Genomic DNA, 144,179 nt, shown 5'->3' with positions numbered 1-144,179 from the left:
AGGATATAAAATTAAATCTGATATTGCTCCTGCTTTCAAGGAATTCACAGTTAATTTTCAAGTGGGAAGGTCTGTCAAGCAGATAGAAATTTAGGGGTAGAATTCTGGAGAGAAGTCAAGGCTAAAAATGTAAATTTTGGAGTTGCTGACATGTGCATAGGGAACCTGTGCATCTAGAAAGAAAAACAGTGGTGAGATTTAAGGGAGCAAACAAGAGCAGCTGGAACCTTTAAAAAAGTCTCTGAGTCATACACACACACACACACACACACACACACACACACACACACCTATTTTAGCTAATCTTGCACTAAGGAGGTAGTGAGAAATTTTACTTTGCGGTCACAGAGTAATTATTACAATATGCACATTCCCTTGAATCGGTGGAGTAGGGAAATGTGAATCATTTTCTCAGGACTCTCACTCTTGGGGTAGAAGAAGATAGCTCATTTCCAGAGGTAGAGCTGAACTGTACTCAGTGTATTTGGGACTCATCTCCATTTCTTCAGGAAAAGATTTTATGGGGAATTAATAGCAATAAAATCTTACCATCCACATATGACATACCCAGGGATTTCTTTATCCAACCCTATATTACGATGGAGCAGACTGTGGGAGGGTTCTGAATAAAAGGACTTGGGAGATCCAGGGGCCCTGAAACCTGCTGCAGAACTTGGCCCCTAGCCAGGGATCCTGGAGGTCATAATCATTAAGAGTAGCCAGTGAGGGAGTTATCCCCACAGGGATGCTGGGTGAAGAGATGTTCAGTCTGGGACAGAAAAAGTGAGGCGAGGCAAAGGTGAGGGCCAGAACACTGGGGAAGGCCTGTGATCAGGATGTGGGAAAGACAAAGGGATGGAGTGAAACAGAAGATGAGAGCAGTTTCAGGAAAGTGTTGAATCAGAAGATGAGGAAAAGAGATTTCATCAGAATCAAATACGGCTAAGTGAAAGAACACAACAATCTTTATAAAGATCTTAGATCCGGCTTTTCAAAGTCATTAGCAAAATTTTGGAATATAGTTTCTGATCTTAACTTTCTGAGATTACCAAGGTGTTTTGTTAGCTGCCTTTTTGTTTCAGAAAGCTGATCCTACAGATCAAATCAATTTATATATATATATACATATAAACTAGTAATAAGCATATTTGCTACTTAAAGATCATCTTACAGAGATCAATATGGGAGAAAAGAGGTTAAATATTAATGCATATGTAAGTTTATAACAATTGATAAAAGCAAGTTCAGGTGCCTTCTCTGTCCAGAAGCCAGTGGCTCCCCTTTGTCTGTAAGCCAGAGCACTCCTTCTTCCATCTGAAAATCAAAACCCTGCCATTTGAGCTTTGTCTCCCAGGACAATGACCCTGAACCCACTTATTCTTCCCACATGTGTACCTTTGCTTACCCCTCCGCTTAGACTTTCTTTGACACGTTCATTCAACAAGTATTTAGATGCCTTCTGTTTACCAGGTAAGGGGATTACTATGGAAACTAAGATGGCAGTGGTCTCTGTCCGTGTGAAGCTTGACATCTTGTGGGAGAGGAAGACATTAAATAACACATATAAGCTGTGTACAGAGGAAATTGATATAAAACTATGAAGGTTAAATAGAAAGAGCTGGACTCAATTTGGGGTAGAGGGGGAACCCTAAGCTGAGATCTGAAGGGTATGTAGTAGTTAATTTGGTAAAAGGTGGGGGAGGTGTTGGAGGTAGAGAGAACAGTGTGAAGGGGCACAGAAGAAAAGAAGAAAACAGCACAAGATGAGATAGTGAGGAAGGCAGGGGCCAGGTTTTGCCACAACCTGGGCCAGAATGAGGCTTTGATCTTTTTCCAGCTGGTAATTGGAAGTAACTCAAGGATATAAGCAGAGTGATTACACAGTCATATTTATGTTTTAAAAGATCATTCTGGGGCAGTATGCATGAATAATAAAATTACTTTTGTATAACAGCAATGGTAAATGAAATTTAAAAGAATTATATACCATGACCAACAGGGGTTTGTTCTGTGATGAAAGCCTGGTTCAATATGAAAACTAGTCAGTGTAATCCACCATGTTAACAGGTTAAAGGAGAAAAGTCTCATGATCGTATCAATCAATGGAGGATAAGTACTTGACAAAATCCGATACCCATTCATGATAAAAACTATCAGCAAAATAGGGAAAGAGGGGAACTTCCTCAATCTAGTAAAGAATGTTCATAAAAAAGCCTATAGCTAATATCAGACAATGGTGAGAAGCTGAATATTTTCCTTCTAGGATGGGGGACAAGCAAGGATATCCACCATGACAACTGCTGTTCAACATAGAACTGGAAGCTCTAGCCAGCGCAGTAAGGAAGAAAAGGAACTAAAAGGCATATGGATTGGAAAGCAAGAAATAAAACTGTCCCTATTTTCAGATTACATGTTGTTCCACATGGAAATCCCAAGGAACGTACAAAATAACTCCTGCAGCTATTTAGTGAGTTCAGTATAGATACAAGGTCAACATAAGAAACCTATTGTATTTCTATATACTAGCAATTAACACGTGGAACCTGAAATTAAAAATACAATACTATTTACAATTCCTAAAAAAAAGAATAAATTACTTAGATGTAAATCTAACAAAGCATGTACAAGATTCATATGCCAGACAGTGATGAAAGAAATCAGAGGAAACCTAGATAAATGGAGAGATATTCCATGTTAATGAATTGAAAGACTCAACATAGTAAAGATGTGAATTCTCTCCAAATTGATATACAGATTAAATACAATTCCTATCAAAATTACAGCAAGAATTTTTGTAGATAGAGACAATATTTTTCTAAAATGTTCATGGAAAGGCAAAGGAACTAGAACGTGTAAGACAACTGTAAAGAGAAAAAATAGGCCTATACCCAACAGGCCCCATAAGAATTAGGGCTTCCAGGCCCCTATCTGCAGGGCAGCCCAAGGCAACAGGTCAGGCGTCTGTTCTGTGCTACTGTTATGGCATCTAGTGAGACCAGTGGTGGTGGCTCTAAAGAAGAACTGAGTTTTCTTGAGGAGCTGTAGGCTCAAGAGAATCAGTTCTGTTTTTCCCGTCATCTTGGTTTTGTGCTTTGAAATCTGCCTGAAATTTTAAATATTTATAACGTTCTTTGCATAGAAATTGTGTCTCTCTCTTTGGATGTAGTAATCTGTTTGTGTTTTTTGTTTATTAATTCATTTGGGGTATGTTTTAAACACTTTACCATGAAATAATTTTAGTCTTATAACCAAATTGTAAAAATAGTCCCAGAAGTTTTCACATGCTCTTCTTCTAGCTTCCACGAATGTAACCATAGTACAAGGACCCAAACCAGGAAAATAAAAACAGTACACACAATATCTTTGATCAGTTGGCAGACCTTATTCAAACTTTACGAGTTGTCACACTAATGTTCTTTCTAAGATCTCGGATCCAAGACAGCATCAACAATTGCGTTCAGTTGTTATGGCTCCAGTCTGGGACAGTTCATCAGTGTCTTTTTGTCTTTCATGACCTTGATACTTTTTTTTTTTTTTTTAATTTTTATTTATTTATTTATTTATGGCTGTGTTGGGTCTTCGCCTCTGTGCGAGGGCTTCCTCTAGCTGCGGCAAGCGGGGGCCACTCTCCATCGCGGCGCGCAGGCCTCCCATCATCGTGGCCTCTCCTGTTGCGGAGCACAGGCTCCAGACGCTCAGGCTCAGCAATTGTGGCTCACGGGCGTAGTTGCTCCGTGGCATGTGGGATCTTCCCAGACCAGGGCTCGAACCCGTGTCCCCTGCATTGGCAGGCAGATTCTCAACCACTGCGCCACCAGGGAAGCCCCGACCTTGATACTTTTGAGACCTGTCTCTCAATTTGAGTTTTATCTGATTTTTACTCATGGCTAAATTCAGTTTTGCATGCTTCTCCCTTTTAGGCACTGGGTCTTAGAAGCTTGGGAACAGGAATGTATATACTATTCAGTCATTATGAGCCTGTGTTCTTAGTGAAGGGCACATTCATTTAGAGGAAGAAGAATCTGCTTCTGGTTCCACCTCTAGAGCTATGAAATTAATTCTCAATGCAACTAATACAACACTTATAGTTCACCTCCTGGGTTTTCATAAAATATTTTTTCAGGCATATGAACTTTAAGTGTTATATTGTTTAATGTGCTATTTAAAACAGCTAAATACCTGGGGTGTCAGTTCTAAATCCCTATCATTAGTCAACATTAATTCACAAAGAACACAGCTAAATCATCAAAAACTAATGCGTAGACCAATTATTGGATCCACTGAAATTCCTAAAGACTAGAGTCACCCATAAATAACCTCAGAACATAACAGTTCTTTAGGCCAAATGCACCAGCAACTAATCATGGGACATGGAAGGACTGACTCTTTAAGAGATTTACAGGCTGGGTATCATTACTAACATCTCCAAAACAGATATGAGAGGCTGACAGCAGTTAAGAAGTTCTTTCAAGCTTTTAATTCAAATGCCACATGAAACCTATAACTGGGCCAGGAATCAGAAGCCCAATTCCAGTTTCCCAACTTATTGCCGTGTCACCGTAGTCAAGGAACTTAACCTAGCTCATTCATTTATTCATTTTTGGAAAATATGGAGTGTCTTCTGTGTGCTCAACTCTATGCCAGGTGCTGGATATCTTATGTTGAGTCAAAATAGATAAAGAATCGCCCCAAAGGGGTAAGGAATAGTGCTCTAGGTGGGGGGAACAGCGTGAATAAGAGCCTTTGGCAGAAGAGAGCAAGGGTTCTGAAAAAAGTCTACTGTAGCTGGATGGCAGAGAAAGAGGCAAGCAGGGTTGAAGCTGGGTGGGGAAGGGCAAGGCCTTGGGGAGCATTGCAGGCATTTTAAGGAGTTTTGTCTCACCTATCTACCTATCTATCTATCTATCTATCTAAACTTACACTATTACTATTAAAAAGATGTTTAAGTGATAAAACTGACAGGACCAGGAAATAAATTGAGTATATGAGATAAGCAAGAGGTACATTTGTATGTGTTTGAATTCTTATTTGCAAACAATAGATAGTGCCTCTGTCATATTTAAGTTGAAAGGAATTGACAAGAAGGGTATTGGCAGAATGAAGTTCTCCTTGGAGCCAAAATGGAGTAATAGCGACAAGATTTCCCCTCCTGCCTGAAACAACTAAGAAATTAGAAAAAATATATGAAGCAATGGATTTCAAGATGTTGGACATTAAGCAATGAAGGACAGTTATCCCTGAAAGATGATAAAAAGAAAATAGGAGATAAGCCTTACAGATGCCCCACCTTGCTGCCTTGAGAGTTTCTAGGCTACAGTGCAGGGAGGAGGAACCACCTGGACACCCTGAGTTGAGGAGGTGGAGCTTCTAGGGCGTCCAAGGTAGCTAGAGTTTTCAGGTTGCAGTACCAGAACGGAGAGAGCTGTACAGAAAGATAACTCTGGAGGTATGCATAAGGGCCCCTTGAGTATTCAGATGAGTACTGAGCAGCACTCATGGTTACAAACATTACCTGAGGCCAGAGAATGAACTCCTCAAAGGTTAAAGGGTGGTTAGAGGAAACAGTATCTAGAGCTCATAGAATGCCGCAAATAGTTCCTGTGTTCAGCCTGACTGGAAAATGGGTCATTGAATAGATTGCTTAGAAGGGTCTTACCTCAGTAGGAGGGAAAATAATTAGCCCTAGACTAAATTACTAAAAAGTAGACTGTGATAAGTTTAAGATGTATACTGTATACTATAAATGCCAAAGTACTGCTAAAATAACAAAACAAAGAGATCTAGCTAAGATGCCAACACAGGAGATAATGTAGAATTATAAAAATGTTCAATTAATTCAAAAGAACACAGAAAAATAGGAGCTATGTAACAAAGAATAGGTAGAAAACAAATAGCAAGATGATGGCTTTAAACCTAATCATATCAGTCATCACATTAACTGTCTGAATACCTCAATTTAAAAACAGAAATTGTCCAATTGTCTGCTGCCTACAAGAAACCCACATTAAATATAATGATACAATTAGATTAAAAATAAAATCATGGAAAAAGATATACCATACTAACATTAATTAAAAGAAAGCTAGAGTGACAATGTTAATGTCAGATAAAGTAGATTTCACAGCAAAGAATAATCAAGAAATAAAAAGTCATTTTCTAATGGAAAAATGTCAATTTATGAAGAGAACATAATAATCCTAAACTTTTATGCCAATAGTAACAAATTTTCAAAATGCAAAAGCAAGGAGAAATAGACAAATCCACATTTTTAGTTGCAGATTTCAATACCCAACTCTCAATATTTGACAGAACAAGAAGAGAGATAATCAGTAAAGGTATAGAAAGTGAGAAAGCCACTATCAACCCACTTGACATATTTAACATTGATAGAAGACCCACTATACAACAGTAGAATAGACATTCTTTTAAAATGCATGTGGAGTCTACCAAGATAGGCAATATTCTGGGCAATAAAACAAGTGTCAATTTTCAAAGGATTCAGGTAATGCAGAGTATGTTATTTTGCTGAAAAGAGTTAAATTAGAAATCAATAAGAGAAAGAAATCTGAAAACTGTGCAAATATTTGGAAATAAAATAGTACTTCTAAGTAAACCATGAGTCAAAGAAAAATTAGAAAATGTGTTAAACTAAATGAAAATGAAAACACAATATATCAAAATTAGTAGGATGCCACTGTAGTAGTACTTGAAGGGAAAGTTATGGTACTAAATGCCTTTATAAGTAAAGAGAAAGGTCTTTACTTACTTTAAAGCTAGAGTGATAAAAATTGTCATGAAGATAGATAAAAGTGTCAGTGAAGCAGAATAGAGTACAGAAATGGACCTACACATATTTAGACACCTGATTTTTTATCAAGGTTCAAAGGAGAAAGAATAGTGTTTTCAGCAAATGCTACTAGAACAGTCAAATACCCAAATACTTGTATGCACACACACACTCACAAGAACTTCATATCTCACACCATATACAAAAATTTACTCCAAAAGGATCATAGAGCTAAATGTAACACCTTAGATTATAAAACTTTTAGAAGTTAATATAGGAGAAAATCTTTGAGACCTTGAGTTAGGCAAAGATTTCTTGGATGTGATACTAAAAGCAATTAATAATGGAAAAAAATTATAAAGTAAGTTTCATCAAAATTAAAAACTTCTGATTTTTAAAAGAAATTCTTAAGATAATAAAATGGCAAGTCACAGGCTGGAGAAAATGTGAAAATATTTGTATCCTGAATATGTAAACAGCTCTCAAAACTCAATCATAAGGAAAAAGACAACTCAATTAAAAATGGGCAAATATTGGAACAGATACGTCAGCAAAGAATATATATGGATAGTAAATAAGCACATGAAAAGATACTCAACATCATTAGTCATTAGGGAAGTACAAATTAAACCACAATGAGATATCATTTAATACCTATTAGAAAGGCTAAAATTTAAGAAGACTTATCATACCAAATGTTGCAGAGAATATGAAGAAACTGGAACTCTCTTATTGCTGGCGGGAATGTAAAATGGTACAGTCACTTTGGAAAGTTCTTTGCAGTTTCTTAAGGTAAATATTACCTACCATATTATCCAGCCATTCCACCCTAGGTATGTACTCAGAGGAAACAAAAGCATATGCTCCTGTAAAGACTTATATGTGAGTCTTCATAGCAGCTTTATTTATAATAGCTGAAACCTGGAAACAACCCAAATGCCCGTCAGCAGATAAATAGATGAATTGTGGTCTCTCTTTACAATGGAATACTACTTGGCAATAAGAAGGAATTAATTATTGATACCTGCAACAAGCTGAATCTCAGAATAATTATGCTGGGTGAAAAAAGCCAGACAAAAAGTGTGTACTTTGAAACAGAGGCTGGGAACAGAGGCATACTTACCTTATAAGATGGAGGATTCTCCACATGCTACAAGGGTAATCAGATGCTGCGTAGGCAAGAGGAAGAATGGCCAACATCAAGAGTCAGGGATGCCCTTCAGCTTACCCTCAATGTCCTACTTTCCTTAGCCAATAAAGGAGTATTTAAGATTTCTGTAACAATCAAATGAGGTCATATATATGGAAATACTTGGCAATTTTCAGTATAATGTAAAATGTTATTTTTAAAAAACCCCAAAACTTTGGAACTGAACCTTTCTGGGGGCCAACTAAAGCCTTTTTTTTAAAGGAATAAGCGAGAGTTAAATGGCTGAGGGAGGCGGCCCAGTGAACAAATAGCAGGAGACTCCAGGAGACAGAGGAAGGCCTAGATAACAGGGTGTGGTAAGAAAATCACAGAGGTAAAGTGCCATTTTCATCACATCATATCAAGCACACATGTTATCAACATGAGTTATCACAGTTGATATGAACCTTGGTCACCCAAGTTAGATATGTTCTGTAATTTGTGTTGTTTACTCTGTGCTATAGCCATTCTGTCTGCCATTTATTTTTTCATTGTTTTCCAATATTTTGAGAATTTGAAAACATACAGAAAAGTTGAAGTTTTAAGTTTTTATAATAGTTTTTTACATACACCCCCAACCTAGATTCTACTGTTGGTCTTTTACCACACTCACTTTATCACATACTTGTCTGTTCATTCTGCCATCTATCACATCAATCCACCTTGTTTTTCTGATGCTGTCATTTATTTTAGATTCTGCCAGTTTTGCCCTTTAACATAATAGGGAATAGAATCAGCCTTGTTGCAAAGAAACAAAGGAAGAGAATCATGCTGGATTTTAAAATCCAAGTTTTATAGATGAGAGGGAAGGGGCACATTTAAAAGAATGTGAAGGATAAAAATTAGCCTGCAATTTAAGAACTGGTAGAAGTCCTTTGCCGTCGTGAAGGGTGTCAGAAATATCACTGCAACCGCAAAGATTGCCAAACATTTGCATGGAAAGAAGCTAAAGGAAACTGTGGTCCAAAGCATGCATGCCCTTAGGACATTTGAAAAGAATGGAAGAGCAGTTGCCAGTTTTAGATACCCAGGAGCATGTCTCCAAAGGGATAATGCCAGAGAGACCTGGACTTGCATTCCCATTTCCAGGAAACCATTCCCAGCACTAAACAGGGAATGCTGGGATACCGCATTTTAATTATCCATTCCTCTAATGCAAAGAATGAAGCAGTAATGTCCCTTTATATTTCTCCTTGTCTACAAGTGAGAGAGTTTCTCCAGGAGAGTGGTCTTTGTATATGGTTTGCTAGGGCTGCTATAAGAAAGTATCACAGACTGGAAGGCTTATACAACAGAAATTTGTTTCTCACAGTTTTGGAGGGTAGAAGCCAAAATCAAGGTGTTAGCAAGGATGGTTCCTTCTCAGGGTTATTAGGTAAAATCTGTTCTAGGCCTTTCTCCTTGGCTTGTTGATGGCTGTTTTATCCCTGTGTCTTTTCATATTGTCATTCCTGTCTATCTCTGTGTCCAAATTTTCCTTTTTATAAGGACACCAGTCATATTGGATTTGGGCCCACCCTAATGACCTCATTTTAACTTGATTGCCTCTATAAAGGCCTTATCTTCAAATAAGGTCACATTCTGAAGTACTGGGATTAGGATTTAAATGCATGAATTTGGTGGGGTGACACAATTCAACCTATAAGTCTGCAAATTTATTTTTTGTATAACCCTTAAAAGAATTTAGAAGAACTATGTGTCCCTCACACAGTTTAACACTGACATTTAAGGATTTAAATCATAGGTTTAAAAAGTTCCAAAGAATAAAGTTTCTGGCATTTTGTAAATATTAACACTTTAAAATAAAACGGTTACCTGTTTAAGTGTATCTAAAGGAATCTGAATACCATAACAATTTGACTCAGTAACCATAATTCATTATGAAAAATGCATGCGTAATTTCCTGTGGAAAGTTTCTTTCTTTCCATTTTCTCATTTCTATTCCAGTTCTCCCACAGAACTTTATCTTCATGTAATATATTTTCATGCCAGAAAGTCTCTTTTTGAACCACCCTATCATACTTCTCCTTGACAAAATTGTAGATAGAAACTGAAATTTTAAAATATGTTTTATTTCCTGGATCATAAGGCTGTGTTTAAACTTTCTTGTAGATTGAGTTGTTGCATTGTTATTGTTACACAATTGATCAAGATAAAATTTTTTTACAATATTGTAATTCGTTAAACAGAAAAAATAAAATATCATTGAAAATGCTTCTCTTGAAATGGTGCTCCTCTCTCTAATTAGTTCTTGTATCCATTGTTGAGTGGCATAATGCTAGAACAATACAGATTTCTGCACTGATTTTATTTCTGCCCCAACCCCATTTTTATAGTTGAGAATCGGAAAGACTTGGGCCCTTTGCACTAGAAGGTGAAGTGAACTCACGGGTGGGCCATTAGGATACACAGCGGGATATCAATAATTCCTGAACTAGCTGAAAAATAAAAAAGTTAACTTTATTACTGATAAAAATATTTCTCTTACCATGTTTTAAAATATATTTTCATCAAACCTGAAGCTGCAGATTTATCTGATTTAATTTACAAAACAGTATCCTCCCCATGTAAACAAAACCAATACCCTTTTTAAACCTGTCCTCAAAATAAGACTTATTTTCTGATGGAAATAGTTTAACTTCATTTTTAATTCAAATGTTAATACTGGATTCAAAAATCTCATTAAGTATTCCTTGAATTTAATTTGCGTCTAATATTGAATAAATATTAAATGCTACTAAAACTACTAAGAAATAAATTTCAAAATACATATTGTAAAGAGATTTAAGTGATGCAGATGTAATATAATTAGTTTATTTACCTTATAGTAAGTTATACGAACAAGAAAATGTATTGAGATATTATTTCTCATTATTTAATTTATAATAATGTAACATACTATTTAGCAAAAATCATAAGTTATTTTTGAAGTGAGGTATATGATAAAAAGCATGGTGTTTCTTTAGCAGACGTGTTCGTGTGCGTATATTGATTGTTGGTATTCTGCTATGAGGAATAATTAAATTAGAACCAACTATAAATATCATAAATAATGCTATTAATTTCTAGACCTCAGGATAAAACTTTTCCTAGTATTTAAAGGAAGAGAAAGCTACCTACTGCTAAAACTCATTGGTCTAGAAGCAAACATATAATTTTATTATTTTTTTGTTACAGGAGTAGAAAGCATTAAGTGTTTTATAAGTAAAATTAGATGAGAATTAACTTCAACTGGAATACATGTTTAATGATACGCTATTATCATGTGAATTTTAACTGCTTTATTGAAGCGCACACAGCAGATAAGAAAGAAATTATGAACATGTTTCATATGTGAATTTTATTCAGTTTACTTTGGGCAGTTTGGTAGTTCCAGGAAAACATTTCAAGTGCATTTTAAAAAATCAGAGTCACTAACATATACTCCTTTGGCTAGTCAAAGCTGCTTTTTCTTTCCAGCTGATGATACATTTTAGACATAAATATTGAGGATAGCCTAAAGGAATTGCCTACCCCTGAAATTGCCTATACATGAAAAAGTTAGAGTATTAAAAATATCTCACCCATTATTTGTTCTCATGAACTGCCCCTACCCCACCACTGCCAATAGTGTTGCAATTTTTGACATTAGTCTAGGAATAATAGAGGCAAAATAATAGAGGTAAAAAAAAATAGAAGTTATCACTTCCAGGCCTCTCTACTACATAAGAGAGTATCCCATTTTAATTCCAAACTTCACTCTTAACAGAAATGTGTGTTACATAGGAAAGACTGGAGGACCGAAGGCTTTATGGTGCTCTAAGTAATCATTAAAGGAGGCTTCTCTTTTGTTTAGTTAACAAAAAGTTTTGGAACTCAGGAGCAGTGCACTGAAGATTTGGGATGGATGTGGAAAGGGCTTTTGTGAACATTTGCAGGCTCTTAGGCCAATTCAGTAAAACTCTCTATATTTGTGAACTCTTTGAATAGCTCTGGTGTGAAGACCACCAAATTCTTGGATATGCACATGCTCAATTTTAATAAATATTGCCAAATTGCCCTGCAAGATGTTTGGCCAATTTACACTTCCACCACCTGTGTATGGGCATTCCCGTCACCCTAGATGCTTGCCAACATTTGATATCATCAGACTGAAATTTTTGCCACCTTAATAGGTGAGAAATGTTATTTCATGGATTTTGCTTTACATTTTCCAAATTATTAATAAGCTTGGGTTTAAACATTTGTTGGCTATTTGAGTTTCTACTGCAGGGAATTGCCTTTTATTTCTTTTCCTCATTTTTTGATATTATTTTTTAAAATTGAAGTTGGAAGTTCTTTATGTATATATATTTTATATGCTATTCCTTTGTTTCATACGTTGCAACTATTGTATCCCAGTACGTCACTGCCTTATAACTTCAGTTAGAGTCATTGTCATCATCATCATTATCACATCGTCACCAGCATCATTTTAATGCTATTAATAATAACCATATAGTTAAAATATATTGAGTGCTTACCTTGTGCCGGGCCCGCTTAAGTACTGTATGTGTATTACCTCATTTAATTTTCACAGTAGCCCTATGAAATTGGTGCTTATTATATATCACCATCTTAATAGATACAAAAACTGAGGTATGAAAAGGCCTAAGGAAATTGATCAAGGTTGTTCAGCGAGTAAGTGGCAGAAGCAGGATTAGCACCAATGCCGACTCATTCCAGAGCACTCATCCTTAATCACGATACTGTCTCATGTAACTTCACCTCAATACAATACAAATAGTATTGCAGTCTTCAAGTAACTTCATTTTGTTATAGTATAAATGTAGTTAAAAGCTATTGTCCACTTCATTTTGAGAGTTGACATGAAGTTCCCACAATGGGTTATATATTATGCTAGACGTGTGGATTAAAAAGAAAAAGAAAAAAGACAGTCCCCACCCTCAGAGAACTTACAGTGTACTAGGGAAGATAGACAATTGCAGTACTGTGTGATGAGCATTGTAATAGGGTTCAGCCCAAAGCACTGAGAGAACCCATAGCAGGGGTCCCTAACATGCAATCATGTGTGATCATATAAATAACCATGTCATATGAATGATTCATATTGAATCTTCAGTCAATAAAACTGCCTCATCTGTATCACATGTGCCCACCTTCCTTTATTTTACACATTAGTTTGGACCTGAATGTCCTAATTAATCTTGTTGATCTGCTCGTTGAGATCTTTTTGGACTCTCATTTGCCCATGGAAAGTTTTAGCTAGCGTTTCTACCAATTGCCATTTACAGGTGCTTAGAACATTATTGACATCCTTATTCAAGTCATTTAACCCTGAAAAATTGATAAGAGCCCTAGGGTAGATTTCTCAGACAACTCTGGGGGTAACAACCAGGGTGCTGATCTGCATTCTGAAGGTTGTTCATCAGTTTTCCATCTATTTCTAGAGCACAGAAAGGTGGTGAGGGGGAGGGGAGCACAGCGCAAGGCGGAGCTCACCTGGTAAGCAACTCAGGCAGCAGTGTCAGTCGCTGCTGCTGCTTTTATTTTTTCCTTTTTCTTTACACACCGCCCCCCCCAAAAGCTGCATAATCTCTTCAAGAAATTAATGAAGCTTTAAGTTTTCATTTGAGCTGAAAATTATGAGATTTACACTAAAACTGCTGGCACCTCAGTGTATTCCTCTTTCAAATGGAATAAGTAATGCTGGACACTAAGTGAAAAATTTTAATTGCTTAGTGTGTTTTGGAGAGAAGGAAGATTAAGGAATGCAGGAGATTATTTTTGCTTTTAAATATTTGTGGTACCATCAGGAAAAAGTGCATCCAGCAGTAAAGTTACTTGTGACTTCATAGCAGGGCAATTGTTGTTTTATCTGGATTTTTCCAATTATGTCATTCCAGATTGGTTATTTTTAAGCACACAAGCACAAATATTTATTTCTTGGCTGCTAGTTTTTCGTCTCACCTCAGTTGCTGTTTTAGCGATTGTTCTATACATAGACAGTGCTGTGATCTCACAGAGTGCTGAAAAAGGGAGAGAAGAAAGGGAAGAGGCAAGCATGATGACATGACTGGAAGGAGAGCAGCGTGTTTGCCGTGAGTGCTGTTAGCGAGCAAAAGTGAACAGGAAAGCAAGCGATGAAGATGCTGCCCCACAGGGATGGGCTCTTTGCCATTTATGGGAGAGTTAGGTTCTTTAGAATTACGAAGAAGTGAGGCTGGGTGACACTGACACCAATGGTAAACAAACAAGGAGCAAGTCCCTTGTTATTCTATTATGCCCTAATGGAAGAGTCAGACTTGAAGGGAATGGCAAAGCAGAAATGGAGTTTGCAGAGTCAGTGCCAGAATCACAAAGCCAAGTATGGAAGGATGGGTTTGACGTAGAGAGAGAGTAGCTTAAGCACTGGCTCACTAGCAAAGTGCACTAGGATGAAATCCTAGCCATTTATCATTAGTACACTTATAGACATGGTGAGAGTCAGGACAGTAATTAGGCAAGTAGGAGAGGACATATACCTTCCCTAGGAAGGAAAATATTATTAGTTTCCCTGTGAAAATGTTTATTTCTGAAATAGCCTCCATGGGATTACTCACTTATACTATGAACATTATTTATTAGCTCATGCATTTATTTAACACATGTCAAGATGTACCTTCTAGGTTTATGGTGTTGCTTCCTGGGGATTGTCTCCCGAAAAGAAGGCTCTTTTAAAGTTGAGATTTCCACTGTGGCAGTAGAAATTTGTCTGAAGCCAAGCAGTTTGTTTTGTTTTGTTTTGTTTTGTTTTAATATTTTTTTAATTTTTTTATTTATATTTTTATTTTTGGCTGTGTTGGGTCTTCGTTTCTGTGCGAGGGCTTTCTCTAGTTGTGGCAAGCGGGGGCCACTCTTCATCGCGGTGCGCGGGCCTCTCACTGTCGTGGCCTCTCTTGTTGCGGAGCACAGGCTCCAGACGCGCAGGCTCAGTAGTTGTGGCTCACGGGCCCAGTCGCTCCGCGGCATGTGGGATCCTCCCAGACCGGGGCTCGAACCCGTGTCCCCTGCATTGGCAGGCGGACTCTCAACCGCTGCGCCACCAGGGAAGCCCAGTTTGTTTTGTTTTTTTACCATGGCCCATTCTTTATCATCAGAAGGGGTGTGTGTGTGTGTGTGTGTGTGTGTGTGTGTATGGGAGAGAGAGAGAGAGAGATTGATTTTAAAATATTAAAAAATAGAAACACTACCTAATCCCTGCTACTTAATCCATTTTTGCAATCTCTCAGGAAATTTGAGAGAGGGAAGGAAGTTTGAGTCTCTCTCTTTAGGCACTGATTATATAGGGTGAGATTAATTCTCCCATATGGCGCGTGGAATCCACCTCATTGCTTTGCAGTCATACTTCTGCCTCACTTAAGTCTGTTTGCATCTAGCTAAGCACACAGAATAGGGTGTAGCTTAGAATAGAAAAAAGGTGTTGGGAAGGTAAAAGGAGAAAGAAATGTGTGGAGGGCAAAGAGGGAGATAGTGGGTAATTTATTTCTAAGCTCATCTTTCAGAATGAGTTCAACCTATTCGGGTCCAGTCATTCATTCAGGCATGTACCGTTTATTAAACATTTACATGCGAAGTGTTGCAGGATACAAAGTCTGTAGACACCAGGCATACAAAGACAAATAAAACATGACCCTTACCCTCAAGAAGCTTTCTGTCCAGTGGAGAAGCTGCATGAGTGAAATAAGCCACAGTACGATGTGTCGAGAGCTCTGTAGAGGCTTGCACAGGGCACTGAGAAGAAGAGAGAAAGGGTTCAAAATCACGCTATAAGTCTGGAAGGCTTCCTGGAGGAAATAGTGCTTTTAGCTGGTTGAAAACAAAGGAAATAAGATTTGGGGTAGAGAGACTAGCATCTTTCAGGGCACAGGGGCAGGAAATAGTTCAGTACAACTGGAGCATAGGACAAGAGATAGAACAAGAGACGGGAGGAGGTAGGGCTATCAAAAAGTGAAGGATATGGAATTTCCCCTTATTTGCAAGCTAATAAGTTAGCTTGGTACAGACTTGTGGATGCTGGCAGATGACACAAGGCTACTGGCTCAGAGACAAAGGACTTCATTATTAATGGTATAGCAAGCATATCATGAGCATCAGCATATCTGCATTGGTTTCCCTTCCCCTCAATGTCCCACACGGGTGATGTGATGGACCTAGGCGGTTGCTGCGTATTCAGTGGGTTTGCACAGCAGCTGAGAAACCCAGAGCCAGGGGCACAGCACTTTTTATGCAAGCAGCCAGCTGTCCAGTCCCCCTCTCCAAGGGAGTGAGCAGTTACACGCTAGTCATGCCGTGGTTGCCTTATGCGGCGACTAGCTGTAGGAGCTGCTCAGGACCAGGAGATGGCTGAGTCTTGCAGTTTGGCGCCCTCAGCAGAGGGCAGAGACACTTAGCACCCATGGTAGACTGTCTCTTCCAACAGGGGCTAGAGAGTTAAGCAGGGGCTATACCATGAAGGGAATTTTAGGCAATGCTAAGGAATTTGAACGATGTTCGAAAGCATGAGGTGCCACTGGAGACTTCTGACCAGAGAACTGTGATGATGATGAGCAAAATTTGAAAAGATTACTCACATAGCTATGTGTGGAAAGGATTAGATAGATAGCTGAGAGAATGCAGAAAAACTAGTTAGGAGGCAATTCCAGTATACCGTGTGTGCAGTGAACTGCCCAAAACCAAGGTAGTAGAGAGAGACTAGGGCTGGGGAAAGTTTGCAAATCAAAGAATATTATGTAAGGTAAGATTTCAAACATTTTTGTGGGGTTAGTAAAAAGAAGAAATTTAAGAAAAAGTGTGATAGGCAACATTACCGATAACTTACTTTGTGTCCTGTATTTTATTAGCATTTTACATGTATTGACTTATTTAATCTCATTCTCTGTGAAGTCGATACTGTTAGTATCCTTAGTTTACAGGTGAGAAAACAGGCTTGGAGAACCTAGAAGGTGGCCCCCGGTTACCCGTTAGGCAACTGGATGGGTGATGAGGCACAGCAGAGGCGGGGCATATGTAAGAGGGAAGGGTAAGGCATTTGGTTTTGGCCCATGTTATGGACTGAACGTTTGTGTCCCCTCCAAATTCATATGTTGAAACCATCATCCCCAATGTGATGGTATTTAGAGATGGGGCCTCTGGGATGTGATTAGGGTTACATGAGGTCATGAGGGTGTGATGAGATCAGCGCTCTTGAAAGAAGAGGAAGACAAAAAATCTCTCTCTCTTTCTACACACACACACACACACACACACACACACACACACACACACACACAAGTAAAGGCCGTGTGAGCTTACAGCAGGTGCCATCTACCAGCCAGGAAGAGGGCCCTCACTAGGAACTGAATCAGGTGGCAGCTGGATCTTAGACTTTCCAGCCTCCAGAACTGTGAGAAATAAATTTCTGTTGTTTAAGCCACCCATTCTGTGGTATTTTGTTATGACAGCCTGAGCACACGAAAACAGCCCAGTTGAGTGTGAGGTATCTGGGGAACATCTTAATGGTGATTTCTAGTAGGTATTTCAGTACATAATTGTGGACTCCAGAAGGGAGGTCTTTGTTGGAGAAATACATTTAGAAGCAGTCATTGAGTGGGTGGTAAGTGAAACCATGAGTTTGGATGTAATCCTGAAAAGTGTGAAGAATGAGAGGAGCAGAGGGCCATGGGATGGAGCTCTGAAGAATGCCTACATTTTCAGGGAAGGCGGAGGAAGAAAACCCCCCAAAAGACAGAAAAGGAGTGGTCAGGGTGGTAGAAGGGAAGAGAAGGAGAAGGCACCGAATCCAAAGGAGGAGAGAATTTCACAAAGGAGGCAGTGCTTAACAGTGACTTGACCTCAGGCTGGGTAGTGAAAGCACATGCCCACTGAGTAAGGCAATTTGTAGGTAATTTCCGGCTGTGAAGAGAATAGTGTAAGATAGTACACAAGTAGGGCGTCATTGAAATTTGAATTATAGATCAAGTTGAAATACCATTTGTTAAGTGAGGAAGTTACCTCAATGAAAAAGACTTTACAGGATGTTCTGTCTGTGTTGGTTGGAGGAATATGTGAAGCAGAAATGACAACAAAATGGAAAGTCTTTTTTTCTTTTCCTAAAAAATGTGTTTCCATATCTCTTTGGAAAAGAATACAGTTGGCTTTTAAGAAGGTCTTAGCAAGAATATGCATTCCTCTTGCATAGTTTGGAAAAACAAAATGGGCACAAATCCCAGATACTCCACTTATGTTTCAGACAGAGTTTGGACGCTGGTCTAGCATTCCTGTGCCTTGTTCTTCTGCAATAAAAATTGAACACGAGGGGTTAAGAGAAGAGAAGAGAGCTGGCTATCTTGTTGGTTATGCTAAAATGTACCGCTGTTCATAAACGTGTTGGGAGTCTTTTAAGATAGTAGACAGCAGACAGGCCAAAAAGACCATGTGATGGAGATCTTTAATCTTTCACTGCAGTTAATTAACAGCCTAAAGGAGAAAAGAAATGCTAAAAAAAAGTAAGTAAAACATAGGCATAGGGTCAAACAGTATACTTGTTGTAGAAGGAGATGATTATTATAATTAATGGTGATGCATATGGATAATGTCAATTTGTGAAAGCTGTGTACTATTTCTTCTATTTTTCTCTCCTTCTGCAGATCTCTGCTAACTCAGCTACTCCTCTCTTCCACTCTGTTAACCTGGTCACTAACTGTCTTTATATTTCTGGTGTGTGTTGGCGTGGGGGGAATCTAGATAGCTAGATATATGGCTATGATAAGTATTTCTACAGTAGACAAATATCCCAAAATGATGAAAGGGGCTGGAAAATGTTCTTAGCTGAATGTAATTCAAAATGTATCCAAGTTCATGGTCACCTGTGATTAAAGTGAACTAACATCCTTCCATCTAAAGATGGTCTTCCCCAAATATTGACTATTGCACATTATCTAGCCAATTGAAGAATTACCAAATTTTAAAGGTGGAAGGGCTTTTAGGAATCAAATTTTCTAACTTCTTATTTTTACAGTAGAAAATTGAGGCCTAGATAGGTGAAATTATACCTCCAAGATCACACAGCTGGATGGTGGCAGGGTCCAAATTAGCACAGAGGTTTTCCAGTAACTTTATTGTTACTCATTGCATGTGGTATACATGTAACTAGAAGAGGTTAAATATGTTATGATGTGTTCAGACACATTTGAATATTTTTTTAAAACTGCTCTCTCTACACTTAGGTTTTTCATACAGAGACATGGGTTCAAAGACCTATTAAACTTTTACTTATATATCCTTAGACAACAAAATGTTGTTATTTGTAGAATATCAAACTAAATCATTGAGAACCTTACCCCTTTTATCCTTCTAAATCCTGCCTTTCAAAAGCTTCTTTGGTAACCTTTCACTATGATGATAAAGGAAATAACATCGTTAGCTTGACATAAACTCAAGTTCTCTTTGATAATCCTGCCCAAGGAGGGTTCCTTGGAACACAGGGTGGTCTCTGAACTGCAAAGGGGAGAACAGGAAGCAAAGAACACACAGAGGGGTAGAGCTGGTGAAAACTACAAGGCCTTGGCAGTGATCTCTCTAGCTCCTGCTTGGTCTTTTCTGGAGACTTTTGTCACCTTGAGTATTCACTTTTGAAACTTGCTCTCAATTGCTGCTTATAAAAATAGCAGTCATGTCACAGATGCATGTCATTCTCTCTAACATCAGACAGACAGCTTATGTTCTTTGTTGACATTGTTTCCCATAGCTGAAGGACGGCCTCCCCTAGCAGGCCATGGGCTCGTTAGTCATAATTCTCCATTTTTATTCTTCCTTTCTTATTTCCATCAGAACCTGTAGCATCAATTGTCAAATCATTTATTTTCATGAATGTTTATATTTACTGCTATTGTTTCCATTTGTCTTTGAAAAAAGCACTGTCAAAAGTTTGGATGTCATGTTCCAGTTTAGCTACTTCTTAATAGCTCCGTGGCTACAACCAAATCACCTGACTTCTCAGAGTCTTATTTTTTTCCTCTATAAAATTAGAAAATTTATGCCTGACTTGCTGCTCCAATGAGATGAAATGGGATAGTTCTTGTCATTTTCTGGTAAGTATGATAAACAGAATGCAAAGATGGACCCCGAGATTCCAACCCCTGGTATACATACCCTGTGTAACCCCTCTTCTTGAGTGTGGGTGACCACCTGTGAATATGATGGGATTTTACTCCTATGAATGGGTTAATAATCAGTTGACTATGAGTTAATCGAAAGGGAGATTATCCTGGGTGGACTTGCCCTAATCAAGTGAACTCTTAAAAGAGGAACTGGGGCCTTCCTGAAGGGAGATATGAAGCCTGAGATACCCTGATGGCCCTGAAGAAGCAAGCAGCCTTGCTGTGAACTGCCCATGAGGGATGGACCTGTGGACATGGCAAGAACTTGAGTGTGGCATCTAGGAGCTGAGAATGGTCCCCAGCTGACAGTTGGCAAGAAATCAGGGACCTCAGACACACAGCTGCAAATGAATGAATTGTGCCTCCACCTGAGGGAGCCAGGAAACAGATTCTTCTCCAGTTGACCCTCCAGATAAGAATGCAGCCTAGCTGACACCTTGATTACAGCCTTATGAGACCCTGAGTGGAAAGCCCAGCTGAGGCTATGCCAGAATTCCTGGCCCACAGAAACTGTGAGATAATCAATTTGTGTCATTTTACTAACTGCTAAGTCTGTAATTTACTATGCAGCAATAGAAACTAACATACTCAGTACCAAACACCAAGAGGTGAGGGGTGAAGGAAGTGGGTATTGTCTTTTCTTACCCCCCTAACAGCTAGGGCACAGGCTTGGCCAATCAGACATGCCCACCTGGAATTTTGAATCTGGAGGGAAGAATACAAAGACTCAGGTGCTATAAGAGGTCAGCCCCAGAGAATGGCAGCAGTGGTGGCAGATTCCCAGTGGTGGCAGAGTCTGGGGCAGCTTTCAGACCAGAAGTGACTGTGGCATGACTTCGGTTGTGCCACAAAGTCCCTTAAGTTCCTGACTGTTCTCCACGCTTTGGTGTTTATGTAAATTCTGTGAACTAGTCTTTATCCTTCTAATACATTTATTTCCACTGCAATTAGCCAGAAATAGCTTCTGTTACTTGCCACCAAGTATTTGGATTATTATACATCATATATGTAAAAGTGCTTTGTAAACTTTGACAAATAATATAAGCATAACTACCATTTTAATTATTTCTCTGCTTTCACTGTCCTTCAGGCTCATATATTTGACTTTTGGCTCTCTTTGAGCTATTATAATTCTTGGTGTCAATCTGCATGCTGATATTCCAATAAATAAAGGTGCCTTTACTCCAAAAAAAAATGGAAGTAATATGTAAGTCTGTGTGAAAATGAGACTATTAGCAAAAAAAAAAAAAAAGAGTCAACATTTAGGAGCTCATAAGAGGGACTGTTTTCTGGGAATTTGTAGGGCTTATTTCGGCTTACGGACATGCCTTCAGTCACACTGAAGGGTCAGACGGAGCAATCTCTGCCTGCCTTAAACCATTTAGAAAACATGTGTCTGCTACTGTGAGGATCTCCAGGCAAGATGCTTCCTTGACTGTTCTTCTGAATGGGTTTGAGTCTTGGAAGCATATGTTGCAGTTGATTCAGATTGACATCTTCACTTGCAGTGAACCACAAATCTGTACATATCTTCACAGACTTCCTGTATCCCTGCCACTGAAAGGTGCAGATTGGGGAATAAATGCAATGGAAAAAATCATCTGTGAAAGTAAATGATTGAAAAGCATGGCTTTAAAAAAGCACTGCATTTATCAGAGCCACCTCAGGGGGGATAGGAGTTTGGGCAGCTAATTACACGCAGTCCTTGCAGCTATGCTCTTAGATTTACACGTTAGGGTTTTGAGGCTGTGAAAGTTTGAGAGCACCTGATGGCTGATCTATTTGTTTTGACTGTCTAAACCCAGGACCATTGGGTTAGTTCACGTATGGCCACTGGGGCTCCAGGAACCCTTTACGCAAAAAGGCCCCTGTATTTTAAGGGAAAAGACTATAACCCTGACTTTCTCCACTTAAGACATTTGCATTTAGTCTTCAGCAAAGGGAAATGAGGTTTTTGCCTCTGAGCCGTGGTCAGAGAGCTCTGGTGAAGTACAAGGCCAACTTGGGGCTGGAGGCAGTCAGAGAACAAGAGTTCTCTTTAGAGCACAGAGAACGTGGTAGGAGGAAGAGGAGTTGGGCTGTTGCGTGGAGCTTTTGCTGAATAGCTTCCCCTGTAAAACAAGCAGAGGACTTCATTGAAGAAGAGAAAAAGCTACCAACATGACCTCAATAGAGAAAGCTGGAAAAGTGGATAAACATAGCAACCTCGGGTAGCAGTTTACCTGTAGCACTTGGAACAGAAATGATGATTGTATCAGAAAGCCAGCAACCAAGTGATAATCAGTGGGGGTACCGAGTGCATTGGTGGTAAAAGCAGCAGCTGCAGGAAAAGCAGAGCAAGGGCAGGAGCCCTGCCCTCTGACCTCACTGGCATCAGACCCAAACTGAAGTGGGTGACAGGTTTAGAGGAGCAGTCTAGAGGCAGTCCCAGGCCTGGCCATATCTGTCCTGGAGGAACCTGTTACCCTGAGGTGCCTTATGTTGACTCGACATTAATGGTACATCCCCCAGCATGGGAGAAGACAGGGGGTGGCCAGGGGACTTGGCAGTGTTTAGAGTCCCATGGCTTCTGTGTGGTCGCTTTATTTTGCAGGCGTAGGCTTCGCTGCAAATAACGGTTGTGTGCCAATTGATGCAGCAGAATCAACCTGGCAGTCAACCCCTCTGGTTGATATGAGGCCAGGAGCTCTGCCTCTGTCCCTTCAGTTTGCATTTATGAACATGGCCTGTGCTTTAGTGAGACTTGTAGCTTTTAAATTTCCTATGAAAATGATGCTTCCAGTTAAGGATAATATAATTTCAGTATTTCAAGGCTCAAAAGTTAACAAACAGCTAAACAAAGTTTAAATTATATTCCTTGGTTTATATAAAAATGAATGTGTCTATATGTGAGGCACTTCATGTTTAGAAAAATTGATCACTGATTTATACACACAGTTCACTTTATTCACATTAGTGAAAAATCAGAACCGCAGTCTTTAAATTAAAGGTAATGAGAGAACAAAGGGCACTGATATTTGCGAATACTTTGATTATTGCTGGAACCTGATGTGATTGATAACAGGCGCTTTTCTAACAGGTATTCTGATTGGTTGCTTTGGTCAAAGCTTTAGTATGGCTGAGAGAGGGAGAATCATGCAGCCTGATGAGGAGCCCTCCTACCTACCAGGGAGTGACGAGTTGGCCAGGAGCAAAAATATGAACAAGAACCATGGTGTGAACAAGCCAAGGCGGGCATCAGCAACAGCTCTGTATTGAGCAGTTATTCAGTGCCAGCTACTGCACTGTGCTTCATGCATGTTACATCTTCTAATCGTCATGATGCGATGTAGGCATTATTATCCCCTTTTTGTAAGCTAACAGTAACATATCTAAGGACACGCGGTTGGTAAGTGGTCAAAAGATGATGATGATCATGGCGATGATGACGACGACAATGAAGATGAGAATTTATCTGTTTATCATGCTTTTCTGTTTAGAGAATGAATTACTACTAAATAAATGACCTCATTGGATCCCTGTAGTACATAGGTGATGCAGTTTTATTATTATCATTTCAGTTTTTGTGTAGAAAAACTTGGACTGAAACTGTTTTCAAAAGTAATACTTACTAACATAATAAGACAAAACTTCTTCATATTCATTGCAGATCCACCAATTTTTAGCTGTGTGACGTTAAGCAAGTTACTTAATTTCTGTAAGCCTTGGTTCCTTGTACCTACTTTTTGGAGCACAAGGAATGAATGTGATGATTATTGTAAATTGTTTAGTATTGTTAGGGGTCAGTAAATATTAGTCATTTAAAAATAGTTATCACTACAAGTTCAAAATTCCTTGGGCCTTTTTCATGGGATTTATTTTACAAAATTGTCAAAAGGACTTTTTTTTCTTTTTCTTTAATTTATTTTATTGAAGTATAGTTGATTTACAATGTTGTGTTAATTTCTACTGTGCAGCAAAGTGATTCAGTTACAATAAGGTGTTCATATCCTTGGAACAGTACCAAGGTGTAACCAAGACAAGCTGGATTGAAGATATATTGTCTGCTTATATTTTTTGTGTTTTTAAATACTTTTTCCTCAATATGTTGACTCAAGAGCTACATGGTTAATGCCTCCTGTGTGCCCTTTACAGTGCAAGACATTGGAGATAAGCCAATGCACCAAACCTGGTCCTACTTTCAAAGAGCTTGCAGTTCAGTGGGGCAGCCATTTATGTGGATAATTACAATACAGTGTGGTGAGTGCATTTTGACCCAGAAGTTGCACTTCTAAGTATGTCCCTAAGAGAAAGGAGAACATATGTCCATAAGAGTACTTGTACGGGACTGTTCATAGCAAATTTATAATGGCTCAAACTGAAGTTCACCCAAATGTCTACAGTAGGAAAATGGATAAACAGATTATGATATATGCATACATACTAAAGGCAATAAAAAGAATGAAACACGGACGCAAAGACATGGATAACCTCAAAAACATCATGCCCATGCTGAGGGAAAGAAGCCAGACACAAAAGAATACATACCATCTGATATAATTTCTATGAAATTCTGTAGTAGACAACACTATGGTGAAAGGAGTCAGAAACGTGGTTGCCTGGAGTTGGAGGTGGAGCACAGGTTGACTGGGAGGGGCAGGAGGGAGCTTTCTGCAGTGAGGAAAATGTTTTGTATCTTGACTGGGGACAGGAGTTGTGGGGTAACATATGCAGGTGTATGCATTTGTCAGAACTCATCAAACTGAACACTTAAATGCATTTCACTGTATATAAATCCTACCTTAATTTTAAAAAATTCTAAATACTTTGTTTTTATACTACTGTAAATAATATTTTTGAACATTTTATTTTCTGAATTTTGCTATTATTAAATAGCAAGATAATTTATCAATATTTCTAATATTGATAAATTCATTAATTAGTTCTGGTAGTGGGTTTTATTATATAATTTCCTCTGGGTTCTACATATGGTAGATCTCCTTTAATCTTCCATTTCCCTTAACTGCTGCCTTATGTTTTCCAATTTTGTCTCTCCATGCTACAGTTGGGATAATTTCTTTTGATCTGTAGTCTGTTTCTCTCTAGCTTTGTCGATTCTGCTCTCAAACCTATCAGTTGAGTTTTTAATTTATGTTTTTGTATTTTTCATTTCTAGATGTTCTATTTGATTCTTTTTCAAATCTGCTAGGTGATTTTTTCAAGTTCCTATTTACTGCAGATTTTACGTTTTTATTTTTTTAAACATAGATATTTTATAACTTGCCTCTGATTATTCCAGGATCTGAAGTCTTTCAGGGTCTGTTTATACAGTTTTGTATTTTTCTTTTGCTGCTGTTTCTTTCTCATCATAACTTTTTTCCTGTGACTTGGTTGCCATTGACTTCTCACCGCTCACTCTCCATGAGACATCGTTTTTGGTGATTCCTGTGGCTTGGGTGAGGAGCCCTTCTCCAGACAGTCTTGCATTTGCCTCTCCAGACATTTAGGATTCAATTCAAACTAAAGTAATGGCTTGAAGTTTTCTGAACCACTCCTGGGTTTTGAATTTATGGTATAAATTCTCAGAGGGCTGGTCACTGGGTAGAACTAGGCGAGGACAGATTTTGTGTGTGTGTGTGTGTGTGTGTTTCCCTTCTTTGCTCTATTAAGACATCTCTGTCTTTGGACTGTTGGGTTTTTTTGGGAAATGGGGAGTGAGGGGTAGGTAGTTTTACTTCTGGTTTACCTTTCTCCTGTAGGGTCTCCCTTTGGGATTCTAGGTTAACATAAGAGGTGGTGTCTAATATTAACTTTTCACCCTGGGTGGACCCTGAGCTTTGACTTGTCTCTCTTTTTCTGTGAGATCTTCAAAACAGTAACACAAGTCCCCCAGCATATGTCCTCAGAGCAAAAGGTTTAGGTTGTTTTTCTTGCCTTTCTGGGTTCTTGGAGTCTCTTAGAACTTGGTCTTGTAATTCCTCATTATCTTGTCCTTCCTTTGATGCTTTTAAGGAGATTGGAAAATTATCTTATAAATTTTTAGGAAAATTATCTGACACATTTTTAGCAGGAGGGTTGGTGCAAATGGCCCAGCTCTTTATTATTGGAAAAGGGGAAAAAGGAAATTTGGAACATTTTTTAATGGTCTCTTTTTCACCATTTCTGAGTATAAAAGTATTCCCCTAAATTGGTAAATTTCACTATGTTTACATATGTCTACATAGTGAATTTTAAAAATTGTGCATGGCAAGAAAGAAAAGAAATAAAAAAGAAATCACAAAGAAGACCAGGAATAAACATTCAACAAATGGAGAGAAGTATTTGAAACTCATATAAATAAGCTCAAACTCAAAGGAAAGAAAGGACTGGTTTTTAAAAATATATTTAGAGCTCTACATTATTATTGATTGAAGTATAATAAATTACTTCAAAAGTTAACAGCTTAGAACAACAAACATTTATTATCTCTCAGTTCCTGAGGATCAGGAATCTGGGAGCAGCTAGCTTAGCTGGGTGGCTCAGGCTCACTGTTTCTCATGATGGGATTGCAGTCAAGCTGTTGGCTGGGGCTACAGTCTCATCTAAAAGCTCAGCTGGGGCTAGAGGACCCACTTCTAAGGTCATTCATGTGACTCTTGGCAGGAAACCTCAGTTCCTCGCTGGCCACTTGCTGGAGGCCTAGGTTCCTCGGCACTGGCCTTCTCCATCAGCAGCTAGCTGAGATGGCAGCTTGTTTCCTTCAGAATAAGGAACTCAAAAGAGGTGCACCTCCAAGAGAGAAGTACAGCATCTTTTACAAGCTCATCTTGAAAATGACATACCATCACTTCTGCCATATTGTATGGGTTCACTCAGACCAACCCTGGTACAGCACGAGCGGGGACTGCACAAGGATGTGAATATCAGGACGTGGGGGTCATCTGGGGCTATCTTGGAGGCTGCCTGCTACTAGTGCCTACAGTTCAATAAGGAAAAAAGACCCCTCAAAACAGAAAAATGGAAAAGAGATATAAAGTCTGTTCATAGAAATATATATAAATTATACATACTAAAATATCTTAAACATAAAAAGATGCTCATCCTCACTCAAAATAAGAATAATGTAAATTAAAACTATATTGAGATACTGTTTCTACCCATGAGATTGTATAACCCACTGTATTGTTGAGGATTTGGGGAAACAGGGTCTCATATCTTGTCTGTGAGTGTAGATATTAGTAAAACCTCTATGAAGAGTGATTTGGCAATAACTATCAATAGTAAAAAAAAAACCACACATTTCCTTTGATCCAACAATTCCAGGAATTTATCCTAAATCTATGCTGGCACATATGCAAAATGGTGTCTGTATGAAGATCTTTATTGCAGCATCCGCTTATAATAGCAAAAGATTGGAGACCATCTGAATTTCCATCAATAGGGAACTGATTACGTAAATTATGGTAGTATACATGTAATAGAATTCTTTTAATCTCTTAAAAAAGAATGAGGCAGCCCTCTTTACACACATTTATGATTTTCTCCAACATGAACTGAAAGATGTGAAAACAAGGTGCAGAACAGCATGTCACTACTGTGAAAAAAATATGTATATGCTTGTACATGAATATAGTATCTCTAGAAGCATACGCAAGAGATTGGAATTGTAGTTTGCTTTTGTAGAGGGGAACCGGGTGGCTAGGGAATTAAGGGTATGAGAGAGACTGACTTTCTATGCATTCCTGTTGTACTTTTTGAATTTTATAATATGTGCATGCATTAACCACTCAAAAATAATTAAAATATTTAAAAAAGTATATTGTAATAACCTGAAATGATGGTGCCCTAAGCTAAACTGGTGTCAGTAGAAACAAAGAGAAGTAGAATTGGCAGGACATGGTGAGTAATTGGAGTGGTGAGTAGGAGAAGGAAGTGTCCAGAAAGGTGCTCAGATTCCTGCTACAGGCACCCAAGAGGATAGAAAGGTAGAGAACCTAAGGGTATAACTCTTAGAAGAAAAAATATATATTTTATAAGACAATTAAGTTTTATAGAAAAACCGCATTTTAAAAAGCTAAAGGCTCTTGTTTTCTGTACTGTTCAATAAGCTTCTTGTAATTAGAGATTATATTTTAAATTTCCTTGTATCTCTTACAGTACATAGTATGGTCTTTGACTTGTTATAGATGCCCAATAGATATTTGTTAGATAAATGTCTGAAAATTAATTTTTAAAAATGTGTTTTAGCTTTTCAGAAGGATTTATCTGCCCAAATATTTGCAGAGTGTGAGCATCAAATAAATTGAAAATAAAATATCTCATCATCTCTTTATCCGAGGGTGAGGGGTCACAGGTGGAGAAAAGGTGAAGTTCATGCAGCAAGTTGCTCATGAGAACAATGCATAGGGCTTTCAAAACATAAGATAATTTGTTTTAATATCTCTAAGAAAAGGGAAGAGTAAATTTAGCCAGCAGAGGGCTCTCATCATTCCATTTAATTGTAGGCCTAGAACTATTCATGAGATAGAGAAAAGTGCAGTTGAAGACCAGAAGAGGATATATATCCTTTCCCACTCCATTAACTTTATACACTACCATTGTAAGGACATCCTGCCAAGTCATCTTATTACAAGATGAGAGAATTGAAACTAGCAAACTTGTTTGAAATACTCTGTCTCCAAATGGCAAGGAGGGGCTCCTTGTCTTTTGTTAATTGAAAAATGAATTTATCTCTCATGCCCTATAATAAGGCAAGGACTGCTTGGGAGGTATTCCCATATGTCAGGTGGAAAGAAGTGGGGAGTTACAGTGAGGCGTAATGTAAGCCTACCTGAAGTGGTGATGTTTGCTGAAATTTTAGTGCTTTGTGAAGACTCAGAGGGTTCTAAAACCTAGGATTGCTGGAGTCTATGGCATTTACGATTTTTCATTGCCTTCTCTCATTTTTATATTGTTGGGTCATTTGTAATGGTCTTCTGTTTGTATTTTAAGTTAGGGAATGATTGGGACCCTTTTGTGGATTTTGTGAAGTCATGCAGACAATAAGTTAGGTTTCCCATTAAAATCTTCTGACTCCTGGTGCCCCCATTGACTGTTTTGTGCTCTGTGATTTGACACTGAATCCACCAAGGTCACAAGTGACAACCTATAAATATATCCCTCCTTGGATTAATAGAGCCTTTGAGTTAAGAGAGCAGAGAAGGAAATGGATGTTTGTTGAGTGCCACACACTGGGCTGTGTTCTAGGTTCATTATTATAGTCCATCCCTAAAGTAACTCTAACACAAGGTAAGTATTGCTCCCCCAACTTATACAGGAGGAAACCCAGACCCGAAAGGTGGAATGAGTCACCCAAGACGGTAAACGTTGTGGGTGAACTGAATTTTGCCTACCCGTGAAGCTCATCTTCTTTCTGACATTGCAGTAGCCCTCATAACATGAGCTTATACCTTGGGTTTTCTTTATCCTCTGGCTGCCCAAGGATTCCTCTCCCCAGGCCATTCAGGGGTCTTTGGAAGTGTGCTCATTGGTTGGGCAGCGTGTTCCCTAGCCTCTGCAGTGTGTGCCGAGCGTGTGCTTTAAGGGTGATTGCAGCAACGTCACAAGGCCCCTCCACACAGGTGGTGGGAAAGGGAGGGGTAGTGTCCCCCAGCGCTCCGTCATCTGGGGTGCAGGGGGCAGTGACAGTGCCCTTGCAGGTCTCTCGCAGTAACCGCCACGGTCTGGCCATGGCTGTTCTTCTCATCCCAGACACTAACGTTCCCTGACCGTGGGGTGGTCTGCAGGTAAACACAGGCAGGGTTGGTGAGCCACCAGAATGATTGTACGTATTGATCATTTGTGTTGAGCTTGTGTAAGAACGGGCTTTGCCCCCAGGAGGAAGGCAGGAGGACATATGCTTATGGATTTGTCCTGACCCCTTTACACCTTCTCACCCAGTTCACCTGGTACATAGTGTCACATGAGCAGGAGGGTAGTGTGAGGTTGGTTGTAAAATCTGTAGCCGTGGAGGGCAGTGGCCTTCAGCACCTCGGTCCGGAAGCCACACCCAAGACCATGGCCTCGTGCGCAGCGCTAGCGCGGGTGAGGGTGTGCCAGAGACAGGCCCCTGCAGCGCAGACCCAGCCTCTCGCAGCCTGGCCCCTGGCGCAGACCCAGCCTCTCGCAGCCTGGCCCCTGGCGCAGACCCAGCCTCTCGCAGCCTGGCCCCTGGCGCAGACCCAGCCTCTCGCAGCCTGGCCCCTGGCGCAGACCCAGCCTCTCGCAGCCTGGCCCCTGGCGCAGACCCAGCCTCTCGCAGCCTGGCCCCTGGCGCAGACCCAGCCTCTCGCAGCCTGGCCCCTGACGCAGACCCAGCCTCTCGCAGCCTGGCCCCTGACGCAGACCCAGCCTCTCGCAGCCTGGCCCCCCAGCCTCTCGCAGCCTGGCCCCTGCAGCGCAGACCCAGCCTCTCGCAGCCTGGCCCCCCAGCCTCTCGCAGCCTGGCCCCTGACGCAGACCCAGCCTCTCGCAGCCTGGCCCCCCAGCCTCTCGCAGCCTGGCCCCTGCAGCGCAGACCCAGCCTCTCGCAGCCTGGCCCCTGCAGCGCAGACCCAGCCTCTCGCAGCCTGGCCCCTGACGCAGACCCAGCCTCTCGCAGCCTGGCCCCTGCAGCGCAGACCCAGCCTCTCGCAGCCTGGCCCCTGACGCAGACCCAGCCTCTCGCAGCCTGGCCCCTGACGCAGACCCAGCCTCTCGCAGCCTGGCCCCTGACGCAGACCCAGCCTCTCGCAGCCTGGCCCCTGACGCAGACCCAGCCTCTCGCAGCCTGGCCCCTGACGCAGACCCAGCCTCTCGCAGCCTGGCCCCTGACGCAGACCCAGCCTCTCGCAGCCTGGCCCCCCAGCCTCTCGCAGCCTGGCCCCCCAGCCTCTCGCAGCCTGGCCCCTGCAGCGCAGACCCAGCCTCTCGCAGCCTGGCCCCTGCAGCGCAGACCCAGCCTCTCGCAGCCTGGCCCCTGACGCAGACCCAGCCTCTCGCAGCCTGGCCCCTGACGCAGACCCAGCCTCTCGCAGCCTGGCCCCTGACGCAGGGAATTGTGAAACACCGAGTCCCCTTACGGCCACGTGTGCAACAGCCTCGGAATTTAGTTTTCAAAGCAAAGCTCCTACTATTAGAGTTTTTTCAGAAATCTGTTCCACTGAATGGACTCATCTGAGGGAGGACAGACTGTTGTTTCCTTGATTGGATAATGTGGGATTTTGGGAGACTCTTGAATGAAGAGACGGGGGAGAGAGTTTGTCACACGGAAGCTGAGGGCTTATTACAGGCCTGTGAGTCACAGGGGCTGCAGGCAGGTGATGGGGAGAGGGGTGGGTGAGTGCGGGCCGGCGTGGAGCAGAGCCTGGGAAGGGTGGGGTGCAGACAGGGAGGGAGGGAGCGAGGCCAGGGAAGAGGAAAGGCAGAGGAGTGAATGAGCCTAGCCAGGATTCTCCAGAGAAGCAGAACCAAGAGGGCTCTGTGTGTGTGTGGAGAGAAGGAGGGAGGGAGATCGAGAGGGAGAGGTTTCAGGGAGGTTGGTTGACGCTGTTGTGGAGGTTGGCAAGACCTAAATCTGCAGGGAGGGCCGCCGGGCTGGAGACCCAGGAGAGGCCGTGCAGCAGTCAAGGCCAAAGGCCGACTGCTGGCAGAGTTCCCCACGGGAGCGGCAGCTGCGGCTGTGTTCTGGCAGTCTGGAGTTTGTCACTGCTAGGGAGCTGCGCTGAGATCGACGGATAGACAGATAGACGTGAGAAAGCCCAGCCAGGATGCTCCAGAGAGGACTGTGAAGCATCCTCAGAGCCTGGCCACACTCTGCCTCAGGGTCACCTCTGATGCTGCGTGCGAAGCGAGCAGTCAATTATGCCACCAGGTCGGCCGAGCACTAGGGTGGCGGGGTTTCAGAAGGCGGCTAGGGTAGAAGGCGGTGGCTCTCCCAGGCGATGTGTAAAGCAACTGCAACTTCTTATATTCAATCAGACCTCAGCTGCTGCCATTTCCAAATAATCTTCGATCAGAATTCCCATATATCAGTGCTTCCAACTTCGGCTGCACATTGGAATGACCTAGAAGTGTTTTTAAAACTCCCAATGCCTAATCAATAGCCTAGAACAATTCAGAATTTCTGGAGGAGGGATCTGGGCATAAGTACTTTTATAAGCTCCCCAGGTGACTCCAGATATATAGGCAAGGCTGAATAGCTCTGCCATATACAGCTCCAGCAGCTTTGTTCTACGGTTGACCCTGAGTAACACAGATTTGAACTGCACGGGTCCACGTTTATACGGATGTTTTTCTGTAGTAAATACTACAGTACTACACAATCTGCTGTTGGTTGAATCTGTGGACGTGGAATAGTGAATACAGAGGAACCTTGGATACAGAGTGCTGACTATAAGTGACATACAGATTTTCCACTGTGCAGAGTGTTGGCGCCCCTAATCCCTGCATTGTTCAAGGGTCAGCTGCATTTCCTTCCCCACCTCCCCTATGTGAGGCTCCCCCAATGTCCATTTAACCCGTTTCCATGGCCATTCGAGCTGCTAGGGCTCTGGAAAGGGAGTTTTCCACAATAATGTGATTTTCTTGGGGCCTGCACTTTCTCACATTGTATCAGAGGGTTTAAAATGAAAATGTTTAATGTTTTGACCTTGAGGAGCCAGCAGGAAGGGTTGATCTTGTAGACATCATGAAGGAAACAGAAGCAAGATTTGGTAGAAGTTACGTGGTATAAAGAAAAGGGGGCATCTGAACTGACCAGACTGGGCTTGGGCTCCATTTTTCTGGGGTAATTCTTCCTTGGGCAAATTCATCAGCCTCACTGAGCCTGTTTCTTTATCCTTAACATTGGGATAATAATGTCTGCTTTTCAGATAGGGAAGGACTAGAGATAATGAATAAGTAAATGGCTATCCTGTAGTGGGCATTCAATAGATGGTATAAACTGTTGGTGACTGCTTGACTTAAGACAGACAAGACAGAGGAATTAAAAGCCAAAATTTGATGTCCAATGACCTCTGACCCTCAGTTCTCTCATTTGTAAAATAGGGATGATGTGTTGGGTTGAATAGCATCCCCCCAGTATTAATGTCCACTTGGAACCTCAGAATGTGACCTTATTAGGAAATGGGGTCTTTGCAGGTGTGACTAGTGAAGGATCTCGAAATGGAATCATCCTAGATTTCGGGTGGGCCCTAAAACCAATGACTGATGTCTTTATACGAGAAAGGAGAGGGGAATTTGGACACAGATTCCAGATTTCCTCTAAGGTGAGAGACACAAAGACATACAAAGTAGAATGCCGTATGAAGACGGAAGCAGAGGAGTGATGTGACCACAGGCCAAGGATTATCAGAAGCCACCAGAAGGAAGGATTCTTCCCTAGAGCTCTCAGAGGGCACATGGTGCTGCTGACGCCTTAATTTCAGACTGTTAGCCTCTGGAACTGTGAGAGGATAAACTTCTGGGGTTTTTAATCCACCTGGTTTGTGGTCCTTTGTTATGGTAGCTCTAGGAAACCAATTCAGGTAGTAATATAGTACTTCTGGGCTATTGCAACTATACATGAATTTATATTGTAAATATTAAATTTAGAAATGGTAAAGTTTTAGCTAACTGTTAATTAGGATTATTTAGATATTGGATAAACAGCCTAGTCTGATGATATTCTGTGCTAGGAGCCAAGGCCGCTGGCGCTTGGAGGGTCTTTCAAGGGTGACCGTTTGAGAGATGGAGTGAAATAACGAGTGTTGCATGTAGCAGGGGGCCACGTGAGAGGCAGTAAGGCAATAAGTAAAAATCAAATTGCGGCCTGCCCTGGGCACACCCACCCACCAATCAGGGGAAAAGGGCTCCCTGCCCTTTGATCTCAGGAGCACAAGCACAGCCCCTTGTGACGCACACATAAACACACGCACGCTCAACTAGTTTAGACTTTGCTGGCTCTCATCCTTGGACACCCGCTCCTGGAGTTGTGATTTCAATCTCTGTCCCAATAAGCAGCCACAGAACAGAGATTCATGTGCACATGACATTTTTGTTAAACCCACTGGAATGTACAGCAGAGTCTCCCTTTATCATTGTTGATACAGTCACACAAGTAAGGCCTGCAAATACTCCATGCCTAGGATCTAATGTGGCTCCCAGGTGGGCCCGGGAGAGGCTCATCTGTATGTGGGAAGAATATTTTGCAACAGGTCTTTTCTTTCTCTTGACGTGAAGCTTACCCGGAAATCCACTTTGCTGGGCGGGGAGACTGTGACTGAATTGGTTGCAGGTAGATATCTTGGCCTCTTCCTCTGAGTTGGGTGATATAAGGGCACTAAAAGGTCACGATGGCAGGAAGTCTAGCAGAGGAAAATATAGGCAGTGCCAATGCAATTTATTTTACAGTAAAAAGAATATTATTTAACCCCATGACTTTAAAAATTGGCAAAGTTGAGTTAATGCATGTACATAAAATGTCAGCACGAATGCATTTTAGAATTTAGTTAGAAAATTTTTCAAATGGAATAAAACGTGCCTAGATGGAGAGTTTTCAGAACTCTGTACCAGATTCCTGGCAAAGTAGAAGTCGTATAGCATTTGTTTCCCTAACTCTACATCATCTAACTTCATAATTTGAATCTTAATAAAATTAAGTGTTGAGTGAAAACAAATCCCCAAAGTATAACCAAATATATTGGCTCAGGCCGGATTAAGCCTCAGCGGAAGGTTTTGTAAGCTCTTGTAGTGGAAGTGTTTTTTCTCTTCTTCCTGTCAGCATCTCAGAGGAGCTGAGTCTGGCAGAGCAGCTGCTAACAGAATGAGCTGGAAAAACAAGGCTTGGTTCTGCATTCCCAAAGGTGCTGCACGATGAAAGGATACAAATCCCAAACCCTAATGCAAGTGGCCTGGCTGATGGCCACCATGTTCCTGTCCTCAGGCCATGACGTGCATATGGCCAGGGCCATACACGTAGTAGGCACTTTACCATTACTTGTTCAGTGAGTGAATGAATCCTACAGTACAGTGGAGTACAGTGTTGATCAACTTACTGGTTGCAACCCTACTGTTGTTGTATTAAGAAATCAGTTTAAAGGACTTCCCTGGTGGCGCAGTGGTTAAGAATCCGCCTGCCAATGCAGGGGACATGGGTTCAAGCCCTGGTCTGGGAAGATCCCACATGCCGTGGAGTAACTAAGCCTGTGCGCCACAACTACTGAGCCTGCGTGCTGCAACTACTGAAGCCTGTGCACCTAGAGCCCGTGCTCCACAACAAGAGAAGCCGCCGCAATGAGAAGCCCGTGCACCGCAACAAAGAGTAGCCCCGGCTCACCGCAACTAGAGAAAGCCCACACGCAGCAATGAAGACCCAACGCAGCCAAAAAAAAAAAAAAAAAAATCAATTTAATGGTCACAATATCTTTCTTTTTAAAAATTTTTATTTATTTGTTTATTTTTGGCTGCGTTGGGTCTTTGTTGCTGCTCGCGGGCTTTCTCTAGCTGCGGTGAGCCAGGGCTACTCTTCGTTGCAGTGCACGGGCTTCCCATTGCGGCAGCTTCTCTATTGCGGAGCACGGGCTCTAGGCGAACGGGCTTCAGTAGTTGTGGCACATGGGCTCAGTAGGTGTGGCTCACGGGCTCTAGAGCGCAGGCTCAGTAGTTGTGGTGCACGGGCTTAGTTGCTCCACGGCATGTGGGATCTTCCTGGACCAGGGCTCGAACCCGTGTCCCCTTCATTGGCAGACGGATTCTTAACCAGTGCGCCACCAGGGAAGTCTCACAATATCTTTGAAACAATAGGATAGAAAATAAAGTTGTGTATCACACGTGTTAAAAGTGTGTGTGTGTGTGTGTGTGTGTGTTGTGTGTGTGTATGTTTCTACTAAGCCATGATGTAAAATGTATTTCTGAAGGCATCAGAAGCTCTTCAGGAGCCAATGGAATCTATTTTTCTCTTTGCTGTCTTCTCTCTTCTTAGGTATGGTGACAACCCAACAGTAACTTCTCTCCCCAGCCATAAAGCAGGTTTAAATTCTTGTAGTGCCAGCTAGTTAGTCAAGACTGGAATCATAAAGTGTGGCATGTCACAGCTGTGCCTCCTCTTTCCACTCCTTCAAAGGGATGCAGAATTTTGCTGACCCATCAGTGGCTAAGATCACTGTCTACTCTATATTGCGGTGCTCTAACCATAGGTTAGCTCTCTTAGGGAGGGGTGAGAGTCAAGACACACATACCTAGCCATTTCTTGGCAGCCACGTGGTAAAACACTGTGAACTCGGTAAGGTTTGTCCTCCAAGTCTGCAGCTGACCCTTTCTATACCGTTCCTTTTCTCACAATATCCCCATTTTTATTCTTCCAAGCATGCTTCCTCCCATATTAAAACTTGCTTTTAAATAATCAACTAACAGGTATCATCTGTGAGGAAGGGGTTCGCAGGCACCTAAAGGAAAATAAATTCAGATCTAAACGAGATTTTAAAGATCAGTCTCCCTGATTTGGACCCTAGTGCCCTATAGGCTATCCTTGGGGTAATCAGGGTCATTCTAATAGTCCAATCTGGAGTGTCACCTGCATGCAATCTTTATTCTGCAGGCCTTCCCTCATCTTTTTTTCTTTATCAAAATTTATTTGTCCTGTGTCCCATTCTATCAGTATGCTTTCCACTGCTGGATCACATGAAATTGTAATTTGATCATCATTGTCAATAGGATTCTGGGATTTAAGATGGAGAGAGTATCTTAAATGAAACAGTGAGTCTCATGTTGGGAATCTCAGCTTCTGGGAAAGGAGGAAACTATTTGGTGATTAAGCCTGTAAAATTAGTAAGTTCTTAGTAATTCTCAAGTCAGTCTGTATGTAGTTTCATTGCTTCCTAATGGCACGGAGTTAGGCCTTATTGGGGAAACAGACAACTACCTGGCCTCAAGGAGTTTGCAGTTAAGCGAGTGGAATGGGGAATCTTGGATCCCAAGCACTTGGATCCGTCACTTTAAATAATATTTAATCGCAGTAGGGATTATCTTATGACTTTAAGGAACCAAGGTTGAGAAAAATAAACTGTTTTCCCCAGGTTCTATATAAATAGTGAGTGGTGGAGTCAGGATTTAAATTCAGATCTGGTCTGGTTCTGATGCCTATGTTCTTTTCAGCATTCCATATTGTTATGGACACAGAAGCCGAGAGGGAGAGGTGAAGAGAGCAATAGAAGACTGTGTGGGGCGGATGTGGCCTGCTGTGGGAGGTTAGAGGAGGAAGCGCCCAATGCCCTGGACCAGTAAGAGAAAACTTTTTAGGAGAACTGGGAAGTGGCACTCAAATAGGGTCAGAAGCCATGAAGGGCAACTTATTTGATAGTAGCTGGAAGAAGAGAGGTCTTTCCAGGTAGGATGACCAATAAAGGAAAGGCTTGGGAGTAAGAATAAAAATGTGCTGAAGGACAAAAGGGGGGAGATCTGATTAAGGGAATGAAAATTATTCCTGTGGGCTGCCTTCTCTTTTACTGCATCTTAATTCAGTTGAGAGAGGGGCAGTCATCGCAGGAGATGGTTTCCCTCTAAGGGACAAGAGCTCAGGAAGCCCAGCCTTCCACACCATCTTACCTGGAACCACTGCCTCTGAGAGGATGTTCAGGGTCCCCAAGGAGAGGGGCCTTTCTCAAAAGTGCCTGATGATGCAAGTGGGGGGCTTCCGGGGAGCCAGGGCAAGGGAGCCAGGTGTTTCTTCCTTCCCTTTTTGGAATCCAGGCCAGTTTCAGTTTACATTACACAGCTTAATCCACAGAAACAGGAGCCAGAGGCTGGTTCTTTCTCTCTCTTTTTTTTTTTTTTTTTTTTCTCTCCAAGACACAGAAACCTTTATTTTCTCCCTACACCACAAACCAGTGCTGTTAAATAATATTGGATAATTGCACCTGTCGTACTCCCCATATTGTGCTGAAGAAAAATAATTGCCGGTTTTCTGCTTTGCAGTTTAGCTGTGACTCCGTCATTTGACTTGGAGCATGTCATTTTCTCCCATTTTAGACTGTGTACAGTCAAACTGTGTGAAAGGACTCATAGATAGCGGCCCTGGGTGTGTGAGTGGGCGCGGGCCTCATTCAGCAATGATTTCTAATTTATACAGCATTGAAAATCCACAGCTATAAATAAACAGTTCTGACTGGCTTTGCTGCCTACTCAAATGCTTTATTAAAAAAAAAAAAAAAAGGAACCACCAAGTGCATGAGAATGGAAAATAATATCTGGATATGGATTCTGGTTGCTGACGCTTGTGCCCTCGGAGGGGGGGATACCCAGACTTGGGATGGGTTCAGTGCTCACCCAGGCAGCCTTCTGGGAGGCCCCGCCTCCCCACTCTTTCCTTGCCCCGCCTCACACTCCCCATGTGCAGGCGCAGCGTGTTTGGGGATTACGGTATATGAAACTGACTTCCTGTTATGACAAGTATTGCAAGCGAGTAGGTGCAGAGGAGCCAAAAATAGCTTGAGAAATGTATGACCCATTTGCAGGGAGCATGGGGCTCATGTATTGTTTAGGCAAACAAGGTTAAGTCTTCTCCCCAAACTCAAAATTGGTGTCACATGTGAGATAGCAACTCCAGAATATAAGCACAGGTATGGACCAGTCCGTGAAGCAGTAATGTAGCTCCTCCCCCTGCCTGTACGGGTGAGCGTTTCCACCAAGCTGGGGTCCCTAACCCCTTCTTTTGTGTAACCTTGCAGATGTGCATACGTTTTTGCTTTTTAAAATAAAGGCTTCCAGATGCTCAGTTCCTGCTTTGTTCTGTAATAAAGAGGAAGGAAAGTTGGCTTGGGAATCAACCATCTGTGTGACCTTGGATCGGTTTTTTCCCTTTCTCTGAACCCAGTGGTGTGCTGGAGAGAGTTTGTACAGGCTCACAAGGATTCAGTGGTCTGCGTCTCTCTTCCCAACTCTGCATTCAGTGACATGTTGGTAGCTTGAAAAAGGTCATGTTGGAGTGTTTACACCATGGCAATGGGCAAACTATAAATCAAGGCCTTAAAGTTTTCTTTTTTCCAGAGAGTTGGATTTTAAACATTTACAGAACACCAACATCAGAAACTCAGTTTGCTCGTTTGTAAAATGAGGACATAATACATTTTCTACTTTTAAGACTTTTGTGAAGATAAAACGAGGTCGTGGAGGTGAGAGTGGCTCTAAGTTACATGACACTGTACAAGTATTACTGCTGGTTTTCTCATCATTTGGTTTGTATTGTTGTTTTCTAACCACTAAGGGCCAAACACAGCCTTATGTAGGCAGCTAATACTGTCTCCCTTTTAATGAATGTTTAGTCAGTGTTCATTACAGGTGTTTTGTTGCTTCTCCTTTCTTAAGCTACACCAGCACCAAGGAAGCACTGTGTGCTTATGTATGTGCTCAATGGGGAATGGTTCTGAGGTATTTCTGGTGTTGGAATAGATATTGCACAGCGGCCAGTCATGCAGCAATCCCAGTTTGATTTGGTCCTGGGGACAGTGAAACCACAAATAGAAATCTGCAGGCTCATCACAGCCAAGAGCTTACTATGACTCCGAGAAGTATGCAGCCCGAGTCATCTTTGGGGTGTGGAAAATTTGGGTGATCCCCTGCAGGCTTCACGTTTGGAGAATTTCCACTGTGACAACTGCTTCTGGGTTCCTGCTGAGACAGGTGCTAGGAGCAGTCAAGAAGCAGCAGGTGTGGGAAAAGAGGTGGTGTTCCCAACTTAATCCAAAAAGACTTGAGGCTCTTATTTGTATAACAGTAAGAGTAGGTTTCAAGCAGTTTTCTTGGTGCCTGTCCTAGTCTTCCCTTGGACTACCTGTCCTGTTGGGATAGTCTGCTCTCTTCTCTAACCCTATCAGACTGCCCTTGGTGTCCATTTCAACCAGATTTCTCCTCTATAATGTTAGATTGGGAAGCCCAAGTACAATTTACTCTGGTGCCCACACCCAACCCACATGGGCCTGTTGACCCATCGATGGACTTGAACATGTTTACCTACCACTAGTCATTTGTGTTCTTTACAAAATATGTCTGTAAATAAAGACCCAGAAAAATCCTCTAGAAAAATTAAAGCAGGGTTCATGAATGTGCTTGTTAATCATCTGACAGTCAGCTTTGTTAAACCGTAAACTAATGCAGCAAAGTGCTTTGTACTTAAAGCAGTCTCAGCAGTCATCATAATGTCAGCATAATCATATCACTTCCCATCCAGATTATTCCCCAAGTAAAATGTACATTTATTTGACAAATTAATCAATATACCAATGGAAGAGATTTTGACAATATCAGTGTGTTCAATGTTTACCTGCCCCAAATGCTTGCTCACAAGAGGGACAGATTTACCAATATATATATATTTTTTTACCAATATTTTTTATAACTTATTTTCTCATTGCCCCAGTTAATTTGCTATTATACTAGGTAGACAGACAACTTCAAAAGCAGCCATCTCCCTACATTTCCATTTAGACTGAGAAAAAAATAGATGAGAAATCCATGAAAATATCTAGCTTATGAAAGTGCCTCTTTTTAGGAAAATTGGGATTATTCAAAAATGGCCCAGGACTGGGAGTTAGAAGATATGGGAGACAAAAGCTTTTATTTCGGTTCTGACGCTAATTCTTTGGCCTCATGCAGGTGACGTCTCATCTAGGTCCTCAGCATCCTCCTCTATAAAGTGAATAGTTTGGATGATCCTGAGTTCCTTTCTCTCTCTAAACATTCTCTAACACCACATTTACGTGAGTTTCTTTGGCTTTGGGCCAGATGTTGACCACAGACCATCCTCCACAGAGGTCAGACGGATGTAACAAATTCTGTGACAGCAGGAATTGTTTTGGGTGTGTCCAGTAAAAGTTTTAAAAAAACAAGAGTCCTCAAATTCAGCTACCTTCATGGCTGCCTTATTAAATTTAAATATCATTCCCTGTCCTTTTTACCTTCCTTTGTTGCTCCACCACCTCCCTGCACCAGGAAGAAAAAAGATGAAAAAAACTCTCATGTTTTCTTCTTCCTCGGTTCTTGGAAAATGGTGTCTAATCACTTCCTCTTCTTCCTCGGCTGCATCGTGTCACCTGCACAAACAAGAACAGAAAGAGACCTTAGCCTTCAGGCTTTCCCTAATGGGTATTCTTGTGTGGGTGGACATTCACCCTGACTTGGGACAGTGGAAAGTTGAGGAAGCTTTTCCGAAGGCAAGATGATGTATTTTAAAGAGTTCTGGGAAACCACCAGCACGGCCGCAAGGGCAAGAAGGGACGACATTTTGCTGTCCTACTTGGTGCCTGGCTCACAGCCGGCCAGCTGAGCAGCGGTGCGGTTCATATCGCGTGGCTCTGAATACGCCCTGTGAGCCACTGACGGCTGTTGCTTTGGGCCATGTGTTTGTAGGCTGCACACAGTTCATCAACAAACTTTGAGACTTTGCAGATGGAGATGAACAAACCACATCAAATGAGAGAGGAAAGAGAAGAATGGATATTCACCTAACTAGGGGCCATTCTGTGACCTCTCACCAAATCAGCTTATTGGCCTGGGTAGAAAAGTACTGGCATATTGATTTAGTTTTTAGTAAGCTTATTACTAATTGTAATAAGTAATAAGCTTACTACTAATTAGGAATTACTAATTACCAATCTAATTGTAGCATTAGATTTCTAGAATGACTTACATTTAGCCAACCATGGGTACCTCCATATTTAATGATCACAAATCTTTACATAAACTTTGAAAACTTCATTAACTCATTGTCCTTCCTGTCTGTTGCCAAATGCAGTCTTTTTTCAGCTCAGCCTCTTCTCATCCATTCTGGAAGTTAGAGCCCTATCACTTCCGGCTCGGTATTACCATAGCAATCTCAGCTCCCAATTCCATGCTTTATGCTTCAGACCCTGCCCCCTCCATCAGTTATCAGACCCTGCCCCCTCCATCAGTTATATCTTTAATAGTAAATTTTAAATATCTTATAATTTTATTTGCTGGAACTCCCCTTCTCAGAGGCTTTAGTGACTGATGACTTGAAGTCCTCCTATCGCCCCCTCATCACACTGATTTTCTAGGGCAGACAGCTCCTAATCACACAGCTCTCACGGCCACACTTGAATTCACGTCTCTCAACATTTTTAGGCACAGTCCTCTCCTTTCTTCTACTCCTCATCAATCTATACTATATCCAGTCACTCCAGTGAAGCCTAGCTGATTTATCCAGCTTTACATGCTTCGTGTTCTTTTCATTTATGCTTCCACTTGTTTTTCATTTTTCCCCAGTTAGGTCTTCTCTACATATTAGGTCTATAAGGACAAACACAGTATCTTCTCTTTTCTGAAATATACACTTAGGGCCTTTAATGAATCAGTTTTCAGATAAATAACACGTTAATTCTCCTGTGTTCAAGAGCTTGGTCAGTATAAACTTCTCAAAGTTGTTCCCTCTGTGGTCACTCTGAGGGCACCTAAAACTTTGTTTATCCATGTTGTTACCAACCCTCAACACTTCGAATCTAACTGTAATCAAAACCTCGCTTCTTCAACCCAGGGTTCCAAGGATTGGAGATTCCTTCTCCAGTTAAGAAACACAACAGAGCATGATGGCTTAGAGAGAAACAGCAGAAGCAGCAGCAGAAGTGCTGGTGGGAAGTTCCTCTGGGGGAGGAGGGCAGATGGCTTCTTCCAGCGGATCAGGGTCTCCCCTGTCCAACACCTTGAAGCTAGATAGAGCACCAGGAAATTCCCACATGCCCACCCATGTGCTAGAGAAGGCACCATCCCCAGATGTGTCTCTGTGTGGAGCTCTAACAGTCATTTCATTCTGTAGAGACGTACACGGTGTGACTATCACAGAAATCACATTTTTCTTTTTGTTTCTAGCAGGTGGGGATGGTTCCTTAGTCGTGAATTCTTATGAGGCTGAGCAGTCTCTAGACTTCTTTGAGTCTTCAGAATTTATCTCTGACTGTGTTTCCACAGTGCATGGCTGGAGATAAGGGAAGTGTTGACTTAGTAATAGACCATATTATCTCTCCCAAAGTTCACAAAATGGATTTCGAACTGGTTGAGAAATAATGTTCCTTGTTATCACTCTTTTCCTCATTGAAGGGAGTCTTTCCCAGTGGAACACCTCCTAGTTGGTGGTTAGGGGGTTAGGTCCACCCTGATTTCGTTTGTTTCAGTTTTTGTTTTACTGAAGTATATTTGATTTACAATGTTATATTAGTTTTAGGTATACAACATAGTGATTTAATATTTTTATAGATTATACTTCATTCAAAATTATTATGAAATATTATATTTCGTGTGCTGTACACTACATCCTTGTATCTTATTTATTTTATACATAGTAGTTTGTACCTCTTAATCTCCTTCCCCTATCTTTCTCCTCCCCCACCCCTCTCCCCACTGGTAACCACTAGTTTGTTTTGTGTATCTATGAGTCTTTTTCTGTTTTATTATATTCATTCGTTTTATTTTTCAGATTCCACATATAAGTAAAAATATACAGTATTTGTCTTTCTCTGTCTGACTTACTTCACTAAGTGTAATACCCTCCAGGTCCATCCATGTTGCTGTAAATGGCAAAATTTCATTCTTTTTTCTGGCTGAGTAATATTCATATGTTATCTTCTTTATCCATTCTTCTGATGCTGGACACTTAGGTTGCTTCCATATCTTGGCTATTGTAAATAGTGCTTCTATAAATATTGGGGTGCATATATCTTTTCAAATTAGTGTTTTCCTTTTCTTTGGATGTATACCTAGGAGTGGAATTGCTGGGTCATATGGTAGTTCTATTTTTAATTTTTTGAGGAGCCAATTTACATTCCCACCAGTGTGTACTAGAGTTGCCTTGTCTCTCCATCCTTGCCAGCATTTATTATTATTTGTCTTTTTGACAATAATAGCTGTTCTAACAGGCGTGAGCTGATATCTCACTATGGTTTTGGTTAGCATTTCCCTGATGATTAGTGATGCTGAGCATCTTTTCATGTGCTGGTTGGCCATCTGTATGACTTCTTTGGAAAAAAGTCTATTGAGGTCTTCTGCCCATTTTTTAATTGGATTGTTTGTTTTCTTGATATTGAGTCATATGAGCTCTTTAATATTTTGGATATTAACCTGTTATCAGACATATCATTTGCAAATATCTTCTCTCATTCAATAGGTTGTCTTTTCATGTTGTTGTTGGTTTCCTTCACTGTGCAAAAGCTTTCAAGTTTAATTTGATGTAGTCTTATTTACTTATTTTTGCTTTTGTTTCTCTTGCCTGAGGAGACAGATCCAAAAAAAATATTGCTAAGATTTATGTCAAGGAATGTACTGCCTGTGCTTTCTTCTAGGAATTTTATGGTTTCTGGTCTTACATTTAGGTCTTTAATCCATTTTGAATTTATTTTTCTGTATGGTGTGAGAAAATGCTCTAATTTCATTCTTTCACATACACCTGTCCAGTTTTCCCAACACCACTTACTGAAGAGACTGTCTTTTTCCTGCTTTATATTTTTGCCTCCTTTGTTGTAGATTAATTGGCCATATGTGCATGGGCTTATTTCTGGGCTCTTTATTCTGTTCCATTGATCTGTGTGTCTGTTTTTGTGCCAGTATCATACTGTTTTGATGACTGTAGCTTTGTAGTATAGTCTAAAGTCTGGGCACATGATGCTTCCAGATTTGTTCTTTTTTCTCAAGATTACTTTGGCTCTTCAGGGACTTTTGTTCTTCCATACAAATTTTGGAAATTTTTGTTCTAGTTCTGTGAAAATGTCATGTGAGTGTTTCAATAGGGATTGTATTGAATCTGTAGATTGCTTTGGGCAGTATGGACATTTTAACAATATTAATCCATGAACACAGAATCTTTCCATTTAATAGTATCATCTTCAGTTTCTTTTATCAGTGCCTTATGTTTTTAGGGAATAGGTCTTTCACTTCACTGGGTGAGTTTATTCCTAGATATTTTATTGTTTTTGATGTGATTGTAAATGGGATGATTTCTTACTTTCTCTGTCCGATAGTTCATTATTAGTGTATAGAAAAGCAATAGATTTCTGTATTCATCTTGTATCCTGAAACTTTAGTGAATTCATTTATTTGTTCTAATAGGTTTTTTTTGGTGGAGACTTTAGTGTTTTCTATATATAGTATCATGTCTGCAAATAGTAACAGTTTGACTTCTTCCATTCCAATTTGAATGCCTTTTAATTCTTTTTCTTGTCTGAGTGCTGTGGCTAGGACTTCCAATGCTGTGTTAAATAGAAATGGTGAGAGTGGGCATCCTTGTCTTGATCCTGATTGTAGAGGAAAAACTTTGCTTTTCACTGTTGTATATGATGTTAGCTGTGGGCCTTTATTATGTTGAGATATGTTCCCTCTGTACCAACTGTGTTGAGAGTTTTTATTACGAATGAGTGTTGAATTTTGTCAGATGCTTTTTTTTGCGTCCATTGAGATTATCATGTGATTTTTATCCTTCATTTTGTTAATGTGGTATATCACATTGATTGATTTGCAGATATTGAATCATTCTTGCATCCCTGGAATAAATCCCACTTGATTATGGTGTATGATCATTTGTATATGTTATTGAATTCAGTTTGCTAATATTTTGTTGAGAGTTTTTGTGTCTATATTTATCAAGAATATTGGCCTATAATTTTCTTTTTGTGTAGTGTCTTTGTCTAGTTTTGGTATCAGAGTAATGGTGGCCTCATAGAATGAATTTGGGAGTGTTCCCTCCTCTTCAATTTTCTGGAATAGTTTGAGAAGGATAGGTATTAACTCTTGTTTATTTGTTTGGTAGAATTCACCCTGTGAAGTTGTCCAGTCCTGGACTTTTGTTTGTTTTGGGAGTATTTTGATTACTGATTCAATTACAATACTAGTAATCGGTCTGTTCAGATGATCTATTTCTTCCTGATTTTGTCTTGGAAGATTGCATGTTTCTAGGAATTTATCCATTTCTTCTACATTGTCCAATTTGTTGGCATACAACTGTTTGTAGTGATTTCTTATGATTTTTTGTATCTCTGTGGTATAGTTTGTTATTTCTCCTCTTTGGCTTCTTATTTTATTTGGGTCCTTTCTTTTTTTCTTGATGAGCCTAGCTAAAAGCTTATAAATTTTGTTTATCTTTTCAAAAAACCATCTTTTGGTTTTATCAATCTCTTCTATTTTTTAATCTCTATTTTATTTTCTCTCTGATCTTTATTATTTCCTTCCTTCTGCTGATTTTGGGCTTTTTGTTCTTTGTCTAATCCCTTCAGATGGTAGATTAGGTTGTATGAGATTTTTTGCTTGTTTCTTTCTTGAGATGTGCCTGTATCACTGTTAACTTTCCTCTTAGGACTGCTTTTGCTGTGTCCCATAGATTTTGGAAAGTTGTGTTTTTATTTTCATTTGTCTCGAGGCATTTTCTGATTTACTCTTCAATTTTTTTGTTGGCCCCTTGGTTTTTCAGTAGCAGGTAGTTTAGCCTCCATGTGTTTGTGTTTTTCTAAGTTTTCTTCCTGTAATTGGTTTCTAGTTTCATACTGCTGTGGTCAGAAAGGATGCTTGATACAATTTCTATCCTCTTAAATTTTTTTGAGACTTGTTTTGTGGCCTGGAATGTGATCTATCCTGGAGTACACTCTATGTGCACTTAAAAAGAAAGTGTATTCTGCTTTTTTGGATGGAATGTCCTGTAGTTATAAGTCCAACTACTCTAATGTGTCACTTAAGTCTACTGTTTCCTCATTGATTTTCTTTCTGGATGATCTGTCCATTGATGTACATGGGGTGTTGAAGTCCCCTATTATTTTATTATTGTCAATTTCTCTTTTTATGTCTGTTAACATTTGCTTTATAAATTTAGGTGCTCCTATACTAGATGCATATATGTTTATGAACATTATAGCTTCTTCTTGTATTGATCCCTTTATCATTATGTAATGTTCTTCTTTGTCTTTTATTACAGACTTTGTTTTAAAGTCTACTTTGTCTGATATGAGCATTGCTACCCCAGCTTTCTATTCATTTCCATTTGCATGCAATATCTTTTTCCATCCCCTAACTTGCAGTCTGTGTTTCCTTAGCTCTGAAGTGAGTCTCTTGTAGGCAGCATGTTTTTTTATTCAGTCAGCCACTCTATGTCTTTTGATTGGAGCATTTAGTGCATTTTTATTTGAAGTGATTGTTGATAGGTATGTACTTAATGCCATTTTGTTATTTGTTTTCTGATTGTTTTTGTAGTTCTTCTCTATTCTTTTCTTCTTCTTATGGTCTCTTCCCTTGTGATTTGATGATTTTCTTTAATGTTATGTTTATGTTCCTTTCTAGTTTTTGTATATATATTGTAGTTTTTTGACTTGTGGTTATCATGCAGTTCATATATATTGATCTGTAACTATATCTATTTATTTTAAACTGGTAGTCCTTTAAGTTCAAACACATTCTAAAAGGTCTACATTTTTTCTCCCCCTACACCATGTTTTGTATTTTTGATGTAATATTTTACATCTTCATGTCTGTCCCTTACCTGTTTATTATAGTTACAGTTGATTTTACATTTTTGTCTTTTAACCTTCATACAAACTTATTTCAGTGGTTGATCCACAGTCTTTATATTTGTCTTTACTAGTAGGATTTTCCCCTTCCTATAATTTCTTATCTCTTGATATAGCCTTTTCATTTTCATTTAAAGACTCCTTAACACTTCTTGTAATATTGGTTTAATATTGATGAATGTTAGTTTTTGCTTGTCTGAGAAACTCTTTTTCTCTCCTTCAATTCTGAATGATAACCTTGCTGGGAGGAGTATCCCAGGTTGTAAGTTTTTTCCTTTCAGCACTTTATCTATATCATGCCACTCCCTTCTAGCCTGCAAAGTTTCTGCTGCAAAATCAGTTGATAGCCTTATGGGGGTTCCCTTGTAGGTGACTCTTTGTTTTTCTCTTGCCACCTTTAGAATTCTCTTTTTATCTTTAACTTTTGCCATTTTAATTATGATATGTCTTGGTGTGGGTCTCTTTGAGTTCATCTTGTTTGGAACTCTCTGTGCTTCTTGTACCTGGATATCTGTTTCCTTCTTCAGGTTTGGGAAGTTTTGAGTCCCAGTTTTATCAATTACATTTTCTACCCTTTTTTCTCTCTCTTCTCCTTTTGGGAACTCTATAAGTCAAATGTTAGTACGATTGATGTTGTCCCAGAGGTCCCTTAGACCATTCTCATTTTTAAAAATTTGTTCTCCTTTTTGCTGTTCTGATTGGGTGACTTCCATTATTCTGTCTTTCAGATTGCTTATGCATTGTTCTATATCACCTAATCTCCTGTTCATGCCATCTAGTGTATTTTTCATTTCAGTTATTGTATTCTTCAACTCTGACTGGTTCTTTCCTGTATTTTCTAGTTCTTTGTTGAATTCTCATCGTGTTCATCTGTTCTTTTCCCCAGTTCAGTTAATATTTTTATTACTATTTCTTTGTACTCTTTGTCAGATAAATTATTTATCTCTGTTTCATTAGCATTTTTTCAGGTATTTTTTTCTTGTTTCATTTTGTCTTCCCATTTTGTTTAACTTTCTTCGTCTGTGTGAAATCAGGTGAAACAGTTGCCTGTCCTAGTCTTGATGTCACGTCCTCGTGTGGGACCATTCCCGTGCAGTCTGTGTGAGCCCAGTGGCTTTGGTGGGAGAGCTGGATTTGAGGTGAGCATGATCTGCATCTTCCCCCAGGGTGTGCTGGTAGCCACTGCCTTGGTGGGAGGTAGGCCTGGAGTTGGAGGGGCTAGAGCCAGAGCCAGGTGCAAGCCAGGGCTGCTTCTGTGCTCAATGACTGTCACTGCTCTGTTGGGGGTTGGGTTGAGGGCGGAGGGGCTGGAGCAGGAGCCCTGAGGGAGCTTGGTTTCTCTTGGGTATGATGGCAGTCTCCATCTTGGTTTGGGACAAGGTCAGGGCCTAAGGTCTTGGGGCCGCACTTCTGTGCTGGTTTTACTTTTTCCCCAGTGTGTGCCCTCAGTTAGAGGCTGGGTCAGGGCTGGAGGGGTTAGTGCCATGCCACTGAGCTGACCGGTCACCACCCCTCCTCCCCCAAGTGTGCACAGAGATCTGTGCTCCAGCGATGGCATTCTCCATCCGGAGTGTGGGCAGGGATTCGTGAGCTGGTAATGGTTGCCTCTACCCTGGTCAGAGGCAGGGCCAGGGTCCAAACCAGCTCCATTCCCTCCAAGTGTGCACATTCTCGTGGGCAGTGGCAGCCTCTGCCTTAGTGGAGATCAGTGCTGGAGCAAGAGGGGCTGGAGCAGGTGCCTGGTGCAGGCTGGGGGGCACACTGGGATGGTCCCTAGGCATTTTTCAATCAGCTGCCTCTTTGCTGTCACTGGGAGTAAGCAGATCTGTGCGTGTGCTCTTCAAGAGTGGAGTCTCAGTTTCTTACAGCCCTTATTAGTAAATCCCACTGGTTTTCAAGCCAGCCAAGGGGGCTTGTCTTCCCCATGTCAGACCCAAGGGCTGAGGTGCCTAATATATGGCTCGCACCCCTCATTCCCCAGGGAGGCTCCCTTAGCTTGTGATAGCCCCCTCCTCCTCTGTGTCCCCCACCAGCGGTGCGGGTCCTGACCAGATGGCTTCTTCTCCCTTCCTACTCAACTGCGTGTGGACCTTTCTTTACAGCCTTGGTTGGAGAATAGCTATTCTGCTAGTCCCCAGGTCAGTTTCAGTGAGAGAAGCTCTATATGCAGTTGTAGTTTTGATGTGTTCATGAGGGAAGGTGAGCCCAGTGTCATCCTACTACACCATTTTGATCTCCTCCCACCCTGGATTATTTTAGTCCTTTCTTTATCCTATGTTAGTACCAAGGAGTAGAGGTATTTTAGGCCAAACATTTAATGTTCGTCTTGTGCAAGATTCAAACATTTTCTGCTGGCGTGGTAAGGGAAACCATTCCTTTAGTCAACATCACTATGGATACATACGTAATTATATACCTTATTATTCCAATAGTTGGAACACAGGATAAATAAAAGCATACTATTAAAAGAAAAGATTTACACCTATGTATCTACCATCACAAAAGCTACTGCTAGACTTTGAACTGAAAATTTGAAGAACATTTGCCTGGTTTTAGAGGCTTGGCTTGGAAAAGGGTGAGAAGGCAGATTGTGGGGGGGGATATGAGGTGTTAGAAGAATGAGATTTGAACATAGTACAAGTGAGTACAAGATTTGAATGTAGTTGAGTGCAAGAACATGAGTACAAGTCACAGTGCAGAAGTAGTAGGAGGAGATGGAGTTGAGAGCTGGCTGGAGAAACCCTAGTGGGGAAAGAGGCTGCGGAAGAGGGAGAAGTAATAATCCCTAGTGGACTCTCTGAGCATAGGGAGATGAAGTTAGGACAAGAAATGCAAAAAGGAGATGTATTTTTCTAATGGACTAAATGGTGCCCAGTGAGGCCATGCTTTATAAATACACGTGGAGTCAACTCATGATAAGATTTTTTTTAATGAAATGATTAGGGACAACATGCAAGATAGACCTTATAATAAATTTCTTTATGGGTAAAACTAAGTAGGTAAACTAGATGGCCTCTAAGCAGCTTTCAACAATAAAATCTCTTTTAAATAAATCTGATCTGTAGGAAATAGTATTAAAGGAAGGTTTTAATATCATTCTGTCCAAGGCACTGTCACAAGGTCACTTGGCCAGATTGGAATTTTCAGCTTATAAACTATCCTGGGTGAAAAGGATCTGTGGTCTTGGGCCCTGACAAAGGATACCCCTGGCATATATCCCTCAGTGAATGTAAGGAGAGGGGCCGTGGGCCACAGGTAAGCTGACTGCTTCTCCAGCTACACCTACATATAAGAGGCCCTCCATTTTGGCCTGGAGGCACTTAGTCCCTTTCAGTGCCTGGTATATCTTGTAGATTGGGTTTCTCTTCCTGATGGACTTGTGTCGTGGTGTCGGCATCCTTATGTCTTATCAAGAAGGAAAAAAAAAAAGAGAGAAAATTAAGTAGTTAAGTGGCAGAGAAGGAGGCCTATACTGGGACCCCCTGACAGCCCCTTTCTCCCATTCAGAGTGGAAATAATCTGTCTGGAGTATCCCTAGATGCTCAGCCATGGTGAGCCAAGTTTTCAGTGATCTACCAAAGACTGCTTCCCCCTGCCGGCTTCCATCATTGTTTGAAATCAGTGTTTCACCTAGCTCTGCCTGAAAAGTAGAAATTGACTCTTTCCTGGTGGGTATCTGGTCCCAGTAATTGACTCAGTGTTTGTCCACCCTTCTGTTCCATGATACAGAAAAGCTAGCACAGGTCAGGAAATGAGATGGTGACAAGTCAAGCAGGGTGGCCCTCTGGAACCTCTTGAGAGCTTTTTGAAGGCCAGAGGACCTTCCTGAGGGCTTGACAACAGTTGTCTCCCTGGCGCACAGGGTCAGCTCTCTGCATCTGTATACCCCTGGAGAATGTCACACACTTTCCAAGTTTACATTTGATTCCTGGTATCACTCCTTATTATTGCCCTTCTCAATCTCTTCTTCATTTTCACCCACTGACATGACTCACGAGGAGGTAGAAAGTGGGTAGACGTGACCATCATTTCCAACACCCTTCTCAGCCAAGCAGCTGACTTGGGAGAACACCACATTGGACAAGGATGCTTGTAGACATAACTATTTAAACTGAAAGGAGTCCAGGGTCCTGTGGCACATAGGGCCTTGCTCTCGGACCAGCAGTGTCAGTCTCTCTGGGGCACATGTTAGAAGGACAGAATCCCAAGCTGTCCTCCAGATCTACTGAATGAGAATCTACATTTTAACAAGATCCTAATTTTAACAAGATTTTCAGGCACATACAGGTTTGAGAAGCGCTGTTCTGTGACAGTGGTTCTTGACCCTGACTGCAAATTAAAATAACTGGGAAGCTTTTCAAAATACCAGTGCTGAGTCCCCATCTCCATAGATAGATTTAATTGGTCTGGGGTGGACCTGGGAGTTAGTATTCTTAAAATTCCCCTAGTGATTTTGTAACGTGCAGTCAAGATCAAGCATTACTGCTAAGAGAGATACTTGCATATTACCTGGGTCTTGACCGATACTTCTTGATCACTTGGTTAGTTGGCTGGCGACTCCCAATCAGGCCACACTGTGGCTCAGAAATTTCAGAAGCAGAGATTCTAATCAATTCTAATCTCAATTAGCCCAGCCTCCTGCTTCACTCTGTAAGTTCTTCAGGAACTACACCCTCTCTGTCAGTTTGCATTCAGTTAGGTGGCTGTTACTTTTAATCACCTTCAGCTGGGGAAACTGGTAATTTATGCATGAAGTTGAAGGGGATGATTGGAATATCCACATAGAAAAGAAGGTTACTGATTTTTCCTTGGAAAGAATGAAATGAACAGCAATAGTGACTAACCCTGTGTGCCAGACCCTATACTTGGCAGTTGACACGTCCCAAGTCATTTATTATCCTCCAGAATCCCACGAGGAGGTACTAATATTGTCTCCATGATGTGTAAGAGAAAACTGGAACACGAAGACATTGAGTGCCTCGCCCAGTGAAACAGGTCTATAAGTGGTAAGCCCAAGGTAGGAACCCAGGCACAGAACTTTTCTCCAAACCACAGCCGCCCACTGCATCACTAAAGCACTCCTTTGAATTTCTGCTCTCATCCAAGGAAGCTCAGGCTGTGGGAAAAGGTGAGAAAGTAGAATTAGCCCTGAATTTGGACAGAGTAGGTGGCCACTTAACATGTTTCCATAGATCCAGAACAGAGGGTCTAGAGGCAGACTCAGAGATAGAGGGACCGCACAGTGTGTTGTCCAAGCCTAGACAATGTAAAATTCTATTCACACTGGCACAGCTGGCATTAACCAGGACTGTCCTAGGCAAACTGAGATGTGCAACTGCCTTTCTTATAGGTCGTCTCATCAGCGAGGAGTTGAAGTGCATTAATACAGGATACATGGTTGGTTTGTGGCCAGGTGAAGGACACATCCTAGTTTTCTTGATTCCTATTCCGATGCTCTTCTCCTGTTTTGTATTGCCTGCCCTAATTTTCATCTCTTTTTCGGCAACTCTCTAACCAGTATACCGTATCATACCCTCCTATTCTCCTTAAACTCCCTGTCCCACACTTTAATCTCCAACCAGTAGAGTCACTCCTTGACCACTGTCTCCAGAACAACTTTGCACAAAGTCCCATTTAATGCCTAGCGAGAAGAGGCCTTGAATATTCTCTATTTGTGTTGATTGATCCATTTAATATTGGGGACGCTAATGGAAATGGGGGATTCAAAGATGGATAAGACATACTTCTACCCCTTAAGAAACTCAGGGTCTAGTGTAAAAACAAATCTCGGGGCAGACCAGGGGAGGCTTCCTAGAAGAGGTGAGTTGAAATGAATGAGTGGGTGTGAGACAGGCAAAGACTGGGGGAAGTGAGAGAGCCCATGGAGGTGAGAAACATCAATGTGTAGGGGAAACAAGGGGTTCCGTGCTGCTGGGGCACAAGTTTAGAAGAAGGAGAGTAAGAGTCAAGGCAGGGACTGGGTCACAGTGTGCCATTCCAAGGGCTTGGAGTTTCATCTGATGAGGGAAGGCTGACAGTGCTTTCAGCGGAACAGGACACGGGAAAATGTGTTCACGTATACAGCTCTGTTTAGTTTTAGGTGATTTAAGTGTTCACTGCCATTGGAATTTTAAATGATCTAATTTCTCTTTTTAATTTCTTATTTAACCATTTATAATTAAGATCAGTTCAGAATTTAACACATTTATGATCCTATTCTGATGCTATATAGAACTTTTTACCCATTCTATTCTTAAGGAGTTTAAAATCTAGAGAGAAGAGAGAGACACATAGCCACTGACGGTAGTGTCCGTCGTTCACATGAACATTCACATATGCATGATGCAAATGAGGGTCCACACGTTGATGCCAGCCTGCTTGCTCATTGGGATTCAACTGTAGTAGACAATTGGATGTAGCACTTAAACAATGAGGCTTATTGAAAAGAGCTTTGTGTTGAAAATAGTATTGATTTAAAAAGTTATTGTTCTCTAAGCACTGAGTAATCACTTTTTTTCTCTGCACATTTTCTGCCAAGTTTTAAATGGATTAGTGTCTTGCTTTCTTTCTTTTTTTTTTTTTTTTTTAATATAGATTTGGGGAAGGCATCAACAATCTACCCAGAACTTCAAGGAGCCAAAACTAGTTAGAATTAGATGTCAGCACATCTGAAATGTCAACACATTTTTTTCTGGATAATTTCCTGTGATTTGAAATCCTGATTTTTTGAGTCATTTTTAGTATTCCATTTTTTAAGTGTTTGCTTTCAAGGAGGATATTGCCTCTGAGGCTTTCTCAACCAGTTAAATTCTCCAAGAGCAGAAAATATGTGAAAAAGCCAAGTTGCATGCTTATTTCTCCAGGGTCTCAGTCTCCTCTCAGAAATACAGACTCTTGTACTGAACCTTCTGAGACTGTTGGTTTTTTTTGCATACACAGGCTTATGTTTTCACACCAGTTCATAGATTGGGCGGAAGATGCCACTTCTATTTTAATAGAACAGAATGGCATGTGGGTGTGTGATGTGGGGGACTGTGTGTGACTCTTGCCTTCCTTATATACAAAATCAGAGTGGAGTTCCTGCGCTTCTCCTTGGATAGGTAAAAAATCCTGGCTATTTTGCAACCTGACTTTTTGGTGGTTACTTTTCCGACAGAAAATATTCTGGGAGGTGAGGGCAGTAGGGGAAGCAGGGAGAGAATAAAATCTTCCACTTTGAAATCAACTAAGTTAAGATTGCTTTTTTTCTATGAAGAAGCAACATGGTTCTGCCTACCTATAATTAGAAAGCTTAGCTTACGGGCATATTCACATTGCCTAAACCCCAAGTGAGAATTTCAGTCTCAAGTACAAGGTGTGATTCTACCTGGTGAACACTTTACTAAAGGTTGAGAAGCAACCTCATGAGAGAGGGATGGACACACATCAGGGAAGGCACTGCTGAGGGTGGAAGAGCTAAGAGGGTCATCTGGATCCATTTCTTTCAAAGAGGAATTCTCGGCATTTAATAACTTGTGAACCTCAAGTCCTCACTTAAGGGAGGGAGAGACCTTGAGTCGGTTTTTTCATGCAGGGGTTGGTGATACCCGTGCTCTCTGGGTCCTGAGCTCTCTAAACAAGATGATTTTTAGCCTTAAAGTTAAATGAGGTGTTGTTTGGAGGAGAAGGGGAGATAATTTGATGGGGTCCTTTGAGAAAGTATGAACTTCCCCCAGGCTTTTCCTTTGCCGGCTTTGGACAAAGGCATCAAACATCACTGCTTTCTGCGTTACTGGTTTCTCCTTCTGTTTCCAGGAGGAGTCAAGAGAGCATAACGAAGAAGTGTTTCTACAGGTAAGAGAGAGATGAACTGACCCCATTTCCAGTGGTTGAGCTTCTCTCCAAATAGGTAGATGCCGACGCTAAAGACGTAGCTGAGAGAGAAGAAGGCTGCTAGACCCACTGGGCTGAGTTTGGCAAACACGGGATACACCCATGTACCGGTCTCAGAGTAGATCCATAGAACCCTGCAGAAAAGGACAAATCACAATGATTAGGACAGCAGGGGAAAAAAGCCGTAGTCTCTCTTCAAGATCATTGGGGTTCTGGAGTCCAGGCAGAGGAAAAGAAACCACAGGGGACATTTAACAGCCGAGGTGTTTCCCGAACCTACAGAAGTGAGTATTCTCTGGGTAAATAGACTGATTCATTGAGACATTCTGTTTCAGGCGCTGGGCTTGGCTATTTTACCTAATCCATTAAAATTCAATGGTGGTAAAAGACTATGGGAGAACACTGAACACATTATTAGCCAAACAAAATGTATAAGAACATGAATTATTTCTTTCCCTGAAAGATATGACCTGCTGAGACATTGAACTTGCTAAGATGGTGCCCATTTGCTCACTCTCAGCCAGGCAAGTGGGGTTTGCTTTTCTGTGCCTAAGAGTTAAGTATAGCTTTCCATTAGCTCTCCAAGCCTGTTGGGGTAGGAGAGGCAGAGATTGAGCATTATTACTATAATACAGTAGACCTGGGGTTTAATTGTGGGCCTAGATTTCAGCTCGTGGAAATAGCCACGGATAGAGTATTAAGTAGGAATAGATGGATCTACAGGAGGCTCAGATCTTGCTCATGTGAGGATAGAATATAAATCATTTCTGTCAGCCAAGAGAAGGAAAAGAAATGCTAGGAGAGGAGCCACAATGTCTAAGTGAAGCCTAAAAATGCAGTTTGCTGGAAACAAACTGCACCGGAAGATGCCAAAGTCTGAAATAACTTTTAAAATTAAATACGGGGAAGATGATGTATCAGCTACAGTTTATAATCGGTTAAGAGCATGGAATATGGAAGCAGGCTTCTGTGATTCGAGTCCTAGTTGTGCTGCCTGCTAGCTGTGTTACCGCCACTAATTTATTCAACGTTTCTCTCCCCCTACCCTCATGTGTAAAGTCGGGGTACAAACAGCATACAGCTTACAAGGCTATTGTAAAGATTAAGGGCGTTAATTTAGCACATGTAAGTTACGTAGAACAGTGCCTGGCAGATTGTAATCATTTCATAAGAGTTTAAAAGCTTCTCTCCTCTGAGGGAATACACAGCGGGTGTCGTCTCAGCAATCTTTCTTTGAGGCTATTCATCTCTTGTAGAAATTAGGGGAGCCTAGGTTATGCTTCAGAAACAACGTTCATATGTGGATATCCCAAGTTGTCAAAGGAGTTCAGACGGAAGAATGAAATTCTGTGCTTAATTAAACTTTCAGAACCCAAGTGCAATCTTGGTTGTTTCAAATACTTTAAGTTTGTCAAATGCTTTGCTGGAAGAGAGGGGCTAACATCAGGGCCAGGACTAGGGTGAGGCAAGGGAGGCACCTATGGCATAAAATTCAAGAAGTCATCTCTGTGCATCAAAGGACACAGTCAACAGAATAAAAAGGCAACTTATAGAATGGGAAAAATATTTGCAAATCATGCATCTGATATGGGATTATTATCCAGACTATATAAAGAACTCCTAGAACTCAACAACGAAAAATAAACAATCCAATTAAAAATGGACACAGGACTTGAAGAGACATTTCTATGAAGAAGATATACAAATGGCCAACAAACACATGAAAAGATACTCAGTGTCACTAGTCATTAGGGAAATGTGAATCAAAACTATAATGAGATTCCACTTCACACCTATTAGGGTATCTTCTATCAAAAAACCCCCAGAGAATATCAAGTGTTGAAGAGGGTGTGGAGAAATTGGAACCCCTGTGCACTGTTGGTAGGAATGTAAGGTAGTGTAACTGCTGTGGAAAACAGTATAGCAGTTCCTCAAAAAATTAAACCTAGGATTACCATATGATCCAGCAATTCCATTTCTGGAATACTCCAAAGTATTAAAAGCAAGGACTCAAAGAGATATTTGTACTCTCATGTTCACAGCAGCATTATTCACAATCGGTAAAATATGGGAGCAACCCAAGTGTCCATTTAAGGACGAACAGATAAATAAAATGTGGTACAGTTATATACACACAATAGAATGTTATGCAACCTTTAAAAGGAAGGAAATCCTGGGACTTCCCTGGTGGTGCAGTGGTTAAGAATCGCCTGCCAATGCAGGGGACACGGGTTCGAGCCCTGGTCCAGGAAGATCCCACATGCCACGGAGCAACTAAGCCTGTGTGCCACAACTACTGAGCCTGTGCTCTAGGACCTGCGTGCCACAACTCCTGAGCCCGCATGCTGCAACTACTGAAGCCTGCGCGCCTAGAGCCCATGCTCAGCAGCAAGAGAAGCCAGTGCACCTCAACGAAGAGTAGCCCCCGTTCGCCGCAACTAGAGAAAGCCCATGCGCAGCAATGAGGACCCAACGCAGCCAAAAATAAATTTAAAAAAAAAAAAAAAAAGGAAGGAAATCCTGACATATGCTATAACTTGATGAAACTTGAGGATATTATGTTAGGTAAAATAAGCCAGTCACAAAAGGACAAATACTGTATGATTTCACTTATATGAAGTACTTAGAGTCATCAAATTCATAGAGACAAAGTAGAATGGAGCTGGGGGGAAGGAGGAAATGGGGAGTTTGGGAAGAAAAACATTCTGGAGAAGGATAGTGGTGATGGCTGCACAACAATGTTAATGTCCTTAATGCCACTAAACTGTATACTTAAAAATTGTAAATTTTGTGTTATGTGTATTTTACCACAATAAAAAAGAAAATTTAAGGAGGCATCAGTCTCAGGGTTCTGCATGTGTAGTATTGTCCCTTGGGCCCTAGTCCTGGCCCTGCTGGTATCACTCTGCTGCCCCAGACTTGTCTAGATGCTACTCTCATGTACTCAAAACTGCACTAGATTGAAAACAAGTAATAATTGTTATCATTGTTACTAATGTTAGAATTCTGTGAGATGTGCATCCATGGATGCGTTTTAGAAGGGTATCCACAGCACTTCTTTCCTGTGTGCCTGTCTCTCCTGACAGGCCGGAGGAGGTATAAGGGACAGAAAGTAAATATCCTCAAGTAGCTAAGGCCAGAAGTTTGGCGTCAGCGAGGAGATCTAAATACACTTCAAACGGGTTGCATTAATTAGTTCACTTTGTTTTCTTTATGTACTTGAAATTAGGGCTTCCTAGTTTCCATGCACATTTATATAAGATAGTCTACAAATAAGGACATTCCTCTAGAAGCCTGGAAAGTTTCTGTTTATTTACTTCATTTTTGTTTCCTCCAGCATAAGGTTTGTAAAGGAAAGTTCCTGAAGTAAGCCAATGAAGTCTGCACTTTCACAGAGAAGGTGCAAAGAAAGTTATAGGTGTGTTAACTGACAGTGGGAAAAGTAATGCAAATACAATTAGAGCGTGAGGCATGATTGCAGTCATTTAATGAAGGGCAGTCAGCAGAGAGGCCTGAGTGCAGAGATAGTCATGGTCAGGTGCTATCACCTCTTTATGGCTTCTGGAATATATGTTAAAAGGGGGGAGAGAGAGAGGGAGGGAAGGGGAGAAGGAAGGAGGGGGGGAAAGAAGGAAGGGAGGGAGGGAGGGAGGGAGGGAGGGAAAGGCACTCAGCACGTGTGCAGCCGAATTGTCCTTGTCCTCCTTCTCAGTCAATGTCAGCTCTTCCCTAGCTGCCATATATGATCCCATGGAATCATATTTAAATATTGCTGCAGTGCACTCATTTCATGATCTCAATCCAGGCTCCTTCATCTCGTATACGTTTCTATAATTGTCTACTCACTGGGCTTTCTTGCTCACATCAATCCACTTTCCACAATGCAGTAACCCAATAATCTCTCTAAAAGAAAACAGTCTGTTCATGGTGCTCCCGTGCTTCCAGTGGATCCACGTTGCTTTAGGAAAACACCCAAGCTCCTTCCCCTGGCCTACCTGGCCCTGCCCTGCCTACCCATCCACCCATCCACCCTCAGATCTGCAGTCTAACCCTTTCTGTTTCTTGAATGAACCCAGCTCTACAGCTTCTGGTCTTCACACAGGCTATTGTCTCTGCTTGGAACACCTCTGCCTTTACCCTTCCTAGGACATACTTCTTGCTCTGTCCCTGGCTGAATCTTACTCATGCTTTGAATTTCAGCTTATAAGTTAATTTCTCCAGAAAAAATTTCCTGACCGTTCTTCCCACAACCCACATTGGTTAGGTTGTTATGTGCTTCCCCTACCATGAATTTACCCTTGTTGCATATTTGACTGTCTTCCTCCAGAGCTTCTGGAAGCTCTGTAAGGACTGGGATTTTATCTATTATGTGCATCTGTTTCCCAAGTGCTAGGAACATGGCAGGTTCTTTATTTTTAAATAAATGGCTGTTTGGGTGGCACTACCAGCACCTATGGTTCCTTTTGACTGCTGTTAGCTGTGGCTTCTATAGACAGGTCTCAGCTGCCTGACCCACCACCGAGAACACTGCAGCCTCTGAAAACTGGAAGGTGTAACCAGTAGCCTTCCAAATGGTAGTTAATTGGATGCTCACATTAATGGAATCACCATCTTCCCAATCCACCAGCTGAAAATTCTGAGAGTTATCCTTGATGTTTCCTTTTCATTTGCCCACTACACACCAATTAATCCATAAAACCTATTCTGTTACACCAATAATGTGTCTCAGGTATGTCCCTCATTCATAATCGTACAGCTATATCCCTCTTCAGGCTCTTCTTATTTCTAAGTTCTGTAACAGGCATTTTGGGTGAGCAGGAGCTGAGATTTGGACAGGAAGGATGAGAAGTGTAGATAATCATTTCCATTCTTAGCCCTCCACCTCCACCCGTCTTCAATTTGCATGCTGGCTGGCCTGGACCCCAGATGCTGATGATAGGGGAAGTTGTGTGGCATCTTCATATTTATTTTCATATATTAATTTACATGAGGGCTAGGGAGTCTTTCTGTGGAAAATGAGGCTGGGATTCTGATCCCCACTAAGATTTTAGGTTGTAAAACAATGGTGCCATCTAGGTGGTCCCAGACTAAGGTCATATTTCAGGAAAGGGTAACAGTGGCTCGGGGAGTGAATTCACGTAGTGCGCTAGTGGGAGTAGGAGAGGATTGTTGGTAGCAGGTATGACCAGGTGGCTGGTCCTGGAACTCAGCTTAGTCTGCCCCTCTGGCAGTTTCTGATGGCTTCTGGGGGTAAGATGTCTATATGTGTAAGTGTGCACGTGTAAACGGGTGCACGAATTTAGAGGGTTATTACGCTTGGGGTGTCCAGGCAGCTTTGCTCTGGGGCCTCACTTGAGTGAGCATAGAATAGAAGAAAGGAATCATCTCTCTTGCCCTATAGGAACTGCTATTGAGAGGTGACTTTAAAAGTATCTTTCCCCAGGCTGGGTTACAGCTGTATATCTGTATGACACTTGCACTTAGCATGCAATACCCTACACGCTAGCAGAGACAAATACAGCATCAGCTGATTTCTGGTCTACCAAGAGCAAGGCGGTGGTGCCCTGCAGGCCAGCTGGGGCTGTTGCAATAGCCAGTAGCATTGTTCGACTTCCACCAGCACAGGAGACTAATGGGCAGTGGCATTGTTGGCAGTGACAGCAAGGGGGGAGGCGTGCTAACCTTAAAGCAAGCGCCGTGGAGGTGTTGGATCCAGGAGGCTGGGTATTGTGGCTTCACAGTCTGTGTGGGAGAGTGATTCTCAGGACTGTGCACTACCTGGGCATGTGTGAGCCCTCACTGGATTATTAAAATGTTTTAGAGATGGAGGTCTTGGAGGACTGGACCCCCTGCAGAAGGGTGTTCCAAGCATCCAGACATGGGATGACACTGGAACTGTGAAATATCCGTGGATGAAGAATAAACCATTGTGATTGAACTAGATGACTTAAGAGTATTCCGGCTAACCTTTATTCGGATATTGCTTTATTCTGTTTTGCTTCCCATGTCTTGCCACTTCAATCCATTTTAAGCACTATAGTCAAGATAGTCATTTTAAAGCATAATTCTCTGTCCATGTTAGTAAGAATTCTCACTCCTACCTCCATGGCAAACAAACACATCTCACATTGTCTGTACCGTGTCCAGCCTCCTCCAGCCTGCCGCCTGCAAGGCTCTGTGAGTGGGCAGTTTCAGGGTGATTTCCTTTTAGTCTCTTTCACTAGCAGGTCCAGCGAAAGTGAATTGCTAGCCATTGCTTTAACGTGACGTGTGCCCTCTTGGCTTTGCGACTGTGCAGTGTTCGCTTTCTCCCAGTTTTTGCTGCTGCAATCCAGGCAGTTCTTCAGGGCCCAGATCCAACGACACCTTTCATGAAGTCCTTCCCACACTGCCCAGTCAGGTGTAACTGCTTCCTCCTCGTGTTCCCTTTGGCTCCTCGTTTTTGTTATGACATTTTATCACTTCCCATCTCGTGTTCTTATAATTTGTATGCATGGCTCATCTCCACTTATTAGGTACAAACCCCCTATGGGCTGGGGCCTGGCCTTATATAACTTTGCTTTTCCCAGCAGGACCAGCCCTGTGTTAGGGGAAATATTTGTTCAATAAAAGAATGAATAAGAGCCAGCAGTAGGAACGTTTCTATTTTCCTGCTCCTTAGGAAGAGCTCGGTGATGTGTTTTGGGGTGAGAGAGAAGGGGGGAGTAAGTGAGCTGCCATGTATATGGATGACTAATGCTTTCCAAAGGAAATGAAAGATTTACAGTTATTACTACTTTGCAAAGCTTTATTTTCCCGCTTAGGGGCCAGCCCTCTAATTTTGCAATCTGAAAAATAACAAAAAGCAAGTGCCACATATGAGGCAGTCCCCATGGTCTTGGTGGATATTTTTAGGTCATTGTAACATGGTTTCAGCAGTGAAATGCTTCTCCAGCTCAGGGTTATTGCCATTTTTTTGAGTCATGTTTGTTTCTCACGCTCTCTCTGGCCCGGGACCGTATTCTTTACCTCATTCCTGCTATGCTGTTTCCCTATTTGAGCATCCAAACTGGCACGCCTAACAGCTGACCTATAGCCGCTTCCCTAAAATATCTCCGTGGACACCCACAGTTTGTGGAACTTGTTGCTGACCATCTGTGGCCATGAAGGTGCACGTGCCCCCAGAGTGTTGTGTAAGGGTGGAGGCAGCTGGCAGCACGGAGGCTGAGCTCCCCTAATTAGGCAACGGGCGGGGAGGGAAGCTTCAATCAATAGGGCAGCATAAAATGCCTGCGTACAGGTGTATTTGCTTCACTCCAGCAAAAATGAGGCCTACTGGACAGAATGCTGATTCTGTACTTCATTAATGATAAGAAAGTCCAAATCCCAAACCACTTCAGCTCCCTGCCAGGGTCTACCCAGTCACATCCCTGCTAGCGATAGGTCTCCAGCCCTTCCCTTCATTTGCCCCATTACATCACTTTAACATACAGTCAGAGCACAGAGCTGGAAGGAACAACATCGTGAAAGCTTTTAGACTGTAGAGATGATGGTAAGCTTTTTTGCATTCTCACCCCTTCAGCATTTAGCAGAGTGTGTTTTACACAAACAGGGAGCTGAACAAATACCTGACCATCTGAATACACTGAAAAGAGAACTGGATTTGGAAATAGAAGTCCTTGATTTAAGTCTCAGCTTTCATTTTCCCCAGCCACACGACCTTGGACATGTCATGTAGCCCACTGGGGCTTCAGGTCTCCAAAGCTGGATGATCTCTGAGTCTCCTTCCACCACCCACCCTCTCTGATTCTATTGGCAGATTGATTGATATTGTCATCTGTGGGCCAACATCAACTCTCTTGAGTTACCACAAATGCCACCAATTGATCTCCCTGTCTGATTCCTCTTTAATTTCCATACTTCAGCCAGCATCATCTTTCGAATCATCTTTCTTACATAAGCCATGTTATTTCACTTCTCTGCTTATAAGTTTTGCATAGAAAAGCCCTCATTTTAAAAGTCCAAATTCACTAACTTCTCCCTGTCCTACAGTTCAGCCATGCCCTCAGCTCCTCCAGCCTTTCACAGATGCTGTTCCCTCTGCCTGAAGGTCTTTTCCCTATCTCTTTTGCCTTATTTCTCCTTATTCTTTGCATCTCAGCTTAGACACCACCTCCTTTAAGAAGCCAGTCCTCCACATCCCCCAGCACCCCGTGCTTTTCCCTGTTAGAGTCTCACCGCCCTGTCTTCCCGTTGTTTCTGTACTTTCCTCTCTCCCAGGCAGTCCCTAAAGGCAGCACAGTGTCTTGTACATCTCTATATCCTCATACCTTAGCACAGTGCCTGGCACTGAGGAACAATTGACTGGATGTGTGACGTGTTCACTCCTAACCATCTTGCTGCACCTCCTTTCTCCAGCACCCCAGTTCCCTGCATTGTCAGAGCTCATGCCCAGGCACCAGTGAGCCAAACCCTCTTGACCACTGCTTTTCATCCTTACGGGCACCACAATTTTCCCCAAATACCAGTCACCTTAGGTGCTCTATTACCTTCTTGGTTTCTGAGGAAGAAAAGAGCAAGGGTAGATGTGAGGATTGATGATCAACTTCCAAGTCCTTAGGTAGAAGAAAATTAATAGACCAAAAGTGTTATCTCATATATGAACTCTGAAAGTTATATTTGGCAAGAAAGAATAAATCAGATGAAAGTCCACCAAAAGAAACAGAGTATGGAAATTCATGTGCATAATCAACCAGCTACCACCCTGCTTCTCCTCAACACATAAAAGAAAAAAATATATCTTTTGTGTATACCTTACCCGACCCCAGGTCCTAGATATTCTGTCTTTAGAGATTTATTCCTTTGGGTTAAGCCAGACTTGGAATATACATGGCGCATGTCCCACCACTCTCCATTCACATGCTATAGGCAGATATTGCTAAATGATAGCACAACTCTTTTGGTAGGGCCTCAGAATCCTTCTCAACACAGTGCTCCAGACCTCAACTACCAGTAGGTCCCCAATTTATGCCTTATTCTCTAAAAGTGTCCTTTGTTAAAATGCAAAGGCCCCAGGCTAGTGAACAGTGTAAATCAATTGAGTCTTGGGGTGGATTTACTGAACAAGTGCTTTCTTTAAGACAGGTGAAACATGAAAGACTTTAGGCACTCGGGGTAAGAAGGGTGCAGAAGGGTGGGAGGAACATACCTTGCAAAAGGGAAGGAAAGGCTAGGGAGGAACCGTCACCTGAGTTCTGGGCACAAAGGTTACTGGCTGTAAGACAAAGGCTGGTGAAGCACATGAAGCAGGCACTGCTGGAGACCAGTCCTTTGGAATGTGTTCTTTTCCTGGCTTCCGTCTCTGACAGAGCACTGCCCTGAGTGAAACTACCCCTTACATAGGGATTGGGGGATTATCCGGATTGGCAGATGTGAAAAGCTTATGTGAGGCTAGGCTAGAGTAGGAACATCATGATTCGCTTCCAATCTGCAGGTATTATGCTTGGCATGCCCCTCCTGGTAGAGCAAGAGCATGGCTGTGGGTGAGAAGGCTGTAGAATGGAAAGGGGGGTTTTCCAGTTGCTAGGTGGAAGGCCAAGCACTTTCCCTTGATTACGGACATTGGGTAGAATTTCTGAGAATTAGTGTCACCAGGTGGTTGAATGATGAAATCTAGGCCAGCTACTCTCATGCCTCCAGTTAGGCTGTTCTGCAGGCCCCTGGGCAATTGCCCAAATGCCCTTTCGGTGCTCCAGTGCCAGATGTTGATGCAACTAAGCCCATAATAATACAGGCAACAGGAATGGACCAAACCTTGCTTGCTCAACCTGTCAAGCGCCCTTTTAGATGGAATATATTTAGACGCCTTAGATCATTCAGCCATTCAAACATTTTAATTACAAATGAAACCAAAGATTAATGTTTTCCTAGGGAAAGTAACATGTGTAGCTTTACAACGATTAATTCTTCATGAGAGGGAGGAGGAGCTCATGACTTGCTGTGTGTGTGCACGCATACCTGTGTATTCTTGGGCATTTGATGTTTCCATGAGTATCAAAAGGAAACACTAAGATTCCTTTTTTCCTGAAATTTAAAGATGGTAAAATCCCTGTTAACCCAAGATAAAGGCACTCTTATAGAACAGTGTGCTTCTTCTGGAATATTCCTCTGAGTCTGGAATGACAAGTCTAAGTTGATTTTCTCTCTGCAACTCTTACCTGCTGACATAAGCAAGGCTAGCAGCAGCCAACAAGGCGAGTCCTTTCTTCTTCATTGGGTAGCAGTGTGGCCTGAGGATGACTTCAGCCAGAGAGAAGGGCAATATGGACGTGTGCTGCAGGAGAAAAGACGACAAATCATCAAGTCAAGTTGCCCCGGCTGCCTCCAGCACCCCTAATTCTCTCTTCCCCTCCAGTCTACCTTCTTACACAAGTACCAGATGAAACTTTCCAAAACTTGGCTTGAATCGTACTCCTTGGATGCCAAGGACCTACAGCAGGTCCCTACTGCCTACCATATTGATCCAGACTCCTTCATCTGGCTACCAAGGCTCTTTATAATATGCTGTCACCCCCTTCCTAACACACACACACTCACACACTCACACACACACACACACACTCCTTCATAGAACAAGGCTGTCTCCTTCATTCTTTGCACTTGGCATGCTTGCTCCCCCTTCACACTCCTGTTCATGCTTCAGCTGTGTGGAGTGTGTCTTTTCTCCCTGTATTCATATCGTCCATGGTGTTCACAGCCAGTGCAATCTTCCATGATGCTGTCTCTGTATTTTCCTCTTGCTAATTTCTCTCACTCAGTTCTGCTGCATTTATGTCCTGTGCCATGTAGTCTAACACTTACGGTGTGTATTGGTAAGCTCGGTGCGGGGAGAGGCCGAGAACACATTTAGCAGTGCCCTTGGCACCGTGGAACTGTCCTGTCGACAGGTGATGGGTGCTGTAGGGGGTGTGAGAGTCTCCCTCTGAAACCTCTATATTCTCCCCCCTCCTTCCCTGCTTCACCTCCTTCTTTATAACCATCTGTTTTCTCACATCTTTCAAACTCTTAACACTAGATTTTTTCAAATGACATAATCAAGGAATTAGTGGTGTTTTCAGGTGCGAAGACTACTGAGTCCCACTCCTCTCTTGGTTATGGGAACTGATCTGGGAAAGGTGACTTGAGTCTCTTTGCAATGTCCTTTCATTTCTTAAACACATTTATTAAGTTCCTCTGCCACACTCTGTGCTTACTGGTAACATCTCACAGTGATAGTATTTTATACTTTTTACATTGACATCATTCCTCTTTCATCCCTGCTCCCCAATTTCCTCAGCTCTTGGAAGCCTCTTGCATCCATAGCTAACACTTGCAAGCTCCCTCCCAGTCCCATTCTTGAGCCCCGAGACAGCTGTGTCAGCACCTCGATTACAATAGGGGCTGGGGCTTAGGAATGTCACAGTGCCCATGCCACCATGCTCCCATGCCCAGCTGTGCTGCTGGAACCCTGGGTGCTGACTCTGGCTGGCCTTTGCTGTCAGCCATACCGGCCTTGTGCTCAGAGGCGTCCACAGGAGGTGGTAGCTTCTTCTTGCTCTACCTGTGCTGGCGTGGGTCCAGTCAGGAGATCAGAACCCTCTGATGACAAGACGTGTGACAGGTTGTAATGGAGCCGGGGTGGGATGAGGAAGAACAGGTCTTAAATGTAGGGCAGTGCTGGGCAGAGGGAGCCTGCACTCCAGTGGCACAGAGCAGTCAGGCTTCTTGACAGCCCTGGGTACCCACATTTTAGCAGCAGAGCTTGGAGGAAGAGCACTGTGGACAAACCACAGCTTTTATAGACTTTCTGCAAGTTTGGTCCTGAATATACTGACTGGTTGACCACACAATGGAAAGACTTCCAGGCCCACTGTCATATCCTGCATCTTTCTTTGGTCTAATTTTAGGGACCAAAATCTACAGTTTCTCTGTCTCTCCCTCCAGTAGAGGAGCGTGGTGTTTAAGGGCACGTATTTTCGAATCTGACCCTGGACTAGTTACTGAATCTGTCTGAACTTCAGCTTCCTCGGTTATAAAACGTGACAGTAAATAGTACACATGTCATAGAGGTACTGCTCTGAGGATTGAGATTAGTGCCTGTAAAGGGCTTAGTGCTTAGCCCAGGAGAGCTTCCAGTGAGCATTAGCTGTGATGATCACTGTTATCCTTGTGATTGTCACGCTTCCTCTCATTGGTGGCCCAGTGTGGAGTGGGGTGAGGCCAGCTTCTGGGGTGTCCACAGCACCAGGTGTCTCGATGCACCCTTGCCTGTGGCCTGCAAGCGGCTGGAGTGTGGTAGCAGGGCCATCCCCACGGCTGTCCCGTGGGTCCCTCTCCAGCCCACAGTTGGTGCCTGCGCTCTCAGTGACGGCCACCTCAGAGCCCTGGCGATACTCTGTGACGGGCACTGATGCTCCTTTAATCCAGAGGCCGCTTCAGGAGGCCAGAGATGGGGCTGTCTGCCCACTACAGTTGCCTGCCTTTCTGCCCACCTTCGCTCTATCAGGAAGGTCCGACTTCTATCAGGAACCATTAACAGTCCCATTATACTGGCCATTGACCTGACAGGCTCTATTATCCCTGCTCACAGTCAGCAGCTTCTGTTCTCTACATTAATGATCATTTGGAACAGAATTCCTCTGGGATAGTGTAGCGCGTTTGCATTAGGAGCAAATGAGTTCACAGTGATTAATGCTTTTATAACAAATAACTCAGGAATGCATGACTGGTCACCTCTTCTAGGAGCCTGCCCTTTGCAAGTGACATTCAGTTGGGTTTCCAGATGAATTCTCCCTGATGGCTTCTGGGAAGTTTACTGCAGTGATGTCATTAGTGATGGGCTATGTCCTATGGCTTAATACCAGCTAAAAGGTCTCTAAAAGGACCACGTCGTTTTGGCCAGGGCTGGGGGTATGAAAGAGGAAAGGAGGAAGATGGTATTCTGTGAGCTTTCTAAATATTGAGCTACTGTGAAGAGCCAAGCATGACACAGTAAACCTCCTGGTATTTCAAACCTACTGGTATTTCACCTCACGTTGATATAAATTACATAACCTTTGTCAGGCAGCACATATTTTTCAAAAAAGGAGAAAAAATTTAGTAAGAGAAAAATCAAATATGCTTTCTGCTTCCAAAAAATCTAATAATTAGGCTGGGATTGACACAAATTAGAATGCTGCCAAAAATTACTGAAAACAGTGACTCATTCTGTATTTCAGTTAACAGTTTTTCAGTTTCCCTTATAAACAGTGAAGCTGACAAAAATTAATTATTTCAGAGGGGGTAAAATATTTCCTTCCAAAGTAAACAAAACATCATGGGCTGAAACAATAGTATGTGTAAACAGAGGGGATGGAAGGAAGCTATCTTTCCTTGTTAACTGAGCCATCATTTTGGTAGATTTTTCTTTAAATACCTCATTCCAAAAGCATTGGTTAAAAGGAAAAGTGTTGTTCTTTTTTCATCCTTTTCTACTAAATTACACCTTTCCTCCTGTCCTTTGTGTGATGCCTACTTCCATCGGAATATCTTGGAGACACAACTATAAGCATGAAAGATTGATTTAAGTGTTATTATAATAGTTGCCCTGTAGATTCCTTGGTTGCAAAACAGCCTTGTAGATAAGTACTACAATTTACCAGCCCATAGAGAATTCCTATAAGGTTATATGAGTGGCAACATGGAAAGTAATGAGCACTTATTTTTACTAGCCTCATACCAGTAGATAAGTAGCTGCTCTAAACAGCTTCCCTGTGTCTGAGGCTCAAATTAAAATGAGATGCATTTGCCTGACTCTTGAGAAAGAGGCAAGCCTCGATCACTCAGATAACCCATGGAGCCGACAGTCTTCCATCCTTGTTGTGCAGCCTCCAGAGACTTGACTCCAGAAGGCGAGGACGGCCACACTCTTATCTCTAAGATTCTTGGAGGTCCAAGAGCACTTAATTGTCTTCAGTGAAAGAAATTCAGAGAGCCTACACATTGTAAAAATCAGACGATAACACTTTAAAATAAGTTCTCTGCCTCTCTCCTCTGTTTCATTTCCTTATTGCACCAGCTCTTATGTTGAGTGGACCAATATAAATACATCAGCCTTTGCCTTCTCAGGCTGGTCATTGAAAGGCTTTCTCCTTCATGTGCTGTTCCTGATCATGAGCTTATGTAGTATTGCCCACTTCACATCTGCTTCAGTCTTCTCCTTCCTTCCTCTGTTCAGGCAACGCTTGGATCTGAGAATTCATTCCTTACACTGGCTCTTCCCAAACTGAGTTTCTTTCTCTCAAGTCTCTAAGATAATGTCTTTGGTTTGTTTATGGTGCTACTGGATAGATATTTTAAAATGAAGTTTTAGTGCACGGACAAGATTTTACTTCTGGGTACATTAAGGAGGATATTTTTGCTTACTGTATATTAAATATATCATTTTTAAAATTTATTTAAAAATGAAAGCCTTCACAAAACCTCCTCGGGGCAAACACGTGGTCAAAACATCAATTAAAACTTAAACATAAATACGACAACAGACATGAAAATGGAGGCAAAACAAACCTTAATAGAACGCCATTGTACCCAGGCTTGTTATTACAATGGCGGATCATGTTCCTTTAGCTTGAAAACTACACACAGTTAAAACATGCAGTAATAGTTGTTTTGTAAATCCTAGTAAGGCAATCTCTGGTTTTGATAATATCCATTTACCAGCTAAAAAACTTTACCTCACTCCTCACCAACTTCCCCCACTGCAGTTTCCGCCTCTAACTCTTACAGTTTGGGACAGTGGTGATGGTCTTTCTGGGAATATTTTGTATCCAAAAGCAGAGACCATCTGTATTCTCTATGCCCCACCCCCATGTTACTAAAGGTGCAGTTTTGCTTTAAGTCAATCCAATATATGGTAATCTGGATATGTAGACACAGGTTATAATGCTTACATATCTAGGGGACCTTTTTCTTCACTCTTCCACCTGCACTACCTGCAGGAGTCTTTTCCATCTCAAATACTAGAGTTTAGAACATAATTGGATTTGTAAAAACTTCCTTTTCTACTTTCTAGGAACTTAAGTGCACAGACTAAGCATCACTGTAATTAAAGAGTCAGGGCCTGGGGATGAGGGATTGGGAGGATAAACCACCCATAGAAAGAGCCAAAGGCTTCTCTTCGATCTCCAGTCTACCTAGGTGGGCTGACACAGCCCAGTCAGGTAAAAATTCAGAGAACAGAAGTTAAAAACCGATAGTTTTATTTATTGCAGAAGAGTAGTAATGTTTGCAACTTACTCTGATATGCACCACAAATAAGATGGTGGTTGGATGGATAGATGCATAGATTTGTGATAAAGCAAATACAGTAAACTATCAATAGCAGAACCTAAGTGGCAGGTAATACAGGTGTTCACTGTAAAATTCATTCAACTGTGCTTTATGTTTGAAAATGTTCATAATAAAATGTTGGAAGAAATATGAATAGTCTTACTGACCTGGAAAGAGAAACGAATGCTCCATTGGGCTGAGGAAGAAAAGCATGCCATTATTTATGAACTTGTATGTGAAATGAACAGGTGGTCAAATGATAACTTTCTGAATCTTTTATGGTTAAATGATAACTTTCTGAATCTCTGAACTTCCTATGTGATTTTTTACTTGCTACACTGTTGTCCTTTGGGTTAATATGTAGTTTAGCCAACATTTCAAAGTAGCATTCTTCTAGGAAGCTAGTCGGCTTTGATGGTGTCCAGCCTGGTGAAGAAGTGATTTAGATTCTATTCAGTTAAGGGTAAGACAAAAGAAAGATCTGGGCTCTTGAGAGCCTGCAGTCAGGAATATATCTGCCTCTTCCCATTCTCCTCCTCTCTGTCCCTGCCTCTCCAAAGCACCAAACCCCTTCCTCTAATTTAACTCTCTCCAGCAATAATAACACCCTAGACACCAGCTGTAATCAGTGACTCATTTCTTTCCTTCTCGATCCAAACTTGATTCACTTTCCTCCTCAGATGCTTCCCGTAGCTGTCTATTCTTTTATCTTCCCCGGCATCACCTCCCTAGCTTTCTTCTATTTTGGTCCATACCCAACATGGCAATTAGACCAACCTTCTTCAAACAAGTGTCATGTTACTACTCCCCGCAGAACCTTCTGTGGCTCCCTGTTGCCTCAGTCCGCTGTCTACTCCTCTAATCTTCTCTCCCTCCCGTTTCCCACAGTATCTCCACAGGCTCCATCCCTTCCACTCAATCCAGTCTCCTCATTATTCCTGTGTGTCATTCTGTTTCCTTCCCTAGAACGCCTCCCTCTTTTCATACACCTAACTCTTTTCTTTAATTCTTCTCTCCCAGTCAGACCCACACACTTTTGAGATGCCTTCCAACCAAAAGCGCACACATTAACATGAGGAGATGTAAAAGAACATCAGGACCCAGGAGAACACTGAAACAGAAACACGCCAACCAGAGGCTTGCTGGGTTGCTGCTGTCGAGATTTAAATTTAGCAATTTCTTTCCAGACAGCCAAAGTGAAAAGAGAGAAATGGAATGTATACAGTTCCTGTTTTGTTTTTTTTTTTTTTTAAGGGGAAATTAAGTTTTTCCACTAGTAAGTAGGCCTCAAAGAAATGTTCACTGTTGCATCTCATTTAGGGAACACTCAGTAATAGTAGGCAGTGCTCTCACCAGTGTTCCCATAGCAAAACATTTCAGAGATCTAAGTTCCATAAAATGATAACATCTGATAAAATTTGAAGACAAAATAATAAAACATATTTTGAAGGGGATTCTGCCAGTAAGGAGATAACATTGTATGATTATGTAGGCTTCTGATGATCAGAGCATTAGAGGGACTCCAGAAATAACATTTCCCCCCACGAGAGTTTTTGTTTGTTTTTACTCTAATTGTGAGTCATAAAACAGCCAGTATTTTATTCTGTGTTTAGAGCCTAGAGTGTAGGTATTATACACTGTTGATGACATGGAGATATAAATGCTTGCAGGAATTCAGAGAGTCAGTGGTAACGTTGACACCCTTTCACTGCAGATCAGAAGCCTCACCAAGGAAACCGTCCTGCCTCTAGGAGCTGAGCACCCAGCGCTTTCTGCAACCTCTGGGGCCCGTGTCACATGCATGTCACACTCGTGTCACATCCTGCCTTTGCATTAGATGCTGACTCTCCCCTGTCCTTCCTGCAGCTCTTTTGGTTTGCATTAGACTCTTCTGGGCTTAATTCCATTCAGTTTTCACTTGTACACTGTCAATTTCGTGTACTTTTTCTTCTATTCTCAGTTAGATTATAAACAATTTGAGGTCAAAGCTTTCATCTCCTATTTTTTCAGGACTCCCCTCCACCCTCTGATTAATAACTACTTTTCGACCGATTTTCTTCATTCAAACCTATGTGTTACAAAGTATTATAGAATTAAGCCCTTAATATGGCCTGCAAAGCCCCTGGTGATCTGGTTACCTGTCCCATCTTTATTTCCATGCCCTGCTCCGCATCCTGTGGCCTTCACCCAGCCCTCACCCCCTGATTACGCTGCCCTCCACCCACAGTTCCCTTTCTCACCACTGGTACATTACACACACTTATGTCTCCCCTTCCTCAGCCCCCTCCACCTTCTTCTCACCTTATAGGGCTCAAGGTAGATATCCCTGCCTCCAGGGCAGAATCTGGACCTCCGGCAGGTGCCCTTCCTTGGCACGGCTGGATCTCCCTGTGCTCGTCCCCATCACAGCATCACACTATTGTGTTCACCCAGTACCGGCCAAACCTTCCAGAGATGGAAGCAACTCGAGGCTAGGGCTGTCACCATTTCATCTCCAGGGCTTAGAACGGTGCTTAACCTCTCTGGCCACTTACTATCTGTGGCATTAATGAATGAATCAGTGAAACAGTGGAGTGGGGCAAAAGAGGAAGAAGAGTTCCTCTGCATAGCCTGGGAAGATAATCAGTGTCCCAGAGTGAGAAGACGACAGCTGCAGGCCAGACTCAGCTGGCTTGGCAGCCACGTGTCGGGCTGTGCCCATGGTTAGCAGGGCCACAGAGTCAATCCCACGTCAGGCTGGTCACCCATACCCTTTGTCATGGCTGTAGACGGCACCCCAAATCCTGCAAATGGGTGTTGTGGGTCACGGGGAAACCTGTGAGAAAATGTGACTCCTGGGAACAATCTCCGGGTGCCAACATTACAGCAGCTAAGCTATAGACTCAGTAAAGGGGTGTCACCATCCCTGCAGCCCTGCAGGAGTCGGCAGCCCTGGAAGAAGTCAGGAAATTTTTATCCAGCAAAGGCTGTTCTTTGGGACCCACTGGCCTGTGGCCCTCCATTCTGAGATTGGGCCACGTGTAAACAAACTCCCCAGGTTTTGTTTGGTATCTTCTTTGTACCCCCTCCTCTATATCAATCTGTAATCCACGCTTCCTCCGTGCTTCTGTGCCTGGCTCCACAGAGCACACACGGAGACTTGTTTTTAAGACATAGACAGATGGGCAGCTCTCTAGAAAGCTGCTCTGAGCTGGAGAAAGGAGACTGTTCTTTTCAAGAAAGAGAAAGTTTCAGAAGCATAGGAATCTGCTCTTGCTTTAGAGCCACCATCTCTCAGGGCACCTTCCTTCCTCTCAGCTGTCTCATCTCCATGTCAATAAAGGACTCAATATGTAGGCACCTGGTTTCCCTGGGAGATAAAACAGTGAATCAGGAAAGTACCCTGTAAGCACAAGCACCAGGGCAGAGTTCCAGATTCTCCATGTGACGGATCCCATGATGGACCAGTTTCCACACTTTCTCCTTCCTGCCTCTGGCTTTCCCTTGCTGACCCATCAGGGTATTCCTAGAAGGACTCACCAGCTGTTCTGCAAGCATGGCAGTTGCTCACTGGTGATTTTCCCAGATGTGTGTACTTGGTTGATTTAGGGTTTGTCTGCATGAGGGGCACATGAGCTCACTGTGGGGTTTCGGTGGAGGGGGGTGGGTCTTTCCAGTAGAGGGAGGGGATGGACGGGAGTGGCGCCTAGAGGTAAAAGAAAAGTTTGCTTGGGAAATGCCCTCATTTGCTATCCATCAAATACCTCATGAAAAGCAGTTATGTTTCAGCACTCCAGGCAATTAAAAGGTCCATAAGATATGGTCTTGGAACTCAAAAATATATTAATGAATTTCAACTTACATTTACTGTAACCCTACAGGTTTTACACTACGCCTGGGCTAGTTCTAAAGCATTATGTAGTGGAGGCTCTGAAAGTGTTAGACAGCAGTAGGCAGCACTGGGTTGAGCCCTTGAAGTCCACAACCAAAGAGAACAAGTTCTCATTTACTGCAAAGGCCTGCTTCTCCTTCACGCACTTTGTAAAAATTCTTCACACCTAAGAGACTCAAGGGTTTCTCCTCATCAGCTTTTGTGGCATCCCAAACTGTCTTAATATCTCATAGGCAGTCACTAAGCTGTGTTTTGTTCTTTCAAAATAAAAGTCAATTTTAATCCTCTTTTATTAAAAGCAGGTAGCTATAATCACAGACTACTTTTTCAATTATGAACAATTATTTTTCTTGCTGAGAATCAAAAAGCAAAACAAAATGAAAACAAAAGGGGCATCTGTAGGATATCAAACAGAGGAAGTCCTGTAAGGTAGTAGATACACAAGTTTGGTGCTCAGAAGAGAAATCTAGCTGGAGAGAGAGATATGGGAGCAGAGTGTAGAACTTTTTTTAGTGGTAGTAGTTGAGATGACCCAAAGGGAGTGTGTGAGTGAGAAGAATAATAAAGGATCTAGAAGTAAACAGTGTGAAAGGCAGGGTTTCTCAGTCTCTGAACGATAGTTGTTGAAGAATAGATAATTCTTTGTTGTGGAGGGCTGCCTCTGCCTTGTAGGATGTGTGGCATCATCCTTGGCTTCTACTCACGAGAAGCCAGGAGCACCTATCCACCCACAGTTGTGACAGTCAAAACCGTCTCCACATATTGCCATGCATTCCCTGGAGAGCAAAAGCAACCCCAGTTGAAAATCCCTGATTTAAGTGATGGACAAAAGAAGAACGTCTTGCAAAGGTAGTTGACAAGGAGTGTCAGAGAGTCTGGAGGTAAAGGAAGAGAATATTTTGAGAAAAAGATGTGGTAAATTAGTGTCAAAGATCAAGGAAAGGTATTAAGACATGAGCACCAGCACCCCTGGTTTTAGGGACGAGAATGTGTGGTGAGCAGAGAGGAGCTTGCTCCTTGTGTCCCCGATTGCTCCTTCTTCCTTCTAGGCTGACTCCCATGTTCCTTGTCTAGTCTCCTGCATCTTTGGGTTTCAGCCTCCTGTTCATAGTATTTTTAGACCTGGACCTTGGAGCCCCAGGGCTCTGGGAGGAGGTTAATACAGAGATGTCTCCAGGGCTGCCATTGCCTTCTGTTCTACAAACCCCAAGAGTGGGTGGACATCTAGACAAGTTTTTGTTTTTTTTTTAAATTAAATCAGGTTATTGTTGACTTTCTTCTTTCTATAAGTAAGTGGTATAATGATAATTACCGTAGGTCTTTTTTTTTTTTTTTAAGATTTATTGATTGATTGATTCATTGATTGATTGCTATGTTGGGTCTTTGTTTCTGTGCTAGGGCTTTCTATAGTTGCGGCAAGCGGGGGCCACTCTTCATCGCGGTGCGCGGGCCTCTCACTATCGTGGCCTCTCTTGTTGCGGAGCACAGGCTCCAGACGCGCAGGCTCAGTAGTTGTAGCTCACGGGCCTAGTTGCTCCGCGGCATGTGGGATCCTCCCAGACCAGGGCGCGAACCCGTGTCCCCTGCATTAGCAGGCAGATTCTCAACCACTGCGCCACCAGGGAAGCCCCTAGACAAGTTTTTAAGTGTAAAATTTGGGAACCTACATGTGGCACAAGTTGATGACAAGTCCACTTGCTCAGAGCCCTCTACACTCCTGGGAATGCAAGCCTGGGGCATTGAACTTCTCCCATTGCCAGGAAATTTGGCTTACTTCCTTATCGTGGTCCTCTTAGGAAAAATAGAACAGAATTTCTCAAAAGGTCACAAAATTCCGTCTCACCAGAGAATAGTAAAAATGTGGCTTTTATGAGTTCCTAGATGTGTTTGGAGAGAGATGTCAAAAACACACAAGCTTTTATTCCCAAGCAGTTTGTACAGGAGAGCTCTCCAGAATACCCCTCTGAAATGATCGTGCATTTTTTGGTTTCCAAACTCATGGGGGAAAAGCACAAGGTTTTTGTTTTGTTTTAGTTTGGTTTTTATAGCTTTCAGATCTGAATTTTCACTGGTAAAATCTGTTCTGATTAAGGGAAGTGAAATGCTGAAATCTCCCCTGACTTTATGAGGGATTTTTTTGTTTGTTTGTTTGTTTGTTTTCCAATTCTGCCCTCAACGTAAGACTCTTGATTACTACTGAACACTTAAAACATTAGGTTCTGGCTTTATGGAAGAGGGGCTGCAAAAAGTTGCTGCTGCAGGTAGCCCGGCTTTAGGAAGACCAGTATAAGTGCCATGAAGCCACACATTCTTGACTGCTTTTTACTACTGAAATCCATGGATCTACATTAGTTCCTGGTTCATAATTTTCAGAAGGACTGGAGAAGAGCAGAGATTAGAATGACTCTCAGAATTATAGCAGCTTGGAAATCCTGAACAGAAGCCAGTCTAACAAGGTAGAAAGGTTTGCTTTTACCATTTGTCCTAGGGGTTTTTTTTTTTGTTGTTGTTTGTTTGTTTTCTTTTTATGAGTGTGTGTATGTATGTTTCTTTGTGTGATTTTTTTTTCCGTTTAGTTTTGCTTTTACCATTTGGCTCAGGGTTCTATCTGTTCATTTTCTTTTTTTTTTCCTTTTTTTCCCTTCCTTTTCTTCCAAGACTTGTGACTGGCAGGGCCTTGGTGCTCTGGCCAGGTGTCAGGCCTGAGCCTCCGAGGTGGGAGAGCCAAGTCCAGGACATTGGACCACCAGAGACCTTCTGGCCCCATGTAATACCAATCGGTGAGAGCTCGCCCAGAGATCTCCATCTCAGTGCTAAGACTCAGCTCCACCCAATGGCCAGCAAGCTCCAGTACTGGACACCCCATGCCAAAAAACTAGCAAGACAGGAACACAGCCCCACCCATTAGCAGAGAGGCTGCCTAAAGTCATACTAAGTTCACAGACACCCCAAAACACACCACTGGACACGGTCCTGCCCACCAGAAGGACAAGGTCCAGCCCCACCCACCAGAACACAGACACAAGTCCCCTCCACCAGGAAGCCTACACAAGCCACTGAACCAACCTAACCCACTGGAGGCAAACACCAAAAACAACAGGAACTACAAACCTGCAGCCTGCAAAAAGGAGACCCCAAACACAGTAAGTTAAACAAAATGAGAAGACAGAGAAATATGCAGCAGATGAAGGAGTAAGGTAAAAACCCACCAGACCAAACAAATGAAGAGGAAATAGGCAGTCTACCTGAAAAAGAATTCAGAGTAATAATAGTAAGGATAATCCAAAATCTTGGAAATAGAACGGAGAAAATGCAAGAAACGTTTAACAAGGACCTAGAAGGACTAAAGAGCAAACAAACAGTGACGAACAACACAATAAATGAAATTAAAAATTCTCTAGAAGGAATCAATAGCAGAATAACTGAGGCAGAAGAACGGAAAAGTGACCTAGAAGATAAAATAGTGGAAGTAACTGCCACAGAGCAGAATAAAGAAAAAAGAATGAAAAGAACTGAGGACAGTCTCAGAGACCTCTGGGACAACATTAAATGCACCAACATTCAAATAATAGGGGTCGCAGAAGAAAAGAAAAAGAAAGGGTCTGAGTAAATATTTGAAGAGATAGTAGTTGAAAACTTCCCTAACATGGGAAAGGAAATAGTCAAGTCCAGGAAGCACAGAGAGTCCCATACAGGATAAATCCAAGGAGAAACACAGGAAGACACATATTAATCAAACTATCAAAAATTAAATACAGAGAAAAAATATTAAGAGCAGTAAGGAAAAAGCAACAAATAACATGCAAGGGAATGCCCATAAGGTTAACAGCTGATCTTTCAGCAAAAACTCTGCAAGCCAGAAGGGAGTGGCAGGACATATTTAAAGTGAGAAAGGGAAAAACCCACAACCAAGATTACTCTGCCCAGCAAGGATCTCATTCAGATTCCACGGATAAATTAAAACCTTTACAGACAAGCAAAAGTTAAGAGAATTCAGCACCACCAAACCAGCTTTACAACAAATGCTAAAGGAACTTCTCTAAGCAGGAGACACAAGAGAAGGAAAAGACCTACAAAAACAAACCCAAAACAATTAAGAAAATGGTAATAGGAACATACGTATCGATAATTACCTTAAATGTAAATGGATTAAATGCTCCAACCAAAAGACACAGACTGGCTGAGTGGATACAAAAACAGGACCTGTATATATGGTGTCTACAAGAGACTCACTTCAGACCTAGGGACATGCACAGACTGAAAGTGAGGGGATGGGAAAAGATATTCCATGCAAATGGACATCAAAAGAAAGCTGGAATAGCAATACTCATATCAGACAAAACAGACTTTAAAATAAAGACTATTACAAGAGACAAAGAAGGACACTACATAATGATCAAGGGATCAGTCCAAGAAGAAGATATAACAATTGAAAATGTTTATGCACCCAACATAGGAGCACCTCAATACATAAGACAAATGCTAACAGCCATAAAAGGGGAAATCGACAGTAACACAATAATAGTAGGGGATTTTAACACCCCACTTTCACCAATGGACAGATCAACCAAAATGAAAATAAATAAGGAAACACAAGCTTTAAATGACACATTAGACCAGATGGACTTAATTGATATTTATAGGACATTCCATCCAAAAACAGCAGAATACACTTTCTTCTCAGGTGCTCATGGAACATTCTTCAAGATAGATCACATCTTGGGTCACAAATCAAGCCTCGGTAAATTTAAGAAAATAGAAATAGTATCAAGTATCTTTTCCAACCACAACGCTATGACACTAAATATCAATTACATGAAAAAAACTTTAAAAAATACAAACACATGGAGGCTAAACAATACGCTACTAAATAACCAAGAGATCACTGAAGAAATCAAAGAGGAAATCAAAAAATACCTAGGAATAAATGACAATGAAAACATGATGACCCAAAATCTATGGGATGCAGCAAAAGCAGTTGTAAGAGGGAAGTTTATAGCAATACAGTCCTACCTCAAGAAACAAGAAAAATCTCAAATAAACGACCTAACCTTACACCTAAAACAATTAGAGAAAGAAGAACAAAAAAACCCCCAAAGTTAGCAGAAGGAAAGAAATCATAAAGATCAGATCAGAAATAAATGAAAAAGAAATGAAGGAAATAATAGCAAAGATCAATAAAACTAAAAGCTGTTTCTTTGAGAAGATAAACAAAATTCATAAGCCATTATCCAGACTCATCAAGAAAGAAAGGGAGAAGACTCAAATGAAAAGAATTAGAAATGAAAAAGGAGAAGTAACAACTGATACTGCAGAAATACAAAGGATCATGAGAGATTACTATAAGCAACTATATGCCAATAAAACGGACACCCTGGAAGAAATGGACAAATTCTTAGAAAAGTACAACCTTCTAAGACTGAACCAGGAAGAAAGAGAAAATATGAACAGACCAATCACAAGCACTGAAATTGAAACTATGATTAAAAATCTTCCAACAAACAAAAGCCCAGGACCAGATGGCTTCATGGGTGAATTCTATCAAACATTTAGAGAAGAGCTAATACCTATCTTTCTCAAACTCTGCCAAAATATAGCAGAGGGAGGAACACTCCCAAACTCATTCTACGAGGCCGCCATCACCCTGATACCAAAACCAGACAAAGATGTCACAAAGAAAGAAAACTACAGGCCAATATCACTGATGAACATAGATGCAAAAATCCTCAACAAAATACTAGCAAACAGAATCCAACAGCACATTAAAAGGATCATACACCAGGATCAAGTGGGGTTTATCCCAGGAATGCAAGGATTCTTCAGTATACGCAAATCAGTCAATGTGATACACCATATTAACAAATTGAAGGATAAAAACCATATGGTAATCTCAGTAGATGCAGAAAAAGCTTTCGACAAAATTCAACAACAATTTATGATAAAAACTCTCCAGAAAGTGGGCATAGAGGGAACCTACCTCAACATAATAAAGGCCATATATGACAAACCCACTGCCAACATCGTGCTCAATGGTGAAAAACTGAAACCATTTCCTCTAAGATCAGGAAGAAGGCAAGGTTGCCCACTCTCACCACAATTATACAACACTGTTTTGGATGTTTTAGCCACAGCAATCAGAGAAGAAAAAGAAATAAAAGGAATCCAAATGGGAAAAGAAGAAGTAAAGCTGTCACTGTTTGCAGATGACATGATGCTATACATAGAGAATCCTAAAGGTGCTACCAGAAAACTACTAGAGCTAATCAATGAATTTGGTAGAGTAGCAGGATACAAAATTAATGCACAGAAATCTCTTGCATTCCTGTACACTAATGGCAAAAATTCTGAAAGAGAAATTAAGGAAACACTCCCTTTTACCATTGCAACAAAAAGAATAAAATACCTAGGAATAAACCTACCTAAGGGGACAAAAGACATGTATGCAGAAAACTATAAGACACTGATGAAAGAAATTAAAGACGATACGAACAGATGGAGAGATATACCAGGTTCTTGGATTGGAAGACTCAACATTGTGAAAATGACTATACTACCCAAAGCCATCTACAGATTCGGTGCAATCCCTATCAAACTACCAGTGGCATTTTTCACAGAACTAGAACAAAAAATTTCACAATTTGTATGGAAACACAAAAGACCCCAAATAGCCAAAGCAATCTTGAGAAAGAAAAACGGAGCTGGAGGAATCAGACTCCGTGACTTCAGACTCTACTACAAAGCTACAGTAATCAAGACAGTATGGTACTGGCACAAAAACCAAAATATAGATCAATGGAACAGGGTCGAAAGCCCAGAGGTAAACCCACGCACATATGGTCATCTTATCTTTGATAAAGGAGGCAAGAATATACAGTGGAGAAAAGACAGCCTCTTCAATAAGTGATGCTGGGAAAACTGGACAGCTACATGTAAAAGAATGAAATTAGAACACTTCCTAACACCATACACAAAAATAAACTCAAAATGGATTAAATGCCTAAATTTAAGGCCAGACACTATAAAACTCTTAGAGGAAAACATAGGCAGAACACTCTATGACATAAATCACAGCAAGATCCTTTTTGACCTACCTACTAAAGAAATGGAAATAAAAACAAAAATTAACAAATAGGACCTACTTAAACTTAAAAGCTTTTGCATAGCAAAGGAAACCATACACAAGATGAAAAGACAACCCACAAAATGGGAGAAAATATTTGCAAATGAAGCAACTGACAAAGCGTTAACCTCCAAAATATACAAGCAGCTCTTACAGCTCAACATCAAAAAAACGAACAACCCAATCCAAAAATGGGCGGAAGACCTAAATAGGCATTTCTCTAAAGAAGACGTACAGATTGCCAACAAACACATGAAAGGATGCTCAACATCACTAATCATTAGAGAAATGCAAATCAAAACCACAATGAGGTATCACCTCACACTGGTCAGAATGGCCATCATCACAAAATCTACAAACAACAAATGCTGGAGAGGGTGTGGAGAAAAGGGAACTCTCTTGCACTGTTGGTGGGAATGTAAATTGATACAGCCACTATGGAGAACAGTATGGAGGTTCCTTATAAAACTAAAAATTGAACTACCATATGATCCAGCAATCCCACTACTGCGCATATACCCTGAGAAAACCATAATTCAAAAAGAGTCATGTACCCCAGTGTTCATTGCAGCACTATTTACAATAGCCAGGACATGGAAGCAACCTAAGTGTCCATCAACAGATGAATGGATAAAGAAGATGTGGCACATATATACAATGGAATATTACTCAGCCATAAAAAGAAATGAAACTGAGTTATTTGTAGTGAGGTGGATGGACCTAGAGTCTGTCATACAGAGTGAAGTAAGTCAGAAAGAGGAAAACAAATACCGTATGCTAACACATGTATATGGAATCTAAAAAAAAAAAATGGTTCTGATGAACCTAGGGGCAGAACAGGAGTAAAGACGGAGACAGAGAGAATGGTCTTGATGACACGGGGAGAGGGAAGGGTAAGGTGGGATGAAGTCAGAGAGTAGCATTGATATATATACAGTACCAAATGTAAAATAGATAGCTAGTGGGAAGCAGCTGCGTAGCACAGGAAGATCAGCTGAGTGCTTTGTGACCACCTAGAGGGGTGGGATAGGGAAGGTGGAAGGGAGGCACAAGAGGGAGGAGATATGGGGATGGATATATATATACATACAGCTGATTCACTTTGTTATACAGCAGGAACTAACACAACATTGTAAAGCAATTATACTCCAATAAAGATGTTAAAGGAAAGAAAAAACATTAGGTTCAGTGGCAGCCACCGAAGTAGTTATTCTCTTTCTATTGGTGGAATTCCACATTCGTGGGTTCACTTTTCACAAATACTAATGCACCCCATTACTAGCTTCTGCTCATCAGTAGGAATCCTTGGTTGTATGTTATCAAGAATCTCTCTCAGAGGGAATTCCCTGGTGGTCCAGTGGTTAAGACTTCACCTTCCAATGCAGGGGGTGTGGGTTCGATCCCTGGTCGGGGAGCTAAGATCCCACATGCCTTGGGGCCAAAAAACTAAAACATAAAACAGAAGCAATATTGTAACAAATTCAATAAAGACTTTTTAAAAAATGGTCTGCATAAAAAAAAAAAAGATCTATCTCTCTCAGAGCCACTGCTAGCCTACCAACAAAACTGGGGGAAATTGGCCTTCCACACACTTTCACAGAGATAAAAAGAGGCAGTTTTTGCAACCAGTTCTTCTCCTCTTTCTTCTGACCACTTTTCTTTCATCTGGTTTTTTCTGGGGTCATGTCTTCATTCCTTTTCTTAAATTCAGCCTCTGCCACCCTTCTTCCTTGATTTAATGTTTTGAACTCTCTTTGGCTACATGAATACTCAGTTACCTAATTAACATCTGAGAATGGTGATAACAGAGGAAGGTGTAAGCCTGGAAATGGTTTTTCCAGAACCGCTTTTGAGCCCCAGTCCAGTCCAAATCAGAATAAACATCATCTCTCCTTTAACAAAATATATGTAATTGCCATGACTCTGTGCATCTCTTTGAACATAAATCAGTCACTAATATAGCATATGTCTCAGATGCAACAACTAAGAGCCCCATAGATATTTCAAGGTACCAATAATCTCTCTAGAATTTTCCTCACTTGTAACTTTCTGTACAAAAGAACACCTCAGAGTTTCAAACGTGTCATGTCATCCGCAGATTGTAAAGGCAGGGCTGCTAAAGGCTTTCTCTCTGCCTCCAATGCCCTTTGGTCCCAGCACACCTCACTCTACCCCTGAGGAGGAACTCTGGGGTCAGTCTAGGGCACAGAGAAGCTACCAGAGCAAGAGGAAAAGACTTCATTCTTCCGTGCAGCCATCTTCATTAGGTGCCTACCCCATGCCAGGTGCTGTGTGAGGTGCTGGGGATTAAACGGTAAACAAATATGGGCCCTGCCCTTGTAGACCTTACAGTCTAATCAGCAAGATTTTCTATAAACAAGTAAACAGCCACATAGATACCAGTCACGATATGGGCTATAAAGGAAACAAACAGGAATCTACTCATTGGAAGGCAAGTGGAGGCACATGCTTTACATAAGGCAGTCAGGGAAGGTCATTCTGAGGAGGTCATTTTTAAGCTGGGACCTAAATGTAAGGGAAGGTCATTCTGAGGAGGTCATTTTTAAGCTGGGACCTAAATGTAAGGGAAGGTCATTCTGAGGAGGTCATTTTTAAGCTGGGACCTAAATGTAAGGGAAGGTCATTCTGAGGAGGTCATTTTTAAGCTGGGACCTAAATGTAAGGGAAGGTCATTCTGAGGAGGTCATTTTTAAGCTGGGACCTAAATGTAAGGGAAGGTCATTCTGAGGAGGTCATTTTTAAGCTGGGACCTAAATGTAAGGGAAGGTCATTCTGAGGAGGTCATTTTTAAGCTGGGACCTAAATGTAAGGGAAGGTCATTCTGAGGAGGTCATTTTTAAGTTGGGACCTAAATGTAAGGGAAGGTCATTCTGAGGAGGTCATTTTTAAGCTGGGACCTAAATGTAAGGGAAGGTCATTCTGAGGAGGTCATTTTTAAGCTGGGACCTAAATGTAAGAGCAAAGCCAGGGAAGAGCAAATGGAGAACATTCCAGGCAAAGGGGACAGCATATGCAGAGGTCCTGGTGTGGGAAGGAGCTCTCATAGTTACAGAAACAAAGCAGAGGCCAGAAGAGCTGTAACACAGTGTAATGGGGGGACAGGCCCCACTGGAGTCTGGAGCATTAAGCAGGGGCCAGGTTCATCAGGCCTGTAGGCCATGGGAAGGAGTTCCCGTAAGCGTAGTTTCCACTACACTTATTCTAAGTGTAGTGGAAAGCCACTGCAGAGCACTAGGAAGGGGGACACTATTTCCTGTGGATCGTGCTGCTGTATGGAGAAGGTTGAGAATGGAAGCAGGAAGACCAGTTTGGAGGTACTGTATGGTTTAGATGAGGAGTGAAGGTGGACACCAGGGTGTTGGCAGTGAACAGAAAGCAAACTAGAAAGCGAACAGATTTGCTACATATTTTGGAGGTAGCATCGACGACATTCGTTCATAGATGGCATATGAGGTGGTGGGATGGAGGGAGGTGGGAAGGTCAATGCTGGTTTCTGTCTTGAGCTGTTGGGAGGATGGGGGCTCCATTTTCTGAGATGGAGGTGCCCAGGACAGGTTTGGCAGTGAGTATAACAGGTCCACTTCTGGACACGTTGATTCAGAGATGTCTGTGGCACGCCTGTAGGTGTGCCTATAACAGCGATGTCAGGTAGGCAGCTGAGAAACAAATCTGGAACTCAAAGGCTATCGGAGCTACAGACTCAGCACATGGATAGAATTAAACCCCTGGGGATGGATGTGAGTAGTTACTGGGAAAAGAGTACTGGCAAAGAGGGTCCAGGACAAGCCTTAAAGAGGGCATCACTTAGAGGGCAGGTAGAGGACACAACCAGAGACTGAGGTAGGAGGAAAACTAGTCAGTCTGCTATCAACAGAACCAAAAAGGCACAGTTTCAGGGAGCGAGAAGTGTAGTGTGCTGACTGCTGCTGAGAGTAAGATGGGGGCGGAAACAGGAGCCCTGGGTTTGGCAGTTTGGGCATAGTTGGTGGCTAGAAGAAGAGGAATGAGCAGAATGTATAGATAATCCGTATGGGTCTGGGGCAATGCTCTTGGACTTTGTTCTGTTTGGAAAAGTATACCTGCTTGTTTTGCGTGTGGCTCACATAGCAGTATCTGCCCTGAAGGAAACTCTTAATCAGCCAACCCCACAACCACCAGAATAGAATAGAATACAAGAACAGAAGGGATTGGGAAATTGGGGAAAAGAAAAGTAGTGCCTGTGTTGGCAAAGTCTCCATTTTGGGGCATTGCTGAGCTGGGGAGAGCTGAGAACTTGGTTTCCAGTTAGATCTCTCAGTGGGGGAAATCCCGGGTAACAAATAGAACTTGCATTTCACCCCTCCCCTCACTAGTAGGTCCAGGTTGTTGTATAGATTTGTGTGCAGAACTCCCATGTTGACATTAACAGGAAAGTAAATCAGGCAATCCTGAGACATTAAAACCCAACCCTGAAACTTTAATTATATACAAAGGAATACACAGCATGCACCATGATATAAAAAAGATACAAACTTGTGCTTAATTGTTACATTGCCTAGCATGGAAGGCAGGCAATTTGATCACCTCCAGAGATCACTTTATGGTCAAGAGCCCTTTCTTAATTGCCAGAGAACTCTACGGGCCTCCTCTCCAAGGACAGCTGCCGGAATTAGAAAGGAGAACACTCCACCAAATTCATCTATAATCACAATTTAGTATTATTAAATAGTGGCCTGTGGAATAAGCCTTCGGGAACAGGGCTCTTGTCCCTACTAAAGGGATGAACAGAAAGGATGATTTAATCATTAATTCCCTTTTCTTTTGCCTACCCCTTTAAAATGAGTACTTCAGAAGCTTAGCATTTTACTCTCAAATATGTTCTGACCTTCCCATCCTGCACCCCAACCCCCATCATATCAACTACTTTATTACCTGGAACAGCTCAATTAGGGGTTGGTTGCATCATTTAGAGATCTGTGCCTGCAGGAACAGTAGAAATGATTCTCGGGGGAAGGTAACTTAATCCTACAGGAAAGGCCTTTCCACCATAAGCCACTTCCCATATTCATGGGTTTGAATCTACCTCATACCAGGTCCTGTTCCCATGCTTTTCTCCACACCTTAGAACAGTCTCTGACCATGGATTCGAACTCTCTTCAGTTTATTTTTTTTTCTGTTCATTTTTTCCTTTTCTACTGATGCATAAGTCATACACTCCATTTGTATGTGGCTATTCTAGACATTAAAACACATGTATTTAATGTGGTAACGGCTAATATAAGTCATTATTTCTAGCCCCTCCCCACCAGCAATCCAGGGGGGCTTAGCATGCCTTAATTCTAATCAGCCCTCTCTCAACTTACATTCTGTTTTCATCCAGGGTTTTAATTCATTCTTTTTTAGAGTCACCATAAACTGAACACATTGCTTGCCATTGTTTTTGGTATCTCGTACCTCCCTTCTGAGATCATTTTCCTTCTTCCTGAAGTACGACCTTTAGCATTTTCCATTACTGAGGGTCTGTGGGTGATAACGTCTGTTTTAATGTGCCTGAAAATGTCTTTACTTTGTCCCTGTTTCAGAAGATACTTTTGGAGAGTAAATAGGTTGGCTCTTTTTTTCTTCAATACTTTGAAGCTGTTATTCCACTTCTTCTGGCTTCTTTGTTGGTATTGAGAAATCAGCTATCAGTGTAACAGTGGTTACTTCTTGGGAAATCCATTTTATTAATCTGGCTGGTTCTAGGATCTTTTTGTCTAAGGTGTCTGTGATGTCATACAAGTGACTAGATGTCTGCAATGTGTCCTGTGTGTCTTTTTTTTTTTTTTTTTTTTTGGCACTTCTTGACTCTGAGGATTCATTTTTCATAAATTCCAAGAAATAATCAGTGATTCTCTCTTCAGATATTGCCTGCATCTCACTCTCTTTCTTAACTCCTCTTCTGTTTTATTTTAACTTTGGGGAATTTCCATTATTTTCTTGTCCGTGAGTCAGATGTTTACAAATATTTTAAAAATATTTTTTTCAGCGTTGGAGGTGCCTTGTACTGTTTATATGTTTGTTTGTTTCAGGCTACTGTTGTTCTCTATGGCCAGAAATGGACGTCACTCGGGACCTTGTTTCCTTTGGATGGATAACTTTCTCCTCCTGCTAAGGGTTGTGGGCATGATTTGGAAGGATGCAGGAATTTATGGTCATTATCAGTCAGGATCCCATCAGGAACAGGGAAGCCCACTGAGGGATTCCAAGGATGAAGGTTTTAGAGGCTTTGGCAGTTATTGGAAAGGTCAAAGCAGTAAAAGTCAAGGAAACTTCTACTACAAGGGGAGGGTTTGAGGGAGCTGGCTCAGAAGCTGTGGCAAATCTCAGAAGTCTCTGGGAACTGCCCCCTCGCTGCTTGTAGTATAAAGTCTGTGATTCCTGGGTGCTTGTCCAGCAGTTGATGCTACCCTCGTGTCTGCACATCTGTTCTCAACTGCCAGTAGAGAAAAAGGCGTCCTCACTTTCACGTCTCATGAGAGGGCCTGTCATTGGCTGACTCTCACCTGGAACCATATGGAGAAAGGGATTCTAGGACCTTGTGTGTGATTCCAGGCTTACCCCTTGCTATGCAGAGGAGAATGGAGAAGGGGTGGCGGTGATTCCAAGCTGACAACAATTTGGCAGATGTTGTTACAGATCACGGATAGCACTTTATGTTGCACACATATTATTTTATTTGCTCCTAATAGCATCACTGAGAATTAAGAACAGTAAACATACCTATTTCAAGGAACCAATACCCAGTGTAGGTCTGTTAGCTTTTCCAAAAATCACACAGCAAGACAATGGCAGAAATGGGACCAGAATTGAGGTTTTCTGGTACCTGTCAATTCTTTTCATGAAATCAAAAATTAGCTTGTAGAAAACATCTGAGATCAATTATTTTTGCAACTGAGACACAGGGCTAAGACATTTTGCTTCCACTCATCCCAAACTAACTCTTAGGGATCAAGCTCCAGCACTTTTCTTCCTAATAATTTATCCCTTCCAACTTTTTAGCCCAAGAAGAACCTTAACAGATGTGAAAGGACATTTGTGAAGATAGAATATGATTCACCAGAGGGTCCATTTCCTGATGGCCTGCGCCTGGAGATGTCTCGGACTGTCTGCTCCATGGTCTAAAAGTCACCACCTCAAAAGATACCACTAAGATTGTGTCATTCCCTTTGCATATGCAGCTTAATATTCCAGTTGTCAAATATCATTCAACAAATATTTCTTAAGCACCTTTTTTGCTAGGCTTACAATTTCTGTGATCATCATGATATTTTAATGCCACTAACTCTGACATTATTAGGTTAGCGAAGTATTTTAAAATATGTCAGAAAAAGTATGCATATTAATTAAAATGTTCCCACATATAAGCCTTAAACTAAAGTCCCTGGGTTGATTGGAGACAAAAGACTTTTATTAAATACTATTTGATAGGTTAAGTGTTTTAGTGTCTCTGCCAATCATTGCTACAAAAGAATATTTATCGTCAAGCATGAATTGGGTAAAAAGGGAAATACCACTATATTACTGTTAGTCATATGTACTAAGACAATAGCAAGAACAGCATTTTCAAGCAATGGCCATGCCCTCTTGCCCCTGATCAGCAAGCTTGTTTCTAACATCAGGTTTTTATTGTTTCTCAGCATTCAGAATTAGATAGCTGATTCTTTTTTTTTTTTTTTTAATTTATTTGTTTTATTTATTTAATTTTGGCTGTGTTGGGTCTCGGTTGCCATGTGCGGGCTTTCTCTAGTTGCGGCAAGCAGGGTCTACTCTTCGTTGCAGTGCATGGGCTTCTCATTGCCGTGGCTTCTCTTGTTGCGGAGCACAGGCTCTAGGCACGCGGGCTTCAGTAGTTATAGCACGCGGGCTCAGTCGTTGTGGCGCACAGGCTTAGTTGCTCCACGGCATGTGGGATCTTCCCAGACCAGGGCTCGAACCCGTGTCCCCTGCATTAGCAGGCGGATTCCTAACCACTACGCCACCAGGGAAGCCCTAGATAGGTGATTCTTTGAGTGAATACATGGAGCGTGCACCAACATGCCTATAGATTTTTGTATTAATGGAGATGCTCTTTAGTGGCATCTGGGCCCTTTTATCAGACCACTGTTAAAAGACTGCAAGTATACACTCAGTGTAGAATCACTGAGCATAAAAGCAGGGTCTCCACTTTGAGCAAACCTTTTGCTCACACTCTCACAGACTCTGGCAGTTGCCCCTGTCTCACATGGCTCAACATGCATGAACTCCCTAGAGAAAGAGCTCATTCTTGTTCCCATGTTCTCACTCTTCTTTAGCTTTGCTCTAATTATAAACTTTTAGAGAAAACAAATGAGTCTAGTGAATACATGAAGGTGATAGAAAAAGGATGAAGCTGGTAAGTGAGTAAGGCTGGTGGTAGGTTGGAAGAGTTGTTGAGATTTAGGAAGCAGTTGGGAACGCAGGTACCTATATATTAATGAATGTGCCCATTGGATTGAGAGGAATGAAAGGCAGGGCTGAGAATTCAAAACTTAGGACATAAGCATGTGAGAGCTAGGAATCCATGTGATGGGTGTATAATATGTGGGCAAGTGGAATAAAGCAGACTAGATAACGCCCTACAGAAATCATCTACTGGCTGATAATCCAAGGACCTGGAGGTGAGAGTAAGATGAGAGGACTTGGAAAAGCTCAATTCCCAATTAGGCACAAGTGGTTGCTCTGTAGGCAGAGAAGATAAAGAGACCAGGGAAAAAGATGTGGAGGCTGGTTGAGAGCCTGTCAGCAGCTCCCTGTTCAAGGACGGGACTCCGCAGCTGTCAGAGTGTCTGCCTGTGGGGTTATGAAGTAACTAGAAGCACGAAGGGGGCTTTTCTGTGCTGGCTCCCTAATCAGGAAGGGGATGGCCATTCAAATGTGTGGAGAAGGCTCTCACACCCTCCACCAGGCTGCTTGTGGGCATTTTCACTTCTGCTCTGAGATCATGGGACTTTTGCCCTCTCCTACCCACTTAGATTTTATTTCTTTTGGTATTTCAGAGAGGTTTAGGATCTTCTGTTGTGAGTTTCTCCATCTTGGTTATTCTCCAGCATAAAGTCATTCTTCCTGTTGGTCGTATTACCCGTGGTTGCCATGGAAGTGGGGACTAATTACATCACACAGGAGGGGAGACCTGCTAGCGAACCCTCAAGGACACCGAACGATTTCAATTATTCAAATTCCCAGTAACTTCTTAGAAGACATGTATAGGTTTTGATCATTAAAAACCTTTGACTTTGATTTTGAAATTGGGATGTATTTTCTACTGGTATTCTTCTATTTCAAAAGCAGCCCATTGATAGAGCATCACTGGATAATGGAATTGTAAAAGCAAGCTACTCTTCAGCACACACTGGAAATTCTCGGAACTGGGATTTTTTTTTTAAAAGATATACTTCCACCATTCTGGTTTCTGCTCTCAAGAGATGAAGAAAGCAGGCACTGTGATTGCTTGGTTCTAGTTATATAAAACCTTCAGTGGACTGGTGATCCTTTGGCAGTTCATTATCAGAATCTCCTGTGTTTACCTTAAGGCTTCCTGAGGGGCAAGATGGCTTTACTGTCCTTACCCAGCTAACTCTGCTTCCTCATCCCAGCTTAGCTTCTGATTTCACTGCGGAGCTTTAAGCATTCATTTAACTCAGTGTTTCTCCAGTGCCACCGGAGAGTCTAACCTACCTTAGATTAGGAAGCGAATGGAATGAATAAAGTGTTTTAAAACAAGAGGGCAACTTTTTATAACACTGCAGTGATTAAACCTGAAAAAAAAATCCAAGTAAATTTCAGGGTTTGATAAATGATTCTATCTTCATTCTTGCTCAGAGCTTTAGAACAACGCTCTGAGAAAGGATCTTTCCTGTGGTACACCATCGGCTTAACTAGTGCAACTCTTCCCTCTCCAGAGTCACATGACAGGTTATTTCCCAGCACCATTTTCTGGTCATTGTTGGCAGTCATAGTTTCTCTTTCTGATGTGGACTTGGTCTAGAGTAGAAAATGGCCAGAGAAGATTTTAGAATTTAATGGTACAACAGATTTGAAGGAGTAAGAGACCATGAATCAAAGAAGGCAGACAGACTGTAGGTGGAAGAGGGAAGGAAACAGATTCTCCTCTAGAGCTTCCAGAAGGAATGCTGCTCTGCTGACACCTTGATTTTATCCCGTAAGACCCATTTTGAACTTCTGACATCTACAACTGTAAGATAATTTGTATTGCTTTAAGCCATTTAAGTTTGCATTAATTTGTTACAGTAGCAGCAGGCAACTAATACGTACAGCACTACCAAGGCTTTCCCCTCCCCCCAATCAAACTGCTCTTGTACAAGTCACCAGAGAGTTCATTACTGCAAATCCAATGATTATCTTACAGTGTCGTTCTTACTCGACCTCTCAGCAGCTTTTGACATAGAAGACTTCCTCTTGAAACATTTTTATACTTGACTTCCAGGAGACTAAACTGCACTGGATTTCCTCCTCACTCACTGGCATCTCCTTTTCAATCTCCTTTGTTGAATTCTCCTGTTTTTCCTCCCAAGTACTGAAAGTTGGAATGTTCTAAGGCTTAGTCCTGGGATATCTTCTCTAACCATACTTACTCCCTAGGTGATCTTATTTAACTTTAAAAACAATCTTTATAATGAAGACAGCCAAATTTATGTCACCAGCCCAGAAATCTCCCCTAGGCTTATATGTCCAGCTGCCTATTCTGCATCTAAAGTTTGTTGTCTAATTGGCACCTCAAACATGTCCAGACAAAACAATTTCCTTCTCCACAATCCTTGCACCTCCCCTACCATCTCTATCCATACCTCCCCTGTGTCTTAAGCTGATAATCTTATCTCCCTTTTTTTTCTTGCCAGATGTTCAGTAAACCCTGATGGCTCTACATTCCAGATCTATACTGAACACAAGCGCAGCATGTCTGCGGACTTAGACCAAGCCTCCAGAGGATCTCACTTACCACCCTGTGAGTGACATGGGCCGGGACGCTGCTGTATCAGCAGAACGTACTCTGGCTGTTGTCTTGTATCATATGGAAACAGAAGTAGATGGGAGGTGGAGTTCCCCATAGGAACCGTGACCAGGAGCCTCTTCCTTTTCAGACATGGACTTTCTGGGGAATAATACTGGAGGGGCGGGGGGCTGTTTTTAACTGTGGCAGATGTTCTGCCAGAGTTCCTTCAGAACACAGCCTCTACTTACAGCAAGTTAAAAGGCTGGGTGGGAGTATGTATATAGATAAAACTATAATTTAAGCTTCTTGAGGTTAGGAATCATATCTCAAATTTCTCTTGTCACCCCATGAATAATTCTTGATTTTGTATTTGAACTCAGCATTAGAACTCATCTGGGGGCCCAGTTTTCAAGTATATATTCAGTTATGTCAGGAGATTTTAACCTGCGGTCCATAAATGGAATTTTGAGGGTCTATGAACCTTCTAAGATTGTACACAAAATTTTATGGTTATTTGTGCTTTCCTTGGGAAAGTGTTCATAGATTTCCTCAGATTCACAAAGCGTTCTGTTTCCTAAAGGCTGAAAACCACTGAGCTATCCAGAGATATCTAGACTGTGGGTCCTCTCTGCCCAGAAGCACTGGGGGAAAGAACCAAGGAGGCATGGGCGAGGGGTTTGTAATGTTGAGGACAAAGGGCGGCCATTTAATGCTGATGTCCCCACAGGTGACCTTCTGTACTCATTAGGACTCACCTACCTCTACCTAGCAGCCCGACAGTTTCACACCAAGCTTACGGGTGGGAGAGAAAAATGTGAGACTGGGCCTGAATTTAGTGATGGACAACATCTGGCATACTGTGAGTGAGGAAGAAACTGGAAGGTTTAGAGTTTCACTCCCTTGACACTTTGACTCCCCAGCAAGCCCCCAGAGAGGGCTAAAAGGCCCTCCAGGTTGTCCAGTCATGACCCACATGCCTGTCACAGCCAGGCTGGGACACGAGGGGCATAGCAGCCCTCCTGTCTATGTCATTCACTTGGCAATAATAGCATACCGCTGCATGACACCACCTATGTCAATGTCTTGTATTAGTATTAACTGTTATTTTTATTATTTCAACTTTGTGTGTGTATACTAGGCTCAGCCACATTTAAGGGTGCCAGAAGTCAAAACCCTTGTCAAATATCCATCTTGGTGTTACCCTTATAGTTGGTACTTAATAATTATTTTTTTCAAGTGAATAAATGACAACACATTAAATAACTAGGTAGCTGGTATTTGCTCCAACATTAAATAACTAGGTAGCTGGTATTTGCTCCAATTTAAAGAGCCAAGATAAGGCCTGTCTCTTAAGAGCAGATTGTTTTGAAATCTCCATTAATATAAATGAAGCCTTTCCAGTTCTAAAACTCTGTGATCATGGATTGAGAGTCTTACATGATAATAACTATTTATGTAGTCCTTGGTAGTTTATAAGGTGCTTGTATGCACATGCTCAATAATCGTGTACTGATTTCAAATGTAGAGGGCCTCTGAGGGGATTCTCTGATCTTTTACCTCTCCTTTAGGGAAACCTGAATGGTTTAGGTTGATTTCCGGAGAAATAAGTTCCCCAGCTCCCTTCAGGTTAGGATCTGAGCGTTTCCTCAGTTACTGAGTCCTCTTCCTGCTGTTTGAATCTATCTGTTCTGGTTCTGTCTTTAGTAGTCATTTAGATAATGCCTGAGGAGTTAATGTTTTCCTGGCAAAACCTGGAGGAGTACTTTGCTATTCTTTCCCTTCTTTCTTGAAGACTGGAGAACAACTTAGCAATAAAACAGTCCGGCTGATCTACTTTAAATAAGGCAGGCTGCCCACGGTTGATGCAAATACTACACTGATGTTACTGTTTGGTTTGAATATATAACAAGGATAGAAAAATGTCCATTAGAGATGATAGTCAGCTTTGAATGATCTACTGCAATGGCAAGTCTATAATGAGCTAGAAGGGTTGGGCTGGGAGGAGCCCAAAGGCTTGATGAATCATGAAGGTTTTAGAACTACACTGTGTCAAAGGGGAGAGTGGTGTTTCTTAATTTGACAAATTCTACTCATAAAACCCAGGGCAGCAACGCAAATGGCAACAGGGAGAATATTCCACAGCTAAGGCTAGAATAGTAAACATAAAGACTGTTGTGAAATGAAAGAACCTTCAGGAAAGTGTGACACTGGCTTTGTACAGCAATAATTCTTATATTGTGGAAGAAAAAAAGGAGCAATACAGGAAGTGATTCCTTTTAAGATCAGGCCCAGCCCCACATGGAAGCAACTAGTACCAGTGACCTCCCATCCTCACTTTGGCTGCCACAGTGGTGGTTTCTGGGTATTTATTCATTTGAGTTGTCATGGAAGGACACTGTTAAAATGCAGAAAGTGTCAACAAATTAACCCAGTAACAGCCATTTCCATATTCTTTTATACTAGTATTTAAAAAGTTAGCAGAGAGCCTTCCTTGAGGTAATAGACCAGGAGTATTTGATAGTGAGGACAGAAAATGTCCAGAGTAAGGGACACAGTTTGGGGGAGAGGGATGAGATGCAGTCACGAGCACACTGGATTTGGAGCAGACACCACAAGGAAGCATGGACCTCTGGGGATGACCCCATTAGGAGCACCCAATGCTGCTTTTGCTGATGCCAACATTTTCACTAGAAATGGCTCTGTTGGGAGTTTCTCCAATTAAATTATTAACAGAATCACAGAAGAGTCTGTGTCTGACCCAAGGCAGGTTGCCTCTTCTTTTCTCTTTTTCACTGTCGTTCCACCTTTTTTGACCCTAGCCCCTTCTCCCTAAGGGATTCAGTTTACTTGATTGACCAAAAGGCAAAGAGCAGAGTCAAAAGAAACCCCCAGGTTGTGAAGGCACACGAATATTTTATGTTCTCTGTTGTATATTATCTGCCTTGCTAATTAACTGATGGATATGACATACATTATCAAGCTATCTGCTTCCAAAATTACCAAAAATCCATATGGCTGTTTAGCAAGGTCACAAATGCTGGGCATCACCATCACAACTATTTGGAAGAAATCTAACCTTACTTCCATGTGGAAAATGGTACCCCAAAGAGGTAGGAAGCTTGTGATAGTTGTAGGAAAACTACTAGCTGAGCTAACAAAACCTTGAAAAGGTATTTGATATATGTGTTTGGCTCCAAATAAAAGACACTTTCAATACTCTGCCTTTTTATTTTAGTAACATCTAGCTCAGTCAGTTGTCCCAAATCGCTTCATTTTCTTAAGTAGAGTTTTGGCTTATTAGCATACAGATGGGGATTTTGGATTTTTTTAAGTGAGAATTCTCACTTTGCTTTGTTAATCAAGCAAAGTGACATCCTTTTTGATTGCCTGGTGAATTATGAAACTAGATTGAACCACAAGTTCTGCACTTACTATAGTATAAGGCAAGGAAGAGTGAATTATGAGCTCAGTGGCCCCAGGCAAATCACTTAACCTTTCTGAGTTTTTATTTTTTTAACTTGGAAAAATTCAGGATTGTAATTGTTATCTAAAGAAAGTTGTATGAATTAAATGGGCTCCTATTTGAGGAACATACTTAATATAGTCTAAGTGCCATAAAAAGCCACAATATTCCCTGTGTAGGGGTTTCAGATTAACGTTAATGGGAAACTGGGAAGATGAGGAGGTGATCTGACAAAAAGAAGCTGGTAGGACGGGTCTCTGGGAGGTGGGACTTATTAAATATATAGTTTTTGGTCCTGAACTCTAAATGAGATCGGAACTTGTATACCTTAGTTAATTAATTAGTATCTCACTGAGCACCTATTTAAAGGGAAAGTATGTTTTTCTGAGGGGTGGGGGGCAGGGCACATGGTGGACTGAGCTGCTTTTCCAGATTGGTAATCATGTGAGTTTTAAGACAGTGGAAAAGTTGGAGGTAGAAGTAAGTCTGTGAACCTGAGGAGCCTTGATATGCTACTACTCCCTGGTGACTTCCCCCTGGTTTTTAAATGTCATTTGCTTCACAGACTCTCAGACCTCCTTCTGAACTCCTGACTAATGTGGAAATACATTTGTAAATATTGAGAAGCAGAGCGAGTACTTTGAATGATTACTTTGTGCATGTGGTGCTGATGACTCAGACCTCCTCCTTCACCCAAGACTGGACAGTCCTGCTCCAGCTCTGCTTTCCAGGCCACTGTCACTGGTATTGAGATACAGTGCCCTGAATAACTCAGAACAGGTTCTGGTTACTCTTCAGCCCCTCAGAAATAAATATATGAATAAAAACCCAAGTGGGAAACAGAAATATGTAAATCATTTGTGATAAATAGTCCTGATCAAGTGTTACGTAAGAAACTTCTTCTGAGCCGTGAGTTATTCTTTGGACATTTGGGTGGATTTTTTTTGAGGTATAATTGACACGTATAGCGTATTAGTTTCAGGTGTACAACATAATGATTTGATATTTGTATGTATTGGGAAATGTTCACCACCACAAGTCTAGTTAACATCCAGGGTGGATTATTTTTAAAGCTTGCTTGATTCCATTCCTAGATAGGAATTCATTACATGTTATTTGCTGAAGTTACTTCTCTTTCAGGACTGCAGACTCCAAGAGTTTGCTTGCCCTTATGGTTTCACGTCTTTTCAATAACTTCATAAGCAACTTGGCAAAGAGTCTTGCCTGGACATCCCATCTGCTCTCCGTATCTCCAATTACAGCACCACTTTTTGTTCATTTCGTATTCTCAATGTGTTCTTTAAATAAATAGTGACGGGATGAAGAGGGAGGAGTGAACGGGATTTTGGGGGTTGAGGAGAAGTTTGGAAACATAAATAAGGCACTTGGAGTTCTCAGAACAGAGGCTATTGCCGTTCTGTATTCACTAAATTTTCCTTTTACTCACCATTGCATGATTCAACCACACTGGAAAGATACCATCTAGGGCCTTAGGGTAAACGAGTTCTCGATCATAGAGAAAGAGGATCCAGAATGACAAAAATACAAACTGGAAAATAGAACACAAAAATAGTATCATTGGTTTATTTTCAATCAGTGCTTCCTAAGATAATCAAGGAAACATAGCAAAATAAAAATAGATAACCAGTTTTAAAGATACAGTCCTATATATACATAATGAAATACTAAATGAAGGAAAAAAATATTTATTGTAGAATTACGATACCCAGTCTCTGGGGATTTCAGAGAGTTAGGGATCAATTATTTGTCATTGTGGCAGGCAGAGAGGATGTAGATAAATAGGATCCACAGACCATTTCATTTTAACCAATGACTTCTCTCTTCTCTGAGCTTTCCCAGGAGTGCTGAGAGCAGCCACATGGAATGGCTTGAGTCTTCCACTTGCTTTGCCCACCCTCTAAATAGGCATGGCAAGGGGAAGCAGGAAGGCTGGGGCGAGGAGAGGTGACAAGCTCCCAGGGTAATTCACAAGCTAGTTAACGGAGAGTTGGATCTCTTTATTGCTCAGAACTTTGGATTGATCCCCATCCTCTTGTACCCCTTGGCTACCTTTTCAAAGTGTCTGTCTTCCTTGCTACAAAATCAATGTAGAGATGGAAAAACATAACTATTAATCTTCCGATCATCTTCTTAAATTCGAAAGGCTCAATTTCTAAGTCTTAAAAAATGAATAAACTCCATTGATACAAAAAAACTTAGCCTTTAGAAGATTTATGGGGGTGGAGGAGGAGGTGTCCTGCAAAGTAAAACTGGAATGCCAGTACTCGCTCCGTTATCTGAGAACTCATTCGTGTTTGGAGAGTTCCATTTTGGATTTAAGTTTGAGGTCTCAATACTATAGGAAGCGGAACGATGGCGGGTAGAAAGAGGTAATCATTTCTAATTATAGGCCCTGCTGGGCAGTCCATGTGCCTGGTCTCAGTTTGTTTCCATTCTAACTAATGAATGAAAACATGAGCAATGTTGTAGAAATGTGGACAGTATCAGCAACAAGCCGACTGTCCCTTGCATATATATGTCTTGCTTCTTCCCAATGTCCATTCATTCAACAGAATGCATGAGTCACCCACCTTGTGTCCCACACCAGGTATTTCAAACAGCCTGTCTCTCTCTCCTCAATTTCAAAGTGTCAACTTTGAAAGTTTTCATACCTTTTTTTATAATGGTTTCCACTTGCAGAAGTAACAAATGCTTATTGCAGCAAGTGAAACAAGGTGTCTGAAAGGGAAATTAGTCAGCTCCCTCCCCCGCACCCTCCATTCCCATCACCCTGATGGAACCAAGGTTATCGCAGTTGTATTTTGGTTAAGAAAGGTCCTTCAGACTTCCCTGTTAGACAGTAATAAGGATCTGGTATCAGACGTTCACAAAGATACAAAAGCTAATGATAAATCTTGTCAGTTAATGTGCCTTATTTCCCGAAGACACTGGGCAGTGCTATGCAGTCCTCAGGCCTTTTATGCAAATGCAGTTGCCCTGGATAACAATAATGGGCTCCTTGCTGCCCAGGAGAAGTGTCAGTCCATATGACATGTGTATTATATTACCTGCACATCTTTGTAACTTACTGCAGATATCGGAAAAGCCAGTGTGGTGAAAAGCAGGTCTCTGAAGGCAGTTATGAACTTAATGTCTTTTTGCCCTTTAGCTCTTTTCAGCACATCTTCCAGGCAGGCCACCCCGTAGAAAATGGCCTGCAAGAACTAAATTCATTACAACAAATGAGGACCTTTTCATTTCCTTTAATTAATACATTCTTCACTGACGGGAAGTGCCATCCCTCTGGGAGCAGTGTTGATTTGAGAAGGAGGGGCTGCTGGCTGTTTCGGTTGGGAGCCAATTCGAAGGTTGGTCTTGCAACTTGCTGGGCCCTGACCTTGATCACTAAAACCGACTGTGTAAAGTTGTTTAGGGGATAATGATGTGTACAGTATTTAGCATAATGGACTTGAGCTAAAATGGAAACAGAATAGAGTCAGCTTGAAAGGAGAATGTAATGAGATAGATACCTTGGCTGCACAGAGGTGGGAAAAACCAAGTCAACAGCACAAGGGCAGAGCACCAGACACAATGGTAGATATATTCTGGCCTCTTCCTAGGAAGAAAAAAAATGTTAAATGCCTGGGGTTGCAATCTCATTAGAGAGGCCAGAATCAGGGTCAAGAGCGCCGTGCAGGAGCTCTGTGCTCCCCTGAGGGCGACCCACGAAATGGCATCTTGCCTATCTGAGGGAGAAGCCAGAGGAGAAGGCCCCTGAAGCCCTTACGGAGACAGTCTGTGTGAGGGAGTGACTTAAATCCACAGGGCTATAGAGCAAACCGTGGGCTCAGGTGCATCTCTAGGTACCTGAGGGCCTTGAAGGAAAAAAAGAAGCAGGGCCTTTTTCAAGGACGTAAGATCACAATCAGAACAGACTTTGTCCATTCTTACAGTTTTCCACAAACCCACGGCTTCTAATTTAAGGGTCACAATAGTACAGAGTTGGAGTTGGTTTTGAGTTATTGCTTCAGAATCAATCCTGTTCCTTGAAAGCTCTGACTGGTACAAAAGGAACAGCCTGGACTCTGCTCTGAGCCCGAGTCACACAAGTTCTGGAACCTGGGCATCTGGACTAATGATGAACCAAGTCGGCTTTGGGGGAACAAGCTCTGAGCTCTGAACCCTAGGAAACCTCTAGCAGAGTTGGCCTCCTGCCACTCCTCAGGCTGAAGGGTGGGCAGGAGAGGACACAGAGGTGGATGAGGCCAGCGATGTCCCCACTGGGGTCCTCAGCCCAGCAGTACCAGCATCACCCCAAAGCTTGTTAGAAATGCAGGACCTCAGCCCCACCCCAGACTATGGAATCAGAATCTCTGCGAATGGGGCCCAGGAATTTGTTTTTCAGTAAACTCCCAGGTGCTCTGTGTATATGCTAAAGTTCTAGAACCACTGGATTAGACATAAATTTATCACTTAAAAATCTTACTGACTACTCAAAACTATAATAGCTGACTTTTTTTTTTTTTTGTAATAGCTGACTTTTATTGATTTCTTGTTATGTGCTGGGCACTGATCTAAGCTTTTAATTTCTTATAACAACCTTATGAGGTAAGTCCTATTATTCCTTCCCCACTTCCCATTTTACAGATGAGGAAACTGAGGCACAGAGAGATAAACAAACTTGTCTAAAGTCTGATGGTTGATAAATATCAAGGCCAGGATTTGAAACCCAAAGTCTGCTTCTTGAGCCAGACTTTAAAAAAACCACACACACCATGTGATGTGTCAGGTTTCTAAGAATAAGGATAAAGCACTGTGGGAGTTCAGAAAAAGAGACCGTTATCTCCAGGTGGGAGAATTAAAAATGACTTCAAAAAATACCGATGCCTGATTCTCACCCCCAAAGATTCTAATTTAATTTAATGAGTCTGAGGGTGCAGCCTAGGCTTCAGGATCTTAAAACATTCTCCCAGGTGTTTGTAATCAGGGCAGCCAAGGTTGAGAACCACTTGCCTAGAGGAGCTTCCATTTGGAAATGCAGACCTGGTAGTCTCCAGGGAGGCGGGGCTGCGGAGATGAGCCCGCATGGTGAGATGAGGGTTCTAAAGAGAGGACGAAGGGAAGAGGCGAGAGAAGTGGGAAGCAAATGCTGAGGAAATGCCCTCCTCTAAGGGACAGAAGGGCTAAGGGGGAAGCAAAGTAGCAAAGAATGATCAGATGGTAGAAAATCAGGAATGTGCAAGAACCCCATGGCCCTGAGGGAGGAGGAAGCTTCAAGCCAGAAGGGGCCATTCCAGGGAGGGTGGGCTACAGTTTTAAACGCCATGAAGAGGCTGCCACCCCAATATGCGTCATTTACTTTTGCCGTTCAGCCCTGAGCGCTGCAAAATTGGAGTGCAGCCTCTGCACTGGATGCTAGGAGAAGTCTCCTTCTCTCCCCTTCTTCCCCAGCAGCTCTCAGCTCACCCCTGAGGCCACAGCAGGCAGCTGCTGGAGTTAGGAAAGGCAGACGAGGGGCCTGGGCCCCGGTGAGGAGGCCTGCACCGGTCTATCAACACGGCAATTAATCCACACAGCAATTAATCTCGCACTGAGCGCTGAGCGCCTGCCAGGTTTTCCCTCCTTGGGGAGAGGCCGCCTCCACCCAGCATGTGAAGTCCATGTGACCACTTTCCTTAGCGAGAGCTTCCTAGCATCAGCATGAGTCAAGCTCGTCCTGACTTTCTCTTGCCTTTCCCAGTCGCAGAATGTGGAAATTGGACTGGGGAAAGAACACATTACTCAGAGCCTCCGTGGCTTCTCCTTCACCGATAAAAATTTGCTCCACACCGCAAACTTGCCAATCACTTCTCCCCCTCTACCCTCAGCTCACACGTTGTTTCCCAGGCATATGTCACTTTGGAGAGATGCCAGCTGTGTGCATGAGGCAGCCTTGTCTGCACTGATCTTAATCCACACTGACATGCCATCATCTGTATCAACAAGGAATATTTATGAGCCCCTACATAGGAGCCCAGGGGGGAGGCGCTAGGGGGTTGCCAAAAGAAATAAATAGGCAAGAGCTAGGGCACAGAGGATCCACACAGCAGAGCTGGAGAGCAAGGAGAGGGAGGTGGCATCGGCTTACTCAATGGGGAGGCTTCCTGGAGGGCCTCAAGGACAGGTTTGCATCAGCTCACAGAACCAGACGCTGGTCTGCTCATTCTGTAAGGAGAGTACACTGGAATGTTTGTAAGACATTCGCAGAAAGAATAGTCGAGGGGGAAAATGGCAGCTGTTAGGGACTGAATTGTATCCCCCCCAAAATTCATATTTGAAGTTATAACCCTCAGTACCTCAGGAAGTGGCTGTATTTGGAGACAGGATCTTTAAAGAGGTGATTAAGTTAAAATGAGGACAGTAGGGTGGGCCCTAATCCAGTAGGACTGGTGTCCTTATAAGAAGAGGAGATCAGGACCCAGACCCACACAGAGGGTAGACCACGTGAAGACACAGGGAGAAGGCAGCCATCCACAAGCCAAGGAGAGAGCCTTGTAGAAACCAACCCTGCTAACAACACCTTGATCTTGGACTGCTGGCCTCTAGAACTCTGAGGAAGTTTCTGTTGTGTAAGCTTCCCAGTCTGTGGTAGGTTTTTATGGCAGCCCCAGCAAACTAATACAGTAGCATTCAAAGAAGATAGCAACAACTGGCCTTCTTTTACAGACTCTTACAGCAAAATTACTGTTGTTTACATTTCTCAACTGTTTGGGCTGCTCAGAAAAGCAGAGTTAATGGTATCTTCTTGGTCAGGGTTTACTTCAGAGTTGCTGCTGTCTGATTTATCTTTTTTCTACCAGTTCTTCCCTAATTCCGTTTGTTCTTTTGTGCCTTCTTCTGAAATACTGCTGATCTAAGTTTGTTAGCTGTCTTCCATTTTTGTTGCTAGCTGACAAACTTACCACCTGGGAGAGCTTAATTTACATTTTTTTTTTATAACTAGTGCAATTTGAGAAACCATAGCTAAAGGATGTTTCGTTTTTTACATTCATGTGTCTTCACAAAATTCACAAAAATCTTGAAAACACAGAAGCTTAACCTTTCTAAGTCGTCAAGTTTATTTTCCTTGCTTTAAGCCAGAACCCTCTTAAACTATCCCAGGAAATGAGAATTTCTTCATTTAAAAATAATTCCAGAGAGGGAGATTCCACAAGTTTCCTGAGCAAGACATTACAACTCTGATTGAATGAGTCAAGTAATCCAACGCTCAGCTCAGCTCTCTGTGCCTGACTCAGACAGGCCGGGACTTTCTCAGGTCTCGCCTTCAAAATGATGCAACACTTGCAGTGGAGATTAATTCAGAATAAAACAGCACATGGGGACTCATTGTGATGAGCATTTTGTATAACTGTGGTGGTAAGGGTGGTGGCACTTGGGACAGGTAGAGGAAGTCTATGTCAAATATGTCTGTATTATGTGTAATATTCTATTTCAGACATTATTCATGTGCATTGAGCTTATGAAACAGATGAAAGAATGAGATAAAGAACATGGGAGAAGAAATGATATGAAGAACACAAGAAAAAAAAGAGAAGGAACTAAGAACACTGAGGGACAGGTTGGAAGGAAGATTTGTGAGAATGCTGGGCCAGTGTTGTGTAGCTGGTAACAGCTGGCTTCACTGTAGCAGTAGGGTGGCCGTGGGGTAGGCTGTCTTACAGGTGGGATGGGGTTCTCTAGAAAGTGGCTCTTACCAGTTAAGAGTTACGTTCTGATCATTTATTCATGCAGCCAACATTCACAGAATGTCTCTTAGGTGTCAGAAATCAGGCATAATACAGACCAGGGCAGGTTCTATGTTACTATGTCTTTATTAGGAAGAAGAAGAGGCAGCAGAAGAGGAGGACCCTTTTCGGTACATTTCCCATTTTACGTTTTGTAGGCCAGGTTCCTTGGGAAACAGAATCTGAGATGCTGAGATCTGCCTGGAGAGTGTTCATGGAGGAGTGCTCTCAGAGCATCCGTGAGCGGGAGGGAGGGAGGGAGAAGGACTGAGCAGGAGGGAAACCGGAAGGGCAGTACAGTTGCATGGAAGCAGCTAATCCCTGAAGCAGCGCTGGCGTTGAGCGGTCCCTTCAGAGTTGTCCTGGAGCCCAGCCTTTGTAGCCCAGCTCAACCAGGCTTTGCACGCAGCAACCTCAGGGAGGCCTTAAGCCTTGGTCCAGGTAGCTCCCTTCTGCTGAGGACAGTTGTGGGATGAGAGCTCAGCTGTGAGTCATCAGCAGCCAACACCCCTTCCCCCAGGAGCTGGGGAATGAGTACCTTGATGCTGAAGAGGTAGGGGAATCTGTGTGCCACCCCACAGATCCACTACGTATGAGGCACAGAGAAGTTAGGTAACTCACTCAAGAGCACACAGCAAGTGAGCGGCACCCAGGCAGTCTGGCTTCAGAAGCTAGGCCTTCAGTCACTAATCTTTATACCGTGCACAAAGAACCTACCAAAATGCTGTCGTGGTTACTCAGTAAACCACAGCTGTTTTATTTTGGGTGCTGGTGGTGACTCTTCCCTTCTCTCAGCCCTCACTCTTTCAACTATCTGAGAGGTAAAAACAGTGATCTTAAGCATTTTTGTGGAATAGACAGTTAAGTGTATTTCTGACTCTGTTGAGCTTAAGAGTTCCACAGATGAATATATTAACCCGATGATGGAAATTAAATGTTGGCCCCAAGTATCGCAGTGGGTTCTATATACTACAAATGGATCCCTGTCTTCTCACTGTTCATGGGCTACCTTGGAGTTTGGACGATGGAACGTCCCCAAGGATCTCTCAAGGATCTCTCTTTCCCTGGCCTTGCTTTGACCTATGTAATGAAGTGGCTGTTGTCATCCTGAGAGCTTGACGGTAATGAGGTCACAGCTGCCTGCGGCTTGGACAACTTTATATGAAGAGGGGAGGGAAATGTCGTGCCTCTGTTGGTGAAGTTGGGGGAAGGAAACAGGGAGGGGCCCGCCCAGAATCTCCCCTGGAGGTCCCAGTTATGAAGCACCACCTCTAACCATGTTTCAGAAGGAAGTTTTTTTTTTTTAATTTTTTATTTTTTTTTTAAGATTTTTTTTTTTGACGTGGACCATTTTTAAATTTATTTATTTATTTATTTATGGCTGTGTTGGGTCTTCGTTTCTGTGTGAGGGCTTTCTCTAGTTGTGGCAAGCAGGGGCCACTCTTCATCGCGGTGCACGGGCCTCTCACTATCGCGGCCTCTCTTGTCGTGGAGCACAGGCTCCAGACGTGCAGGCTCAGTAGTTGTGGCTCACGGGCTTAGTCGCTCCGCGGCATGTGGGATCCTCCCAGACCAGGGCTCGAACCCGTGTCCCCTGCATTGGCAGGCAGATTCTCAACCACTGCGCCACCAGGGAAGCCCGGAAGTTTATTTTTAAAAAGAGGAAAACCCAGCAAACTCTATGAATTCTGCAAGCCGATTTCAATTGTAGCTGAAAATCCCCTTTATCCCCTCTCCGCAGCTTGAATTCCCTGGGGTCAGGGACAGTCCCTGGGTGGAAGTGGAGTGGATGGAGAGGAGGGAACACAACATTGTGGAAGACCCAGGCCCTGGAAGCCTGAGCCAACATGAGCACCCGGAGGATGTCCACAGCACTGCCTTGTCTGCATGCCCAGCTCCTGGGGGCTGCCCCATTCAGCAGGATTCACTGCCCTCTGCCTGAGCTTGCAGACTCTACCTCTAGGGCTTCCCCAGTGCCTGAGGGCATCCACCTAGGCAACTATTATATAGGGAAAGCATTGACTCCACAGTGGTCCTCCTCTAGCTGGGAAGCTGAAGTACGAAGCCTGTGGAGGGAAGTACTTGAGCAGTGAGGCAGTTGGGTGACCCTTGCCTGAATCCATGACTCACCACCCATGGTGCTCAGTGAGGGGACTGATGTCCCAAAAAATTACCCTCCCCTCCGCACCATCCCTTCTGTACTCAAAGATGAGATGGCTAGAAGCTCACCAGCACCACCAGCACTCTCCTATCTCCTCATTCCATTGTCCACTGCTTACACCATTCTGAGTGCTTCCCTCATGTCCTTTGTCCCTTACAGTCACTCTGTGGTTATGCACTATTTGACAGATTTGGAAATAGAAGACAAAGAAATACCCAGACCAGGGTCAGTAGGAGGTGGAACTGAGGAACCATCCCAGAGAGCTCATGATCCTAGAGCTCATGCTTATAACCACTAAGCTGTACTGCCTTCCCTCCCAACAGGGAATTGGCTGCCTCTTCCCTGGGGTCAGTTCACTCCCTCAGTAGACAGAGACTCACATCTCTCCTCTTCTTCCTTTACTCTCCTTAGGCACTAGGCAGGAATTGGTCACCATTCCTCAGTGGCACCCCCCTAACTCACCTCATGCCCCAGGCGTCAATCCTTTGAAGCCCCTGGGGTAGCTTCCGGAGGAAATGGGGCCCACTTAGAATGCTGACTTGCATTAAGTTGGACTTTGTTCTTAGGGACCATGACGGATATTCAGCCAACTAGAAATGAAAGCTGTTTAAAGGGGCGGGGTGTAAATTTCCTGGAAAGCAGGATGGGGTACTGACTTCAATATGTTTACATAAAATAAATTTAAGAGTGTTATAGCAAGTTATGAGACCTCTGTGACTTTATAAACGCAACCATTAACTAATTATTCATTAGTTAACACTAATTAATCATTAGGAAACACAACCATTAATCAGCCCACAAGACCTCAAGAGCTAGAAATTTTAAGACGCAGTATTTCACGTGATGTCACATATTTGAAGTCTGACCTTAAATTGATCCTCTAAAACACATTCAACCCATCTTCACCAGTTGGAAAACGTTGCATTAAGTCACAATTTCAGGATGACACCTAACAGCAGAAAGGAAACAGCCATAGGGAAGCCCCTCTCTGCCCATTTCAAGGACCAGAAGATGTCAGAAGAGACTATACTGCTCAGGAATACAGAAGAGTCTGAGGTCAAGTCCAGTCAACATACCAAGTCAGCCAGCTTTTATTATGGGGATAATCTGTTCCAGCCACTGTAGCAAATACAGTGTAGAATCAGAGAACGTTAGGGCTGGCACAGACTTAGGAGACAAAACTCCTGTTTTGGAGCCACTTACAATTTGATTGAAATGTTGAGAATCACATGTGGGTGGAAATGAGAAAACAATACTATACATAAATAAGCGGAGACTGAGAGAAGCTGTAAAAATTCAAGGAAAGGAAAAAACGAATTTGGGCTAGAGTTGGTCAGCAGAGATTTTAAGGAGAATATGGGATTTCAGGTGGTCTGTGAAAGCAGCAAGGTGGTGTAGAAGCAGGTAGGCCTTTCATTCAAGGATAGTGTGAATATGGGTAGAACAGTGACAGCAAAAGCCTAGGGACCGACACTGGAGAAGACACAGGCCTTCCTGGAGAATAGACCAACCTTCCTAGGGAGGCGAGCGCCCAATGGCTAAGTAGGCAGGTGAGCTCTTAAATCAGGAGTTTGGATTGGTCCTGTAAGGAAGGAGGGAGCCCCTGTGGTTTCTTGAGTAGCTGACCACACTTCTCAAGCAGGCTTATGATGTTTGAAGCAAAACCAAACCAAAAACAGTTCTTTGGGTAGATTAATCTGAAATCTGAGTGATGGATGGACTGATAATGGGAGGACAGTGAGGAGGTGATCTGGTCATCTAGGTACCAGTTAATAAACACCTCCAATGAGAGGGGCAGTAAGATTGGGGAAGAAGGGACGAACCTAGCAGGAGGGAAGACATAGGATTTGGTGGCTGATTAGTCAGGGAATTAACACTAGGAAATAAGTGTCTTGGACAGATGAGTATCTTTTTCCATTCTTGGAAATATGATGACTCTGGGACATGTAACCGAGCTATAATTAAGAAGCCAGGGAGTGGGTTTTGGGAATAGGTGATGAATCTGCTATTAGCCATGCTTAGTGTGAGGGAGGACAACCATACTAGAATTTGGATTTGATTAGATCATCAATCCTGGCTGACACTGCTCTCTTTACCTTGACTATTCTTAATGTGAAGCTAATAGGTACATAAAGCTGAGACTTTTACTGTATTATTCTAATTCCACAAAATCATTTTTTGTTATTTTCTATTTACTTGTTTTCTCATAAAATTCTATAATTGAAACAAGCCATCACCTTGATATTTTTCAAGCACAGTAGAACTGTATTCAGGGCTCAAATCTCAAAATCAAAAGCCAGCAAGTTACCAGAGAGGAGGAAGCTGAACTTCCAGGCTTCTTTGATTTGAACCTTCTGAATTTCCTCTCCTTGGCATTACAGAGAGTCATCTTTTTTTCTTTCTTTTTTTTTTTTTTTTTGACCATGCATTACCTCTGCCTAGGATTATGATTCCAAAGAACTGGAATATTTTGTCTAGTTTCTGAAATCAGATGTTTATATGGTACCGTACATTTAGGTTAAAAATCTCAAAACTTTAATTAGCATCCCCAAAGGCTGCAGCATTTTTAGCTTTTAACTCTAAAAATAATTTTACATATTTCTAAAACATTTTTTAAAAACCTATTTTTCTCCCATTCATTCACACTTCATCACTTCATTCATCAGATTGTGGTCAGCTGGGCTAGGGAGACAAGAAAGGATCAAGTGATGTGATTGGTTTGTAAATAGTTGAAAATGTGTATTTGCCATTTGGTTGGGTGATTTGTCCTTTAAGATGGAGCCTGAGCCTATAAAAAATTGAAGTGGGATCCGAACATGGCAAAATGTATTTGCTTTTCTTAGATAAATCTGTTAGTCTGTGTGTGCTGTAAAATGGCATTATTCCTCCGCTGGAAATTGCACTTCCCACGTAGCATACACCACTCTGCCTTCCCTCACAGACTTCCCCAAGCAAAGTTCAGAATCCCTCCTGCATATATAGTCAGTCCCATGGTGAAACCATTAGTTTAGCTCCCCATTTGGGCTCATCTGAGAAGAACTTCAAGACAAGATTCTTTTCAAAAGAGCATTTAACAATTAGCCAGCACAAAAGGTAGCTATGGATAACTCCCAAATGGGGTTTCTCAGAGCAAACTGTCAAGTAAGAGAGAATGCCAAAACTCACAAACAGTGAAGAAGAAAGACAAATATTGGAATTTTGTACCTGATAAAATCAAAAGGTGTTATGTGTAGAGTCACTGGTATTACAGACAAACAGCTTGCTTCCTGATACAGCCGAATGGACTTACCAGATTAAGGAATGTTAAGTACTTCCATTGTCCACCACTTAGAAAGACTTTGGATTTCCGCCGATCCTCTCCTTGTTGTGAGATATAAAAATTGAGGAAAATATACCAGCTCAAAACAAAAAAGTGGTATATGCACGTAGAAGTCCTCGTCATGGCTAGCTCTGACCAGGGAACTGTAACCGTCTCAAAGCAGCTTCCCTCTGGCGTACTTGCGCAGGTCACGGCGCAAGTCCTGTGGCAGGCCAGGCCGGAGAAGGAGAACTGAGTAACACACCGCTCCGGGACTGAGAGTTCCAACATGGCTGAATTTTGCTTCTCTCATAGGCTCCTTTCCTGATAAACGTGGGAGACAGGATTATTGCTGATTTTCAGATGTCTTCATTTAGATACTAGCAGGTAATCCGCAAATTTGCATATGTTTCAGTATTTAGGCTTTGACGAGGGCAGGGAGCAATGTAGAAGTGCACTTGGCACTATTTGACTGGGTCGGGGCATGATTAAATGACCTTATCATTAAGTACCAGAGAACTCTAATGAAATACCTACCGTCATGGTCGTATTTTCTTTTCTTTGGGGCAGAATAAGGAAGTTGCCATAATATATCTTGAGAGAATGAGAAGCAGGTTGGCAGACCAGGAGGGAGAGATGGTGGGCGTGTTTATCGCGTGGAGGGAAGTAAATATTTAGAAAGGGGAAGGGTGTTGTAATCTTGCTCCTAAGGTCTCTGAGGCCCTATAAAATCTGAAACAACCTTTGATCCTCTGGGGAGCAGCCCCAGCATTTTAGTTGGTTGTTCCGCCCCACCCCCCCGCAGTTTTTTATCTGTATCCTAGAGAACCAAGAGTTACTGAGAGCTGCACCAGACACTCCATTGAAACAGGCATTTCTGCTCCCTCGGAGGGAAGAAGCATAGCAAGAGGTCTGTGACCAAAGAATCAGGAAGAGGTGTGTGGTCACTACCCCAACATACCCGAGTTCAGACATTGCTGATTGAGAATGAGGGTCTCTGCATTGCCTTGGAGAAGACAAGAGTATGCTTAGGCTGGGCCAAGTTTTCAGAACCGGGCCCTGCCTCAGGCTCGACAGAAGGGACCCGAGAGAGGGCTGGAAGTGTCATACCTTGTGACATCACCAGTTTGTTTCCCTGGGCAACTGACTCAGAGGGTTCTGAGCAAATCCCCAAGGGAAATGCTCCTGATGCAGTTATGTAAGTCTGTAGGTGGTGCTGCTCAGTGATTTAATCAGGGCTTACAAGTACTGGGAGAAAGAACTGCAGGCTATACATGGAGTACAAAACAAAAACAGACCTACCTCCTAAGAGTCATTGGATCCCAAACATCAGGAACTGTAAACGGGGGTAGAGAGGGCCTGAGCCAACAATATAGGGTCTGCATTGTAACCATTCCCAAAGGAGAGGATGGTCTGGGAAATGAGAGACATAAAATGCTGTACACAACTCCATGGCCTAAGTTAAACTGGTAAATAACAATAGCAGCTAATACTTTTACAGTACTTACTATGAGGCAGGCATTGTTCCAAGTGCTTTGCGCATATTAACTCAGTGAACACTCTAAACACTACTATGAAGTAAGTACGATTGTAATCCCCATTTTCGGATGAGGAAATTGAAGCCCACGCTGGATGCATTCAAAAGCTAGTACGAGGCAGGCAGAGCTGCAGGCTGCACTCTCACCAGTGTGCCTGACCACAAAGAAGCACACCCTCAGACGCCCTTTGCAGTATTTCTCCACTCCCTGCTGAGCCCCCTTTATTCCTCTACCTCTCCCATCAGAAAATTCTCTCAGGAAGGGATCAGATATGCTTTAAAACTTGGTGCACATATGAGGTACTGTGCTATGTCTCCCAGGGTGTTTTCATGGTAAGCATCATTATAGATTTAGGGATTTTTATCCCTTTATACACAATCTCAAGCATAGGTCTGCAGATGGGTAAAGAATTGAGGAAATATTGGAAAAGGAGAGGAGGCAAAGACCTAAATCTCCCTGGTGTTTCCCAGGGACCTGGTCCAGCTCTTTGTCCATCTCACACTACATACCATAGTGATTTTGCTGACTATCATGATTTCTACTACTGCTTTCTAGTTTATGACCAAAATTTTTATACCTCTAATCCCTGCCCTCTCCCCATCCCCATCAAGCTTCAAACATATCTTTGACTGCTTGTTGGACATTTGCTCAATTAGTTAGACGCACCTCAAACTCAAGATGTTTAAAATGAATTCAGTACCTTGCCCCAAACCTGACTATTTACCTCTATTCTCTGTCTGTGAGTATGGCCCTGTCTTCTAACTGGGAGTCTTCCTTGTTTCCTCTCTCTCCTTTACTCTTCAAATCCAACTAACCACCAGATCCTGCCAAGTTCATCTCCCAAATCAAGCTCAAGTCAGTCCTCTTCTTTCCACTCCTTCTACAACTGACCTAGTTCAGTACTTTAGTAACTGTCTTCTAACTGGTTTTCCTAATTCTAGTCTTATCCCCCAACTCTGTTCTTCACAAGGTCAGGGAGTGATTCTACCTAAAATGCCAGTCTTACCACATCTCTCCCCCGCTTAAGTCCCTTTACTGCATCAGTATCATTAACAGAATAACATCCAAGTTCCATAACTTGATGAACTGGCCACTCTCAGCTAGCTTTGATACTCTTTCCTGCCTTACTCTTGTCTCATAGTTGATGTTCCTCCTACAGCACCAAATTGGCAGAGTTTTCCAATCACAACTGGCTATGTCATGTCCTAATGCCTTTACTCTTACTATTTCCTCTCCCTGATGGCCTCCTTGCAGCATGTCTTTGACTGGTTATTTCATAACCATATTCAAAAATGCAGCTCAGCAGTTTCCTTCTCTAGAAACCCTTACTTGAACCTCTCCTCAACCAGGCCATATTAAATAGCCACTTCTAGTCTTCCTTAATACCCTGGGCGTCTCTGCAAATTGCATGATTATAGTGTTTTAGTCCGTTCAGGGTGCTATAACAAAAATACCATAGATTGAGTAGCTTGTAAACAACAGAAACGTATTTGTCACAGTTTTGGAGGCTGGGAAGTCCAGGATCAAGATGCTGGTAGATTCTGTCTGGTGAGAGCCTGCTTCCTAGACAGTCATCTTCTGGCTATGTCCTCACATGTGGGAAGGGGCCAGAGATCTCCCTGAAACCTTTTTTGTAATGACACTAATCCCATCATGAGTGCTCCAGCCTCATGACCTAATCACCTTCCCACCTCCTAATATCAATACTTTGGGGATTAAGATTTCAATTCATGAATTTTGGGGAAACACAGTCTGTAGCAATTAGGATTTTATCTTTTTTATATGCCATTATCTCCCATTATATCCCAACCACACAGAGATGGTATGTTTGGATTCCTAGAGCTTAGCATATTGCTAGGCACACAGTACGAACTTAATAAATATCTGTTGAATAAATGAATGTGTGCAAACCAGGTGTGGTTGTCTATTGAGCCTTACTATAAATAGCTGCCTCATTCATTAAAAACCTACGATGTTCAAAATGTTCAGCTGCTGGGTTCTGGGGAGGAGGTGGAATACTAAAATGAGTAAGACACAGGCTAATCCCCGTAGGAACTCACAGTCAAGTGGCAGAGACAGATATGTAAACAAAAAATTACAGCACGATGTGATAAGTACTGTAATAGAGGCATGTATAACATACTAATGGAGCCTAAATTATCCTGCAAATTATTCTGTCATTCTAAATATGCAGAAGATGGAGTTAAAGATGAACACATTGAGTAAATCATAGGAGACTCTAGGTGACATGTAGGAGAAGGTAAGAATTAATGTAATCTCACTGAGTAAAGTTGTGATAACCACCAGCACAGATAACAGTTTTGTCTGATGGAGATTGTAACCCATTCCTTCTTAGGCCAGTCACAGAATGATGAGGTACAAAGAGCAGGGGCTCAAGCCTGGGCTTGAGTCTGCTGCATGACCTTGACCTGGTCAGACATCGGCCTCATTGGGATGTTAGTTAGTTCCCTCAAGTGTGAATTGGGGCTCAGGGAATCTGGAATGGTGATTGTCTCACTTCCCAAAGCCAGGACATCTACTGGGCTAAAGGAGTAATTGATGTGGGCTAGCCTCTGAAGAGATTGGCGGGAAGTCCCAAGCCCACACAGATACACACCCACTCCAGCACATACCGTAGAGCCAGCCATAGTGGAAGGTGTTGGAAGACCCTTCGCAGTGATGACTGCAGGTAGCACAGTGGAGAGAAGGAGTTAAGGATCGTGGAGCCCAGAATTCTTGAGGTTATGGTGTTCTCACCATATGGTGTTGAGGGAGTGTGGTTTCATTCTTGCGCAAGGGAGAGACCCCTCCTGCTGATGGTGCTGAACAAACTAACCGGTAAATCCCAATCATTTTAAGCTTCAAGACAAGACCTGTTGGTGGGACTTACCTGTATTCCACTTACCCTCTTAACGTACAGAGAACCATGTTGAGATGGCTTCTTCCCTGTAACGTTGATATATACCTCCCCAGCCCTTATAGGCTCCCTTAGCTTCACCCACCCTTCGGTAAATAGTCCCATTATTAAATTCCCAGCTGGGTGGGGCTACCTTTTTCTGCTGGAACTCTAACTGATGGAGCCAATCAGACTGTGTGCTCCTCCAGGAGTATCTGATACAATTCTGGGCCCTCAGCACCGTTTACGGTAGCAGGTAAATTCTAGATGCTAATGAAGATTTGTTTGCATGGATCAATTCTGGTATCGTGGTATTCTTAACATCTACTTGGGGCCGGGGGAGGTTCTCTAACCCTTGGGTTTCCTGATTATTACCACTCTCATAACCCAGTGCTGTTTGTATTTCCCTAGAAGCCCTGCTGCCTCTGAACCAATATCACCCCCACTGTCTTCTAAAGGCCCTCTCCCCAGTAAAAGGTACCTACCTTTTATTCTGGAAATAGTTAAATGTGTGAGATGCCCAGTTGAAGTCAAGGTTCAGGGAGACTAGGATCTTCCTTCCAGTGGACTTTGCATCCCTAGGATCCCTTGTCCATTTGCTGTACATGTGGCTGAAAACTGAGTTAGAATGAAGCGTTTCACCCATTGGGTTATTTATACCACATCTAACAGCACTTGATTTTCCCAGAGGTCACTGTGACTGCCCTGCTTTTTAAAAACTAGAACATTTATTAAAGGCTCCCATCTGAAGTCTGTTTGGTGAGACCATGTGTGGGTTTCCAGCCACCAAACCAAGCCAGCTCTGAAAGGCATTGGAACCTGTTTTTTTCAGTCTATGAAAACTTCCCTGGCCCATCACTTTGCCTGTTGCATTGGGAAACCTGATTCAGATCTGCCTTACTCTTTGATCTCCAGTTCTGCTTTTGCAGTGGAATGCAATGTCTGTGTTAATCTTCTCAGACTCACTCAGAGCAGCAGAGTTCTCTGTTGGTAGTTTTGATGGTGCATTTTCAGTTGGGAGGCCAAAGAACTCTTCCTGTTTACAAGCATGAAATTGACTCACATTGTCTTAAAAGTTTAGAGCAGGAGAGAACAGTTTGAGGTCAGTTAATTCAACCTCTTCATCTTTCAGATGAGAAAATGAAAGCTCAGAGAGGTTAAAGGACTTGCCCCAAATCACACAGCTGTTAATGGGGGAGGAATGACCAGAACACAAGTGTCTTAACAATCAGGCCAGTGAGCTTTCACTGTTTCTTGAATTGCTTTGTTTTATACCCAAGCTCTGAAATTTTCAGGTGAATTTCTCTTGCTTGAATTAGTTTGTGTGTCACTTGATTATGTGAGGTCTGATGAAGTTATTAAAGAGAAACTGTCTACCTAGAAATGACTTTTTTAGATGCCATGTCAGATTTCATGTTTTGCAAAATTGTGTTAATGAGAAATACATGAGTTTTCTCATGAAAGTACTCAGATATTTCAGATAGATTTTTATATGCTGAACTAATCAGCAAAGTTAAAAAACACATTCAGTGCTGACCAATCAGCAATTCCAGTTTCAATCTTTTAAAACTCTCATGTAAATGCCTGTTTTCTTGGGAAGTTCACCACAAGAAGATCAGCAGTTAAGCTCTGGTTATCTTGTTTTAGTAGTCTATATAGTACCATGTGTGAATCATGTATATTCATATACCTAAACTGCACTTTGCTGATTTTCTATCTAATAATTATGTCATTTGCTGAAAGAGCAGTATTGAAGTCCCTAACAATAATTATGGATTAGTCTATTTCTCCTTTCAGCTCTATCAGTTTTTGCTTTATGTGTTTGAGACTCTATTATTTGGTATATGTATCTTTCGGATCGCTATGTCTTCCTGGTGATTAATCCTTTTCACATTATGTAATGTCTCTCATTGTCTCTAGTAAGTTTCTTTGCTCAGATAAAGTCTGCCTTAACTGATAGTAATATTATTATTTCTTCTTTTTTAAATTAATGCTTACATGGTACATATTTTCAATCTTTTTACTGTCAATCTACCTATTTTGTTGAAATTAAAGCAAGTTTCTTGTAAACAGCATAGATGAGTTGTGAGGTTTTTCTTAACCCACTGTGCCAATCTCTGCCTTTTAATAGTTGTGTTTAGACACTTACATTTAAGGTAGTTGTTGGTATGTTAGGACTTCAGTCTTCCATTTAGTTATTTTCTTTCTCCTTGTTTCCTCTGTTTGTTTTTTTTTTTACACCTCTGTTCCTCCTTTCTTGCCTCCCATGTATTAATTAAACACTTAGGATTCCATCTTGATTTAATTATAGTATTTTTGAGTGTATCTCTTTGTATAGTTTTCTTAACAATTGCTCTGGGTATGACAATATACATATGTGACTTATTACAGCCTACTTGCATTACAGTTTACCACTTGGACTCCTTACTTCCATTTTAGTCCCTTTACTTTTCCCATTTTTAAATATCATAGTCTTGGAAATCAGATAGTGTTGCAATTTTTGTTCTACTTATTAAATGATTTATAAAACTCATGAGAAGAGTTAGTGTATTGTATATACCATATTTCTGCTCTTTGCATTTGTTCTTTCATCCTTTCTGATGCTTCAAGTTTCATCCTTTTGTCATTGTCTTCCTGTTTGAATTAAGTCATCCTTCAGGATCCTTGGGGGATTGGTTCCAAGACCTCTTGCAGATACCAAAATCCAAAGATGCTCAAGTCCCTTATATAAAATGGTGTAGTATTTGCCTATAACCTAGGTACATCCTCCTGTATATTTTAAATCTCTAGATTACTTACAATACCTAAAACAATGTAAATGCTATGTACAGGCAGACCTCGGAGATACTGCAGGTTCAGTTTCAGGCCACCACAATAAAGCAAATATCATAATAAAGTGAGTCACTTGCAATTTTTTGGTTTTCCAGTGCATATAAAAGTTATATTTACACTATTCTATAGTTCATTTAGTGTGCAATAGCGTTATTTCTAAAAGAATTTACATAACTTAATTAAAAAATACTTTATTGCTAAAAAATGCTAACCATCATCTGAACCTTCAGTGAGTTGTAGAAACATCAAAGATAACTGATCACAGGACACCAAACAAATATAATAATGAAAAAGTTTGAAATATTGTGAGAATTATCAAAATATAACACAGAGACACAAAGTGAGCAAGGGCCGTTGGAAAAATGGCACTGACAGACTTGCTTGATGCAGGGTTGCCACAAACCTTCAATTTGTAAAAAAATGCAATATCTGCGAAGTGCAATGAAGCAAAGTGCAATAAAATGAGGTATGCCTGTGAATAATTGTAAATACAGTATAAATGTTATGTAAATAATTGCTGTGTGGCAAATTCAAGTTTTGCTTTTTGGAACTTTCTGGAATTTTTTCTTGGAATATCTTTGATCTGCAGTTGGTTGAATCTGTGGATGTGGAGATATGGAGGGCTGACTGTATTTCCTTTAGCTGTTTTTTAAAGGTAATTCTGCTAGTAACAAAATTCTTTAAGTTTTCCTTCATCTGAGAATGTCTTTATTTCCCTTTCATTCCTGAAGAATAGCTTTGTAAGATATAGAATTCACTGTTGACAGTTCTTTTCTTTCAGCACTTGAAAACTACTGTGCAACTTCCTCCTGGCCTCCATGGTTTCAGATAAGAAATATGCTTTTATTTGAATTTGTGCTCCCTTACGTTTACTGTGTCATTTCTCTCTGGTTGCTTTGAAGACTATCTTTAGTTTTCAGAAGTTTATTTATGATGTGTTGTGGCTTGAATTTCTTTGGGCTTATCATATTTGGAGATTGTGCAATTTCTTAAATCTGTAGATTTACACCTTTCACCAAATTTGAGAGATTTTCAACCATTTTTAAAAAATATTCTTTCAATCTAACTCTTTTTCTACTCCCCTTCTGGAACTCCGGTGGTATGAATTTTGGATCCTTAGTTGTTGTCTCACAGTTCCCGGAGGCTCTTCTAATTCAGTTTTTTTTTTTTTTTCAGTCTATTTTCTCTCTGGTTTTCAACGTGAGTAAATTGCTCCAGAAGTTCATTGATTCTATCCTCTGTTATCTCCACTCTGCTACTGAGCCCATTCAGTGAGGTTTTTTGTTTTTGTCTGTTTTTCTGTTACTGTTATCTTTCAGTTCTATATTTCCAGTTGAGTTTTTTTACAAATTCTATTTCTTTGTGGATATTTTCTGTTTTTCATTTGTTTCAAGAGAATTTTTAATTGTTCATTAAAGCATTTTTATAATAACTGCTTTACAGCCTTTGTCAGATAATTCCAATATATGATTCATCTTTGTGTTGGTGGCAGTTGATTGTCCTTTTTTATTCAAGCTGTGCTTTTTCTGGTTCTTGGTATGGCTGGGATTTTCAGTTGTATCCTAGAGATTTTGATTATTATCTTAAGAGTCTCTGAGTCTTATTTAAATCTTTTAGCAATCAGTCACCCTGTTTAGGGTTAGCACACGGGTCCTGGCCTGACTTTTGTAGGCTATGGTTCCAATGACAATTTAATTTCCTGAGCCTTTGAGATGCTGCTTTGATTTGCTTTGTTTATTTGGTATCACTGGGGGTCCCAGTATTACAACCAGAAATATCTATAGACGTTATCAAAAGTCCCTGGGGAGAAAATCACCCCCAAGTGAGGACCATTACTCTATAGAAACCAGAAGAGTTCAACACGCTCCATATAGAACAGGCCATGATCCTGTAGGGAGATGGGAATATGTTCTCCCCTAAAGCTTTATGGAAGCACTTTAGGATCCCAATCTGTGTTTACGTGCGCTGACTCCTTCGGCTTGGGATGAGGGAAGGCTTTATTTGCCTCTTACTACATTCCAAATTTGTACTCAGGGAGGATATTGATAATGGCTCCTATAATGGAACAGAATTTGATTTCCTGTATAACCCAGCTCAGAAGTTAATCTAGCCCTTGACAAACAAGTGGTCTTTATTAAGGAATTACAGCTATCAAGTTTCAAGGTGAAATCCTCTTAGCCTTACATATATAGCATGCATGTTTATATATTCTGCTTTAAGACATCTGCCAAAGATCGTTATCAAATACATCCTTTTTTTCATGTTAGTTGGTTTTCTTATTTCTGCATTGCTGAAATGACATCACATGACCTTTTGAAAGTTTTTGCTTTTCTGCCTGGAAACATAGGGCAGTGTTTCATAAAAGCAAGGAAAAGGTTGCTGTGCTTAAAAAAAAAAAAATCCCCTTAACACAAAAAGTAAACCAAAAAATCCAAAAAACACACAAACTGCCAGATTGTTTATTGCAGAGTTGACTCATTTGGTCAAAAGGAGTTGTTTTGGCTAATCATTTACTTGACTGCCCTCTGAATAGAAATGCCATCCTCAACGTGTATGAAAATGAAATGAAACCTCACAGAACACTTGTTTACAAAATGGCTGAAGTTTAAGGTCAAATCTGTTAGCCTCCTTGGCATTTTCTTCCTGCCAAGCACATCTGAATCATTACATACTAATTATTCATCTAGAATTGCTTTACGTTATCTGGTTGGTTGAGGTGCAGTTTCCACCGTTCTCCTGCAGAAGGTTCATAGCATTTGGGGCTACTCAAAGTGATTCCAGTTTTTGTTGGTGCCTGAAATAAATCACATGCCAATACAGAATAAACTCAGCATCTCTCTCTTACCTTCAACAACAATAGTTCTCTTTGAAACCTGGCCTCTCAGGATAAGAATGTTTCATAGATTGTAAGCTCCTGGAGACAGAAGCACAGCTGCTTCTCAGCTATTTAGAGGGAATGTCTCCTCCTGACCCTCTTCTCAAGTACCAACCCTTTGCATTCTTGTCTTCAAAGATGTCAGAACTTTTTCCATGATATTCTGCCTTTTCCCCTTCTCTGTCCCCCGTCCAAAATTCAGAGGGAGTAATGTTGAAATGATTTGGAAAAGGCCTACATAGGGAGTAGATGAAGCATAATCAGTTGTCTTCAAGATTGTCCTCAAACCATGAGGCCTCTTTGCCAATGAACTTACTTGAAGTGCTGAGGTGCTGACTTTTTTGTGTTCTTGGAAACAATGATTATTTCACTGCAGGCCTAATGACACCCTCCCCTACCGCTGTAATAAGATAGAACAGTTTTTACGAAGTTATTGGCTCTTTAGTGGTGTTAGTATGAGCATCCCTGGTTCCATAAATCTGGCTGTAGCTTTCAAAGTGAGCACTGGTTCAGGAGCTAAGAAAGAATACACTGGGCCTAGAAGCCACTGGGCAAAGTGCCACGTAGGAAAATCCAGTGCTCAGTCCTGGCACTGCCATTTTTCTACCATCAGTGACATCGTTATGGGGATACTAAGAGGGGATGACTAAGGAAATGTTTGCAAGATGCTGGATGATTTGAGTGGTCCTCAGGTTGCTTTCTGTTTGGTGAGGCTGCTGGTCTGCAGCTAAATGTTGGCTTCCAAAGAAGCATGGACTCCAAAGTGAAGTGAGGCAAAGCCTTGTCACTTAGTGGCCAAGACTGTGGGCTCCAAAGTCAGCATGCCCTGCTTCAAATCCTAGTTTCACTTCTTTCTACCTGTGTGACAGTGAGCAAGTTAATGAAACTCTGAGTCTCGGTTTCTTCAACTGTAAAATGGGGATAATAATAGTGCCCAACTCATAGTATGGCCATGCAAGTTGAATGAGGCAGTACATGTGAAGTGCTAAGGATAGAACTTGTAAGGTAGTAAGTACTCAATAAGTGTTAGGTTTTATGATAGGAATTACTCACAGCCTGTCTGTCCTCACGGCCACCACCTGATCAGAATGTCCATCTGGCCGACAACAGGTACCCCACCACTAGCAAGAATGGTCACAGGAACAACTTTTGCAGTGTGTCTTTGGTGAATAGCATGTTGAGGTGCTAAATCTATCAATAGGTTCTTCATTGCAAAAAGCCTGAATTCTTTCCAGAAAACATTTGATGGGAACAATTTTCACACATATTTCAGAGTTCTCTTAAGGTCAACATTAGCTTTTAAACTGAAGAAAAGCTGTTACTCTTGACCTGGGGCTTTCCATTAAGACTGCAACTCAGAATTTCCCAATGCCCCCTGCTTAGTTTCTTAGAAATTGAAAAGACCAACTGAAATAGACCTAAAGTCCAAGGTTTGTGGATTATCATCACCTCTTTCTTTGTGTGTGAGTGTGTGTGTGTGTGTGTGTGTGTACATAGTGGGGGCAGGTTCATGTGGGCAAGGGTGGGTAAGAAGAAAAGTCAACACTCAGTGTTGAATTGGTGTCTTTGTTTTAATCAAGGGGAATGCTAAGTGATGATTAGAAGTGTCTTCTGGTAGCAGAGAGAAATATGGAAAAATTAGAGTGTGTTCAACTGTTTACCAAATTTTGAAGCCTCAGAAAACTGATTTTGAATTCATAACCCAAATATTTTTAGTTAAAAGTATTTTCTTCTAAAGAAATCAGACAGCAGGAGTGACTGTTTCTCAGTGATGGAGATAAATGTGCATGGCTCTCTAAGGACCACACAGAGGCCCAAGGATCCTGGGAGTTCTCTGTGTTCGAGAAGTAGAGACACAGCCTTCAGTACCTCAGAGATCATAAAACGAGAAGAAAAGGGGGAAGAAGGTGCTTGGTCCTCCAGTTTCTCTGCCCTTCTGCTTCGATGGAAGCAGCTCAGCAGGGAGACAACGGGACACTGAGTTACGGATCATTCACCAACCCCATAGAAGAAGGAGTCCCTGTACCCGTGCCTAGAGCTCCTAGGAAGGTGCTCTGTGAGCCTCGTCAGTGAGCCCCGATTGAACAGACCAGAGCAAAATGTTTCAGCTTCCCATCCTGGATGGGTGCTATGGACTGTTGGTGTCCTCTCAAAATTCACTTGTTGAAACCCTAATCCCCCATTTGATGGTATTTGGAGATGGCAGCCTTTGCGGGGTAATTAGGTCATGAGGATGGAGCCCTCAAGATGGGATTACTGCTCTTATAAGAATATACAGGAGAGTTTGCTTCCTCTCTCTGCTCTCTGCCTTGTGCAGATACAATAAGACAGCCATCTACAAGCCAGAGAATGGGCTCTCACCAGACACTGGATCTGCTGGCACCTTGATCTTGGACTTCCAGCCTCCAGACCATGAGGAATAAATATCTGTGTTTAAGCCACCCATCAGTCTATGGTATTTTTGTTATAACAGCCTGAAATGTCTAAGACAGTGGGTATACCCACTCCATCTTCCCTCCATTTCTTTAGGTGCGGAGAGACATGTTTACAGTGTGAGACCAAAATAGTGGTGCATCCATCTGGCCTGGTATAGACGGAGCCTGGGTGAAGGTTAGAACTGAGAGCCCCTTCAACTGCCTGAGAAAAGGAACAAGATAAGGAAATGGAACTTGTCCTTTGAAGTGCTAAAACTAGAGTTATTAGATATTGGCCATTTAAAATTATTATAACATTTAAATTTCACAAATTTCATTAATTTGTTAAAGATGTCATCCACATAAATAATAATGTGCTAATGTTGATTAAGCACAACAGTGGCCCAAGCATGTACAAACCACTTTACACAAGTTCTCTCATTTTCTTTCTTTCCCACAACCCTCTAAAGCAAGTTCCGTTGTGCCGTTTTACAATTGAGGAAGCCACATCTGAGGGTATGAGTGGTTAAATAACTTATCCAAGGACACAGTAATAAATGACAGAACTTGGGACTTGAAGCCATTTCTGTCTGACTCAGAAACCAGTTATCATATGGGGATTCTGCATACTTTCTTTGAAACTATTCCATGAATCTAAAGTCATTCCAAAATAAAAAAGGTTATTTAAAAAATAAAATCCGTTATCTAAATTGCTTTACTAGGCTACTTTTTCAAGCAGCTTGTGAGAGTTTTGCTTTGTTTATCTGCTAAATTTCCTGGAAATTTTGAAAAACAGTGTGTTATATTTTCACCTGGGGATCCTTCCAGCATCTGTATTCCTGAAGTATCCTTCTTGTATTTCTTCATGTAAAGCACTCAGAGTAGAGCTTGCCACCTGGAAAGCTCCCAGTGAATGTTAGTCGTCATCATCACTATCTTCCCAAAGAACTATTTGTTACATTATCCTTTACAAATCAGTGAACATTATTAATCTCCCCTACTGGACTGTGAATGACTCACGAGTAGGGACCTATTGAGTAGGTGCTCGATAACTTCTATAAAACAAATACATCCCTGTGCTCACAGTTAGATCTTTCAGCAGTGAATCTTCAAACCGACAGCAATTTGTTCCTGTTTCTGTTTCTAATTCTCCTTTGCCCTGGGGGAACAGGGATGTTGCCAAAGTGCTGTCCTCTCTGTGACTCCTGGCCACTTTGTAAGAGGAGAAGCCCCGTTGCTGCATCCAACTGATGCTTGGGGTAGGGATGCGACCGACTTAAAGGCACCCATTCCTAAGGTGGTTTTCCTAGGCATGTCCTCTTCAGTTCTAACTCAGCTAGGTCCGGCTATCCTCTCTGCTATGCTGCGCATCAAGGGAAAATCCGCAAATGGGAACAAAATTAGTGTGACCCTCATGCCTCGTGGACACAATTTAAAAGGAGTCAAATTGTCTTTTCTTGCTGTCGTGTTAAATGTTTCTTAATGCCATATTCCCATTTTCACTAGATGGGAACAACTGTTTATAAATCCCTGGGAGCTGGGAAGATTGAGGGCATGGTTCCAGAAGCCTGATGCATCAGGAAATGTGAACTCTGAAAAACAAAAGTTTTCACTGACGCTTTGCTGAGACAGCATGCTCTGTGTGTTCACTGAGATGGCAGGCCCCATCACATGAGTTTGCTCAACCAACTGGTGACACTTGACCAGGGTACTGTTTTAAAAGATGTTAGTTCTAGGTACTTGCTGGAAAAACCCTCTAGCTCAGCACTATCCAACAGAACTTTCTGCAATGATGGAGATTTTTACATCTACGCTGGCCAGTAAGGTAGCCAGAAGCCACATGTAGTTAGTAAGCCCTTGAAATATAGCTAGTGCAACTGAGGAACTGTTTTATCTATTTTAACTTATTGAGATTTAACTCACCCCTTGTGGCTAGTGGCTACCATATTGGATAGTGCAGTTCTGGGTGAAGAGGACTGAGGGGCTTCCTGGGATGCAGGACGTTCAGTGTGAAAACAAGACAATCCCAGGCAAACGAGGACAGTTGGTCACTCTAAAGCAGATTCCTTTGTAAAATATGTTTGGCATATTTGGAAGTGAGAATTAGACATGTGCTAGCTACATGTAGAGTGAAAGGGAGAGAAACGCAGAGGCAAGATAAAGAACTGAGTTTTCCTTCCCAAGCAGAACACCTATAAAATATTCTTTCAAATGAATGAATTGATGTGATCACAGAGTTGATTATTAAAACTGAGGTAGTCTATGTAAAACTGCAATAAAAATATGAATATAGAAAACACCAACAAGACACTTATCCTCAGACTACCTGACGAAACCACCAGTAACCTACTTGACCATATTTTGAATCCCACTCAGGTGGGAAAATAGAAGGTAATTAGTGAGTTCACTGAAAAATCATAACTGCCCTGATTTCCTCATCCCAGACAAGGATGTGGTTAAGAACCCTTAGAAGTTTCTTCTTGGATATGCTTCTCCTGGGAAAGGCTTCTCTACCCCATCATTTCATCTACCTGCCAACGAGAGAGCCAGAAGCTCTCCTTGAGTGGATTCCTCTGGAGTAAGCATTGTCCTCTATGAAAATACAGATATCTTCTAAGAGGGGGCACATGGGACCATATATTAGTATCCTGTTGTATTTTTAAAGTTTATCAGATTCATCTCAACTATCGAGATCCTGAAGGAATGAAATAAAGCAGTGGTTCCCAAACACTTTTGATTATGTCTCCTTATCAGCAAAAATTTTGTGCTCTGTCCCCAATATATGTATATTTATTGGTAACTACTGTCTATCCATACATTTTAATAAAGGATTTTTTTTTATATTTTGAAGAAGAAGCCCACTTTTTATTTTATTTTGCTTTGCTTTACTGTTCTCATGTCTCTAGTTCAATTGATCTAAATCAGCATCCATATTAAAATGTATACGTAATTTCAGTCATATTGGTTACCTGAATCACGATGACTTTAGAAGTAGTGATGTCTTGGGTGTCTTTGTGTCATTAAAGAGAGTTAAAAATTACCTATTTCAGCATTCTAGCATTTATTACTTAGACTTTTATTTCTCTTATTTTGGTCCTTAACATGTAAACCTTTCTTGTGCATTTCTTTTTCTTATAATGCATTGGGCCATTGGAAGGTGGTGGTGAAGTCTAGAGCTCCAGTTGCTGAGATAAATATAAGAATGAAATCAAGGCCTTGGGTCTGGTTCCTTTACGAACCAATTTCCTTGCCATCTTGCTGTCAGTGGTTACTAAACTTTATTGTGCATAAGCATTAGCTGGGGATCTTGTTTTTTAAAAAATAAAACAATTCCTGATTCCAACCCAAGAGATTCTGTTTCAGTAGGTCTGGGGAAGAATCAGTGTTTGGAATAGGGCCCCCTCCATGCAGGCAGCCCACAGCTGGACTGTACTCGTCTCTGTAGAAGTACTGGAGGAGACAATGGGAATGGGCGATCACCAGGGCACCCTCAGGAGTGAGTAAAACAGCCTCGACTTTATTACAGGGTGGCAACTGCTCAGAAGCATGATCTTTTTCACAGAATTGCTAGGAATGGGGAAATGGGCAGGGGAGTGGATGTGGGTATAGATGTGTGCAGATGTAACACCAGGTCCTGTCTATGAAGCTAAACACTTAGAATTGGTTTTCTTTCCCTCTCTCAAGAAGCAAGCTTGTTTTGAATGGATCCATTTTCAATACACTAAATCCTTTAGAAATCACTTAGTCTTATACCTCCAAAGAATTATTTGTAAATTCATGTGTCATTAACAACTCTGCCATTCCCCACCCCCTCAAAAAACAATTGTTTAAATTGGTCATCTTGATTCATGGTTCACAATGAGACTTAGGTCAGGTGTGGATCTTGGTCCCAAAGTAAACTTATTACTGGGGCACCAAAAGAACACAAACATCATATGACATCCAACTATACACTTTCTTGATTGCCACAGATAAGTTATGTAATCGGGAGGGCAGAGGCAGTTGAATAATTTACTTCTTAGAAACCTCTTAAGCCCCAGAAAATAGACCCTAAATAGGTGAGCCTGCTTCCGGGATCCTAAGCGTATACAGACCTGTCTGTAGCCAGCATGAACACAGGGCGTGGTTCTGAAGGTAGGATTCTAGATATGCTCACTGATTAAGAGAATGGTAGTTACTGTTGAAATAGAAATAAAACTTCATTTCAGATTCAGGCTCTTCATAAAGTCTTATTGCAATGTTCAGTCTTCACCTTCACCTTCACCATTTTCTTTTCTTTGTTTTGAGGCATGCATGACCTTGAAAAATCAACGAGTGTAATTAGTCAGAAAATTGAACTTTTTCTTTGCTTATAGAAATTAATTTGGCAAGCCGTGGCTAATTTAGCAAGAATGTTTGCACTAACTATATTCTGTGTATCTAACCCTCTGTATACGATTGTGCCCTGTGATCACTTTGAAATGCTGCCTACAGTTTATGTTTTGAAGGTTCAGAGTTGCAGCAGGGCTTTAGGGAGACCCTTCTGGTGTGAGAAAGGAGGGTTTCTTGTTTCTTATTTCACATAAGGCATATCCTCAAGCATAATTCTGTTATTTGCTGCTCATTGAAATCATGTCAGTCCTGAGAGAAAAGTATTCTGGAAATCATTGTAAATCAAATTCCTGAGATTTCTGATCCAGGATCCCTGAGATTTGCTAGTTTAGTTCAAAAGGAAGATCTAACAGCAAAGGCACCCCTAGCCATCAAGGGTACACTGGGGTATAGAGGGTTTACATGAATTTAGCACCTCATCTTACTGCCTTCCCTCCAGAGCTACCTTGCTCCCCGACGAGATCCCATCCCCGCTCTCTTGTATACCTTCAGAACGTTCTTCAGTGTTTCCCAAGCGCTTATCAGTTTCACCCCTTGTAAATGGAGAGGCTAAAGAACTGATGGGCCGGAGCAGATCACCTTAGGCTTGACTGAACGGCACAACTTAGTGGCCAGTAGTGTGTGTGGGGATGCCCTTTTCTTCCCCTCTGCCACTCCCATCTGGAAACTTTGCCACCAAAAGGTCTCCCTCGCTGGTAGGTGGTCATTTATTTTGCTGATTGAAAAATAAAAGAACCGCACCACAGCACATATAAATACCTGAGGCGTTGGGAAATAATACCAGCTAGACAGTACTGAACGCCTCTTAGTTTTATTCTTTCTCAGGGTATAGGGAAAACTTTTTCTGATTGTAAAGAAGAGAATAAATTACAGCTGGACCCCTAAGCTCTGAAAGAAAGAAGGATGAAGGGAAGGGACATTTTCTCAACTTCCAGGCATCCAGTGTTCCAGAGATGATTCACTGAGTATTCAAATGGCTGATGCCTGGGGCACCTCCACCGCCCCCCCACCCCCCGCCCCGCTGCTGCTTATCTGGGTAGGTGAGTTGGGTGTAGCCCAGCAAGGGTGTGCACACCAAAACAGCAAGTGGCAGGACAAACCTGGGCTTGCTCTTATCTGTGTCTCATTGGATTCGTGTGGTCTAGATCTTCCAGAGACGGGCCACTGAGCAGCTGAGTTCGCAGTGCCAGGTGTACTTTGCCAGGGGCCTTCTGGCAGCAAAAGTGCCAAATTGGTAGGCTAACCTACTAGTGACTTTAGTGGTTTAAAGTTTAGGAAAGTTTTGCCTAGATTAGAGGAGAGGGGGTAGTACTTGAGGAAGGCACTGGGGAGGATGTGGAGGTGAGGAAGGCCTTTCAGTGTTTTGGAAAACACATCATCCTGCTGACACCATTTACCCTATAGGAGTATGATAATTAATACCCACTATCAGTTGGGTAACTTTTAAGAACAGAAGGAAACAGGATGCCCTGCATAGTGTTTAAGTGGAGAAAACTAAAAGTGGAGGATGAAAGGGCATTCTGCTCTTAGATCTCAATTTCACTCGTGGGCAGGAAGGTTCCTCATCACCCCTCCTCTCCCCTCCATTATCTCTGACCAAAGCAGTAAATGGCATTAAACCTCTCCGTGTGATTTCACACTAGAACTGTAATTGAGCAGGCATCTGGCAACGCTTCATTGGCACGGAGAATAAATGGTCAGAAACCCAAGTCGCGGTTCTGAGAAGCTGCCCAAATGCACGTCCCTGTCCGCCCACTGCAAGGCCCCTTACCCTCTCTGCAACTCTTCATCCTCACACAGTTGGTGGAGCTCAAATGCCAACTCTCATGTGCACGTAGCTCACCTCAGGCTGCCCGAGTTTCCTAAGAACGAAAGGCAGGGGGCTCGAGACCAAGCCCAGCTTCCTGCACGGGATTTCCGGCCCAGAGCTCTGCCTGCTGCTGGCCGCCTCTTCCCCTGAGGTCAGAAATGCTGTGTGGGAAAGGCAGTCCGCTCGCCTCCTTACCCGGCCGCACCAAGCCAGCTGTCAGTCTGGGAAGATAGGCACCTGCAAGCTGTTTTTCTTAAGATTTGGCCTCACCTTGTGTGGTTTCCACAGGATGGCTCTGTTCCTAAGCACGGTCCTCATGCTAAGTTGCAAAATAAAAAACAAGAACGGTGGCTCTGGTTTGGCTGCTCGGCTGTGAGAATGCCCTCAAAGGTGAGCAGGCAGCATACCTGACTGATGAATGGTGACAGTTGTGGCTGCCAGGCAGTGTGGGTGCGCTCGCCAGCAAGAGCCACTTTTTTTTTTTTTTTTTTTTTTGGTGAGTGGGAGTTCAGAGGCAACGCCCTCCGGAGCTGGCATCACCCACCTGAAGTAGGAAAGTACAGGAATGGGCCGATGAGGGAGAGTGGGTGCATCTTTGGGGGTGGGTGTGTGCGAGTGCAACACAAAAGGTTTCTATCAAATGAAGCCAAGGAGTGGTTTTCCTTTTTTTTTGAAATTGCTTCATTGAGGTATAAGCGATATACAGAGAACTGCACATATCTAATGTGTACAAATTGATGAGTTCAGACATATGCAAAGTCTTATGATACCATCACTGTAATCAAGGTAATAGACATTTCCAACACCTCCCAACTTTTCCTTGTATCCCTTAGGCTTTTTTTTTTTAATTGTTTTTGTTTTTTTTGTGGTAAGAACATTTAACACGAGATCTGTACTCTTAACAAAATGTTAAGCGCACAACACTATATTGTTAACTATAGGCAAGTACAGCAGATCTCTAGAGCTTATTAATTTAACATAACTGAAACTTTATACCTATTGAACAACAACTCCCCATTTAGAACTGATTTTCCTTTAACTAAACCTCTGTTTTACAAGAAGCTGCAAGAGCTTTGGGTTTTCCTCCCATGAAGCAGCATGATTTAGCAGTGGTTTTCAAACATTTTTTTTTTTTAAAATAAATTTATTTATTTATTATTTATTTTTGGCTGTGTTGGGTCTTCGTTGCTGCGCGCGGGCTTTCTCTAGTTGCGGCGAGCGGGGGCTACTCCTCGTTGCGGTGCGCGGGCTTCGCATTGCGGTGGCTTCTCTTGTTGCAGAGCACAGGCTCTAGGCGCGCAGGCTTCAGTAGTTGTGGCACGTGGGCTCAGTAGTTGTGGCTCGTGGGCTCTAGAGCACAGGCTCAGTAGTTGTGGCACACGGGCTTAGTTGCTCCGCGGCATGTGGGATCTTCCTGGACCAGGGCTCGAACCTGTGTCCCCTGCATTGGCAGGCGGGTTCTTAACCACTGCGCCACCAGGGAAGTCCCTCAAACATTTTTTTTTAAAGCACCGGAAGCCTCTTTTTTTTTCAAAGTTCTACCCCTGAGCCCCAAATTATAAAAGAGATCAAAGCAGAGCTGCTCTGGTTGGAGTGGGTGCTGGCCCCAGAGACCCATACCCTCCACTGATCCTCCTCTCTATGTCCAGGAAGGCCCCAGAGGCACCCACATGGAGGCCCTAAAGCTCCCCAGAACAAAATTTAACAAACCTGTGGGTGAGTAGGAAGGGGTCTGACAGACCTGGCTTTGGAGTCTGACTCTGTTGTTTGTGAGCATTGAGACCTTTGGTCATTCATTAACACCTCTGCACCTCAGTTTCCTCATCTGTAAAATGGGAGTAATAACACTTAATGTTGCAGGGTAGCTACAAGGATGGGAGAAAGTGCAGTTAAGGCACTCGGCACCCTGTCTGGCACATGGAGTCTTTACACAACTTACTGTTGCTCTAGTTATTTCAGGGAGACGTCGGAGGCCTCCTACTGGAGGCCAGGAGAGTAAAAAAGTGACAGCATGGAGACTTTCCTTAGCTCAGAACTGTTATGACCGTTACTGTCTTATTTGGTACTCCTTTCTTAAAAGCATCTGAGTGCTTTGTTTGGTATCTTCTCTTTAAAAACAGGACAATGAAGAGAGTACATAAACAACCCATTAAATGGGAGAAAATTACTTGTAAATCACATATCTGATGAGTCTAATATTTAGAATATATTTTTTAAAAACTCCTACAACTCAACAACAACAAAAAATTTTTAAATAGGCAAAGGACTTGAATAGTTATTTGTATATCTCCAAAGAAGATATACAAATGGCCATCAAGCACTTGAAAATATGCTCAACATCCTTAGTCATTAGGGAAATGCAAATCAAAACCATAATGAGATACCATTTCAAATTCACAAGAATGGCAATAATAAAACAGAAAATAACAAGTGTTGTGAGAATGTGGAGCAGTTGGAAACTTCCTGTATTGCTGGTGGGAATGTAAAATGGTACAGTATCTATAGAAAATAGTTTAGTAGTCCCTTAAAAAGTTAAATATAGAATTGTCATATGGACCTAGCAATTCCACTTGTAGGCATGTACTCAAAGGAATTGAAAACAAATGTTCAAACAAAAACTAGTACACAAAGGTTCATAGCAGCATTATTCACAGTATGCAAAAGGTGAAAGCAACCCAAATGTCCGTCAACTGATGGGTGGATAAACCAAATGGGCTTTATCCATACAATGGAATATTAGTGATCCATAAAAGGAATAAAGTACATGCCAAAACATGGATGAACCTTGAAAACATTATGCAAAGTGAAAGAAGCCAGACACGAAAGGCCAGATATGTGTAATTCTATTTATATGAAGCATAGGAAGAGGCAAATCTATAGAAATAGAATTCAGATTAGTGAATGCCAGGGGCTGGGGGAGGTAGGAATGAGGGAGTTATTGCCAGTGGGTACAAGTTTCCTTTCGTGGTGATGAAAAAGTTCTGAAACCAGATGGTGGTGATGGTTGAGCAGCATTATGAATGTACTTGATGCCACTGAATTGTACACTTCAAAATGATTGAAATATAAGTTTTCTGTTATGTGTATTTTACCACAATGAAAAAAATAGGACAAGTGTTCATCCAGCCAAAATACAGCCTGTGCATTTTTAAAGTGATTTTGAAGGCTTGGTTTTCCTTTTTTCTTTGACCTTCTAGCATAGACATAGCAAAACACAGCCCTAAAATGCCAGGACATTTGTGCTAAAGAAGGCTCATTCTTGTTTCAGGGGCTCATCTCCCTCCAGAGGGCCAAGGAGAACTGTACTGGAGAATATGAGTGCCCATTCCTCCCTCGAAAGACAACTTGAAAGGGAAACTTTCCAGGATCTCAGCCAAGAGCCTGATTGGGGCATGACCAAGCACCCCAGCTTGTTTGCTTGGACATAGCTACCCTAGGCTTAGTGGGAGCTGCCACAGTTCAGGTCTTGCCTTGTCACGTTGCCCTATTAAGCTCAGAATCCTTTCCCCAGGCTCCTTCCCTAGGAAGGGGACATGTCAGGAACTGCAGTCTCAGGGACATTCTTTGGGATTTCAAATGAGATCCAGCCCTAGGGCAGGTTTTGGAATCCTGTGGGCTGTGTTTGGCCCAGATGCCTCCCCTTTGGCCACTTTGCTGTTGCTATTATTTTTAATTGGTGGGGCAATCACTGTACCCCTTTGCATGGCTTTCATCTGGAGAATCTTAAAGCTCTTTACCTCCACTCCATTCTGTCACAGCCCTTTTAGCAATGATCATTCTTTTGCATTCCAAACTATAAAAACAAAATTCTTGGTGAGGCAAACAAACTCCCTTCAGCCAAGTAAAGGACACTCTTTGGGGAGGGAAACTCCTGCCCACTCACCTGGGATGACCTTAACTCAGATCTGCCCCTTACACACAAATGCAGGTCCTATTCTGAGTCAATCTCTTGGGTCCCAAGCTCTTCTCTTTAAGAGAGAGTTTGATTTGATTTTGTTCTTTTGTCTCTTTTTTCTGAGTATAATTGCTTTACAATGTTGAGTTAGTTTCTGCTGTACAATGAAGCAAATCAGCTATACGTATACCTATATCCCCTCTCTTGGACCTCCCTCCCACCCCACTCCACCCACCTAGGTCATCACAGAGCACCGAGCTGAGCTTCCTGTTCTTTATAGCATGTTCCCACTTGCTGTCTGTTTTACACATGGTAGTGTATATTTGTCAATCCTAATCTCTCAGTTCGTCCCACCCCCTCCTTCCCCCCATGTGCACATGTCCATTCTCTACGTCTGCATCTTTATTGCTGCCCTGCAAATAAGTTCATCTGTATCATTTTTCTACGTTCCACATATATGCGTTAATATACGATATTTTTTTTTCTCTTTCTGGCTTACTTCGCTCTGTATGACAGACTCTAGGTCCATCCACATGTCTACAGATGACCTAATTTCATTCCTTTTTATGGCTGAGTGATATTCCATTGTATATATGTACCACATCTTCTTTATCCATTCATCTGTCATTGGACATTTAGGTTGTTTCCATGTCCTGGCTATTGTAAATAGTGCTGCAGTGAACATTGGGGTACATGTGGCCTTTTGAATTATGGTTTTCTCAGGGTATATGCCCAGTAGTGGGATTGCTGGGTCATATGGTAGTTCTATTTTTAGTTTCTAAGGAACCTCCATACTGTTCTCCACAGAGGCTGTATCAATTTACATTCCCACCAACAGTGCAAGAGGGTTCCATTTTCTCCACACCCTCTCCAGCATTTATTGTTTGTAGATTTTTTGATGATGGCCATTCTGACCGGGGTGAGGTGATACCTCACTGTAGTTTTGATTTGCATTTCTCCAATAAAGTGATGTTGAGCATCCTTTCATGTGCCCCTTGCCCATCTGTATGTCCTCCTTGGAGAGATGTCTATTTAAGTCTTCTGCCCATTTTTTGGTTGGGTTGTTTGTTTTTTTGATATTGCACTCCATGAGCTGTTCTTGTATATTTTGGAAATTAATCCTTTGTCTGTTGCTTTGTTTGCAAATATTTTCTCCCATTTTGTGGGTTGTCTTTTCGTCTTGTGTAGGGTTTCCTTTGCTGTGCAAAAGCCTTTAAGTTTAATTAGGTACCATTTGTTTATTTTTGTTTTTATTTTCATTACTCTAGGAGGTGCATTGAAAAAGATCTTGCTGTGGTTTATGTCAACAAGTGTTTTTCCTATGTTTTCCTCTAAGAGTTTTATATTGTCCAGTCTTACATTTAGGTCTTTAATCCATTTTGAGTTTATTTTTGTGTATGGTGTTATGGAGTGTTCTAATTTCATTCTTTTACATATAGCTGTCCAGTTTTCCCAGCACCACTTATTAAAGAGGCTGTCTTTTCTCTATTGTATGTTCTTGCCTCCTTTGTGATTAATTAGATGGCCATATATGTGTGTGTAATCTTTGAGCTTTCTATCCTGTACCATTGATCTATATTTCTCTTTTTGTGCCAGTACCATACTGTCTTGATTACTGTAGCTTTGTAGTATAGTTTGAAGTTGGGGAGCCTGATTCCTTCAGCTCTGTTTTTCTTTCTCAAGATTGCTTTGGCTATTCAGGGTCTTTTGTGTTTCCATACAAATTGTAAAATTTTTTGTTCTAATTCTGTGAGAATGCCATTGGTAGTTTGATAGGGATTGCATTGAATCTGTAGATTGCTTTGGGTAGTATAGTCATTTTCACAGTATTGATTCTTCCAATCCAAGGACATGGTACATTTCTCCATCTATTTGTCATCTTTGATTTCTTTCATCAGTGTTTTATAGTTTTCTGAGTACAGGTCTTTTGCCTCCTTAGGTAGGTTTATTCCTAGGTATTTTTTTCTTTTTGTTGCGATGGTAGCTGGGATTGTTTCCTTAATTTCTCTTTCTTATCTTGCCTTGTTAGTGTATAGGAATGCAAGAGATTTCTGTGCATTAATTTTGTATCCTGTAACTTTAACAAATTCATTGATTAGCTCTAGTAGTTTTCTGGCAGCATCTTTAGGATTTTCTATGTATAGTGTCATGTCATCTGCAAACAGTGACAGTTTTACTTCTTCTTTTCCTATTTGGATTCCTTTTATTTCTTTTTCTTCTCTGATTGCCGTGGCTAGGACTTACAAAATTATGTTGAATAATAGTGGCGAGAGTGGACATCCTTGTCTTGTTCCTGATCTTAGTGAAAATGCTTTCAATTTTTCACCATTAAGAATGATGTTTGCTGTGGGTTTGTCATATATGGCCTTTATTATGTTGAGGTAGGTTCCCTCTGTGCTCACTTTCTGGAGAGTTTTGATCATAAATGGGTGTGGAATTTTGTCAAAAGCTTTTTCTGCATCTATTGAGATGATCATATGGTTTTTATTCCTTGATTTGTTAATATGGTGTATCACATTGATTGATTTGCATATATTGAAGAATCCTTGCATTCCTGGGACAAATCCCACTTGGTCATGGTGTATGATCCTTTTAATGTGTTGTTGGATTCTGTTTGCTAGTATTTTGTTGAGGATTTTTGGATTATGTTCATCAGTGATATTGGTCTGTAATTTTATTTTTTTAGTTATATCTTTGTCTGGTTTTGGTATCAGGGTGTTGGTGGCCTCATAGAATGAGGAGTGTTCCTCATAGAATGGGAGTGTTCCTCCCTCTACAATTTTTTGGAAGAGTTTGAGAAGGATAGGTATTAGCTCTTCTCTAAATGTTTGATAGAATTCACCTGTGAAGCCATCTGGTCCTGGACTTTTGTTTGTTGGAAGATTTTTAATTACAGTTTCAATTTCATTACTTGTGATAGGTCTGTTTATATTTTCTAATTCTTCCTGGTTCAGTCTTGGAAAATTGTACCTTTCCAAGAATTTGTCAGTTTCTTCCAGGTTGTCCATTTTATTGGCATATAGTTGTTTGTAGTAGTCTCTTAAAATCCTTTGTATTTTGGTGGTGTCAGTTGTAATTTCTCCTTTTTCATTTCTAATTTTATTGATTTGCATCCTCTCCCTTTTTCTCTTGATGAGTCTGGCTAAAGGTTTATCAATTTTGTTCATCTTCTCAAAGAACCAACTTCTTGTTTTATTGATCTTTGCTATTGTTTTCTTCATTTTTATTTCATTTATTTCTGCTCTGATCTTTATGATTTCTTTCCTTCTACTGACTTGTTCTTTTGTCTTTAGCTAATTCCTGCTTTATCATTTAACAGCCTAAATTTAGTTCAACACTCCATCTTTATAGTACACATTTCCAGTGTGCTCTCAGAAGCAGCAGTATCTATGAGTGGGAGGCATTGGAGAGGGATGGGTGTGGGGAATGGGGGCGTGGGGAGTGCAGGTACATAAGGTCCAGTAGGTCAGAGGGGAATCTACCATATTAGCAGAGCTGCTCCTGACATTCTTAGGTTGCCCTCAGACACATAACGGACCCAAGTACCACAGTAGTCCTCTGATTCAGCTGAAAGGAGGTACAGAGCTGCCTGTAATGAAATAACTCATCAGTTCCTTCCTTCCTACAGCCATTCAGCAGTAGGTGTATTGGCACAATGCACAGTACGTGTTAACCACTCGAAGAAAAGAAAGAGCCACTCACTCTGATTAGCTGTCAGAACTAATTTTCAGCCATGTTATTATATGGTAAAGAGGAAAAAGGAAATCCAAGGAAACTGTGCTTAAGGCCAGTGCCTAATCAGGGTTTTTCCCCTTCCTCTGTTTCATACAAAAGCTGCCTAGAATCACTGGTGTGAGCCATTAGGTTCCTCTCTTCAAGTGTTAATTAAATGTGATATTTTAAAATATACACTCTTCTCTCCAGGTAGAACACACTGAGCCTTTTGTGAATTGTTCAATGCCCATTGGTCCCCCTTGCAGCTCTACCTTATTGCCTTTTGTACCTTCTGTTCCCCTGTTGAGCCACAACTCCAGCAGCAATAAGTATAGGGCAATTATTTCTGCCAGAAGTGTTCCCCCTTTCAGTGTCTGAAAGGGGCTTGCCTTATTTTGGTTGTGTGTATGTGTGTGCTTGAAAGAAAGGCATATTATAATATCAGGCCTCTTTGTCTTCCCTCTTTTAATACCCACTGGTTCTCCAAGATGTCATTGGCAAACACGACACCATTTGCTTTTTGTTCCCTTTATAAATATTTTCCACTTGAGCCCTATTTCTTACTTATAACCACTGCGTGTCTTGCTCTGGAAAGCAACTGTTCCAAAGTAGTAGACTGAATGAATGCAGTCTGTGTGGTTTTGATTTAGCAATATTTACTATGTTTTTGGTTTGAAATGCCTCAGAATCTGAAGCAGCTTATAGTCTCTTGGGCCTTTGAAGGCAACTCAAATGGTAGGTACGTGTGTGTAAGATGGGAGCTGGGGGCAGATGGGGAGACCTGAGAAGTCCAATTAATCAGTCGTGTCTGTTCCAATCGTGAAATTATCCATTCAGTAGCAATTGCTGAATGCCTATTATGTGTTTGCTGTTCCCACACAAGTTAGGATGCCCAAGGGTGACCATTCAATCCAAGTAGGAAGCTTGTACTAGACACTCCATGTCAGGAAGTTCAAAGGACCAAATCTCATCATTGTCATAAATCTATGTAAGATATAAACTCTATCCAGAAATCTGGAGACATGGACCCTTTCCATATCTTGGAAGAATGCTTACCATAAGACACTTACATAATTATGTACTTTTTTATTTTAAAAAATGAATAGATTTTATATTATGCCAACAGCAAATCATATTATTGTCTGTTACTCTGATAAAAATGCCCAGATTACTTTACAGAGTGCCAGCTGTACTCTTGCCAGAGTTTATTGTAACAAGGTGCTTGAAAATGTTATTTTTGTCCAGGTTCAGGTCATCCAACAAAGCTTCTGATCCTACACCAGGTTGTTAATGACAAGGAGCCAGGCAATTGGGAGTCACATGCCTGGAATAACATCTTCAAGATTCTGCCTTCTCCCTCTGAACCTGCATATAGCCTCCAATTTTAATTTGATCATGCTACTATGACTTGTTCCTCCAGAAGAGTGGTCTGTACCTCACCCTAGATCAGGTTCCACCAACCATTCCTTTTTAAGGCATTGTAGCAAGATAAGCAGTGATTCCTTAAGTGATTCAAGAGTTTGTTAAACTCAGAAGTATGTGACTAGGTAGACTTTTGGGAGCTCCATCCAAATGGGATTCTCATTTCAAACATACATCTAAGTATGCAAGTGCTAGAGGGCAAGGACTGGCCCTTTTCTTCCTATGCAACCCACTATACTTAGTCTAGTGCTAGCGGTGGGGAGTGCACACCATGTATTGCTATAGGGTAATACACTTGCAGTGCTCCATTAGTTGGCAATACCAACTGATAATTTCAATCAAGTAGTGAAAATGAACCCTGACCTTTCTTCACCCCGTACGCTGATTAGGAATGTGTTGGATCCGTTGAGTAGGAATGTACCTCTATAACACATTTGAGGGCTATCAAAATCTCAGGCATCCCACCCTCTATTTTCTTAAAGTGATATCGTAATCTTTATCCTGCTGTTGTTGTTTTGTTTTGTTTTCAAATGCTATTGTCCTTATAATCGTCTTTCCTGCTGTTTTAAACTGTTCGTGTCGTGCAAGAGGACTTTTAAAATGGCGTGTGGTAGATCATGTTTTCAAGGTGTCTCCAACAATATCTCTCATTCTACAGCTCTCTTGCACTGTGATCTTGCTACTCTCTCATAAAGAGGTGGAGCTTATTTCCCTCTCTACCCTCTTTGGATCTAGGCTGGGGCAGTGACCTCTTTTTTTTTTTTTTTTTGATTGATTGATTGATTGATTGATTTTGGCTGTGTTGGGTCTTCGTTTCTGTGCGAGGGCTTTCTCCAGTTGTGGCAAGCGGGGGCCCCTCTTCATCGCGATGCGCGGGCCTCTCACCGCCGCGGCCTCTCTCGCCGCGGAGCACAGGCTCCAGACGCGCAGGCTCAGCAGTTGTGGCTCACGGGCCCAGCCGCTCCGCGGCATGTGGGATCTTCCCAGGCCAGGGCTCGAACCCGTGTCCCCTGCATTAGCAGGCAGACTCTCAACCACTGCGCCACCAGGGAAGCCCAACCTCTTTTGACTAATATGATGTTTCATAATTACACTGTGTACCTCCAAGGCAAGGTCTTAACTTTTACTTGCCTTTACTTTTTGGAAAGCTCCTTGTTAGAATCTAACAACCATACTGTTAGGAAGCCCAAGCAGACACGTGGACAAACCCATATGGAAGAGAACTGAAGCTCCCAGCTAATAGCCTAGTTGAGCTCCCAGGCAGCCACCAGCACCAATTAGCATCCGTGTGACTGAGGCCATTTTGAATCTTCTAGCTGTCCCAGCACCCTAGCCAACGTCATGAAAAGGAGAACTATTCCAATTGTGAGAAATAAAAAAATTACCTAGAGCAGAAACACTAATTAATAGAATTCCTGGAATTGGAGGACAGGTGATGGCAGGGGTGTGGGGTGCATTTTGCATAATTGGACTTTCCCAATCTCTGAAATCATGCCGTTTGGTTTCCTGACTACTTCTTTGGGAAAGTGGGAAGGATAGAAGGTGAAAAGACTCCAGAAACATTTTTATTTGGATTATGACACCTTAAAGGCAGACCCTAAGTGGCCTGTTCAGCCCTCTTTTGTAGGGGATGCTCAGTGAGCAGGAGAATGAAGTCAGAGGCAGCTTTCGTCCTTGTTCCCGTGGGAGTCTTTACAGCCCTCTCCCCCAAACCCTTTCGCATTCCCTACAGCTACCAGTTAACTTTTGTTCAAGCAAAAATCACTATTGCTTATCTGTGAATATCTCCAACAGTATTCAAGCTAAATGGGTTTTCTTAAAAGTGACATCAACTAGGACTCCATATTAGCAGGCGTGATGAGCCTCTTTTCATTAGGGATCTTCAGAAAGATTCACATGAAAACAATGCTTCCCATCCCCCCATCACAAGCAGAGGCATTGAGCAGAGGTCCATCTGCCCCGTAGAGGGTGAGATTCTGTTTTACTGGACTTGGAAGAGCTGGAGGGATTTAAATTTTGGGATTAACTACAGATGAATAATACAAAATTAGCATGAGCTTGCCGTAGTGTTCCTCCTAGGGACACATCCCTCTCATTTGGTTACTCTGCATTTGGAGCTTCAGCTGAGCTTCCCCTTGGCTGGAGATAGTTATTTTGTAGAGCAGTACGTCTTGCACTTTACTGTGCATACAGACTTCCTGGGATCTAGATAAAATGCAGATTCAGCAGTTCTGGGGAGTGCCCAAGACTCTGCATTTCTAGCAAACTCCCAGGTGATGCTGATGCTGCTGGCCCACAGAACATGCTTTGAAGGATGTGGTGAGTTTATTCCATTGTCAGCGAGCCATGAGACATGGGTTCAGTCCAAGTTCTACCTGACTTTGTGCAAGTTACTTTTTTTTTTTTAATAAATTTATTTTATTTATTTATTTTTGGCTGTATTGGGTCTTTGTTGCTGTGTGTGCGCTTCCACTAGTTGCAGTGAGCGGGGGCTACTCTTTGTTGTGGTGCGTGGGCTTCTCATTACAGTGGCTTCTCTCGTTGCAGAGCAGGGGCTCTAGGCACGCGGGCTTCAGTAGTTGCGGCACGTGGGCTCAGTAGTTGTGGCGCACGGGCCGAGCTGCTCCGCGGCATGTGGGATCTTCCCGGACCAGGGCTCGAACCCGTGTCCCCTGCATTGGCAGGCGGACTCTCAACCACTGCGCCACCAGGGAAGCCCGCAAGTTACTTCCAATCTCACTAAAATTCTGACTTTTCGTCTATAAAATGACAAGTAATAATATCTGCCCCAAAGCATTGTTTTAAGAGTTCAGTGAGGTAACCAGTAAAGCACTTTATAAGTCTGAATTGGCTGGTGATCTTGAGGCTTGCTTGGTTTCTCCACCAAGTGTGTGTTGGATAACTGTGGGCTTTTCACAGCAGAACCAAGAAGTGGAAGGTGGAGGGAGCCCCGCTTCTCAGTGACTGACAGTCCTTGTGGCTGCTCCCTTGGGTCTGAGTGGAAGGGTAAGCAAAAGTTAAAACTGATCACGGTGACGTCACCAAGGGCTGGTTGAGACCTCCGCCCTTTGAAGGATGCAACAGCTAGCTGTGTCCCCTCTGCATTTCTGAAGGGATGACAAGAATACATATTTCCCTTTTGCTTCTTTTTCTTATTAAAGGGAAAGGATGGAAAATGGAAAATATTTCTTTTACTGATATAGTAGAATCAATGAATTTATTGGACAGTTGGAGCAATTCTCTCCTAGGATTAAAAGTGATAACTCGGGATTAGAGAGAAGATGGCGGAAGAGTAAGACGCGGAGATCACATTCCTTCCCACAGATACAGTAGAAATACACCTACACGTGGAACTGCTCCTACAGAACACCCACTGAACGCTGGCAGAAAACGTCCGACCTCCAAAAAGGCAAGAAACTCCCCCCGTACTTGGGTAGGGCAAAAGAAAAAAGAAATAACAGAAACAAAAGAATAGGGACGGCACCTGCACCAGTGGGAGGGAGCCGTGAAGGAGGAAAGGTTTCCACGCACTAGGAGCCCCTTCGCGGGCGGAGACTGCGGGTGGCGGAGGGGGGAAGCTTCAGAGCCACGGAGGAGAGCGCAGCCACAGAGGTGCGGAGGGCAAAGCGGAGAGGTTCCCGCACAGAGGCTCGGCGCCAAGCAGCACTCACCAGCCCGAGAGGCTTGTCTGCTTAGCCGCCGGGGCGGGCGGGGCTGGGAGCTGAGGCTCGGGCTGCGGTCGGATCGCAGGGAGAGGACTGGGGCTGGCGGCGTGAACACAGCCTGAAGGGTTTAGTGCACCACAGCTAGCCCGGAAGAAGTCCGGGAAAAAGTCTGCAGCTGCCGAAGAGGCAAGAGACTTTTTCTTGCCTCTTTGATTCGCGGTGGGCAAGGAGAGGGGATTCAGAGCGCCGCCTAAACGAACTCCAGAGAAGGGCGCGAGCCGCGGCTATCAGCGCGGATCCCACAGCAACAGGGGCGCAGAGGGAAAATCGGAGAGACTCCCGCACAGAGGCTCGGCGCCGAGCGGCGCTCACCAGCCCGAGAGGCTTGTCTGCTCCCCCGCCGGGGCGGGCGGGGCTGGGAGCTGAGGCTCGGGCTGCGGTCGGATCGCAGGGAGAGGACTGGGGCTGGCGGCGTGAACACAGCCTGAAGGGGTTGGCGCACCACAGCTAGCCGGGAGGGAGACCGGGAAAAGGTCTGCAGCTGCCGAAGAGGCAAGAGACTTTTTCTTGCCTCTTTGTTTCGCTGTGCGCAAGGAGAGGGGATTCAGAGCGCCGCCTAAACGAACTCCAGAGAAGGGCGCAAGCCACGGCGATCAGCGCGGACCCCAGAGACGGGCGTGAGACGCTGGGGCTGCTGCTGCCGCCTCCAAAAAGCCTGTGTGTGAGCACAGGTCACTCTCCACACCTCCCCTCCCGGGAGCCTGTGCAGCCCGCCACTGCCAGGGTCCCGGGATCCGGGGACAACATCCCCGGGAGAACGCACTGCGCGCCTCGAGCTGGTGCAACGTCACGCCGGCCTCGGCCGCCGCAGGCTCGCCCCGCCTCCTCCGTACCGCTCCCTCCCCGCGGCCTGGGTGAGCCAGAGCCCCCGAAGCAGCTGCTCCTTTAACCCCGTCCTGTCTGGGCGGGGAACAGACGCCCTCAGGCGACCTACACGCAGAGGCGGGTCCAAATCCAAAGCTGAACCCCAGGAGCTGTGCGAACAGGGAAGAGAAGGGGAAATCTCTCCCAGCAGCCTCAGAAGCAGCGGATTAAAGCTCCACAAACAACTTGATGTACCTGCATCTGTTGAATACCTGAATAGACAACGAATCAGCCCAAATTCAGGAGGTGGACTCTGGGAGCAGGAGATATTAATTTTTCCCCTTTTCCTTTTTTTTGTGAGTGTATATGTATATGCTTCTGGGTGAGATTTTGTCTGTATAGCTTTGCTTTACAATAGCTTTATTTTACTTCACTATATTATAGCCTCTTTCTATCTTTCTTTCTATTTTTTCTCCCTTTTACTCTGAGCCGTGTGGACGAAAGGCTCTTGGCGCTCCAGCCAGGCATCAGGGCCGTGCCTCTGAGGTGGGAGAGCCAACTTCAGAACACTGGTCCACAAGAGACCTCCCAGCTCCACGTAATACCAAACGGCAAAAATCTCCCAGAGATCTCCATCTCAACATCAAGACCCAGCTTCACTCAACGACCAGCAAGCTACAGTGCTGGACATCCTATGCCAAACAACTAGCTAGACAGGAACACAACCCCATCCATTGGCAGAGAGGCTGCCTAAAATCATAATAAGGCCACAGACACCACAAAATACACCACCAGACGTGGACGTGCCCACCAGAAAGACAAGATCTAGCCTCATCCACCAGAACTCAGGCACTAGTTCCCTCCACCAGGAAGCCTACACAACCCACTGAACCAACCTTAGCCGCTGGGGACAGATACCAAAAACAACGGGAACTACGAACCTGCAGCCTGTGAAAAGGAGACCCCAAACACAGTAAGATAGGCAAAATGAGACGACAGAAAAACACACAGCAGATGAAGGAGCAGGCTCAAAACACACTGGACTTAACAAATGAAGAGGAAATAGGTAGTCTACCTGAAAAAGAATTCAGAATAATGATAGTAAGGATGATCCAAAATCTTGGAAATAGAATAGACAAAATGCAAGAAACATTTAACAAGGATGTAGAAGAACTAAAGAGGAACCAAGCAATGATGAAAAACACAATCAATGAAATTAAAAATACTCTAGATGGGATCAATAGTAGAATAACTGAGGCAGAAGAAAGGATAAGTGACCTGAAAGATAAAATGGTGGAAGTAACTACTACAGAGCAGGATAAAGAAAAAAGAATGAAAAGAACTGAGGACAGTCTCAGGGACCTCTGGGACAACATTAAACGTGCCAACATTCGAATTATAGGGGTACCAGAAGAAGAAGAGAAAAAGAAAGGGACTGAGAAAATTTTTGAAGAGATTATAGTTGAAAACTTCCCTAATATGGGAAAGGAAATAGTTAATCAAGTCCTGGAAGCACAGAGAGTCCCATACAGGATAAACCCAAGGAGGAACACGCCAAGACACATATTAATCAAACTGTCAAAAATTAAATATAAGGAAAACATATTAAAGGCAGCAAGGGAAAAAAAACAAATAACACACAAGGGAATCCCCATAAGGTTAACATCTGATCTCTCAACAGAAACTCTGCAAGCCAGAAGGGAGCGGCAGGATATACTTAAAGTCATGAAGGAGAAAAACCTACAACCAAGATTACTCTACCCAGCAAGGATCTCATTCAGATTCGATGGAGAAATTAAAACCTTTACAGACAAGCAAAAGCTGAGAGAGTTCAGCACCACCAAACCAGCTTTACAACAAATGCTAAAGGAAATTCTCTAGGCAAGAAACACAAGAGAAGGAAAACACCTACAATAACAAACCCAATACATTTAAGAAAATGGGAATAGGAACATACATATCGATAATTACCTTGAATGTAAATGGATTAAATGCTCCCACCAAAAGACACAGGCTGGCTGAATGGATACAAAAACAAGACCCATACATATGCTGTCTACAAGAGACCCACTTCAGACCTAGGGACACATACAGACTGAAAGTGAGGGGATGGAAAAAGATATTCCATGCAAATGGAAATCAAAAGAAAGCTGGAGTAGCAATTCTCATATCAGACAAAATAGACTTTAAAATAAAGACTATTACAAGAGACAAAGAAGGACACTATATAATGATCAAGGGATCGATCCAAGAGGAAGGTATAACAATTGTAAATATTTATGCACCCAACATAGGAGCACCTCAATACATAAGGCAAATACTAACAGCCATAAAAGGAGAAATTGACAGCAACACAATCA

The 144,179-nt window shown here is 42.1% G+C and overlaps 1 protein-coding gene across 2 annotated transcripts; it reads right to left on the bottom strand.

The window, feature by feature from the left end:
- Positions 1–40,325: 40,325 nt before the first annotated feature.
- Positions 40,326–110,123, bottom strand: ADTRP (androgen dependent TFPI regulating protein). 2 transcript variants are annotated; one of them, XM_007173950.2, is made up of 7 exons: positions 110,061–110,123; positions 109,515–109,847; positions 99,391–99,525; positions 97,749–97,850; positions 65,706–65,821; positions 55,492–55,643; positions 40,326–41,175 (listed from the first exon to the last, which is right to left on the bottom strand). In XM_007173950.2, exons 2-7 carry the CDS (start codon positions 109,812–109,814, stop codon positions 41,141–41,143), a joined length of 840 nt encoding a protein of 279 aa, XP_007174012.1. In that variant the 5' UTR covers positions 109,815–109,847; positions 110,061–110,123; the 3' UTR covers positions 40,326–41,140. The 2 variants fall into 2 exon arrangements, with proteins under 2 accessions (XP_007174012.1, XP_007174013.1); XM_007173951.2 differs by lacking the exon at positions 99,391–99,525.
- Positions 110,124–144,179: the final 34,056 nt, after the last annotated feature.

Source organism: Balaenoptera acutorostrata, chromosome 10 (genome assembly GCF_949987535.1).
Source record: "Balaenoptera acutorostrata chromosome 10, mBalAcu1.1, whole genome shotgun sequence".
NCBI classification, from domain to species: Eukaryota; Metazoa; Chordata; class Mammalia; order Artiodactyla; family Balaenopteridae; genus Balaenoptera; species Balaenoptera acutorostrata.
The sequence above is the reverse complement of the archived record's forward strand: the minus strand, read 5'-3'. Positions and strand labels throughout refer to the sequence as shown.

What these genes read in the sequence shown, in the direction of transcription:
- ADTRP (XM_007173950.2), bottom strand. Translation starts at nt 109,814, where the DNA reads ATGTTGGAACTCTCAGTCCCGGAGCGGTGTGTTACTCAGTTCTCCTTC. An exon ending in ACTTAACATTCCTTAATCTG is followed by an intron (nt 99,526 to 109,514) that starts GTAAGTCCATTC and finishes TAATGAATTTAG; the next exon opens with TTCTTGCAGGCCATTTTCTA. An exon ending in TGGCTTTTCCGATATCTGCA is followed by an intron (nt 97,851 to 99,390) that starts GTAAGTTACAAA and finishes TCTATTTTCCAG; the next exon opens with TTTGTATTTTTGTCATTCTG.